General features: G+C 43.1%; 2 protein-coding genes across 11 annotated transcripts; one reads left to right on the forward strand and one right to left on the reverse strand.

Annotated features, from left to right (window-relative positions):
• The first annotated feature begins 12,415 nt into the window (after positions 1-12,415).
• On the forward strand, positions 12,416-113,335 carry LOC115192242 (SH3-containing GRB2-like protein 3-interacting protein 1). Of its 10 annotated transcripts, XM_029750525.1 has the most exons (28): positions 12,418-12,451; positions 12,684-12,912; positions 29,958-30,104; positions 34,547-34,591; positions 77,576-77,648; positions 82,454-82,478; positions 82,833-82,853; positions 83,081-83,146; positions 83,466-83,532; positions 84,262-84,446; positions 86,621-86,632; positions 89,233-89,244; positions 91,281-91,302; positions 91,444-91,528; positions 91,931-92,073; positions 93,973-94,077; positions 94,542-94,616; positions 94,786-95,616; positions 97,394-97,530; positions 97,916-98,072; positions 101,744-101,803; positions 102,998-103,109; positions 103,366-103,521; positions 105,656-105,791; positions 105,878-106,080; positions 106,319-106,383; positions 109,819-109,983; positions 110,318-113,335. In XM_029750525.1, the coding sequence occupies exons 3-28, from the start codon at positions 30,062-30,064 to the stop codon at positions 110,338-110,340; spliced, it is 3,024 nt and encodes a 1,007-aa protein (XP_029606385.1). In that variant the 5' UTR covers positions 12,418-12,451; positions 12,684-12,912; positions 29,958-30,061; the 3' UTR covers positions 110,341-113,335. The 10 variants fall into 10 exon arrangements, with proteins under 10 accessions (XP_029606394.1, XP_029606385.1, XP_029606391.1 ...); XM_029750534.1 differs by having other exon boundaries at positions 12,416-12,912; positions 103,329-103,385; XM_029750529.1 differs by having other exon boundaries at positions 12,419-12,912; positions 97,916-98,045.
• Positions 113,336-114,357: 1,022 nt separating this feature from the next.
• Positions 114,358-116,576, reverse strand: insl5a (insulin-like 5a). Its single transcript, XM_029750536.1, has 2 exons — positions 116,252-116,576; positions 114,358-115,144 (listed from the first exon to the last, which is right to left on the reverse strand). Exons 1-2 carry the CDS (start codon positions 116,427-116,429, stop codon positions 114,993-114,995), a joined length of 330 nt encoding a protein of 109 aa, XP_029606396.1. The 5' UTR covers positions 116,430-116,576; the 3' UTR covers positions 114,358-114,992.
• Between the last annotated feature and the right edge of the window lie 27,603 nt (positions 116,577-144,179).

Here is a 144,179-nt window from a genome sequence, read left to right on the forward strand (position 1 = left end):
GGAAGGCAGGAAAAAGAAGGGGGAATGGGAGAGGCAGGAGAAAGCAGGAGGATACACTGAGAACAGAGAGTGAGGAGAGGAGGCAACATTAGCACAAACAAACTTTAGCCTCACTCTCGCCATCTTTCCCTCTCACTGCAGTGTTTCTATTGAAGCAAGGAGAAGGGTGTATACTAGCTTTACAACGGAACTTTCACTCTGCAGCTGAGATTACATCTACAGATGTGCTTAGAAGATACAGTTGAAGTCGGAAGTTTACATACACTTAGGTTGGAGTCATTAAAACTTGTTTTTCACTCCACAAATTTATTGTTAACAAACTATAGTTTTGGCAAGTCGGTTAGGACATCTACTTTGTTCAAGTTTCCAACAATTGTTTACAGACAGATTATTTCACTTAGAATTCACTGTATCACAATTCCAGTGGGTCAGAAGTTTACATACACTAAGCTGACTGTGCCTTTAAACAGCTTGTAAAATTCCAGAAAATGATGTCATGGCTTAAGAAGCTTCTGATAGGCTAATTGACATCATTTGAGTCAATTGGAGATGTACCTGTGGATGTATTTCAAGGCCTACCTTCAAACTCAGTGCCTCTTTGCTTGACATCATGGGAAAATCAAAAGAAATCAGCCAAGACCTCAGAAAAAAAATTGTAGACCTCCACAGGTCTGGTTCATCCTTAGGAGCAATTTAAAAATGCCTGAAGGTACCACGTTCATCTGTACAAACAATAGTACGAAAGTATAAACACCATGGGACCACGCAGCTGTCATAACGCTCAGGAAGGAGACGCGTTCTGTCTCCTAGAGATGAACGTACTTAGATGCGAAAAGTGCAAATCAATCCCAGAACAACAGCAAAGGACCTTGTGAAGATGCTGGAGGAAACAGGTACAAAAGTATCTATATCCACGAGTCCTATATCGACATAACCTGAAAGGCTGCTCAGCAAGGAAGAAGCCACTGCTCCAAAACCGCCATAAAAAAGCCAGATTACAGTTTGCACATGGGGACAAAGATCGTACTTTTTGAAGAAATGTCCTCTGGTCTGGTGAAACAAAAATAGAACTGTTTGGCCATAATGACCATCGTTATGTTTGGAGGAAAAAGGGGGAGAATTGCAAGCCGAAGAACATCATCCCAACCGCAAAGCATCATGTTGTGGGGGTGCTTTGCTGCAGGAGGGACTGGTGCACTTCCCAAAATAGATAGCGTCATGAGGCAGGAAAATTATGTGGATATATTGAAGCAACATCTCAAGACATCAGTCAGGAAGTGAAAGCTTGGTCGCAAATGGGTCTTCAAAATGGACAATGACCACAAACATAGTTCCAAAGTTGTGGCAAAATGACTTAAGGACAACAAAGTCAAGGTATTGGAGTGGTCATCACAAAGCCCTGACCTCAATCCCATAGAAAAGTTGTGGGCAGAACTGAAAAAGCATGTGCGAGAAAGGAGGCCTAAAAACCTGACTCGGTTACACCAGCTCTGTCAGGAGAAATGGGCCAAAATTCACCCAACTTATTGTGGGATGCTTGTGGAAGGCTAACCGAAACGTTTGACCCAAGTTAAACAATTTAAAGGCAATGCTACCAAATACTAATTAAGTGTATGTAAACTTCTGACCCATTGAGAATGTGATGAAAGAAATAAAAGCTGAAATAAATCTTTCTCTCTACTATTATTCTGACATTTCACATTCTTAAAATAAAGTGGTGATCCTAACTGACCTAAGACAGGGACTTTTTACTAGGATTAAATGTCAGGAATTGTGAAAAACTGAGTTTACATGTATTTCGCTAAGGTGTATGTAAAATTCCGACTTCAACTGTAACTGCTGTGTGACCAACAGGATCTGCTCATATCAACTGATCAGTGGAGGCTGCTGAGGGTAGGACGGCTCATAATCATGGCTTCAATGGAATGGTATCAACCACATGTTTGATACCATGCCATTGACTCCATTCCAGCCATTATTATGAGCCGTCCTCCCCTCAGCAGCTTCCACTGCAACTGTTGTCTCATCTCCTCCTCGCCAGTCGATAGGTGTGTGTGTGTGTGTGTGAGAGAGAGCGAGTGAGAGAGAGTGTACAGAGAGTATACAGAATTTTGGGTTCCATGTGTACTGTATCATAGCTCTGCCTAGGCCCTGTCATGGCAGCGGCGTTGGCACGACAACAGCACCAGAGGCGGGCTGAGCCATTTGACGTTTTGTCAGTTTTATGCATTATAATACTCATAGTATCTTTGCAATGTGGCGTGCATATGAACTCAAGATAATGCATTTTGATTGTTACAGAGCAGACATCATCATGCCCCGTTTATACAAACATAAAACAACAGGGGTCTAGCCCCTCTTGAGGTTCTTGAGAGACCAGCCTGGGAAGTGAGAGAAGGGAAGAAGTACATTTGAGCAGCAGCAAGAGATAAAAAAATAAGACTGAATGACAACCCAAGAAGACTCGAGGCTGTAATCGCCGCCAAAGGTGCTTCAACAAAGTACTGAGTAAACGGTCTGAAAACGTATGTAAATTACCTATTTCTGTTTTCAAATTGCAACCATTTCTAAAGACATGTTTTCGCTTTGTGATTATGGGGTATTGTGTGTTGATTGATGAGGGGGAAATGATTTAATCCATTTTAGAATAAGGCTAACAAAATGTGGAAAAGGTGAAGGGGTCTGAATACTTTCCGAAAGCACTGTATCCATAATAATCTAATCATGTAGACTAACCTACATGGGATGGAAATATTCAGTACATGAAAACTTAAACGAAAAAGGCAGCTTCATTAAATACACCATTCTCAACGCCAACAGTGAAGAGGCGACTCCGGGATGCTGGCCTTCTAGGCAGAGTTGCAAAGAAAAAGCCATATCTCAGACTGACCAATAAAAATAACAGATTAAGATGGGCAAAAGAACACAGACACCGGACAGAGGAACTCTGCCTAGAAGGCCAGAATCCCGGAGTCGCCTCTTCACTGTTGACGTTGAGACCGGTGTTTTGCGGGTACTATTTAAAGAAGCTGCTAGTTGAGGACTTGCGAGGCGTCTGTTTCTCAAACTAGACACTCTAATGTACTTGTCCTCTTGCTCAGTTGTGCACCGGGGCCTCCCACTCTTTCTATTCTGTTAGAGCCATTTTGTGAAGGGAGTAGTACACAGCATTGTACGAGATCTTCAGGTTCTTGGCAATTTCACGCATAGAATAGCCTTCATTTCTCAGAACAAGAATAGACTGATGAGTTTCAGAAGAAAGTTATTTGTTTCTGGCCATTTTGAGCCTGTAATCGAACCCACAAATGCTGATGCTCCAGATACTCAACTAGTCTAAAGAAGGCTAGTTTTATTGCTTCTTTAATCAGGACAACAGTTTTCAGCTGTGCTAACATAATTGCAAAAGGGTTGTCTAATGATCAATTAGCCTTTTAAAATGATAAACTTGGATTAGCTAACATAGCGTGCCATTGGAACACAGGAGTGATGATTGCTGATAATGGGCCTCTGTACGCCTATGTAGATACTCCATTAAAAATCTGCCATTTCCAACTACAATAGTCATTTACAACATTAACAATGTATTTCTGATCAATTTGATGTTATTTTAAATGGACAAAAAAAATAGAAAATAAAAATAAATCTTTCAAAAACAAGGACATTTGTAAGTGACCCCAAACATTTGAACAGTAGTATATGGTTCATAAATTACAGACAATTTACTCTGAGAATTTAGCATGATTAGAGTGAATAGAATGTCATTACTGCCATGGACGGTCAAAAGTGGTCACTGCTCAATAGAACCGTGGGCAGAACGGCGCAAACTTCAAACGTCAACTGACAAGCTAGCTAGTGACTGCAGGTTTGTGTGATAACATGGTCATTTTCTAAAACCGTGGAATATAAGACTAAATCTAGCATATATTAAATATATTTAATAATACAGTGTCTTCGAAAAGTATTCAGACCCATAGACTTTGACATTTTGTTAGACTTACTCGAAAATTGATAAAAACAATACAAAAATCCTCATCAATCTACACATAATACCCTATAATGACAAAGACCCCCTGTCACCCGCAGAGGTGGGAGGAGGGAACTGGTGGGGGTTAACTCACGCCCTGTTGTAAATCAAGTACAGATCATTCAGCTCTCCTTCTCCAATGTTCACCAGAGGAATGTATTTTGTTTCAACAGACTTTTCCTGTCGCAACTCTAACACGTTCTAAAGCAAATACTGGAATAATATTTCTAACATAGAACGTGTGGAATGGTCAGAGGTGATCTAAAGAACACTAATTTTGTTTTGTTTGTTATTTTGTGATGTCATTAAAAATGTAAAAGGAAATACTGTAACTTGGAAAGTATACCCACTACATGTACGAAGTTTCCATCCTATGCGTTGTGCATGGTATATGAAAAGTTATGAAAGTGTTTTTGTTAAGAGAGGAATGTGATTTGAGAAACTATAAGAGAAAATTGTTTACATAAACTTTGCACAGTGACAAGTCACTCCCCTGAGTGAGGTCAGAGAGCATGTCAGCCTGACAGAACCGCCCTTTAGAACAAACTGTATAAAATGATGGGTTAAGAATTAACATATCAAACCAGAGAGACGTAGAGCTGCAGCTTTACGTTTGAAGTGGTCTGAACTCTGAATCTCAACACGAGACGATAAACTTACCTCCCGGACAATCACTGGTACGGCTGATTAGCTGTCCTGAGTAAAGTATCTAGAAAAGCGAATTTAAGTGGGACCATTCTACTAATCTGCTCAAAGCATCGTATTACGCTACTCTCATCACCCTACTGGGAACCATCGACACGGCTGGCTAGCCTATCTTCAAAGAGGCATCTTCCAGACCGACTAGAAGGAAAATCAACTCTGTACTTCTGTTCAGGACTACACGACAAGTCACCGGATACAGGACAACTACAGAGAAGAACAACAGAAGAAGACTTGTTGGAACCATTTCTGGACAATGAGAGCCTTACAAGCGTGCCGCGAAAAGGCCCAACCCTTTCCAAGGCGGCCCGGTTCCGAGAGAGATACACGGCAAACCAAGGCATCTCACGTAAATACATACATGATTTCTTACTCCAAGCGGGTGGCGGTCCGTGTGCAAATTATAGGAGTACTATAAGTGAGAGTAGTTTCTAAATGTACCAACGTTAAATGTCTCTCTCTCTCACACTCTCCATGTATTTTATAACAAGCAGCCATACTGTTGTCAGTCCGCTATGGACCTGTTTTTAACATAATAAGTGTATGTTTCTCCCAGTCTTGAGGTCCTGAGCGCTCTGGAGCAGGTTATCATCAATAATCTCTCTGTAATTTGCTCTGTTCATCTTTGCCTCGATCCTGACTATTCTCCCAGTCCCTGTCACTGAAAAACATCCCCACAGCATGATGCTGCCACCACCATGCTTCACCGTAGGGACGGTGCCAGGTTTCCTCCAGATGTGACACTTGGCATACAGGCCAAAGAGTTCAATCTTGGTTTCATCAGACCAGAGAATCTTGCTTCTCATGGTCTGAGTCTTTGGGTGGCTTTTGGCAGGCTGTCCAAGCAGGCTGTCATGTGCTTTTTACTGAGGAGTGGCATCTGTCTGGCCACTCTACCATAAAGGCCCGATTGGTGGAGTGCTGCAGAGATGGTTGTCCTTCTGGATGGTTCTCCCATCTCCACTTAGGAACGCTAGAGCTCTGTCAGAGTGACCATCAGGTTCTCGGTCACCTCCCTGACCAAAGCCCTTCTCCCCTGATTACTCAATTTGGCTGGGCGGCCACCTCTAGGAAGAGTCTTGTTGGTTCCAAACTCAAATCAAATGTTACTGGTCACATACACATGGTTAGCAGATGTTAATGCGAGTGTAGCAAAATGCTTGTGCTTCTAGTTCCGACAGTGCAGTAATATCTAACAAGTAATCTAACAAATTCACAACGACTACCTTATACACACACACACAATGTAAGGGGATGGAATAAGAATATGTACATATAAATATATGGATGCGCGATGGCTGTGCGGCATAGGCAAGATGCAATAGATGGTTTAAAATACAGTATATACATTTGAGATGAGTAATGTAGGATATGTAAACATGAATAAAGTGGCATTATTTAAAGTGACTAGTGATACCTTTATTAAATCCATTTATTAATGTGACCAGTGATTTGAGCCTGTATGTTGGCAGCAGCCTCTCTATGTTAGTGATGGCTGTTTAACAGTCTGATGCCCTTGAGATAGAAGCTGTTTTTCAGTCTCTCTGTCCCAGCTTTGATGCACCTGTACTGACCTCGCCTTCTGGATGATAGCGGGGTGAACAGGCAGTGGATTGGGTGGTTGTTGCCCTTGATGATCTTTTTGGCTCACCCTCTGGAGAGCCCTGCGGGTTGAGGGCGGTGCCGTTGCCATACCAGGCGGTGATACAGCCCGACAGGATGCTCTCGACTGTGCATCTGTAAAAGTTTGTGAGGGTTTTAGGTGACAAGCCACATTTCTTCAGCCTCCTGAGGTTGAAGAGGCGCTATTGTGCCTTCTTCACCACGCTGTCTGTGTGGGTGGACAATTTCAGTTTATCCGTGATGTGTACGCAGAGGAACTTAAAATTTCCCTTCTCCACTACTGTTCCATCAATGTGGATGGGGGGGTGCTCCCTCTACTGTTTCCTGAAGTCCACGATCATCTCCTTTGTTTTGTTGATGTTCAGTGAGAGGTTATTTTCCTGACACCACATTCCGAGGGCCCTCACCTCCTCCCTGTAGGCTGTCTCGTCGTTGTTGGTAATCCATCCTACCACTGTAGTGTCGTCTACAAACTTGATGATTGAGTTGGAGGCGTGCATAGCCACGCAGACATGGGTGAACAGGGAGGACAGGAGAGGGCTGAGAACACATCCTTGTGGGGCCCCGGTGTTGATGATCAGCGGGGTGGAGATGTTGTTTCCTACCTTCACCACTTGGGGGCAGCCCGTCAGAAAGTCCAGAACCCAGTTGCACAAGGCGGGGTTGAGAACAGGGTCTCAAGCTTAATGATGAGTTTGGAGGGTACTATGGTGTTGAATGCTGAGCTGTAGTCAATGAACGGAATTCTTACATAGGTATTCCTCTTGTCCAGATGAGATAGGGCAGTGTGCAGTGTGATTGCGATTGCATCGTCTGTGGACATATTGGGGCAGTAAGCAAATTGGAGTGGGTCTAGGGTATCAGGTAGGGTGGAGGTGATATGATCCTTGACTAGTCTCTCAAAGCACTTCATGATGACAGAAGTGGGTGTTACAGGGCAATAGTCATTTAGTTCTGTTACTTTAGCTTTCTTGGGAACAGGAACTATGGTGGCCATCTTGAAGCATGTGGGAACAGCAGACTGGGATAGGGATTGATTGAATATGTCCATAAACACATCAGCCAGCTGGTCTGCGAATGCTCTGAGGACGGGTCTAGGGATGCCATCTGGGCCGGCAGCCTTGCGAGGGTTAACACGTTTAAATGTTTTATTCACGTCGGCCACGGAGAAGGAGAGCCCACAGTCTTTGGTAGCGGGCCGTGTCGGTGGCACTGTATTATCCTCAAAGCGTGCAAAGAAGTTGTTTAATTTGTCTGGGAGCAAGACGTCAGTGTCCGCGACGGGGCTGGTTATCTTTTTGTAATCCGTGATTGTCTGTAGACTCTGTCACATGCGTCTCGTGTTTGAGCCGTTGAATTGCGACTACCTTGTCTCTATACTGACGCTTTGCTTGTTTGATTGCCTTGCGGAAGGAATAACTACACTGTTTGTATTCGGTCATGTTTCCAGTCGCCTTGCCATGATTAAATGCAGTGGTTCGCGCTTTTAGTTTTGCGTGAATGCCGCCATCAATCCACGGTTTCTGGTTAGGGAAGGTTTTAATAGTCACAGTGGGTACAAAATCTCCAATGGACTTCCTAATAAACTCACTCACCGAGTCAGCGTATACGTGGATGTTATTGTCTGAGGCTACCCGGAACATATCCCAGTCCACTTGATCGAAGCAATCTTGAAGCATGGAATCCGATTGGTCAGACCAGCTTTGGATAGATCTGAGCACGGGTGCTTCCTGTTTTAGTTTCTGCCTATAGGAGAGGAGCAACAAGGTGGAGTCATGGTCAGATTTGCCAAAGGGTATTGCGGGGGTGGGCCGTGTATGCATCGCGGAAGTTAGAGTAGCAGTGGTCCAGTGTTTTGCTTGAGCAGGTACTACAATCACTGTGCTAGTAGAATTTAGGTAGCCTTGTTCTCAAATTAGCTTTGTTAAAATCGCCAGCTACAATAAATGCAGCCTCAGGATATATGGTTTCCAGTTTACATAGAGTCCAGTGAAGTTCTTTCAGGGCCGTCGAAGTATATACACAGCTGTGACTATAATCAAAGAGAATTCTCTTGGTAGATAATGCGGTCGGCATTTGATTGTAAGGAATTCTAGGTCAGGTGAACAAAAGGACTTGAGTTCCTATATGTTTTTATGATTACACCATGAGTCGTTAATCATGAGGCATACAACACCGCCCTTCTTCTTACCAGAGAAATGTTAGTTGAAGAATGAAGAAACCCGGTGGCTGTGCCGACTCTGACAACATTACCCGAGTGAGCCATGTTTCCATGAAACAGATTATGTTACAATCTCTGATGTCTTTCTGGAAGGCAACTCGTGCCCTAATTTCATCCACCTTGTTGTCTAGAGACTAGACATTGGCGAGTAATAAGCTCAGAAGCGGTGGATGGTGTGCTTGCCTTCTAAGTCTGACCAGGAGGCCGCTCCGTCTGCCTCTCCTGCGGCGACGACGTTGTTTTGGGTTGGCCTCTGGGATTAGATCCAATGTCCAGAGTGGAGGTGCGAAAAAAGATCCGCTTCGGGAAAGTCGTATTCCTGGTCGTAATGTTGGTAAGTTGACGTCGCTCTTATATTCAATAATTCTTCCAGGCTGTATGTATTAACACTTAAGATTTTCTGGGATAACAATGTAAGAAATAATCAATAAAAAACAAATTACTGCATAGTTTCCTAAGGACGTGAAGCGAAGCGACCTTCTCTGTCGGGGCCATCTGTTGGCGCCATCTGTCGGTGCCATCTTGCATGTAACTTCTTCCATTTAAGAATGATGGAGGCCACTGTTTTCTCTTTGTGATTATGGGGTATTGTGTGTAGATTGCTGAGGATGTTTTATTTTTTAAATAGGGCTGTAACGTAACAAAATGTGGAAAAGTTCAAGGGGTCTGAATGCTTTCTGAAGGCACTGTACATACATACATACATACATACATACATACATACATACATACATACATACATACATACATACATACAGTTGAAGTCAGAAGTTTACATACACCTTAGCCAAATACATTTAAACTCAGTTTTTCAAAACTCCTGACATTTAATCCTTGTAAAAATTCCCTGTCTTAGGTCAGTTAGGGTCACCACTTTATTTTAAGAATGTGAAATGTCAGAATAATAGTAGAGAGAATTATTTATTTCAGATTTTATTTCTTTCATCACATTCCCAGTGGGTCAGACGTTTACATACACTCAATTAGTATTTGGTAGCATTGCCTTTAAATAGTTTAACTGGGTCAAATGTTTTGGGTAGCCTTCCACAAGCATCCCTCAATAAGTTGGGTGAATTTTGGCCCATTCCTCCTGACAGAGCTGGTGTAACCGAGTCAGGTATTTAGGCCTCCCTGCTCGCACACACTTTTTCAGTTCTGCCCACAAATTTTCTATAGGATTGAGGTCAGGGCTTTGTGATGGCCACTCCAATACCTTGACTTTGTTGTCCTTAAGCCATTTTGCCACAACTTTGGAAGTATGCTTGGGGTCATTGTCCATTTGGAAGACCTATTTGCGACCAAACATTAACTTCCTGACTGATGTCTTGAGATGTTGCTTCAATATATCCACATACTTTTCCTGCCTCATGATGCCATCTATTTTTTAAAGTGCACCAGTCCCTCCTGCAGCAAAGCACCCCCACAACATGATGCTGCCACCCCCGTGCTTCACGCTTGTGATGATGTTCTTCGGCTTGCAAGCCACCCCCTTTTCCTCCAAACATAATAATGGTCATTATGGCCAAACAGTTTTTGTTTCATCAGACCAGAGGACATTTCTCCATGTGCAGTTGCAAACTGTAGTCTGGCTTTTTTTATGGCGGTTTTGGAGCAGTGGCTTCTCCCTTGCTGAGCGGCCTTTCAGGTTATGTCGATATAGGACTCGTTTTACTGTGGGTATGGATACTTTTGTACCTGTTTCCTCCAGCATCTTCACAAGGTCCTTTGCTGTTGTTCTGGGATTGATTTGCACTTTTCGCACCTAAGTACGTTCATCTCTAGGAGACAGAACGCGTCTCCTTCCTGAGCGTTATGACAGCTGCGTGGTCCCATAGTGTTTATACTTGCGTATTATTGTTTGTACAGATGAACGTGGTCCCTTCAGGCATTTTTAAATTGCTCCCAAGGATGAACCAGACTTGTGGAGGTCTACAATTCTTGGCTGATTTCTTTTGATTTTCCCATGATGTCAAGCAGAGGCACTGAGTTTGAAGGTAGGCCTTGAAATACATCCACAGGTAGATCCCCAATTGACTCAAATTATGTCAATTAGCCTATCAGAAGATTCTAATGCCATGACATCATTTTCTGGAATTTTCCAAGCTGTTTAAAGGCACAGTCAACTTAGTGTATGTAAACTTCTGACCCACTGGAATTGTGATACAGTGAATTATAAGTGAAATAATCTGTCTGTAAACAATTGTTGGAAAAATTACTTGTGTCATGCACAAAGTAGATGTCCTAACCGACTTGCCAAAACTATAGTTTGTTAACAAGAAATTTGTGGAGTGGTTGAAAAACGAGTTTTAATGACTCCAACCCAAGTGTATGTAAACTTCCGACTTCAACTGTACATACATACATACCTACATACCTACATACAGTACGAGTCAAACGTTAGGACACACCTACTCACTCAAGGGACACGCCTTCTCATTTATTTGTATTATTTTCTACATTGTAGAATAATAGTGAAGACATCAAAACTATGAAATAACACATGGAATCAAGTAGTAATCAAAACAGTGTTAAACAAATCAAAATATACTTGAGATTCTTCAAAGTAGCCACTCTTAGCCTTGATGACAACTTTGCACACGTTTGGCATTCTCATGGAATGCTTTTCCAACAGTCTTGAAGGAGTTCCCACATGCTGAGCACCTACTTGTTGGCTGCTTTTCCTTCACTCTGCGGTCCAACTCCTTCCAAACCATCTCAATTGGGTTGAGGTCAGGTGATCGTGGAGGCCAGGTCATCTGATTTAGCACTCCATCACTCTCCTTTTTGGTCAAATAGCCCTTACACACCCTGGAGGTGTGTTGGGTCATTGTCCTGTTGAAAAATAAATTATAGTCCCACTAAGCACAAACCAGATGGATGGCATATTGCTGCAGAATGTTGTGGCAACCATCCTGGTTAAGTGTGCCTTGAATTCTAGATAAATCACTGACAATGTCACCAGCAAAGCACCCCCACACCATCACACCTCCTCCTCCATGCTTCACGGTGGAAACCACACATGCAGAGATCATCTGTTCACCTACTATGCGTCTCACAAGGACATGGCGGTTAGAACCAAAAATCTCAAATTTGTACTCATCAGACCAAAAGACAGATTTCCACCAGTCTAATGTCCATTGCTTGTGTTTCTTGGCCCAAGGAAGTCTCTTCTTGGTGTGATGGTGTGGGGGTGCTTTGCTGGTGACACTGTCAGTGATTTATTTAGAATTCAAGGCACACTTAACCAGCATGGCGACCACAGCATTCTGCAGCGATACGCCATCCATCTGGTTTGCGCTTAGTGGGACTATAATTTATTACTAAGAAGCTGGTTTAGAAAATGCCAAGAGTGTGCAAAGCTGTCATTAAGGCAAAGGGTGGCTACTTTGAAGAATCTCAAATATAAAATATATTTGATTTGTTGAACACTTTTTTGGTTACTACATGATTCCATATGTGTTATTTCACAGTGTTGAGGTCTTCACTATTATTCTACAATGTAGAAAATAGTAAAAATAAATTAAAACCCTTAAATGAGTAGTTGTGTCAAAACTTTGGACTGGTAATGTATATTAATTTACAAAGCTAACAGACTGCATTTTAACATCTTACCCTCCCTGAAAAAAACCTGTTCCACTTTTCATGGCTATTTCTGAGTCTTTCCCTTTAAATTGCCATAGAAACGGCCTTTCCCAACGTTGATTGGTCGGGGTTAGAGAACAGACGAAACTGACGAGGATATCAAGTTGAGTTTGATTGGTCCAAAGCGCGGAAACCTATCAAAATTTTACAAAGGCGAAATATGGCCGAGATATAACAAATAGCTGCGCGGTCTAAACTAGCAACGGTCACACCACAAACTAACGTTCTGATTTAATCAGGTGATAATATTGTTGAGACCAATTTAATGGTTAATTGTATGTAATGTATAATGGCATAGGCTAAATAAAACGAAGTTTAGACCTTCATTTAGTAGAACCCTCTTGAATTTACCAATATTCTACTACATTCTAGAGTGAATGAACGCCCTACCATCCCGAAAAAATTGGGTCCCCGCTGAAAAACTTTGAATGCCATTGACATAATGCATTTGCCAACCTTACTTTGTTACAGAAACGTTGTTTTTAATGCCCAGAGAATCCAGTGTAGTTCTGCTGGAAAAGCCAGCTGACTTCTCCACAACACAACACATGTCCCTGTGCTGCTCCACTCGTGACAAGTACAGCGACATGTGCATATCAACCCTAATGATGCGGAGACACCGTCACTGAACTAATTACATGGCAATTCTGTCGAATAAATACCTATTTTACACTGCAGAGAGAAGACGACGGACGCACAGGTGAATATCATCATGTTTTACCATTGAATTTGTTTTGGAAGGTGGAGTAGAGATGTTTTGAAAGCGCTTCCTTGTTGATAAATTATTGCGTAATCGGTGTACGATTGGGTGTGAAAATGTTATTGTTTCTTCTCGACCGTCGAAGATCTTTGATAGTTTCAGTATGAGTCGGATGAACCATGAGGATTATGAGGGGCGCAAGATTGAAGAGAGGGAGGCTATTAGGAGCATAAAATAAGATCTTAAATTATAACGTCAACAGATAGCTTCATAACACTGCAACCTCCTAAAACACGTTACTAACTTTCCTCTATACTTTTGCTACAGAATATTATTATTGACATCTGATCTTACATTTTCTAAACATGTTTTTTGAACTTGTGATGCAGAGATAATTACACTGGATCAAATTAGTTTATATTGTAACATGTGACTGATGTTAGTGTAATTCAACATTTGCATAATATATAAAAATGTATATTTGAATATCCCCTTCCCTACAAAGAACAAAAAAAATCACTATCTATATAGTTTATTATTGGTTGGTCTATATTATAAGGTCAGGCTCACAGCTCACTGCAGCTCACAGATCACTGCACCTGTACATAGCCCATCTATAATTTAGCCCAAACTACTACCTCTTCCCCTACTGTATTTATTTATTTTATTTATTTTGCTCCTTTGCACCATATTATTTATATTTGAACTTTGAACTTTCTTCAAACTACAAATCTACCATTCCAGTGTTTTTCTTGCTATACTTTATTTACTTTGCCACCATGGCATTTTTTTTGCTTTTACCTCCCTTATCTCACATCATTTGCTCACATTGTATATAGTCTTATTTATTTTTTTCTACTGTATTATTGACTGTATGTTGTTTACTCCATGTGTAACTCTGTGTTGTTGTATGTTGTCGAACTGCTTTGCTTTATCTTGGCCAGGTCGCAATTGTAAATGAGAACTTGTTCTCAACTTGCCTACCTGGTTAAATAAAGGTGAAATAAATAAATAAATAAAAAGGCTATATTTAAGCCATAAGGCCCGAGGGGGTGTGGTAATTTTTAAAACTTTTTTATTTAATTAGGCAAGTCAGTTAAGAACAAATTCTTATTTACTATGACGGCCTATCAAAAGGCAAAAGGCCTCCTGCGGGGACGGGGGCTGGGATTAAAAATAAATTAAATAAATGTATAGGACAAAACACACATCACAACAAGAGAGACAACACAGCACTACATAAAGAGAGACCTAAGACAACAACATGTCATGTTGTGTTGCTATCATGCAAACAACATTGTAGCAACACAACATGGCAGCAGCACAACATGGTAGCAGCACAAAACAGGGCACAGACAACAGCACAAAGGGCAAGAAGGTAGACCCAACAATACATCACGCAAAGCAGCCACAACTGTCAGTAAGAGTGTCCATGATTGAGTCTTTGAATGAAGAGATTGAGATAAAACTGTCCAGTTTGAGTGTTTGTTGCAGCACTTCCAGTCGCTAGCTGCAGTGAACTGAAAAGACGACCGACCCAGGAATGTGTGTGCTTTGGGGACTTTTGACAGAATGTGACTGGTAGAACGGGTGTTGTATGTGGAGGATGACGGCTGCAGTAGATATCTCAGATAGGGGGGAGTGAGGCCTAAGGGTTTTATAAATACGCATCAACCAGTGGGTCTTGCGACAGGTATACAGAGGTGTCCAGTTTACAGAAGAGTGTAGAGTGCAGTGATGTCCTTTAAGGAGCATTGGTGGCAAATCTGATAGCCGATTGGTAAAGAACATCTAGCCGCTCGAGAGCACCCTTACCTGCCGATCTATAAATTATGTCTCCGTAATCTAGCATGGGTAGGATGGTCACCTAAATCAGGGTTAGTTTGGCAGCTGGGGTGAAAGAGGAGTGATTACTATAGAGGAAACCAAGTCTAGATTTAACTTTAGCCTGCAGCTTTGATATGTGCTGAGAGGACAGTGTACCGTCTAGCCATACTACCAAGTACTTGTATGAGGTGACTACCTCAAGCTCTAAACCCTCAGAGGTAGTAATCACACCTGTGGGGAGACGGCCATTCTTCTTACCAAACCACATGACCTTTGTTTTGGAGGTGTTCAGAACAAGGTTAAGGGCAGAGAAAGCTTGTTGGACACTTAGAAAGCTTTGCTGTAGGGGGTTTAACCCAAAATCCGGGGAGGGGCCAGCTGAGAATGAGACTGTATCATCTGCATATAAATAGATAAGAGCTTCCTACTGCCTGGGCTATGTTGTTGATGTAAATTGAGAAGAGCCGGCCTAGGATCGAGCCTTGGGTTACACCCTTGGTGACAGGCAGTGGCTGAGACAGCAGATGGGGGTACTAAGCTAACATATAGAATTGTTTTAAGATGGTCATACCATGGATCATTTAGCTATTTGAGTTTTAGGACCCCTTTAGGTATATAAAAATTAATAATGATTTGTTAAAATATGGCATTTGGCCTTTACTACTATAGCCCATTGAAATGCATTGAATAACACAGTCTTAAATAGCAAAAAAGACAGTCAAAAAAGAAATCATAAGGGTTTCAAGTATCTGTCCTATATCTAGCATGGTGGTGGCAGGATCATGCTGTGGGGATGTTTTTTAGAGGCAGGGACTGGGAGAGTAGTCAGGATCAAGAGAAGATGAACGGAGCAAAGTACAGAGAGATCCTTGATGAAAACCTGCTCCAGAGTGCTCAGGACCTCAGAATGGGGCAAAGGTTCACCTTCCAACAGGACCATGACCCTAAGCAGACAGCCAAGACAAGGCAGGTGTGGCTTTGGGACAAGTCTCTGAATGTCATTGAGTGGCCCAGCCAGAGCCCGGACTTGAACCCAATTGAACATCTCTGGAGAGACCAGAAAATAGCTGTGCAGTGACACTCCCCATCCAACCTGACAGAGCTTGAGAGGATCTGCAGAGAAGAATTGGGAAAAACTCAACTGTACCAAGCTTGTAGCGTCATGCCCAAAAAAAACTCGAGGCTGTAATCGCTGCCAAAGGTGCTTCAACAAAGTACTGAGTAAAGGGTCTGAATACTTATGTAAATGTGATTATCATAATTTTTTGGAACTTTTGCAAAAAAGTCTAAAAACCTGTTTTTGCTTTGTCATTATGGGGTATTGTGTGTAGATTGATGAGGAAAAAGATTTAATCCCATTTGGAATAAGGCTGTAACGTAACAAACTATTTGGCAAAAATCAAGTGTTCTGAATGCACTGTATAAGAAAGCTCAGGAAATATTTTTGTTTTTCTGAACACATACAGTAGTTAGTTGGAAACATTACGAATATTTTTGTCGGTTCGTTCCATTTCATTTCAGCAAGCCATGACACCCATAGGGCCTTATTAAATCTGATAATTTTTTTGCCTGGCTCTGTTTTGTTTTCTCCCAAATTAATTTCCAGGTTTCCATTTTCCCAATTTTTTTGATAGAAAACCAATAAATTTGATATTTTAAGCCCACACAATGCTTAAACCACATCAGGAGACGACTTTTGAGGTCTGGATTTTCTGTTGTTGAGATATTTTGTTGTTGTTGGTGTAGTTACCCTTTAACTCCAGTGTGCACCTAGGAAGAGGCTGTTGTTTAGTGGTGTTTTTGTACCGCATATGTGATGGTAGAGTTAGCAAAATAAATACCCACTGGATCGATACAAATAATCATGATATCATCAAACATTTAATTGAGAAGGTTTTTGGGGAAAAAAATATAATTGAAGTTGTTAGGTTTATATCCCATCCTACATCCTGATATTACCAGGTTCTGACCACTAGATATAGATGTTTTGTAGTAAAAAAGATAGAGGAAAATAAGTGATTCCAATGACATCATCAACCAATTAGTGGACAATTAGGAGGCAATTGGTAGGCAATGCCTGCTCATAATGGGTTAAAATCACATGATGCACACCAATGATGCCATTGGAAACACTTCCTCTATCTTTTTACTAGAAAACATAGAAACATGCCATATTCTCATATGATGGTGCTGGAGATGATCAATATGAAGTTGAGAAATTGTGCAATTTTCCTTTAAGATATTTTCTAATTTCTCTCCCTCTTGAGGAGGGAGGATTATGGAAGTTCACAGAAGTAACAAATGAAGGTAGAACTACCAATTAGTTAGTGTTTTTACTGATAACAGTTTTGTTTATGAATTATTAAGTGATTAAAACGCATTACTCTAGTTCAGAACCAAAATAGATGTTTTCAAACTCAAGGTGTCATATCATAGCTAACACCCCAGTCTTTCTGCAGACATCTTAATTCGGGGTAGATACTTAAGAGTTTTTGGGTAATGTATAGTCACTTAAAGTCTGAAGGAGATTTTAATATCATTCTATTACCAAACTTTGCATCTGACCTGTTCCTCGAGTAAATTAAAAGTAGACTTCTGTATGTAGGTGTATGATTTGTAAAACGTATCAATGTCTTTTTGCTTGGTATACATTTTGAAGTGAAAAGGTGAGTCCCAGTATCACTCTGTTACTGTGGAATTGCCTATAATTAGCTTTGAAGTGTATTACTTTATTAATGGCTGTCAGCCACATCAGCTGTTATGTGCCATACTGTATATATGACATTATAGAGGAGTTTTCCATATGTTCTGGTACTCCTACAAGACTTTTCATGAATTTTCAATCCAGAAATGAACTGGCAGATGGATGGATGTCATGGGTTGAAGTCTCCCCCCCCCCCCCCCCCTCTCTTTGCCATAGTGGACCATTTATCTGATTACTGAGGGAGTTTTTAATGAGGACTAAGAGTCGAGTGGCGTACCAGAGCTAAGAGGCCCCTGACGCAGCCTGGCTCCACTCTGGGCCCCTTGGCAGGCATCACAACCACCACGGCCCTCCTCTCCTGGCCTGGCTAACTCTCCACACACATGCCCACTTTGAGAGAATCTAGCAGCTGGTCAATGTTTATTACGCAACCCTGAGATCTACCACATGAAAAAGCCTTCTGGAATCGCACAACATCGTTAGAACAGAGGGAAAGAAAAGGAAGAAAACCAGAACCAACATTTTTCTGAAAGGGTTGAGTAATTGTCTTTTGGCAGAGCGAGCGGTGGTCATTTAGCGAGGTCGATTTGGGCTAAGGTGGTCGATTTGAGACGTCTGTCTGTCTCACCATTGAAAAATCTTGATTTCCATTTTGGAAATGATCTACAGTTAGCTAGCTAGGCGACAGCCGGTCTGATTGATTAACCTGAGTCGATTACATAAGATCTGTTGAGTCAGGGCCCGCTTCGGAGTGTCAGATTGAAATGTCATAGCAGGTTCAACAGACGCTTACACTGTATCTTTCCTAACTCCGAGGGTTAGACAGTTATCATCTGACGTGTGTGTATGTCGTTTCGTCTATTGTAACAGGATCCTTGTACACATAGGCCTCTCATTCCTCTCTGTAACACACTGGCCCACTTGACTATGCATAATGACCAGTCACAGGGGTCATACTGGTTCTAATGTTTAGCTAGTGTTCCTGCTCCTCTTCCATACCCTCGTAAATCAGACATGGTCTTGGCATGGTCGCTCATACTGTCAGCTCTCTGGCCTGGCCTCTCTGGTAGAAAGAGAAGTTTGAAATGGGTATCAGTTAGGGGTGGCGCAATTACTGTATAACCGTGTAACCGACGGTTATGGATGAAGACCGTCATGAAAATAAAATAACAGCTGACAGGTAGACGGGACGGCGAGGCATTCGTGCGGTTGAGTTCGTTTCTCCGATAGTATGGACTCTTAACAACATGATTCAACTTTGTTGCCCCTTGCTGAAGCAAGCAAAGTGTTGTAGCAAATTATTAATAGAATGGGCTTGGAACTTCAAACCATAAAGATCCTATTCATAGATTGCAACTCCGTCACTTGGTCGCATTGCGCCATTGTTATGAATGTTCTCAAGCCGCACTCTACCGCACTCTCAAGCCGCACACTCTATGACGCAATCATTTCCATGGTAATATAGAATGTTCATTCAACTGATGTTATCTGATGTGGCTCATGCAATAGAATCTATTATCTTGTAATGTCAGTTGAGTTGAATCAGCAAATCACAGCACATATTGATATTTACACGTCCTGCTTCTATTTCCTGCTCTGCTCCTATTGGTACACTCATTGGCCGCCAGTCCACCCATTATGCCATCATTGACTTGAATGGGGACGGGCATTCTATTCATTCTATTTCTATGGCAACACATGCGGCCAGGAGCAGAGGAAAGGAGAAAATGTACTATTTCAGCGGTTATTACGTAGACCAGTAACCATCCAGTGGCCAGTAACCGTCATCCAAAATTCCATGACCGTCACAGCCGTAGTATCAACAAAATAAACAGGATCTTCAACACGGAACTGTGGTTCCCTCTGGGTATTATATTAGGCAACACATGATGTTGATGTCCCGTTAGCTTGTGGTATATGAGCAGACCTTGTTTTAAATACGATTTGAAATCTTTGCTCTACCCTGCCAGATAGGCAGGTTTTGCTGTTTTGGGACTATTTTATTTATCCATTAAGCCAGGCAAGCTCAGTCAAGCGATGTATTTTAAATGTATTTCAAATTATTTTGAATTGTATTTGAACCCAAGTCTGAATGTGGGAAGAGGACTCAGTCTGCCAGCCAGGGAGAGCCATGGAGAGTTCAAGGCAGGGTTGAGGATGGGAAATTGTGAGGGAGCGGAGCGCCAAGCAGGCCGGGTGGGGTGTGAGTTTTGGGTGTGCTTGCCTGGGAAAATTCCTCCTCCCCTCCCGTCTTCTGTCCTGTGTTGCACAGTTAAACCCTGCAGCATAAACAGACTGATCCTAGAGCTTTACTCTACACAAAGGTCTGACACCTACACCACACCGTCTGCAACCCAAATGGCACCGTATTCCGTATATAGTGCACTACTTTTGACCAGGACCCACAGTGCGCTATGTAGGGAATAGGGTGCCATTTGTGATGCAGTCACCATCACACCACTGCCTGGCCGTGAGAGAGATAGAAAAAGGGATGTTTGTGTTTTGTGTCCTAGTCAGAGCCTGTTCAGACCTGTCTTTATGACGTTATTAGAACGGTGTCTGAATACCGGAGCATAAATAGCAGGGATAACACCCGAGCTGCTGATGCAGGGATGATGCACACGTACAAGTACGCACAGATGAACACGCACACCCGCGGTAGTCATCAACCATGAATAATCAATCTCTGGTTGGTAGAAAGAATAGGGCCCTATAAAATCAGTTTTATTTTTTGCCTGATTACGTTTCTGTTTTTTCCGAAATTCTGCATAGGCTACTTTGTAGTTAACATTTAATTGATAAGGTTTTTTGGGAAACCTACTAAAAGATTCAATTTTAATGTATGCATTCTGTGATTCCGTGCGTGTTCTCCGCGTCGCGGATTTGACAGGGCCCTAATGGAAGAAACAGTTGATTCTGGAAGAGGAACGGTAGATCCTAGGGCATCACTCAGGCTGGTCTGTGTGCGTAGGTTTGTGCCTTTACTCTACAGGCGTTCCTGTACTGTACAGAGGCTGTTAGTCTTCCTCTTCTAACCCAGACTTTTAAAGTGGACTTCCAACTCATGGCGTTAGTCTGTAAATGTAATAGCTGAGTCATTTCCCCAGGTCTCCCCATGGCATGCAGAGGCAGGTGGAGCGGTGTGACGTAGCGAGGTGAACTGTTTCAGTAGTGCAGCGGTGAGCCGAGGCTCTCCGTATGGAGTCAGGGAGAGAGAACATATGCTTTATTATGTGACACATTTCAGCTGGTGTGAAGTAACTCGCTGACGAGTACGACTGTCGGCGCAGGGCTGCCAGGAAGGTTTATGTGTGTGTCCCTCCGATATCTCCTGCTGTCATTCGCTGGAGGGAAGCTCCCACATGATGTTCCGGCGTTTGGTGTGTGTGGTTGTTTGTGTGTATTATGTGTAGGCGTGTCCAATATTCACATTCTCTCTCTATTGGCTCCATAAGGGACCTCACCACGCAACTGTGCACGGTATGGCATAGCACAGAACAACATAGCACAGATGCACCTTGCATCATAGCACAGAACAACATTACAGAGCACCACAGTATTAGAGCACCAGTCAGTAGTCCTACAATAGGACTCACCCCAATAGCACCAGGGCTCCTGCCAGTTAACCTAGGAATTATAGGACTCTGTATCTCCATGGAGACCAGCCATCGGGGCCTGAAAAGGGGGCCAGGTCAGAATAGTCTTGGACTCGGCGGAGCTCACACCCTACATTAGGTTTTTAGGCTGCTGAGTACTTCACTGTGTACGCAAAACCCATATTAGCATCCTCGTGGGTGGCCAGTCAGAGCGAGAGACTGACAGAGGCGAGAAAGAGATTGATATGGTTATGAAAGTGTGATCGTTTATGGATCATTTCTGAAACGCCATTCCATTTATAATTGTATAATGCTTAGAGGTGTAACTTTCTACTTTTAGCCTAGTGGTGATGGCCTGCTATGCCTGAAAAACATCACACTCTTTCCTGATATAATTTTTGCCCTTTTGAATCTCCTTTGAAACGTCCTCAAATCACGTCAGTTGTTAACTCCGTTTTGAGGGTTTGGGGAAACTAGCTCATCAGAGCAGGCAGTGTATTGTATACGTATGTTTAAAGATGGGATCTGATATTGGAGTGAGTAATGCTGTATGTTTATACAGACCTGGCCCCTGTGGACGTGCTAATAGGTTCTGAGTAAGAGGAACACTTTGGGTTGGTGTTGACATCACCTCATTAGTTCAGGCTGCAGACCAGACCACTGAGCGTCACACACACTGGTGACTAACCAATCTTTTCCACTCGGTGTGTGTTAAACTGTGGATCAGATAAAAAAAACAAGGCTGAGGGTAAACTGAGATGTCACCGTCATCACATTTGCCACTGAACTGGTTCTACTGTGCCCTATACTATGAATCAGCTCGTGAGTTCAACTCAGGATAACTGGTACCACGAAAGTGTCTCACCTTTTAGCCAGGTACATTTCATTGGCAACAAATCTAACTGACCACAACCACACAACTACTGACCACAACCACACAACTACTGACCACAACCACACTACTGCTGACCACATCTAGTGACCACAACTACTGACCACAACCACTCATCTTCTGACCACACAACTACTGACCATAACTACTGACCACAACCATACAACTTCTGACCACAACCACACTACTGCTGACCACATCTAGTGACCACAACTGACCACAACCACACAACTACTGACCATATAACTTATGATCAGAACCACACAACCACTGAACACATTTGGGGACCACAACCACACAACTACTGACCACGCAACTTTTAACCACAACCACACAAGTACTGACCACATTTACTGACCACAACCACACAACTGCTGATCACATCTCGTGACCACAACAACACATCTTCTGATCACATAACTACTGACCACCACAATTACTGACTACAACCACACAACTTCTGACTACATTCACACACATACTGACCACAACCACACAACTTCTGACCAAACAATTACTGATCACATCACAACTACGGACCACAACCACACAACGTTTTCCCACACAACTACTGACCACACATCTAAATCACCATAACTACTGACCACCACCATTACTGACCACAACTACTGACCCCAACCACACAACTACTGACCGCAACCACACAACTTCTGACCCCAACCACAACTTCTGAACACACAACTACTGACCACTCAACTACTTACCACAATTACTGACCACAACCACACAACTTTTTCCCACACAACTACTGACCACACATCTAAATCACCATAACTACTGACCACCACCATTACTGACCACAACCACCTAGAAACAACTACTGACCCCAACCACACAACTACTGACCGCAACCACACAACTTCTGACCCCAACCACATAACTTCTGAACACACACCTACTGACCACTCAACTACTTACCACAATTACTGACCACAACCACACAACTGCTGACCACATCTACTGACCACAACCACATATATTTTGACCACACTTCTAATCACCATAACTACTGACCACCACAATTACTTACTACAACCACACAATTACTGACCACAAAACTACTGACCACCACAATTACAATTACTGACCACAACTATTGAACAACAACTACTGACCACAAAACTACTGATCACAACTACTGCTCTGGTCTGCGCTAGCTCTGGTCCTGGGTGTAGCTAGCTAGCTGTCCCTCGCACTAGCTCTGGTCTAGCTCTGGTCTGTGCTATAAATTATATCTACTTAAATGTGCATGCATATAATTACTACCAACAATAATTGTAACTCTTGAACTGTTCAGGCTAGATGCACCAAACCTCAAATTCATGAAAACTTTTATGAACTAATAACTATATACATTTGAATAATTTAACCCACCAACAGTAACTCTTAAATTGTTACAGCTACATACACCAAACCAGCTTTCACATGTTCAGGCTATCCTAACTTCAAATGATGTAAATCTTTTATCAACTATAGACATTTGCGTAAAATAACACACCTACATTCGTTCTTGAACCGTTCAAGCTAAAGACACCAAACCGACTTCCACATGTTCACACTATCTTAACGTCAAAGTCTTAACATGTTTTACTGTCTATCACTATAGAAATTAGCATAAAATAACCCACCAACAAAAACTCTTAAACCGTTCAAGCTAGATACAACAAACCAACTTTCATATGTTCAGGCTATTTTAACTTTTCATCTACCTGCTTTTTCAACTATAACCAGTCTCCATCATTACTACTGCAAACAGTATCACTACTATAACGTTCTTCTAAACCATACATACTTTAAAACTGATTTGCTTTAAATAGTAAAGTAAAACATTTTAAACATTTACTTTTACCACAAAAATACTTTTAAAGAGTTAAAGCAAGTCAATTGTACTTCATGTACAATTACAATCTAGTTGTTATTATTATAATATGCATATGGACAGGGCTTTTCCCAGATTACATGACCTAAGGCCTAGAGTTTTGTGCTGGCCAGGTAGAGAGGAAAAACTGTAGGGGTCTGTAGTCTTACAGGGTGTTATTTAGTTAAGACTGTGGTAGAGAGAGGCTCCACAATAAACAGAACCAATCTGGGGAGTAAACCGTAAACATATTGTTTCTGTGAAGAGGTGGGCTCACTGCTCAGTCTTACTGGAAGAGGCATGGTGTGTTGCTACCATCACATACAGCAGTTATCCCTTATTAGTTCAAGACCATTGGGACCACTGCAGGAAGATAAAGCACCAATGTCCCCCAGTGAGTCGTCACACTGAGTCAATGTGTCCTGATGTTCTCCTCTGAAAGGGAAGTCCATTCAGCTCCCCTGGCCCTTGTGCTGTGTGTCAGGTCTCTGTCTCAGCCCTGAACGGCAGCAGCGTGGCTCTTCTTGCAGATTGCCGTGGCGATCCACAAGTCCCCTCTCACCCCTCTGTCAGCACTGGTGATGAGGAATGCTGATTAGGAAGCAGTGGGCTCAAACCAAAACATTCCACCAGGCCGAGCGAGAGTCAGCAAGGCGGTGATAAGACTGGGCTATGTCCATGTGCCTACGTGCCGCTCGGCCAGCCATGTCCTCTGTTTGTCTTGCCCACAGTGACCTAATGACACAATGACACCCCAGACACAGCTCACTTTGCCCTGCCCAAGGGAGAGGGAGAGACTTGGGGTAAGGGTGGGGTTATCCGGGTCTTTTAGGGTAATTAGCATCCACTTACTGGTTGTTGGTCTGCTGACGTTTGATTGGTTTGTTTAGTCTGTTGCTGATGGGGTTTAGCTCTGCCTGTAGTGAGACTGGGACACACACTACCTTAAAGGCCCAGTGCAGTCAAAAATGTGATTTACCTGTGTTCTACATATATTTCCACACTATGAGGTTGGAATAATATTGTGAAAATTATGATGATGCCTTTTGAGTGTATGAGCTGTTTGAAAAGACTGCCAGGAATTTCAGCCTGTTTTGGTGGAATGGAGCCTTGGCCTTTCCATGGTGACATTACCATGTGGTAAATTAGTTAATAGACCAATAAGAAAGAGAGTTCCAAACCTCTCTGACAATAACAGCTAGTTTCCCCCTCCCCACTCAGATCACTCCCTGACAGTCCTAGCAGAATTATTACTTAAAAAATTGCTAATTGCTAAGAAGTAGGGTTGTGAATGTTTAAAACATTAAAACAAAAATGTGATTGTTGTTACGAAAGAAAAATCACAGTGTAGTTATTACAAAACATATTCAAATCGTTTTTTTTTCTCCCCAATTTCGATCTTGTCTCATCGCTGTAACTCACCAACGGGCTCAGGAGGTGAAGGTCGAGTAATGTGTTCTCCAAAACATGACCCGCCAAACCGCGCTTCTTAACACCCGCCCCCTTAACCCGGAAGCCAGCCGCACCAATGTGTCCAAGGAAACACTGTTCACCAGATGACCGAGGTCAACCTGCAGGCGCCCGGCCTGCCACAAGAAGTCGCTAGAGCACGATGAGCCAAGTAAAGCCCCCCCGGCCAAATTCTCCCCTAACCCGGACGACACTTGGCCAATTGTGCGCTGCCCTATGGGACTTCCGATCACGGCTAGTTGTGATACAGCCCGGGACCGAACCCGGATCGGTAGTGACGCCTCTATCACTGCAATGCAGTGCCTTAGACCGCTGCGTCACTCGGGAGGCCCACAAAACCTCTTCTTAGCCATATTATAGCCAATTATAGCCTATAATATAATAGGCTATAAAGGCATTTAAGTAAGTAGTGCTAAGCGATTAACCGAAATGATATTCTTTTTAACACAACTAATTGACAGACATGGGTTCAATTATTTGAATTACATTTTGTAAATGTTTACATTTTTCTGGGAGGTCAATGCACATTGTGCAGTTTCTTTCGAGATAAATCAGATCAAGCCTGAACACAGATGTAGCAGGGAGTTGTAATTTACAACAGGACAATATTCTACATCGTTTAGCACAGAAAACATGCTAATTGACTACAATGACCATAAACCATTGCATGCCTACTTGTCCGGTATGTGTTTATTTTATGCCTGCTACGTTAAAGAGACAGAATAATGTGTGTTGAGAGGGATAGAGAGCAGTTGCTTCACAACTTATTTCTACCTGAAAATACATTATCTAAGTGGGCTCCCGAGTGGCGCAGCGGTCTAAGGCTTTGCATCTCAGTGCTAGAGACATCACTACAGACCCTGGTTCAATTCCAGGCTGTATCACAACCGGCCGTGATTGGGAGTCCAATAGGGCGGCGCACAATTGTCCCAGCGTCATCCGAAGTTAATTGTAATAATTTTTTTCTATTAACAATGTAAAATGAACAGCTGTACTGAAAGGCTCATGTGAAGGCCGAATTACAGAGGAGGAACTTCTTGGTGCAATTAAAGCCTTTACATCCGGGAAAACTCCAGGGCTGGATGGCATACCAGTTGAGGTATCTTTTTTGATGTACTCAGAGGACCGTTATTAGCATGTTTTAACCACTCCTTTAAAGATGGTAGATTATCAGATACTCAACAAGAAGGTCTGATTTCACTATTACTAAAACAGGACCCAGGTGGTAAGTATAAAGAGTCAGTCCATTTAAAAAATTGGAGGCCCCTTTAACTTCAATGTTGTGATGCAAAAATTCTAGGAAAGTGCATATAATTAAAAAGGTATTGTTGGATATTATTCATCCTAATCTGACAGGTTTTTTAAATGGACGATACCTTGAAGATAACATAAGACTAGGACTAGTACTGGAAACAACAGAAAACTGTGAAACCAGGCCTGGTATTCATATCTGACTTTGAAAAGGCTTTTGATAAAGTACAACTGGAATTTACATATAAATGGAATGTTGCAATTTTGGAGTATCTTTTTCAATGGGTTAAAGTTATGTATAGTAACCCTAGGTGTAAAATAGTAAATAATGGCTACTTCTCAGAAACTATCAAACTATCAAGGAGTTAACAAGGTGGTCCACTATCGGCATATGTATTTATTATGGCCATCGAAAAGTTACCTATTAAAATCTAATTATGATGTGTACTATATTATATATTGGATCACAAAAAATACAACTTTTACATTACTGTGTAGTTTACCAATAAAATGTTCTGACAGTGAAGTGGACATACTCAGTATTCATATCCCAAAATAAATACATTTTCTCCTTACAATACATTTTAATAGAAAGTTAGCAAAAATAGACAAGATCTTGCTACCATGGAAAGGAAAATACATGTACACTACTGTTCAAAAGTTTGGGGTCACTTTGATATTTATTAGTTTTTGAAAGAAAAGCAAATTTGTTTGTCCATTAAAACAACATAAAATTGATCAGAAATACAGTGTAGACATTGGTAATGTTGTAAATGACTATTGTAGCTGGAAACTGATTTTTAAAAAATTGAATATCTACATAGGCGTACAGAGGCCCATTTATCAGACTTGTAGAGGTCTACATTTTGTTTCTGAGGTATTGGCTGATTTTTTTTATTTTCCCATGATGTCAAGCAAAGAGGCACTGAGTTTGAAGGTAGGCCTTGAAATACATCCACAGGTACACCTCCAATTGACTCAAATGATGTCACTTAGGCTATCAGAAGCTTCTAAAGCCATGACATCCTTTTCTGGAATTTTCCAAGCTGTTTAAAGGCACAGTCAACTTAGTGTATGTAAACAAACTTCTCCACTGGAATTGTGATACAATGAATTATAAGTGAAATAATCTGTCTGTGAACAAGTGTTGGAAAAATGACTTTTGTCATGCACAAAGTTTAGTTTAGTTTGTTAACAAGAAATTTGTGGAGTGGTTGAAAAACAAGTTTTAATGACTCCAACCTAAGCGTATGTAAACTTCCGACTTCAACTGTATATAGTATTTATAAGCTGGAAGTGGAAGGCTAAGTGTTGTTTTCCATTAGTTTACTCCAATTAGGGGAGGGGTGGTAGGGTTAGGGGAAAATAATAAAGAAAAATATATTTAAAAAATATATATTGTATTTAAAGTAATTTATATATATTTATAGAAAATATATAAGGGGGATTGCAAATGATGCAGACAATTACATTGATAGAAGCCACAATTTATATTAAAGCTGACCCCCCCCAAATATAAGAGCAGGAGACCTTTCACCGTTCTATCCTAGTGTTTGTTTGTGTCAGCTCAGCCTCAGTTTGACACCCTTAGTCGTCCCCTTGACTACCGCTGTCCCTCGTCACCCCTGGTCTCCCCTCTAGTCTTTGCACCGCTATCACGCGCCGAGGGGACATGTTCGACCGTTGCCCAGCACTCGGGACAGAAGAACCATCTTCACTCCTCCAGCACTCAAATCATCAATCACCCTCCTTTCAAATAGGTCACCAGAAAATGATGACACTTTACCTTGAGCTTACTATCAGATAGATATTCATTTGGTTTCTGGGTTAGTGGTAAACACTGCTGTTTTGTTGTTGAAAAGGGATGTGAAGGGATCCAGAGACAAATGATGGGGGAACGATGTGCCAAGTGCAAGACTGCCCTCTGCTGATGCTACAGAGAGTAAAAGTAGGTCAGAGAGAGAGACTGACAGAGGGAGCGAGCGAGGGGGAGCATGAGAGAGAGAGAGAGAGAGAGAGAGGGGAGCGGGAGAGGATGAGGGGATGTCTTGGCAGCCTATTTGTTTCTCCAATTCTGCTGCATTTGAAATGGAAAATCCCCCACCTTGTTAGTGTCAAACCTGTGGGAGGAATATCTGGCAATTAAGAACTGCTGTATCATGAACTTCAAAAGATGAATGATCGTTCCTGTAAGTGTCGAGAGCAGGCTGTTGAGCTCTGCTAAAAGTGGAGGAGCAAAAGAGATACTGAGTTGAGATGACACTGCAGCAGCAGGCTCAACTCTGCTCTGATATTCTGATATCAATGACATCTTTCTCTCCGCTCAATCATTTGCAAGCCAGCCAGTAGTCATGTTTTACGTATGAGTTACACACGTGTAATAGACGTAGATCATCCAGTCACAATAGAGCATCCAGTCACAACTATAACTGTTTGATGGAGACTGTTTCCGACTCGGGCTTGAGACAGGCAGTGCACCACTTCAACGGGATATTCTAGGCTTAGTAAAAATGTGTCCTGCCCGATTTGACATTTCTAGATGCATTTTAATGTGTCCGTCTGTCGTTACAGTTATGCAGTCAGTTCTGTGTCTGATTTCCGAGTGTCTGAGACGACATCTGATTAGGCGCTGAAACTGCAGTCTATTACATGATTTGTTTTCTGCCATTTTAATTCAATTGCATTTTGATGTGGTAGGTCATTTGATCTGTTTTATACCAACCCCATCTATGTAACGTATGTGACCCCTGACATCTAAGGGTGGTTAACCATTGTGTCAACCACAGTGACGTTTAAAAGACATCTCAACACTTCTGCCAAGTGTAATAATCAGAGTTCACAAGGCCAGTGTTATGACACTCTGGCAGTGTCAGAAATATAGAAAGAGATGCACTGTTAGAATACAACCAGCAGGAGGCAGCAGAGGCATGTGGCACTGATGTATCTGCTGCAGAAAGTTTGTCTTTCTATCCTGTTTATTGTACAGTTTGCAGTTTTATTTCCTCCATACGTTAATGAAAGACTGTTAAAAGTAGGAGGATTCGTCCTATTTCATCGTATTTCTCTACTAATCTGACACATTTTCCCTGTTCTCACCCTTATCTCTCCTTCCTCTCTCCTTTCTCTCTCCTTCCTCATTTCCCTCTTTCTCCCAGGGTGCAAGGGGTTAATGCCACTGGCCCAGTGTTCAGTGCATAGAGAAGTGGCTCTTTTCTATACAGGTCAGGTACACTCAGGCTGTTTGTGTATAGTCACCTTCACTGACCAAGAGCAGGTCCGTGTGTGTGTGTGTGTGTGTGTGTGTGTGTGTGTGTGTGTGTGTGTGTGTGCGTGCATCTGTCCTCTCAGCCAGGGAGCTCAGTCAGGTGCAGTCATCCTCACTCCTCCTTTAATGCGACTGGTCCCTCTTTCTTTCTCTCTTTACAGACGCTCTGCCGTCCATCTCTATTTCCCATCCCTTCGTCCTTCCATCCCTCTGTCCGCATGTGGATATTCCAGATATGAGACTTGCTTCATGGAGATTGCTGTAGATGGCTGAGGAGCTGTGTACCGGCTGGTTTCGCATTGTCGCAGGTATGCGCACCTCTCTCTCTCTCTCTTTCCTCACCTCTCTGTCAACTTCCTCTGTGTGAATGTGTGTGGGTGCATTACTGCTCTGTAACTGTGTGCGTTGCGGTGCTTACAAGTATGTGTGCGTTCTATAGTTGTGTTGTCTTTTTATTTCTGTGCGTGCGGATGTATACATGCCCCTCCCAAATGGACCTGTTACTCTCTTGGTTGTGTTTGGTGCAGAGGCGTCACAGAGAGGTATAGGAGAGAGAGGCCCACAGTGTAGAACAGAACAGTGCCCACGTGGTCTGCTGCTGTCCTTAAAGGATCCTCTAGTCTACCTGCAGTAGAAATGGGTCAGGAACAGGTAGAGTAGAGCTGCACCACAGAGGGGTAGACAATTGGTAGGTGAGGACCGAGCCATGTGTTTTAAGATAAATAAATACAAATACTAAATACGTGGCTCTGGATGAGGATATCTACGCCACAGGAAACTTTCTGCTCTCCTTTCAGTGGGTTTTGCTCTGGACCGACTGTCTTCAGCGCCTCCTACTGGCTATCTGACTTAACTGCTTGTAGTTGTGCAGAGTGCTGCGACTGATGGAAGCTACCATTATCTGCCAAATGCAGGGGTCCCAGACTCCAGTCCAGGAGAGTAATAGCAAGTGCATGTTTTTTTTGTTTCAGCCCAGCTCTAACACTCCTGCTTCAGCTAATAACTTCATCACAATCTTCAATTTAGATCACAATTGGTTGAATCATGTGTGTTAGAGCTGAGCTGGAACAAAAGCCTGTATTCCCTGGCCAGTAAGCATGTGTCAATAAGCATGCTTGCAGTAGGCTGTTATTGTAACAGTGACCTACCATTTCCTGAGCCCTGAGCTGTACTCCAGTTTTCCAGCCATAGAAATACAGTAACTAAAATGGGCAAAGCCCCTCAGACCACAGCAATTTAAAATCATAATCACATTTTATTCGCCACATTCTTCGTAAACAACAGGTGTAGACTAACAGTGAAATGCTTACATACGGGCCATGCTGAAACAGGAAAGGTGCTTCCCAAAACTGTTGCCACAAAGTTGGAAGCACAGAATCGTCTAGAATGTCATTGTGTGCAGTAGCGTTAAGATTTCTCTTCACTGGAACTAAGGGGCCTGGCCCGAACCCAAGACCATTATTCCTCCTCCACCAAACTTTACAGTTGGCACTATGCATTCGGGCAGGTAGCGTTCTCCTGGCATCCGCCAAACCCATATTCGTCCGTCGGACTGCCAGATGGTGAAGCGTGATTCATCACTCCAGAGAACGCGTTTCCACTGTCCCAGAGTCCAATGGCGGCGAGCTTTACACCACTCCAGCGCATGCTTGGCATTGCGCATGATGATCTTAGGATTGTGTTTTGCTTCTCGGCCATGGAAACCCATTTCATGAAGCTACCGATGAACAGTTCATGTGCTGACGTTGCTTCCACAGGCAGTTTGGAACTCGGTAGTGAGTGTTGCAACCGAGGACAGGTGATTTTTACACGCTTCAGCACTCGGCGGTCTCGTTCTGTGAGCTTGTGTGGCCTACCACTTCGGGGCTAAGCCATTGTTGCTCCTAGACGTTTCTATTTCACAATAACAGCACTTACAGTTGACTTGTTGGAGAGGTGTCAATATGACAGTGCCATATTGAAAGTCACTGAGCTCTTCACTTATGGGTCATTCTGCTGCCAATGTTTGTCTATAGAGATTGCATGGCTGTGTGCTTGATTCTATACACCTGTCAGCAACGGGTGTGGCTGAAATATCCAAATCCACTAATTTGAAGGCCATGTAGTGTATCTAAGGCACTGCTTTCCTGTTCTCTACTGCCAGCTCCTCTCATCTCTTTTCCCTCATTCCCTCATCAGGTCTTCTTTCGTATCCTCTATTGTTTACCCTCATCTCCTCCTCATTTCTCTCCTTTTTTCCTCATCTCTCCTTCCCTCTCTCAATCGGTTGTCTTGCGTGCCCACCTGATTCCCCGTGTTTCTCTGTCTTGTGGCCTCCTTGCCCCTCTCATGCTGTAGCAGTCTCTGGTGATTAAGGTGGCAGTTTCCCAGCCCCTTGCAGTACAGCCATGACTGAGTCAGTGTATCCTGCTGGTTGTAAGTGTCTAGTCTTCTCTTAGTTAACACCAGCGTCTCTCCTCTCAATGCCACCATGTTCCAGAATCAAAACCCAGCGTAGTACTTTAGGCTTTATTTAGCAAGTCCCCTCCCTCCTTCCCTCTTTTTGTCACTGCTCACCGGCTGGTGGCTAAATCTCCTCTGGGGGACAGTGGAGGAGAGTAGCCACCTCGTCTGGCAGAGCTAGGGGGTAGCCTGATGAATGGAGGGAGAGGGGGGAGAAGAGATAAAGCTGCGGGCAGGGAGGGGACTTCTCTCAGGAAGCATCTGCTGGGTGTTAAGTATACAGAGGGAGGGAGGGAGAGAGAGAGGGAGGGGGAGAGAGAGGGAGAGAGAAGGAGAGAGAGAGCATGCCATGGCTTAATGAGGGGAGAGAGGGGGCGAGAGGGAGGGAGCAAGCAATGAAGAGCGAGGGAGGAAAAAAAGAGGAGAGAAGAAGCGGGGAGAGCATTTCACATGGGCTTGAGCATGACCCGGATAATGCATTGTACACGAAGAGACACAGGGCTGGCTCAATTTTAAAGTGTGACAGGCGGACTCATAAACGGGCAGGACAGCGCGTGTCTCATCTGTCTTCCTGTGTAAGAAGCCTAACTTACATCTTTCTTTAAATCTGAATTGTTTATAGATATTGTATATTCTGCATCTGTGTGATTTAGTCATTTGTTGAGTAATATACTTTTTTTATTACAAGAGTAGCTCTGCCGCTATTATCGTGGCTGCTGTTGTTGTTATGGAGGCTTCAGCAGTGCTTGGCTAATTGTCAGGCTGTCCAGCAGCTCATGTCTCTCTCTCTCTTCAGTCTCTGCTCCATAGCCAGAAACGTAAACATCCTCTATCTCCCTCTCCCTCTTCTCTCTCTCTTTCACCCCCCAATCTCTCCCTTTCTCCCCCAGTTCTCTTGTTCTCCTCCTTGTTCTCTCTTTCACCCTTTGTCTTTGCTCCGTTAGTGGTCATCCCTTAGCCTCTGGCTCCATCCACCCCCACATTTAAAAGTAATCACCAGCCTCCATACACACATCCACACCTCCCTCCCTTGTTAACTCCCCTCCCTCCATCTCTCCCCTCTCGCTGACAGCAGGCTGAGAGTAGCAGTACACACACACACACCTCCCTCCCTCCTCTCCTCAATCTGGGTCCATCCAGGCTGAGAGTAGCAGTAGCAGCATAAACGATAGGAGACCGTAGCTCCTCCCTCGGTTGGGCTGGGTCTAGAGAGGCAGCTGTACACGGTGTCGGTCTCCCTGACATCACAATGATTGATCGTTATCCCCAATGGCACTGGCAGCGGAGAGAGAGGGAGGGGAGGGGCATAGAGAGAGAGAGAGAGAGAGGGGAGGTGGAGAGGGAGAGCAGTCATACTGAGCCAGCAGGCAGAGCAAAAACAGTGATATAGAAAAGGGAGGGAGTAGCAGGCAGACAGAGAGAAGGCAGAGCGCTGTGAAAATAGACTTTTAAACCTACAGAAAAAGGAGTATACCCGTTAGGAGGGCAAATACATTTATTCTGTAACCAGGATCAGGGTGTGTTCGTGAGTGTGTCCTCAAAATGGGCTCTCAGTTCACTTTAACCTGCTCGTTATTCTGGCAACGAGCAAATAATTAATCTCATTCATCACTCGGCAGAGTATACATACACACAAGGTAGGCAGGGGAGGGGTGTGTGTGCGTTATATATGTTTGTGTGTGTGTGTGTGTGTGTGTGTGTGTGTGTGTGTGTGCGCGTGCATGTGTGTTCTCTGTGTTTGAGTTTGCCTGTGTGTGTGTGTGTGTGTGCGAATGTGTGTGCGTATAGATGCGCGTGTGATGGAGGGAGGGAGGCTACTCGTTTGTCGTTCTCTAGGGCCAGGCTATCAGGGGATGCAAGCCGAATGCATGTGACTCTGCAGAGAACCTCAAGGATTGGCTGAGAGCAGCTGTGACCTCAGCAAGCCTACCTCTTTCTCTCTCGCTCTGCCTCCCTCCCTCTCTACCCCCTCTCTTTCTCTTTTTTTTCCCCAATAGTTTTTTTTCTCCTCCTCTCAGCATCCTTGGCTGATTGTGTAAGTTAGAGGCGCCGTAGCAGTGGAAGCAGCATCCATGGCCTAAGCCACAGCCTCTCTCGGGCTACTGATCAGCACTGAGCCCAGCCAGCTCCCCTCTCTGCCCAGTCGCGGTGCATGGACCCTGGGCCAGTAGACAGACAACGTGTGGCAGTGTTGGAGGCTGTGTGTTAGCTGTAGCGCTAGGTTAGCCCTGTGTTAGGTTCTGTTCTCTATTCTATCCGTGTCATCTGGTAACCAGGGGCTTCTCTCCCCTTCCTCCTTTCTTTCCAGGCTCCTTGGAGATAGAGGAATGCAAATCTGCAATCATGATGGAAGGTAAGAGACACTTGAATTTATTCTCTATTTATTTATCCGTCTCCTCATCTGCTAGCTGTGTGTGTGTGTGTGGCAGCTTCAAATGTCATAAGCTGCGCTCCTATTTTGAGTGCATGCATTCCAGTGATCTTACATGTCATTTGGTGGGAAGGGCACAGCCACTATAGAGAACGTCTCTCTCTACCATGCCAACAGAATGGCCGAGCTAATTGAACACTGTGTGTTTTTCTCTCTCTCACCATCTTCCCTTCCCGTAAAGGATTATTGGGATTTATTGTGCAGAAGGGCTTATGTGCCCAGCTGGCTAGTTGTATAAATTCTCTTTGTATGGAGCGGTACACACACACACAGGGTACACACGGTGTGTTCTGCTGTAGCCTCTATCTGCGCGGCCAATAGCCTGCTTGCGTTGCGAGGCCATTTTTCAACAGGAGGTAGCTGCGTTTGCACCCTATGGATAGATTGATCTGTCACGGTCAACGCTGTTCGGGAAACACACATGACATTCTGGGTCATGTTTGGCCCTTTATGTGTTGATGACATCATCTGTCTGCAATGATGGAGAGAGCGAGGATCCTTTTATTTCCGCCGTCTGTAAACGACATGATTCATTTAATACATTTCATCTGCCTGCTCCATTTTGAATCTCATCTCCGTAATCTACGATATACAGAAAAGCAATACAGATCTATAATCTATTTATGCTGTGATTTATCTTCAGAAAGCATCACTGTTGTGGCAGTATTACTATTAATCTCGACGTACACTGAACAAAAATATAAACACAACGTGCAAGAATTTCAACGTTTTTACTGAGTTACTGTTCATATAAGGAAATCAGTCAATTGAAATAAATAAATGAGGCTCTAATCTATGGATTTCACATGACTGGGCAGGGGCGCAGCCATGGGTGGGCCTGGGAGGGCATAGGCCCACCCAGTTGGGTGCCAGGTCCACCCACTGGGGAGCCAGGCCCAGCCAATCAGAGTGAGTTTTTTCCCCCACAAAAAGGCTTTATTACAGACAGAAATACTATTCAGTTTCATCAGCTGTCCGGGTGTCTGGTCTCAGACGATCCCGCAGGTGAAAAAGCCGGATGTAGAGGTCCTGGGCTGGCGTGGTTACACATGGTCTGCGGTTGTGAGGCCAGTTGGGCGTACTGCCAGATTCTCTAAAACGACGTTGGTAGAGAAATTAACATTAAATTATCTGGCAACAGCTATGGTGGACATTCCTGCAGTCAGCATTCCAGTTGCACACTCCCTCAAAACTTGATACATCTGTGGCATTGTGTTGTGTGACAGAACTGAACATTTTAGAGTGGCATTTTTAATGTCCCCAACACAAAGTGCACCTGTGTAATGATCATGCTGTTTAATCAGCTTCTTGATATGCCACACCTGTCAGGTGGATGGATTATCTTGGCAAAGGAGAAATGTTCACTAACAGGGATGTAAACAAATGTGTGCACAACATTTGAGAGAAATAAGCTTTTTGTGCGTATGGAAAATTTCGGGGATCTTTTATTTTAGCTCATGAAACATGGGATCAACACTTTACATGTTGCATTTATATTTTTGTTCAGTATATTTAAGCATGCTAGTTTTAGGTATGTCTATAGTATGTCAGACTACCAGGATGTTAAGTGCAATGAATTGCTGTTGCGTTAGCAATGGCGTCATTCAAGCCTAGTTAGCACAGTGTTGGTAATATGAACACCCAGACCAGGCCGTCTGTCCTCCATCAGATCTCGCCATCAGATCTGTGTGTTCTAGCAAGACATGTTTCCTTAATAATGAAAAGGAGAAGAAAAAAAACTCAAATTGCAACTGAATCCAATTAATGCTGTTCCATTTTTCATTCTAAGCCTCACCATCAGCACCTTGGCGTTCCCTCTACATTACAGTAGAAACGTGTTGGTAACTATCGGCTGGCTCTGCCTGTCTGTGTGTTTAGACAAGAGTGATCCAGCCTGTCTGTCTGTCAATCCCAGTCCCTGGCAGGCCTGTTGGCGGCCACAGGTTGTTGGCTTGGCTTGTGCAATAGAAATACAATTACTTGAACGGTAATCCCCATTCAAGTCATGGTTCTGTGGCCTAAGGAACTTTTCCTGTTCTAGTAATTTCTATGGCTTCTGCCTCAGAGTCCAGCCACATTAGAGGACATTTGGGTGCAGTGACAGAATTATATCATAAGGCAGGATTGAGTCTCATGAAAAACCCATCCAGAAAGGCAACTAGAAAACCCCCATGATTTTTATACATGGATAGAACCCCTGATTCTCTGATGGTGACATTCACACAACACAATCAATTATCAATTTGGCCTGGCATTCATACTGGGTTCTGACATTGTTTTCAATGTAATGATTTAAACAAAGCCTATAGATATCTATTGACAGACCAACAGTTTTGTGAGAGAAATCCTGTACATCATGTGCTCTGTCTTAAACAGTGTATCATAATGGTGTTACTCTTGGTCCCGGATCGTGACCTCTGTACAGGTCACATGATGTGACGCTTTCTGAATGACATTGTTCCAGTTCACCCCAGTCAAAGCTCTTCACTTCCCCAGTCCATTGTCAGTGACTGATGAGATGTTGAATCAGTACAAAAAGCTATAGGTTATAAGACATGCCCTACAGTGACTTTGTGATCCTTCCTTCCTTCCTTCCTTCCTTCCTTCCTTCCTTCCTTCCTTCCTTCCTTCCTTCCTTCCTTCCTTCCTTCCTTCCTTCCTTCCTCTTCTCCTGTGTGCCTGCCATCTACCTGAAACCCAGATGAAGGAGGCTTGCTGTCAAAAGTTGGTTATTATTAATGTATTGCATTGGAGTGCATGACATGCCATCTATCTGCCTGTCTGTCTATTTGGCAGAGCGGGGATTATGCTTTGCTAGCTAGCTAGAGATCTGGTCTGGCAGAGGCTTCCCTGCACGTGTCACGGGCAAGGTGTTAGGTAACGTTAGGTAGGGGTTGGTTGGAGGTTGCATGGGGAGGAAAATGACAGTCACGGTGTGCTGTGTCTTTAAATAGCCCTCCATTAGCATGGCTAGCGCTGTCTTAACGTGGCTGTGTGACACTGGATTACTAACTGTCAGGTGTAAAGCGGACGTTAATCCCTGTTAGCAGTGCTGTTTAAAGTCCCACTGCCAGGAGGACCGAGAATGGCAATGGTACTATACCGGAAACCATAGAGAGTTGTATCTCTACAGAGTAAACACCCGGCTTACCTGTCAAGGATAGTTGTGAAGCTATTGTCCTAATCTGGAATACGAAGTGATCCCCGCACCTCTCCTCGAATACCCTCAGACCCCAGCCAGTCTCACATGTAATCTGTTCCAGTACTAGCAGCACACCTGATACTAACCCCAGAGCTTAGTGATCAGTTGAACATGTTGAATCAGGTGTGCTAGTACTGGAATAGATCAAATAAGTGAAACTGGTTGGAGGTACTCGAGGACAGGTGTGGGAAGCATTGGAATATGTGGATGTACTGTAGGTTCCTGGTATTGTTGTGGAGATACGAGACTTATCACACAATCATCATTGGGTGCTTATTATGGTATGATTGAGTCATGTTAAGGTTGATAGGCGGGGACTAAACAGATCTTGAGACGCCCTAAGGACATGGAGTAAGACCCCAGAGGGAGGCCCATTCTTGGGCGCATTAGCCCTGGGTAACCGCCTAATGCTATGTAGTTTTGGCGCAAAGGTGAGGCCCGGGTGGTTCCAAATGGTCTCCAGCTAGGGCAACCGATCACCACGGTTGGCAGCAGGACAAGACAAGGACCTATTTAAATATTTTTTAAATAGTTGTGTTCTTGCTCTTTATTTCCTGTGACTAGTTTTAGGTCTGTGCTAGGTCCCACCCTAGCATTACACTACATGACCTCGCCCATGAGGGTGTTACCATGGTTCGCAGTGTTCTCCCTCCCTAGCCGGTTGGTGCCAACCTCAGTCTACAACACCAACCCTGCACACTAGATAACATATTATCACACAACAATAGTAGTCCTTTAATCTTCCCTTGATTTTTTTATTTATTTATTAGCATAGTGTTGTAAGAGATGTGCTATACCCCTGTGTTACTGTCCTGGTCTGTTGAGCTGCAGAGGCAGAGCTAGACAGGAAGCAGTAGTGCATAATGTCGGGGCTTCTAGCAGCTCCGAAGGAAATGCCTTCTTTGTGAAAGGAGAGTCACTCTGCTCTGCGCTGGCAGCAGATGCTTTTAGAACATGTGTTGGGACTGGAGATGGAGCGGACCAGGGGAGATTGGGAACAGGGGAAAGAGAGGTGAGGGGGCAGTGACATCTGGAGGTATTCTCAACAGGTGACCCGTTTTGTGTGTGGAGCCACTGAGGTGTGAAATTGTGTGTGTCAGAATGAAGAAACAGGCCACAGAAGAGGGAAAGCTCATTTTAGGGAAGAATAGTGTCTTTGTTGCTGTGAGGGACAATGATTCTGACAGAGACCCAAAGGACTCAAAATGAACTTCCACACAACAAAGGCAAAGCAGTATGGACATGAACTAGGCAGAGGAGGGGACTGTCATCTGGATTAATTGTCCTTCATTGGTTTTGTGTTTTTATGCCCTCACACCTCTGGCCCTTGCTAGTATACCTCTCATTCACACACATTAACATCCAACTCATCTCTCTCCCTAAGACACACATGCACGCAGTATGAATTGTTAGTCTGTATATTTGTATGTCTGTTTGCCTACCAGACTCTCGTTCTGTATTTTTAGCAATTTGTATGTTTCCCTTTTTGTTATTGTAATTTGTCACTGTCTCTCTGTATCTCTGTCCGTCTGTCTCTCTTTCTCTGTGTGTCTCTGTCCACCTGTCTCTCTCACTGCACCAAATATCCTAGTTTCAGACTTCTAATTATCCTTACACCTTACAAGACTCTAGCCACTTCCATGCCAGTGTTGTGACTTTACTTTTATTAATCTGATGACTGTTATTTATCTAATCAACTAACTATGTTTAATTGTTAACCGATTTAAATTAACCATGTATCAATTAACTAATTAGGATTTGGGGGACCACGAGAGCAGTTCTTTAAAGAGTTACCATCTCCTGATTTAAACTCTTAAGATATTTACCTATCACATTCTTAAACAGTCAACTTATTAATCATAACCTCGTATCATATCATCATTCTGAACTGTTGTAACCTCCTGCATCTGCAAAAACCCGAGCCTTACTTATGATTCAGTTCTACACAAATTGATTTAATTACACTACCGTTCCAAAGATTGGGGTCACTTAGAAATGTCCTTGTCTTTGAAAGAAAAGCACATTTTTTTGTCCATTTAAAATGACATCAAATCGATCAGAAATACAGTGTATACATTGTTACTGTTGTAAATGACTATTGTAGCTGGAAACGGCAGATTTGTTATGGAATATCTACATAGGCGTACAGAGGCCCATTATCAGCAGCCATCACTCCTGTGTTCCAATTACACATTGTGCTAGATAATCCAAGTTTTTATTATTTTAAAAGGCTAATTGATCATTAGAAAACCCTTTTGCAATTATGTTAGCACAGCTGAAAACGGTTTGTCCTGATTTAAAGAAGCAATATAACTGGCCGTCTTTAGACTAGTTGAGTATCTGGAGCATCAGCATTTGTGGGTTTGATTACAGGCTCAAAATGGCCAGAAATAAATAACTTTCTTCTGAAACTTGTCAGTCTATTCTTGTTCTGAGAAATGAAGGCTATTCCGTGCTAGAAATTGCCAAGAAAGTGAAGCTCTCGCACAATGCTGTATACCACTCCCTTCACAGAACAGCGCAAACTGGCTCTAACCAGAATAGAAAGAGGAGTGGTAGGCCCCAGTGCACAACTGAGCAAGAGGACAAGTACATTAGAGTGTCTAGTTTGAGAAACGGATGCCTCACAAATCCTCAACTGGCAGCTTCATTAAATAGTACCCACAAAACACCATTCTCAACGTCAACAGTGAAGAGGCGACTCCGGGATGCTGGCCTTCTAGGCAGAGTTGCAAAGAAAAAGCCATACCTCAGACTGGCCAATAAAATGAAAAGATTAAGATGGGCAAAAGAACACAGACATTGGACAGAGGAACTCTGCAGCCTCTCACTATTGACGTTGAGACTGGTGTTTTGTGGGTACTATTTAATGAAGCTGCCAGTTGAGGATTTGTGAGGCGTTTGTGACACGCTCTCTGACCTCACTCAAGGGGGCGGTGACTACTTACTGTGCACAGTTATTGAAATAATTTCCCCTTATAATTTCTAAAATCACCTCCCTCTCTTAACAAAAACACTGTCATCATATTTCATATGTCATGCACAACGTAGAGGATGGAAACTTCGTACATGTAGTGGGTATACTTTTCAAGTTACAGTATTTCCTTTATAACATTTTAAATGACATCACAAAATTACAACCAAACCGACATCAGTGTTCTTTTAGGTCGCCTCTGACCATTCCCCACGTTCTATGTTAGAAATATTGTTCTAGTATTTGCTTAAGAACGTGTTAGTTTCGGCGGGAAAATCTGTGAAACAAAGGCACATTCCTCCAGTGAATTTGGAGAGGGAGAGAGTTGAGTGTTCTGTCCTTGATTTACAACAGGGCGTGAGCTGTCGACCCCCACCAGTTCCTTTCTCGAGGGGGTCTGGTTGAAGTTACTTATTGCAAAGCTGATCTGACCTATTTCGATCCTCACAGGACAGTCATGATACCAGTCGGAAGAACTTCAGTATTTTATCTTTGAACACTCAATCTGGTTTCTCCACTGACAGTTGGATAAGGGGAACCATGTTAGCAACATTCGGTGGGACTAGAGATCCTGACTGCATTGTGTCCAGCCTGAGACATGCCAGGTAGTAATCCTGACACTCACACCTCACCATTGCTACAGCCATGAAATGTTTACTTACGAGGCCTTTCCCAACAATGCAGAGTTAAGAAGTAAGAAAATTAGCAAATAAAAATATAAAATAGTAACAATAAATACCAATAACGAGGCTATATACGGGGAGTACCGGTACCAAGTCAATGTGCAGGGGTACGAGGTAGTTGAGGTGATTATGTAGGTAGGGGTAAAAGTGACTAGGCAATCAGGATAGATAATAAACAGAGTAGCAGCAGCATATGCGAAGAGTATGAAAGTGTGTGTGTGAGCGTGTGAGCGTGTGTGTGAGTGTTAGGGTCGAGTTCAGTGAGTGTGCATAGAGTCAGCGCATGAGCATCAGTGCAAAAAAACAGTCAATGCAAATAGTCCGGGTAGCCATTTGATTAACTGCTCCGCAGACTTCTGGTATGGGGGTAGAAGCTGTTCAGGAGCCTTTTGGTCCCGGTACCGCTTGCCGAGCGGTAGCAGAGTGAACAGTCTATGGCTTGGGTGTATTGGGTCTTTGACCATTTTCCGGCCTTCCTCTGACACGCCTGGTATAGAGATCCTGGATGGCAGGGAGCTTGGCCCCATTGATGCACCACCCTCTGTTGCGCCTTGCGATCAGATGCTAAGCAGTTACTACACCAAGAAGTGATACAGCCAATCAAGATTCTCTCAATGGTGCAGCTGTAGAACTCTTTTGAGGATCTGATGGCCCTGGCCAAATCTTTTCAGCCTCCTGAGGGGGAAGAGGTGTTGTCGTGCCTTCTATGATTGTTGGTGTGTGTAGACCATGTTAATTCCTTAGTAATGTGGACACCCGTTCCACTACAGCCCCTTCGATGTGGGCATGCTCGGCCCTCCATTTCCTGTAGTCCGCGATCAGCTACTTTGTCTTGTTGACGTTGAGGGAGAGGCTGTTATCCTGGCACTAAACTGGCAGGTCACAGACCTCATCCTTGAGAGGTTGTTGTCCTGGCACTACACTGCCAGGTCACTGACCTCCTCCCTATAGGCTGGCTCATCATTGTCGGTGATCATCCGCAAACTTAATGATGGTTTTGTATTCGTGCGCAGCCACGCAGTCGTGGGTGAACAGGGAGTACAGGAGGGGACTAAGCACGCAGCCCTGAGGGGCCCCCGTGTTGAGGGTCAGCATGGCAGATTTGTTTTTGCCTACCCTCACCAACTGGGGGTGGCCAGTCAGGAAGTCCAGGATCCAGTTGCATAGGGGGGTGTTTAGTCCCAGGGTCCTGAGCTTAGTGATGAGCTTGGAGGGAACTATGGTGTTAAATGCTGAGCTGTAGTCAATGAACAGCATTCTCACAAAGGTGTTCCTCTTATCCAGGTGGGAGAGGGCAGTGTGGAGTGCAATAGAGAGAGTGTCATCTGTTGAGACGGTATGCGAATTGGAGTGGGTCCAGGGTGTCCAGTGTGTTGATGTTAGCCATGACCAGCCTTTCAAATCATTTCATTGCTACAGATAGTCATTTAGACAGGTTACCTTGCTGTTCCCGTATTCTTGAGTTAATTCGGGAGACGGTAACTCATTAAACAAACATTTCCCGTGGTGCCCCAAATTCCTAATAAGTTAATTGTTACATGATTAATTTAATTGAGTAATAATTAACCTCTCTTGGGTATGTGGGATGTGACCGTCCCACCTGCGGGACACACTATTCAACAGCCAGTGAAATAGCAGGGCGCAAAATTCAAAACAACAACAATCTCATAATTCAAATTTCTCAAACATACAACTATTATATCCCATTTTAAAGATACACTTCTCCTTAATCCAACCACATTGTCTGATTTCAAAAAAGCTTTACAGCGAACGCATAGCATTAGATTATGTTAGCACATCACCTTGACAAGAAAAACCACACAGCCATTTTCCAAGCAAGAACCAAACCAGAAATACAGCTAAAATTAATCCCTAACCTTTGATGATCTTCATCAGATGGCACTCATAGGACTTCATGTTACACAATACATGTATGTTTTGCTCAATAAAGTTCATATTTATATCCAAAAAACCCATTTTACATTGGCGTGTAATGTTCAGAAATGTTTTGCCTCCCAAAACTTACGGTGAATGAGCACATCAATTTACAGAAATACTCATCATAAACGTTGATAAAATATTAAACTGTAATTCAAGGAATTATAGATACACCTCAATTAATCCTTAATGCAACCGCTGTGTCAGATTTCAAAAAACTTTACAGCAAAAGCAATAATCTGAGTACAGCGTTCAGACACGAAACCAAACCCGCCATTTTGTGGAGTCAATAAAACTCAGAAATAATATTATAAATATTCACTTACCTTTGATGATCTTCATCAGAATGCACTCCCAGGAATCCCAGGTCCACAATAAATGTTTGTTTTTGTTTCGATAAAGTCTATAATTTATGTCCAAATACCTCCTTTTTGTTCGCATGTTTAGTCCACTACTCCAAATGCAGGAAGCGTGCAAAAATGTCACGACGAAAAGTCAAAAAAAGCTATATTTACGTTCGTAGAAATATGTCAAACGATGTATAGCATCAATCTTTAGGATGTTTTTAACATAAATCGTCAGTAATATTCCAACTGGACAATTCCAAAGTCTTCAGAAAAGAAAAGGAACACAGCTCACACTCACGTGAGCGCGGGCCTCTGAGCTCATGTCATTTCCTCACTCATCTGACTCCAGGCCCTATTGTTCTTTTCAAATTCACAGTAGAAGCCTGAAACAACGTCCTAAATACTGTTGACATCTAGTGGAAGCCTTAGGAAGTGCAAAATGAACCCTAAGTCACTGTATAGGCAATAGGCAATCACTTGAAAAAACTACAACCCTCAGATTTCCCACTTCCTGGTTGGATTTTTCTCAGGTTTTTGCCTGCCATATGAGTTCTGTTATACTCACAGACATCATTCAAACAGTTTTAGAAACTTCAGTGTTTTCTATCCAAATCTACTAATAATAAGCATATCCTACCTTCTGAGCCTGAGTAGTAGACAGTTTAATTTGGGCACGCCTTTCATACGGACGTCAAAATACTGCCCCCTACCCTAGAGAAGTTAAACGTAGTAGGTAATTATTCGATGAATAGCAGTCATCACATTAACGATAGTCACGTCACGACACTAGCTAACTCTGCTAATGTTACAGCTGCTACTGTGCCAACTAGCAGAGATACAGTGCCTTCATAAAATATTATTAACCCTTATTCCACGTTTTGTTATTCCACTGTCCATTTGTCTCTATCGTTGATTGGGTTTATCTCTTTTCATCTGTTTGTGTATCACTGTCCTTCTGTCTGTGTGTCTACGAGTGTGTGTTAGCGAGCGTAGCGGGCAAGCTCAGGTCACAGATTAGAGCCTTCCTGAGCATGTGACCCTTGATTAGGAGGCCTCTCTGTCTCTACTCTCTGACACACACACACACACACAGGCACACACACACGCACACGTAGGCACACACACACACACACATATATTCACACTGCAGAAACTTCTGATGATTTATAATGTCTCTGACAAAGAGCAGAAGGAAAGATAGGTTGAAAAAGAAAGCGAAGGAGAGAGAGAAATAGCTGTAGGAGGGAGAGGGACAACAATACATATATGGTGTGTGTCAGGAAAAGACAGGTAAACAGAGGAGGAGAGATGGAGGAAGGGATGAAGAGAGAGAGAGGAAAACAATCAGAATGCGTCAAGATAGACTGTGAGAGTAGAAGAGGAAGGGAGGAGGGAGAGAAGGAGAAGTCTGTGGTTCAATTGTCCCCGGATGGCAGCCATCACAGGCCAATATTTTATTGAGTCACTGTCCTGCGTGTAACATCACTGGCCTCTGGAACTCCTATTGGCTCTGAATCAGGAAGTCCAGAGGGGGTCTGAGAATTATGTAGGGTGCCAAATTACTCATTACACTCTCTACCAGAATGTAGACTTTTCATTTTGCCCCTATTAGTTCCCAAAACAATGCCAACCTTGCTATTGCATGCAGCTCTGTTATCCCGTTGCTCCAGACATGTGCCCTAGCCAGAGGGCTGTGCCAGGCTGCCAGCCCATTGCATCTGATAATTCATCTTCTTTTAATTAGAATGTTCTCTCTCTCCTCCTCTCCACTGAGTGTCCTCCATTTCCTGTTGATTTGATTGTGGACATCTTCTCCTCTCCTCTGCTCCTTCCTTCCTTCCTATGTTGAGGAGGGAGGTATGGATGGAGAGATGGAGGGATGGGGTAAAGAAGGAGAGGGGATGCCCTGAGGGAAGTTAGTATGATTTATTTTTGTAATGTTTTATTAATCTCTTGCCTCCATAACTAATTCAGCTGCTCCCACGCTGCCTAAACTAAAATGCTTTGGCAATTTCTCTCCCACTGGACCCATAGTGTCTGAACAAATACACACTCTTATACAGACACAATATAAAAAGTACACTGTTAGTTTTATTAATAGTGTTAGACTCACATTTGCGGTGGCAATCTTAGTGGTCAATCTGATCAAACTTCGCCAATAGATGTGCAGTGTGTAAGATTTGGATGGAATTCAACCAGTGGTTGAAGAGGATTTTAGATGGACTTAGCCACTGTATAGTGTAGGTCATGGGTAATTCAACTCTGCAGCAGTGGCATCCATTTTGCTGTAGGCTATAGAACCTCTCTGTGTGTAGCAGTATGGCCGCCTCCATTTGGCTGGGTTTCTCTGTGATGGTATCAGTGCCAGAGCAGTAACAACAGCTGTCAGTCACTGTGTGAGAGGGATGGAGACTAGTATGGACGCAGTGAGACAGTAACACAACAACAGAAAGAGGAGAGATTAGGTTTTAGATGGAAACTGTGAGGATGGGTGGAGGGATGAAAGGATGTGTGTGATTTAAAATGTGGTTCACAGCTTGTGTGTGTAAGTATATCTGGCCAGCTGTGTTTTGAAATGGTTGACTTGTTTGATGTGTATTGTACAGTATTTGTGGGTGTAGTGTTTGTGTGTGTATATATGTGTTTTTCATGTACTGTATGTGTGTGTTGGTATGTGTGAGACAAGGAGTAGTATATCCAGTCAGCCAGCTGTGACTGAGCAGTGTGTGTGTGTTTGTTTGGTTGTACTATCTTTGTGGGTACCAGAAGTCCTCACAAGGATAGTGCAACAAGGAAAATTCGGACAAGTGGGGACATTTCTCCGGTCCCCACAAGGAAAAAGGCCATTATAGGCTTAGTTTCAGGGTTTTGGCTTAGTGTTAGGTTAAGGGTTAGGGTTAGGGAAAATATAATTTTAAATGGGAATAAATGTTTTGGTCCCCACAAGGGTAGTAAAACAAACACGTAGGAACTGTAAGATGAGTCATCAGTGTTCACTGTGTGGGCTGTGTCATTTCAAAGATGCCAGACTGAGACATTATAGAAAAGGGCGGTGTGAAAAGTGTTTGTTTGTTGCATTAAGTAGCATTGGCAGTATATCCATTTTCCATCCCTTAACCCAGTCCTACATTTTTGCTCAGCCCCAACCCAGTCCTACATTTTCGCTCAGCCCCAACCCCAGCTTTTCCCAACCCATTCCCAGACAACCCTTCAGTCTTGGTAATACTAGCTAGTAATACCAGTGATAACTTAGTAGTACCACTACCAGCATAGTTTCCTTAGTCCCAGTCCCAACTCTATAGTTCCCCTAGTAATGACTGCTCCTCCCTGTCTTCTAACCAAGCTGGCTGATCAGTCCATAGTCTGAGACACTGTTGATGCTCTCTGGACCTTACATCTCTCCCCTAGTTATCTCTCCAATGTAGTTTGGTCCTCCAAAAGCTAAGGAGAGGACCGCTTTGGCCCTTTGTGAGACAGTTCATTATTATTGTTATGTCCAGTAAGGATTTCTTAGGCAGCTTCATCCCCGCTGGCACAACGTCACTGGTACTTGATTTGATAATTATACACGCATGATACATATTTTCTTCAATGAGATACACTATACTGCCCATTAGATAGAAATGAATAGCTGTAATGCGTTTGAGTCAGTAGTTTGTACCTGTACTTCACATCTATCTTAGGGATAATCATTTAGCCTTGGCGAAGATGCTTGCTCAGATGTCAGGCCAGACATAGCAGCACAGCACTCCTATGTACTTTGACTGAATCACACTGAGTGAATTGCACCAAACCACCACCTATGAGCAGGAGAGTAGGATAACTTGTGTGGGTGTCTCTGTGTGTCAGTTTGTGTCTGGGGCTAAGCTGTCATTGTAAAGACCATTGGGATTATGACAGGCATTGAGTCATCAGGTTTTCATATAATTACAGAAAATTATTTGGCGGCTACATTTACGTTATTGTGTTCATGTGCGTTTTTTTTGGGGGGGGGGGGGTAAATAAAGGGACAGCGTGTCTGTGTTTCCATGCATAAGTGCATGCTTGCATAGTCTACCTGACTGTGTGTGTTGTGTGTGTTTCACCTGGTCAACTCACAAATGGACACCCTGCCAGTCATGGCCAAATAGGGCTAATGTCTGCTAACAAAATCCTATCACTGAATAGAGGACCCATTTGATTTTCACCATCAGCATAGAGAGACAGGAGACTTGGCGAATCAGCAACAATACAACAGAAATAAAAACTGCCTTTTCAATGCCTACTGTAAGAGCCCCTCGAGCTGAATGGCTGAGGAATGAACGGGAGAAAAGGTTGATGGTCATTCTATCGCTCTCGCTTTGTAAGACTGCCGGCTGACGTCATAGAGAGACATTGTGTGATGTGTTCTGGCCTTGGTCTGGAGTCTTGTGAAGGGCTTGAAATGTACTTTTTTTTAATCCACTTGTCCTTTGGACAATTATGAGAGATGTTTTTATTTTCCAAAAATATAGAAAGAAATCATGGGTCGAAAAAGGTAGCTGAAAATTGTGTGACGCAAGGAACCAATAAAAAAAAAAAATTGGTCTTTGCATATTCAAGCCTGTCTCAAAACACTGCCCCTTTAAGGCTCTCCTGTAGGATAGTTGGCCACCCTTCATAGCCAATAAAATATTGCAACATTACAAAATTACAACCAAATACATTTTCCGTCTTTATAAAATACTTTCCTGAATCAGGGATCCAATGGCTAAAGTATGCGACTTCAAAGCAACGTTTCTAACGTTCTAAGACATGTTTCTCTTTAACCTTGTAATACTAAAATATACAGGTTTCAGGGAAGATCTATTTACAGCATGGAAGTTTTGTCAGTTATGCTATTCTAAGAATGTTTGTTTTACGTTGTCAGAATGACATTGCCAATGCTGAATAGTGGTGAATCCCAGCTTTCCAACATTGTCATATTTCTTTTTTGACTCCTAATAGTGAGCGCTTGAGAGGCGGTTTAAAACCAGAGTATTTAGCATTGGTTCATTAACACTCCCGTTCATCAACAGTGCATTGTCTAAGTAGTTAGCCTAACTATCAAGATAACTAGCCAGTCTACATGATACGTGTTGAATTGGCTATCTAGTTGCTCTGTTATCATTGTTTAATTAGCTATCTGCTGCAATGTCTCTCTCGCTCTCCTCTGGCCCATTTGCAATGGCACACATGCAGGTGATGATACGCCATGACTTTTCCAGGATTTTCATGACCGTACAAACCCTGTTTGCTGACCAAAAGAATTTGCTATAACTCCCTACAATGCTCCAGACTAACAGTTTCCCCTAACCTTTTCAACAAAAATTATTGCGGTGTCATACAATAGAATACATTTGAGTCATCTTATTCAAGTCATTATAAAGTAATTCACAATGCTTTAATAAGAAATGTTAATAGACTGCTGAGATGTTAGATGTAATAACTTATTTATTATATACCATGTCCAAGCCGGAATGCATGATGTTATTTGAAATGGAACCTAATCCAGTGATTGTCATATATTTTGAGGGTGATAATTAGGCTATTTTTGTTATTTTTATCTGGCTCCAGAATTTTCAATAGAGACGAAATTGCCTTTTTGTTTTTATGTACAATAATATTATATACAGTGCTTTCGGAAAGTATTTAGACCCCTTGAATTTTTCCACATTTTGTTAGCTTACAGCCTTATTCTAAAATGTATTAAATTGTTTTTTAACTTATCAACCTACACTAGAGGTCAACAGATTATGAAAAAAAAAAAAAAAAGCTAACGTTTAAGTTCCTTGCTCAGAACATGAGAGCATATGAAAGCTGATGGTTCCTTTTAACATGAGTCTTCAATATTCTCAGTTAAGACGTTTTAGGTTGTAGTTATTATAGGACTATTTCTCTCTATACCATTTGTATTTCATATACCTTTGACTATTGGATGTTCTTACAGGCACTATAGTATTGCCGTTCTAATCTCGGGAGTTGATAGGCTTGAAGTCATAAACAGTGCTGTGCTTCAAGTATTGTGAAGAGCTGCTGGCAAACGCAGGAAGGTGCTATTTGAATGAATGCTTACGAGCCTGCTGCTGCCTTACACCGCTCAGTCAGACTGCTCTATCAAATATCAAATCATAGACTTATTTATAATATAATAAACACACAGAAATATGAGCCTTAGGTCATTAATATGGTCAAATCTGGAAACTATCATTTAGAAAACAAAACGTTTATTCTTTCAGTGAAATACGGAACCATTCTGTATTTTATCTAACGGGTGGCAACCCTAAGTCTAAATATTGCTGTTACATTGCACAACCTTCAATGTTATGTCATAATTATGTAAAATTATGGCAAATTAATTACGGTCTTTGTTAGGAAGAAATGGTCTTCACACAGTTCACAACGAGCCAGGCGACCAAACTGCTGCATATACCCTGACGCGAATGCGCTTTTGTTAAATCATCCCCCGTTTCGCGAAGTAGGCTGTGATTCGATGATAAATTAACAGGCACCACATTGATTATATGCAACGCAGGACAAGCTAGTTAAACTAGTAATATCATCAACCATGTGTAGTTAACTCGCATAACAGGTGGTCAGCCTGCCACGCAGTCTCCTCGTGTATTGCAACGTAATCGGCCATAATCTGCGTGTTTTTGAGGGGCACACAAGCGGGGAGAGCGAGTGTGAAAGCCTCGTTTATTACAGCAGCCGGCCCCAGAGAACGCCAACAGTGTGCAAAGCTGTCATCAAGGCAAAGGGTTGCTACTTTGAAAAATCTAAATTATATTTTGATTTGTTTAATTTGTTTAACACTTTTTTTGGTTACTACATGATTCTATATGTGTTATTTCATAGTTTTGATGTCTTCACTATTATTATACAATGTAGAATATAGTAAAAATAAAGAAAAACCCTTGAATAGTAGGTGTGTCCAAACTTTTGACTGGTACTGTATGTTTTGATTACATAAGTATTCAACCCCTTGAGTCAATACATGTTACAATCACCTTTGTCATCGATTTCAGATGCGAGTCTTTCTGGGTAAGTCTATAAGAGCTTTGCACGCCTGCATTGTGTAATACTACCACAGCTTTACGAGAGACAGAACAAACAATGCTATTTATTTTTCTATTATTTTATGAGGCAAATAAAGCCATTATTGTCCAGTTCTGAGGACTGTAGACGGCTTCTATCAAGACCATGAAGTAGACCTATAACCTTGCTCACTACAGTAAGAAAGGGCATTCCTTATCAGACAGTCAATGCTCCATCATGTACACGCCACACATACATACGGACACACACAAACCTGTTCTGCTCCTCCACCAGAAAGGAAATTTACAAAAAAATGAAAATAAATAGGGGCATATATCACAATGTTTTATGGGTACATAATCATGATAGGACAAAGGTTGACCCAACCCTAGTCTCTCTCGATCTGTCTCTCTGTGTGACATGCTGACAGTCGAGGTCAGGGGCTTTTTATTATGACAGCTCTATTGATAGTGGTCCTATAGAGGTCACGTTGATGTCAGAACAATCTCCTTGGACACACGGACAACTTTTATCTCTTCGTGCTCTTCCCTCGCAGCCCGCAGCACTGGGCTGCCTGGCAGAATACCAGTCATTCTCACTGAATCTTATGTCTTACAGTCAGAGGAAGGAGACAACCTCACCTCACCGCATCGCAGAGCATACGTCATTTGATACCGTTTTTGTCTTTCAAAAGAAATGCCACTGGCTGTTTACCTATGTATGTAGATAGACCAGCAGCAAAGTTGTACCTTATCATATAAGGACTATAACATTCTGTGTAAAATGGCAGCCACTGTTGTGACGGTTACCATTGCTGTGTAACCAAAATATGTACAAATACGGAACATCCATATTAATGTCTCAACCAGAATTAAAACACACTCAGATAAAAGTCTTGAGGTTTTTTCTTCTTGAACAAAGTGGGTCGGAGAAGGAGAGGGGCATTCTGTAGGTTAGCCTGCCGAGCCGAAGCCCAAGGCTGTCTCAGCGCTTTGTGCTGTTGTGGCTCCGTGTGACTCGCCATTTGAAGGTCATGTCAATGAGGCCCGAAACCACTTTGTTCCTCTGACTGCTTTTGATGAAACCACTTTGTTCCTCCAAGGCTGCGTTTACACAGGCAGCCCAATTCTGATCTTTTGCCCAATTATTTGAGCCCGGTTTCCCAAAAGCATCTTAAGGCTACATTCAGCATTAGAACCTTCGTAGGAGAATCGTTAAATCTCTGAGCTGTTTCCCTAAACCGTCGTTACTAAAATTGCTGTTAAATACGCTTGTTATTTAACAACTGCCTCAGACCAGTTGAAGAACTGTTTATCTGTTTTTCTGTGACCGCTGTTAGCTTTAGAACGAATGTGACAAGTGACTACAAATACAAAGTTGCCCATTTCTTTGCATTACAAGCAAAGGATATGAAGACGTTTCAAAAGGTTAGACTACATAGACCTATATATTTGAATGATATTGAAATCAATTTCATGTTAATTCAATTGAGTTTTAATTAGCTATTTGTACGCTACTGTCTATATATTTAATGATGTGAAATGTGCACATTGATGTGCCAAATCTTGATTTAGTGCATTATTATAGGGCAAGCATTAGAATAAGCCTCCTCAATATTTGTAGCCTTAGGTGATATCTCTCTAGGAGCTGATCCGTCATCAGTATTGTGGAATAATTCTAATGTTAAGGTGAGATTGGAAAGGGAGAACGCTGATCCAAGAGCAGTGCTTCCTTTCTTTTGATCCTATCAGTATCGACACATGCCTCAACGATGCACTTAGCGAACCTTCTCTCTGCGTGGTGTTTTGGGAAATGTCAGGGTCTGAGAGAGGAATTTATGGTGTTTGTTTGTCTCTCTCTCTCGCTCTCTCTCGCTCTCTCTCGCTCTCTCTCTCGCTCTCGCTCTCTCTCGCTCTCTCTCGCTCTCTCTCTCTCTCTCAGAGCGAGGGCTGATGGTGGTTGATGAATTTGAAGCTGTGAGAAACTGAAGTCTCTGGGTTGGTTTTTTATAGCCCCTCTGGTTAGAAGGGCCTGAGGACAGTACATTCCTCTCCCCACCAGAACCCTCCCTGACCAACCTGTAATCCCTATAGGAGGGGGGTGGAGGAGGGTTCTGGGGATCAGGACTGCCTGGGACCCACTGATTAGAGAGAGGGATGGAAGGAGGGATGGGAAAGAGTGAGGAGAAATCCACAGGAATTCCCAACAGCTTTGAGCTTTTAGCAGTCGGATCTCCATATCTGTCTGGGATCAGAGAGAGAGAGAGAGAGCGAGCGTGAAAGAGAGCAGTGTTTCCCCTAGGATTCTTTTCAGCAGCGTTGGCAAAGTTCTCATGGTGAGGCGGGGGGCGTGGTAGTGGGGAGAGACCAACAGCGCTGTCTCCGACGACAATTTCTAGAGGCCCTCCTCTTGGCCACACAGACATAATTTTGCTGTTTTTAATGCTAATTTCTTGCTATTTAATTGAGATTTTGTGTCACTGATATACACACAATACCCCATAATGTCAAAGTGAAATTTTGTTTGTAGAAAATGTTTGAAATTATGAAAAAATTAAAAGCTGAAATGTCTTACGTCAACTTAAACCGTTTGTTATGGCAAGCATAAATAAGTTCTGAGTAAAAATGTGCTTATCAAACACTCATTCCGTGTGGCTAACATGATTTTTGAATGACTACCCCATCTCTGTACCTCACCTCTACAATTATCTAAGGTCCTTCAATCGAGTAGTGAATTTCAAGCACAGATTAAACCACAAAGACCAGGAAGGTTTTCCAATGCCTCGAAAAGAAGGGCACCTAGATTGACTGAATATCCCTTTGAGCATGGTGAAGTTATTAATTAGGCTTTGGATGGTGTATTAATTAGGCTGTGGATGGTCACTACAACGATAAAAGCACCCTTCCTAACTCAGTTGCCAGAGAGGAAGAGGAAGGAAACTGTTCAGGGATTTCACCATGAGGCCAATGGTGACTTTAAAACAGTTAGACAGTTTAATGGCTGTGATAGGAGAACTGAGCATGGATCAACAACATTGGTTTTTCCTCCACAATACTAACCTAAATGACAAAGAGAAAAGGAAGCCTGTACAGAATAAAAGTATTCCAAAACATGCATCGTGTTTGGAACAAGACACTTAAGTAACACTGCAAAATATGTGGCAAAGAAATTCACTTTTTTGTTCTGAATAGAAAGCATTATGTTTGGTGAAAACACAACACATCATTGAGTACCACTCGTCAGATTTTCAAGCATGCTGGTGGCTGCATCATGTTATGGGTATGCTTGTAATCGGCAAGGACTAGGGAGTTTCTTACAATAAAAAGAAACGGAATACAGCTATAAGCACAGGCAAAATCCAAGAGGAAACCTGGTTGTCTGCTTTCCAACAGACACTGGGAGACGAATTCACCTTTCAGCAGGACAATAACCTACAACACAAGGCCAAAATGTACACTGGAGTTGCTTAACAAGATGACAGTGAATGTTCCCGAGAGGCCTAGTTACAGTTTTGACTTAAATCGACTTGAAAATCTATGGCAAGACTTGAAAGTGGCTGTCTAGCAATGACCAACAGTCAACTTGACAGAGCTTGAAGGATAATGTAAAATATTGTACAATCCATGTGTGCAAAGCTCGTAAAGACTTACCCAAAAACACTCACAGCTGTAATCGCTGCCAAAGGTGCTTCTACAAAGTGCTGAATACTTATGTAAATGAGATATTTCTGTTTTTAATTTTCTATAAATTTCCCAACATGTTTTCCATTAGTCATTATGAGGTGTTGTGAGTAGATGAGTGTGGGGGGAAAAAAATATTTTATACATTTTGAATTCAGTCTGTAGCACAACAAAATGTGGAATAAGTCAAGGAGTATGAGTATTTTCTGACTGTACTGTACTGAGTGTACAAAACATTAGCAACACCTTTCCTAATATTGAGTTGCACCCCCTTTTGCCCTCAGAACAGCCTCAATTCATCGGCGCATGGTGTCAAAAGCGTTCCAAGGGGAAGCTGGCTCTTGTTGACTCCAATGCTTCCCACAGTTGTGTCAAGTTGGCTGGATGTCTTTTGGGTGGTGGATCATTCTTGATACACACGGGAAACTGTTGAGTGTGAAAAACCCGCCACCGTTGCAGTTCTTCACACACTCAAACCTGGCACCTACTACCATGTCCTGTTCAAAGACGCTTACAGTAAATATTTGTTTTGCCCATTCACCCTCTGAATGGCACACGTACACAATCCATGTCTCAATTGTCTCAAGGCTTAAAAATCCTTCTTTAACGTGTCTCCTCCCCTTCATCTAGACTGTTTTGAAGTGGATTTAACAAGTGACATCAATATGGGATCATAGTTTTCACCTAGATTCACCTGTTCAGTCTGTCATGGAAAGAGCAGGTATTCCTAATGTTTTGTACAGTGTGTGTGTATCCATATATACTGAACAAAAATATAAACGCAACATGCAACAATTTAAAAGATTTACTGTGTTACGGTTCATATAAGGAAACCGGTCAATTGCAATAAATTCATTAGACCTTAATCTATGAAATTCACATGACTGGGAATAGAGATATGCATCTGTTGGTCACATATCTTTTAAAAACAAATAGGCACGTGCATCAGAAAACCAGCCCATGTCTGGTGTGACCACCATTTGCCTCATGCAGCACATCTCCTTCGCATAGAGGTAATCAGGCTGTTGATTGTGGCCTGTGGAATGTTGTCCCACTCCTCTTCAATAGCTGTGTGAAGTTGCTGGATATTGATGGGAAGTGGATCACGCTGTAGTACACATTGATACAGAGCATGTCTGGTAAGTATGCAGGCCGTGGAAGAACTAGTTAATTTTCAGCTTCCAGGAATTGTGTAAAGATCCTTGTGACATGGGGCCGTGCATTATAATGCTGAAACATGAGGTGATGCCGGCAGATGAATGGCAAGACAATGGGCCTCAGGATCTCGTCACGGTATCTCTGTTTATTCAAATTGCCATCGATAAAATGCAATTGTGTTTGTTGTCCGTAGCTTATGCCTGCCCATACCATAACCTCACCTCCACCATGGGGCAATCTGTTCACAGCGTTGACATCAGCAAACCGCTCGCCCACACAACCCAAATCATAGTCTACCATCTGCCCGGTTCAGTTGAAACCGGGAATCATCCGTGAAGAGCACACTTCTCCAGCGTGCCAGTGGCCATCCGAAGTGAGCATGCATACCCACAGTTTCATCAGCTGTCTGGTGGCTGGTCTCAGACAATCCCGCAGCTGAGGAAGCCGGATGTGGAGGTCCTGGGTTGGCGTGGTTACACATGGTCTGCAGTTGTGTGGCCAGTTGGACGTATTGTCAAATTCTACTATAACCTTGGAGGTGGCTTCCAGTAGAGAAATTAACATTAAATTCTCTGGCAACAGCTCTGTTGGACATTACTGTAGTCAGCATGCCAATTGCACACTCCCTCAAAACTTGAGACATCTGTGGTGTTGTGTTGTGACAAACTGCACATTTTAGATTTACCGCTGCAGAATGCTGTGGTAGCCATGCTGGTTAAGTGTGCCTTGAATTCTAAATAAATCACTGACAGTGTCACCAGCAAAGCACCATTACACCACCTCCTCCGTGCTTCATGGTGGGAACTACACATGCGGAGATCATCCGTTCACCTACTCAGCGTCTCACAATGACACAGCGATTTGAACCACAAATCGCAAATTTGGACTCATTAAGACAAAAGGACAGATTTCCACCGGTCTAATGTCCATTGCTCGTGTTTCTTGGCCCAAGCAAGTCTCTTCTTCTTATTGGTGTCCTTTAGTCGTGGTTTCTTTGCAGCAATTTGACCATGAAGGCCTGATTCACGCAGTTTCCTCTGAACAGTTGATGTTGAGATGTGTCTGTTACTTGAACACTGTGAAGCATTTATTTGGGCTGCAATCTGAGGTGCAGTTAACTCTAATGAACTTATCCTCTGCCACAGAGGTAACTCTGTGTCTTCCTTTCCTGTAGTAGTTCTAATGAGAGCCAGTTTCATCATAGCGCTTGATGGTTTTTGTGACTGCACTTGAAGAAACTTTAAAAGTTCTTGAAATTTTCCCCATTGACTTACCTTCATGTATTAAGGTAATGATGGACTGTTGTTTCTCTTTGCATATTTGAGCTGTTCTTGCCATAATATGAGCTTGGTCTTTTACCAAATAAGGCTATCTGTCACGTTTACTCCCTCTCCTGCCTCAAGGTCATCAGGCTGCTGATTATCCCGCACACCTGTCACCATCGTCTCTCGTACCTGCGCCTCATGACACTAACCTGGACTCCATCACCTCCTTGATTGTCTTCCCTATATCTGTCACTCCCCTTGGTTCTTTCCGCAGGTGTTATTGACTGTCTTTTTTTCTTGTTGGTTCGTGTTTTGTGGTCATTGTTCATTTTTTCTATTAAAACACTCACTCGTTGAACTTGCCTACCGACTCTCAGCGCACTCGTTACACTATCTTCTCTATACCACCCCATACCTTACGATAACACAACTGATTGGCTCAAACGCATTAACCTGTTGGGGCTAGGGGGCAGTATTTACACGGCCGGATAAAAAACGTACCCGATTTAATCTGGTTACTAATCCTACCCAGTAACTAGAATATGCATATACTTATTATATATGGATAGAAAACACCCTAAAGTTTCTAAAACTGTTTGAATGGTGTCTGTGAGTATAACAGAACTCATTTGGCAGGCAAAAACATGAGAGATTCCTTTACAGGAAGTGGCCTGTCTGACCATTTATTTGCTTTATTTGACATCTCTTCCAAAAACTGAGGATCTCTGCTGTTACGTGACACTTCCCACGTCTCCAATGGGCTCTCAGAGCCCGGGAAAAACCTGAATGACGTAATTCAAAGCCCTGGCTGAAACACACGAGAGCTTTTGCTAAGTGGTCTATCAGCAGACAAAAGACTTAGGCACGTGACCTGCCCGCCCCCGCCTTTCTGTTTTTCCCTCTATTTACAGACAGGCAGATTCCCGGTCGGAATATTATCGCTTTTCTACGAGATAAATTGCATAAAAATTGATTTTAAACAGCGGTTGACATGCTTCGAAGTACGGTAATGGAATATTTAGAATTCTTTTGTCACGTTATGCGCCATGCGCACGACCGTGATTTACCATTCGGATAGTGTCTAGAACGCACGAACAAAACGTCGCTGATGGAACATAACGATGGATTATTTGGGACCAAACCTACATTTGTTATTGAAGTAGAAGTCCTGGGAGTGCATTCTGACGAAGAACAGGAAAGGTAAGACCATTTTTCTTGTAGGAAATATGATTTTGATGAAGGCTAACTTGCCGGGTGTCTAAATAGCTAGCCCGTGATGGCTGGGCTATGTACTTAGAATATTGCAAAATGTGCTTCATCCGAAAAGCTATTTTAAAATCGGACATATCGAGTGCATAGAGGAGTTCTGTATCTATAATTCTTAAAATAATTTATGCTTTTTGTGAACGTTTATCGTGAGTAATTTAGTAAATTGTTAGTAAATTCCCCGGAAGTTTGCGGGGGGTATGCTTTTTCTGAACGTCACATGCTAATGTAAAAAGCTGTTTTTTGATATAAATATGAACTTGATTGAACAGACATGCATGTATTGTATAACATAATGTCCTAGGTGTGTCATCTGATGAAGATCATCAAAGGTTAGTGCTGCATTTAGCTGTGATTTGGGTTTTTGTGACATTATATGCTAGCTTGAAAAATGGGTGTCTGATTATTTCTGGCTGGGTACTCTGCTGACATAATCTAATGTTTTGCTTTCGTTGTAAAGCCTTTTTGAAATCGGACAGTGTGGTTAGATTAACGAGAGTCTTGTCTTTAAATAGCTGTAAAATAGTCATATGTTTGAGAAATTGAAGTAATAGCATTTCAAACGTTTTGAAAATCGCGCCACAGGATTCAACTGGCTGTTACGTAGGTGGGACGAATTCGCCCCGCCTAGCCCAGAGAGGTTTTAAGAAGGAAAGAAATTCCACAAATTAACTTTTAACAAGGCACACCTGTTAATTGAAATGCATTCCAGGTGACTACCTCATGAATCTGGTTGTGAGAATGCCAAGGGTGTGCAAAGCTGTCATCAAGGCAAATTGTGGCTACTTTGAAGAATCTAAAATATATTTGTATTTGTTTTACACTTTTTTGGTTACTACATGATTCCATATGTGTTATTTCTTGGTTTTGATGTCTTCACTATTATTCTACAACGTAGAAAATTGTAAAAAAATAAAATAAAAAAAATAAAGATAAACACTTGAATGATTGTGTGTCCAAACGTTTGACTGGTACTGTAAATATATATTTTTTTTATAAAATTTTGGGGAGTGGTGCCAATGATTTAAATGAATACAGGGGAAACACTGGAGAGGCAGTGAGGGACAGATAGTAAGGAGGACGGGAAAGGAATTAAGTTGATGGATAGTGACAGAGAGGAGAGAAAATAGCCTCATCTTTAAAGATGGAGTCGTTTCCTTGTTGAGCCGTCCATTTTAAAACGCTGCCGTATGCTGTCACATCCCTGTGTCTCCTCAGTGTAGTGAGGCTCTGCTCTGTCAAGACGCGTCTCCATCGCTGTGTCCTGATTCTACTAATTGTTTTTACAAACAGTGTAATTTCCTGTTCCTCAGGGAGCTTAGATGTGAACATGACCCTGATTCATCTCAGCTACTGATTCGCATTAGCTGCTCCTCCATTATGTTTCATCTGAACAAGGACACAGAGCCAAAAGCCAGCCACAATGTGTCTCAGCATACTGTTCTTATGGAGTCTCTCTCTCTTGTGTTCTGTTCTACCGATAGAACGTCTCGCAAGGCAGCGGCGAGTGATGTGATTGGTCGAGCTGTGCTGAGGTAGAGGGCAGCTGTGTGTGGAGGATGATGACTGATGTGAAAGCTTGTTTTTCTCTCTCTCTTCCTCTATCTACCATATTTTTCATTATTTTTGACATTTTCATATCTCCTCCTGTCCTCTTCTTTCTCTTAACCTTGCTGGTCAGCAGTTGCGTACATGTCCAGGACAGCACCCCACCAACAGCTCGTTGGTTTGCTAGACAGGACTTTATCTCTTGTTAGTCCATCCCCTAAAAATCTCATTGTCTGGATCTGATTTTGATCAGGTCTGAAGTGTTCTCTCTCCAGAAAGTTGAGGATGTGCTGTGAAGTCTGATCATGTGTTTCAATAGAGGGTGCTCAGCTTAGTATTGAGAACAATGCTCTCTCAGCCTTTCTACCAGCAGCTTGTATTGCCACCCGTATTTAACCAAAGCCTAAAGGAATGTGTGTGTCCACATGCATGGAAGGTCGCCCAATCAATTTGCTGCCTGTTCTTAGCAAACTGATGGAGAGAACTGTGATTGAACAAATACAATGCCATTTTTTAAGAACAAGTTAACTACTGACTTTCAGCATGCATATAGGGAAGGGCACTCATAGGAACTTATACTGCACTGACTCAGATGACTGATTGTCTAAAAGATAATATGATGGATAATAAGATGATAGTTGGAGCTGTATTGTTAGATTTCTGTGCAGCATTTAATTTTATTGATCATAAGTTGTTTTTTTTTTCAATAAAAAATTATTGCTTTACGTCACCTGCCATCACATGGTTGGAGAGTTAGTTATCCAATAGAACTCAGAGAGTATTCTTCAATGGAAGTTCCCCTAACATCAGATATGTACAGTGCGGTATCCCTCAGGGCAGTTGACTTGGGCCGTTACTCTTCTCTATTTTTACAAAAGATATGCCACTTGTCTTACAAGAAGTTCAAATGACTATGTATGCTGATTGCACACTCTACACATCAGCACCTACAGCCAGTGAGCTCACTGAGACTCTTAGCAAGGAGTTTGTGTCAATGGGGCGGCAGGGTAGCCTAGTGGTTAGAGAATTGGGCTAGTAAGGTTGCAAGTTCAAATCCCCGAGCTGACAAGGTACAAATCTGTCATTTTTCCCCTGAACAAGGCAGTTAACCCACTGTTCCTAGGCCGTCATTGAAAATAAGAATTTGTTCTTAACTGACTTGCCTAGTTAAATAAAGGTAAAATAAATAAAAATGGGTAATTAACAATAAACTGGTCTTAAATACAACTAAAACCAAAAGCATTGTATTTGGTTCAAAATATTCTCTTAGACCTAAACCTCAACTGGATTTGCACTTAACTTCTTATGGATCAGTGGGATGCTAGCGTCCACCTCGACAACTTCCAATGAAATTGCAGAGCGCCAAATTAAAATTAAATTACTATAAATATTTAACTTTCATGAAATCACAAGTGCAATACATCAAAATAAAGCTTAACTTGTTGTTAATCCAGCCGCCGTGTCAGATTTCAAAAAGGCTTTACAGCGAAAGCAAACCATGTGATTATCTGAGGACAGCGCTCAGCACACAAAACATTACAAACAGTTATCAGCCAAGTAGATTAGTCACGAAAGTCAGAAATAGCAATAAAATGAATCACTTACCTTTGATCTTCATATGGTTGCACTCACAAGACTCACAGTTACACAATAAATGTTCGTTTTGTTCGATAAAGTCCCTCTTTGTATCCAAAAACCGTTTGTTGGTGCGTTTTGTTCAGTAATCCAATGGCTCAAATGCGGTCACAAGAGGCAGACAACAATTCCAAATAGTATCCGTAAAGTTCGTAGAAACATGTCAAAAGATGTTTATAAACAATCCTTAGGTTGTTTTTAGCCTAAATAATCAATAATATTTCAACCAGACAATAGCGTCGTCAATATAAAAGAAAAACAATGAAAGGCACGCTCTCGGGATTGCGCGCCTAACAGGTTGGGGACTTTCCACTGGCCTCTCATTGAAACTGCTCATTCTCCCTCATTTTTCAGAATAAAGGCCTGAAACAATGTCTAAAGACTTCACAGCTAGTGGAAGCCATAGGGAACGCAATCTGGGTCATAACCATTTATATGGTGGAAAGGCTTTCAATGGAAAAAAACACACATTTCAAAATAATAGCACTTCCTGGATGGATTTTCCTCAGGTTTCTGTCTGCCATATCAGTTCTGTCATACTCACAGACATTAATTTAACAGTATTGGAAACTTTAGAGCGTTTTCTATCCAAATCTACCAATTATATGCATATCCTAGCTTCTGGGCCTGAGTAGCAGGCAGTTTATGTTGGTCACGCTTTTCATCCAAAATTCCAAATGCTGCCCCCTATCCTAAAAAAGTTAAAGGGTGTGACTATTGAACAAGTTGAAGAAGCTGAACTCCTAAGAGGAACATTGGATGGTCAATTATCATGATCAAGTCATATTGACAAAGTTGTTGTAAAGATGGGGAGAGGTATGTCTGTTATAAAAATATGTAATGCGTTTTTGACACGAAGATAAACTACTAGTTGTTCAGGCTCTGATCTTATCCCATCTTGATTACTGTCCGGTAATATGGTCAGGTGCAGCAAAGAAAGACTGCAGCTGGCTCAAAACAAAGGGACACCTTTCCCTTAACTGCACATACAGAATTAACATCAACAACATGCATGATAGTCTTTCATGGTTGAGGAGAAATTAACTACTTCTCTTCTACTCCTTTTAAGAAACATTTGTGTGTTGAAAATGTCAACCATGTGTATAATATGTATTTTCACTTCAAACAGACATACCCCACCGTAGCGCAAAAGCTAAAGAGGGATGAAACCCTTTTTTATTGGGGTTTGTGGGGGGGGTTCATTTCATTTCGGGGGGTTTTCAAGTCCGTGGGGGGATATGATGCAGGAAATACTACTATGATGGAGGATTTATCAATAAATGGGGGGCAAACACAAGAGAAGGTTGTGTTTGGGACGTTGGTCCATGCTGACGCGATGGCGTCATTCAGTTGCTGCAGATTGGACGGCGGTACATTCATGCTGCGAACAGCCCGTACCATCTCATCCAAAATATGCTCTATTGCAGGGGTACTCAACTACTATTTGAGAAGGTCCAGTGACACATATTTCGTAGGTGGGCAAGGTCCGGATGGATATCATCCTTTATTGGCGCTGTGGTACAGTGTAGTAACAAACATAGTCGTCTACGACTTAGGAAACTTGTTTTTATATAAAATGCACATTAAATACATGAAATGAGACAATAAGACACATTTGAATGAATTGCAACTTTCTTTTGAATGTAAATATGTGCATGATTGCATCAACATTACTGAAAAACAAAAGTGGTTGCAATATTCATGTGTAAGTCACTCTGGGCATTGCTCTTACATTAATGAGAGTAATTACACTTTTTGTCTTCTGACAATTCTTTGAACTTTGGCACAAATGGTGTGAGAGCAACTCTGAGAAACTGGTGCAGGTGTTCGTTTGTGGGCCTGGTGCGGTATTTGTTTTGAATGAAGTTCATAGTGGAGAAGGCTGATTCACAGCTGTATGTGGAGCCAAACATGGTCAGGATGTATAGTGCTAGTTTCCTGAGAACAGGGACATCAGCTGCAGGCACCACCTTTACCCAGAAAGTGACATGGTCAAAATCACCAGCCTGCTCCTTCAAAGCCACATTTTCTTGCAGCTCAATCAACTCCATTTGCAGTGATGCAACATCTACCCATCTGAAGATCTGTTTTGCTTCTTCTGACAACTTTGTCACATTTGTGACCAAGAAGGTTTTCTGGATGAGCAGCAGCAGTTTTCTTCCAACAAGTCATCAAAGCGAGCCAAAGTTATCCATCTTCTGGACGAAATCAACATGGTTGGGAATGTCTTTGTCTCCCTGCGTTTGCACCAGAAGATTGGGGAAGTGGACAAGTTCTCCCTGGAGATCATTCTTGAAAAACAAAAATGTATTCTGGGAAGCCCGGACTGCTGTTATCACACACTGTGTTGACCCGTCCCTGCAGCTTAACATTCAGTTGATTTAAGGTGTGATGTAATGTTTGTCAAAAATCCAACTGTTTCCATCTTCTCATCTTCCCAAAAACTCTGAAAACTGAGTTGCCTTGTCACTCTTTTGCTCTGATAAGAAAGTTTTGATTTCCTCCCGATTTATCCCACAAGCATTCCAAAACCCTACCTTTGCTGAGCCCTGTGACATTGTGCTGCAGTAGAAAGAAAACTGGCATTGGTCTCTGTCAGAATGCCTCGTAGCAGGCGGTGTGGATCAGTTTCATCATCGTTGTCATGACCTCAGAATACTCTTTTCCCAGACTGGCACACCAGACAGATTGATGGATGATGCAGTGGTATGATGTCAGATCATGGTGATCCTCTTTCGAACGTGCAACCGGCCCCCTCTCTTTCTTCCTTTCATGGCTGGAGTGCCATCTGTGGTGATGGATACTACTAACGTCAAATCAAATTTTATTTGTCACATGAGCCAAATACAACAGGTGTAGACCTTACAGTGAAATGCTTACTTACGAGCCCCTAACCAACAATGCAGTTTAAAAAAAATACGGATAAGAATAAGAGAGAAAAGTAACAAGTAATTAAAGAGCAGCAGTAAAATAACAATGGCAAGACTATATACAGGGGGGGTACCGGTACAGAGTCAATGTGCGGGGGCACCGGTTAGTTGAGGTAGTATGTACATGTAGGTAGAGTTATCCATCCCACTTTTTGTCAGCATCCCTTTGATGGCATCAGGGATATCCTCTCCCTGCTTGTTTGATATAAAATGTCAGAATGTCAATTTCTTTCCATTTGTCACATCCCTAGCACACACAGACCATGAACCCCCATGATACATTTTCACAAACGCTCATCCCCACCATCACGTAAACACTTGAACGCTGATGCAGACCAAGTGAGGGAAGGAGGGAGGGGGATAGAGAGAGATACCATCTGCTGTTTCCTTTGAAAAGCTCAGCGCCCACCAAATCATCCACATACTAATCAGACTAGTCTATGACAAATTTTCCCTCCGTTAAATAAATATTATTTCCACACTGCCTAAAACAATGGCAGAGTAATATGGATCATCAGTCATCACACTGCAGTTATGATTCATACGTGCTGTCACTATATGGAGGATATGGGGGTGAAGCCATTTAAGTGATTGGTTGGTCGGCGCGTTGGCAAGCCCTGAGAGGATTTGGCATTCAGGGACGAACACATCACATAGAAAGCCAGTGGAAGGACACAGTCACTCAGGCAGCCACTCGCAGGAACAGGAAGATAGAGGATTTATATAACCTTGGTTAGGCACCATGGATAGAGACTGGGTCAAGGGTTAAATTGGGATACGGGGTGTGGAGTAACTGCATTCAAAAAGGCAGTTTAGTTTGAAGTGAACTCCTTCACCTTTTCACATTCAAAAGCGGGCAAAGCTCAATTGAACCATATGCTTTCCTACAATATTTTGTTCAGGTCCTGTCCTGTGCCTCTGGTAGCTTCCCATATTTAGAAATATGCTATGCAGGTGTGCCAGAGAAGAAGGATCATATAAGACTGATCCAACTCATCTTGTCTTTGTTTCCTCTGGTTATGGTTGACTCCACTGTAAGCTCTTGCATCCTCCACTTCCCTGGCATCATGGAAATATCCAATATACTTTGTAAACACTGAATTGCTTGACGTTATTTCCACTTCAATGAGCGTTCCACAGATTTTTTGTTGTTGTTGAATGTTTGTAATTTAGCAGGCGACTTACAGGCGCAATTAGGGTTAAGTGCCTTGTTCAAGAGCACATCGGCTGATTATTTTTCTTTCTTTTTTACCTAGTTGCCATGGGGATTCGAGCCAGCAACCTTTCGATTACTGGCCCAATCGCTCTTAACCTCTAGGCTACCTGCTACCTGACTTGAGGACGTGACTACATTGTTGTCCACAAGAATAGTACAATATTTTATCATCTTCTCTGCATTTAAATTGTTTTCACATTTAACTTTAGAGCTGGACGTGAGTTGAGTTGATTAGTATTCTTGTGTGTGAGGCTTTTAGCAGGAATATCGTATCAGAGCTCTCTATATTAGCCTTCATCATGTGGAACTGGCACCTAGTTACAGCCTTGCCTGACATGATCTGATTAACTTTGTGTGTGTGTGTGTGTGTGTGTGTGTGTGTGTGTGTGTGGGGGTATGATGGTTTAAATTGTATGTGTATGTTGTGTCAACTGATTCTATGTTTTTATGTATTTATGTACAAGCAGCAGCACTCTCTATTGTCCAAGTAACATTTTCCTTCAGGGACAATGAAGTATATCATATCATTTAACCTGTTAATGTTATTCAGCATGATTGGTCCAAGCTCTTTGATCTGGAATAGACAGTGAAATTGACAAGAAGACTGAATTGCTTTTTTTTTGCGGCTGCCTATTCTATTCACTCACACCTTACCTTTACAGACATGAAAATTGGCTAAATGGAGCAACAAAACCGCCTTTTTGCGTCACATTATAAAACTACGGTCAAGTATGTTTTTGTGGGGTTTTTTTTGTGTGTGTGTGTTAGTTGGGTGTGTGAATTGCTCCGCTCAGCCCCAGACCACAGCAGACCTTCACAGGCCTCCCTCTCGTCTTCTTATCCTCCCACCTGGTTTAGGAGCTGGCACTGGACCGACCAAACGCCCCTCTGTCTTACTGACTGAGTCAAACACTAATTGCTCTCCTCATCGCAGATTAATCGGTTCACTCGCCTACTGTTTTAAGCTTTCTGCTGATATGCTTCCGAACGATGATTTGTGGGCCAATGCTATCATGCAGTGCCTTTTTCTATGAGTAGACAGACCCCCCCCCCATAGGTTCCCATCTAGTAGTTTATGTTCTCTTTAACATTTGTTTTATGTTACTGCAACGTTCTGGAGGGTCTCTCAGGTGATGTTATCAGTTACGCTTGTCTCCACAGTGCCCCTTTGACGTGGAGATATGTTTCATGGTCTTTCTCTATCATGTGAATAGCAGTACAGGTGGGGATGTAATCTACAATGTTCAGACATGTACTAACCAGGTGGATAGATTTTATTCCCGGTGCACGAGATGGGCAATCTATGTGAAAGCACTACTGATGCAATCTATTTCGGGCTATACAGGGTCTGTCCCTTCTATTCTCTCAGAGCAAAGGTTGTCTGTTTTCTGATCATTGGGCCTTTTCAGTGAAAGGTTAAACTACTTCTATCGCTCAAAGAATACTCTGTCTGTCTGTCATGACCCCGCGGAGAGCTGTGTAGGATCAATAAGGTCAGAGGTGTGGAATGAGAACGGCATACTTTTGGGTCTATCAGACGGTGTGTGTGTTTGTGTGTGTTACAACATGCCAGGGAAATTCCTATGCAATTTCAATGTATTTTGTTGAGTAACAAAATGTATCTGTTACCCCCACTATAGAGTCCTCTGTGGGCTCGTTGTTTGGAACTCTAGCTGTAAAGACTTGCAGACCTCATAAAGGTATCACAGTGCTCATATTGCTGGCTGGCTGACCTTTACGGTACCAGTACTTACACATACTGCTGTTACTGAGAAATGGGCACTTGGCATAGCTTACGCTTTGCTATTTGTATGGTGTACACAGGCACACGTTTAGTTTACCATAAAAAAGAAACAAATCTATTCTTGTAAGTATTTTGATATTGTTCATGAATATGTGTTTACGTTTGTTTGTTTTTACTGTATTTTTAATTGTTTAACCCTATTCATTATATTGACAACTTTTTACAATGAGAATCCAGAGTTATTCACCTGTCCAAACGGGTTCATTTCCCCTCTGTATTAGACAAGGGTGGTTACCGTGAAGAATAGATGTAGGCCCTGGGACTCATTTGGGGAGCGCACAGCATTTAGTGTTTACTCAGTGAGCGTGAAGCGGGAACAACCGTCCAAATAAGACTGGTACCCTCTCCTCTTCTAGTTCAACCGATTTGTTGAGCGTGACTCTCCTGGGTGATTTGTTGTGATACCAGAAGCATCTGTCTGGAATAGTTGGATTTGATCTCGAGAGAAAATGGTACAGACAGAATTTACAGGCCTAACCAATACAGTGCCCTGGTGCTAACCCATCCAGCGGTCATTTCAGTTCAATCTAATATAGAACTTCAACCAACAAGTTCTGAATGTCGTCATATTCTGCAATGCAAATGATGGTTTATAATGTGTTGAGCTGTCTTCTAAAGGATGACATACAGTATCTGCAAACACACCAGTCATTGTTATTATAATGAGAGTCAGAGTGAGTGGGTCAGTTCCCTGTGGCTCAGTTGGTAGAGCATGGTGTTTGCTACGCCAGCATGGTGTGTGCAACGCCAGGGTTGTGGGTTCGATTCCCACGGGGGGCCAGTACAAAAAAAAAAAAATGTATTGAATGTATGTATTCACTACTGTAAGTCGCTCTGGATAAGAGCGTCTGCTAAATGACTAAAATGTAAAAAAAAAAAAAAAAGTATGTTCTGATACACCACTCAATGAGCAGCTTGTGTTTATGGAACAAGCAGATGTTGCTGAAAATGGTGAAAATGTCAGCCTTTGGTGCATGTAATAGGGAGCCTTGGAATATGAGTCCCAGCTGTTAGGGGAAAACCAGAAGAAAGATGGAGAGAGAAAAATAGAGAGACTACAGGCTGAGAAAGAGGGCGGGTGTACAGATGGACGGTTCCCCCATGATGGCATTCCATGACACCTTTTGTCCACTGTCAACTGTCAGTGTGCTAGTGCAGTCAGATCTGCCCATCATGACCCACTTTCCATAGTGTCCAGCCACATTTTATTAGCTTAAGAATCTCTGTGTGCATCCGTTCAGCAAATGACAAATCCGGTGCTGCATGTCGTTGTGTGTGTTCGAGAGCTGTGTAATGTGCCATATGTTGTGTATGCACAATGTCTGAAAGTTCAGTGTATGTGTGCATGCACGTGTTTGTGTACAGTAAGAGTGTCTGTCCATAGCTGACAGTGCAGCCACCTGGACAATACAGTAAGAGGCCTGCCTTAGTGCACTCTCACACTGAGTAGGGCTGGTGACCTGAGTTTGGCGGACATTTTCGTGTCTATCTAAATGAGTCGGCGCTTGCTGCCCAGGGCTCTGTTCTGTCTTTCAGTGTTTCTCTGTCTCTCTGTTTCCCTGTTTCCCTCTCTCTATTTTTCTCTCTCTGTTTCTCTATCTCTCTGTCTTGCTGTTTCTCTGTCTCTCTGTTTCTCAGTCTCTCTGTCTCTCTGGGTTTCAATCTTCTTCTGAAAATAAGAACAGACAGGTGCAAAGGCAGCCTCTCTGTCTAATCTTCCTCTTCTACTCTGCCTCCTCTAATCTTCTCACTCCTCTATGTTCATCCTTTTCTCCTCTGCCCCCCTGCTCTGCTCTAGTCATCTTTAAAGAGAGAGTTCAGGTGAAGCAGTGAAGCAGCAGGTTTCCTGATCTCATTTTAAATCACGGCAGGGCATCAGACATGGCATCAGGTCACAAAATGGAGAATCGCTGTGTGTGTGCAGTTGTGCCTGCGTACTTGGCTGTGTGTCATTTGAGTGTGTGTGTGTGTGTGTGTGTGTGTGAGACTGCACATTTGTTAGTGCATAGAGCCGTATCTGCCAGTCTCCTGCTGCATCTCTCTCTCTCCTCCTCCATCCTCACAGGAATGACTCATGCCAACACTGGAGCCATTTTAAACCTCCCTGCCAGCTTCTATAACCCAGCTCTCCCCGGCCTTCCCCAGCCCATACTCCGATACCACAACCCTGTTTCACACCGTAGCCCCATTGTCTCTTGTCAGATGGTGTCATTCTAATGTGACAGGAGCCATCTGTCTAGAAAATTGTAGAACTAATCTTAAAAATAATTGATAGTAAGTTAAGACAATTAGAAATACTATCAGACATCCCCAAATGGGCACATTTATAGGTTAACATTTGCATACGGTCCAAGTAGCCTAGGCCTACTTCTACAGTGCATTCCAGAAAGTATTCATACCCCTTGACTTTTCCCACATTTTGTTGTTACAGACTGAATTCAAAATGGATTCAATATTTTACAAAATCTCACGCATCTACACACAATACCCCATAATGAGAAAGTGAAAACCAGTTGTTTTTTTTTACATTTTTGCAAATGTATTGAAAAGGAAATACAGAAACATCTCATTTACATAAGTATTCACACCCCTGAGTCAATATATGTTAGAATCACCTTTTGGCAGTAAGTCAAAACTGTAACTAGGCCACTAAGGAGCATTCAATGTCGTCTTGGTAAGCAACTCCAGTCTACATTTGGCCTTGTGTTTTAAGCTATTGTCCTGCTGGAAGGTGAATTTGCCTCACAGGGTCTGTTGGAAATGCACACAATTAAGTTATGAAACAATGAATGCACACACAATTATGGGAGGGAGCGCATTCTGGAGAGAGACGTACCTTGTGCGTCTTAGCCACACTACCCTTATTCTTGGACCATGGCATCCCCGCGGCCTCCTAAATGGAATAGTCCACTGAGACGGGCTTAAATCATACAAGTGTCTCCTGTGCCATGAAAAATACATGTATATTTGCAACTACTCGACCCCGAAAATCTTGGTCGACCAACAGCCTATCGACCAAACAATCAACCATTCGACTAAATGGGGTCGGCCCTACTTATCTTACCACACCTGTATGAATCACCGCATACTTCTATGTATCCCTTATTCCCTTTTCTGTATGAATCACCACAAAAACACCCTTTTATTAACTACCATACGCCTTCCTGAAGAACCATGCTTTTAAGATCCTGAGCATAGTCTCTCGGGAAACCAGTGACCGCCCACACCTCCATAACCTCACACCTTCCAAGAATAAGTGTTTCTGAATGACCACACGCCTTCCTAGAATGGCCACTCTTTGAGTGACCACACACCTGTGTTTCTCTCCTTCCTCAATGTGTGCCTTTCTTCTCGACTCAGTATGCACAGGAGCACCCGTCTCCCCCTCACTGCTGCCTGTCTGTGTGGAGAGCCCTCCTGGCGGTCAGCCTGAATCTGGTTCACTGTGGATAAAGAGCCTCCCCAGCTGTCCCCCTTTTTAAACCAGCTTGTAAAACAGTCCCTGCTTCAGAGAAAAAAGCTGTCCCTGTTTCAGAGAGTGTAGAGCACAATGAATGGGCCCAGTCACCGGCTTGGGGGAAAAAGAGTGGAACAGTTTGTGTGTGTGTGTGTGTGTGTGCACAAACGCGTGTGTCATTGTGCATGTGTGTGTGCATCTGTGTGCGGATGCTTTCAATCACAGCTTTCCTGCTTTGGAGGGTCTGAATCAGACAGTCAACGTCTCCAGACTACAGTTAAACCCAGACACACACGGAGAGACATAAATACATAAAAGCCCACAACACTTTCATTGTGTTGCTTAGAACACAGAATGGCACACGACACTAGTCTCCCCATGCACTCCAGACACACAGGAAGCCAGAAACGAGCAAAGAACTAACAGGATAGCCAAGGTAAAAACATCTAGTAAAGCACAGCAATAACAGAGGTATTGTAGAGTAGAGAGTAGCACTGTAGATCACTATCCGTGTGTGGCCCCAGAAGGTGCAGTTGGAGTCTTAGAGAGATTCAATCTTCTCTATGCTACCTGTATTTCTAGTCTGTTATATGCCTGCAGAATTTCCAGGGCAGCAAACTAGCAACAACCTAAACTATTTCAACTAAGGCCTGATTACCTTTGGAAGATTAGTTGTGAGACTTGTTGTTTTGTTTTGGAATAGATCTCAAGATTTGGAGACACTTGTGGGGGGATTGACAGAAACAGAGCTATCTTAAATGAAGATATATCAAAAGACGACATAACAAGATATCAAAATGGAACTCAGAAAGACGATTGCTTTGCAGTGTATTTTCTCCTCCCTCTCATTGGCCCAGATGTCATCATCCATAGTTAGGTGGTGCTCCTGCTCTCTTATTGTCTGGGAGTTCCTGTGGCCTTTACTTCTATTACATTACTGTGTCTTTAAGAGAGACCACTAATGACGTTAGCACTTCTGCTAGCTCTGGTACGGAAGCCATTAAGTCATTAAATAGCATCCACTAACCAGGCACTCTGTTATTTTCATATCCACTAATTAACCCCTACGCATGGGGAGGGAGGCCTTCATGTGTTGTCAATCCCAATGTCAGAGGACTGCATTTTGGCAGACTCTGTTGCTTTGAGCGTAGATACATGGCGTAAACACAGTAAATGTGAGTAAATGCGTTTAGAGAGAGAGTCAGAGAGACAGTAGAGCAAAGTAGTTGTGGTCACTATTTCTATGGTTCAAATCAAATTGTATTAGTCACATTCGCCGAATACAACAGGTGTAGTAGACCTTATAGTGAAATGCTTACTTACAAGCCCATAACCAACAATGCAGTTTTACATTTTTTTTATAAATACGAATAAGAAATAAAATTAACAAGTAATTAAAGAGCAGCAGTAAAATAACAATAGCGAGACTATATACAGGGGGGTACCGGTACAGAGTCAATGTGCGGGGACACCGGTTAGTTGTTGAGGTAATATGTACATGTGGGTAGAGTTATTAAAGTGCCTATGCATAGATGATAACAACAGAGAGAGGCGGCGGTGTAAAAGAGAGGGGGGCGGCAATGCAAATAGTCTGGGTAGCCATTTGATGATTTAGGTGTTCAGGAGTCTTATGGCTTGGGGTAGAAGCTGTTTACTTGGCGCTCCGGTACCGCTTGCCGTGCGGTAGCAGAGAGAACCGTCTATGACTAGGGTGGCTGGAATCTTTGACAATTTTTAGGGCCTTCCTCTGACACCAGCTGGTTTAGAGGTCCTGGATGGCAGGAGGCTTGGCCACGGTGTTATACTGGGCCGTACACACTACTCTCTGTAGTACCTTGCGGTCAGAGGCCGAGCAGTTGCCATACCAGGCAGTGATGCAACCAGTCAGGATGCTCTCGATGGTGCAGCTGTAGAACCTTTTGAGGATCTGAGGACCCGTGCCAAATCTTTTCAGTCTCCTGGGGGGGGAATAGCTTTTGTCGTGCCCTCTTCACGACTGTCTTGGTGTGCTTGGACCATGTTAGTTTGTTGGTGATGTGGACACCAAGGAACTTGAAGCTCTCAACCTGCTCCACTGCAGCCCCGTCGATGAGAATGGGGGCGTGCTTGGTCCTCTTTTTCATGTAGTCCACAATTATCTCCTTTGACTTGATCACGTTGAGGGAGAGTTTGTTGTCCTGGCACCACACGGCCAGGTCTCTGACCTCCTCCCTATAGGCTGTCTCGTCGTTGTCGGCGATCAGGTCTACCACTGTTGTGTCATCGGCAAACTTAATGATGGTGTTGGAGTCGTGCCTGGCCATGCAGTCATGAGTGAACAGTGAGTACAGGAGGTGCTGATCACGCACCCCTGGGGAGTCCCTGTGTTGAGGATCAGCGTGGCAGATGTGTTTTTACCACCTGGGGGCGGCCCGTCAGGATGTCCAGGATCCAGTTGCAGAGGGAGGTGTTTAGTCCCAGGGTACTAAGCTTATTGATGAGCTTTGAGGGCACTATGGTGTTGAACGCTGAGCTGTAGTCAATGAATAGCATTCTCACATAGGTGTTCCTTTTGTCCATTTACATTTACATTTTAGTCATTTAGCAGAGGCTCTTATCCAGAGCGACTTACAGTAGTGAATGCATACATTTCATTTCATGCATTTTTTTTTTTTACTGGCCCCCCGTGGGAATCGAACCCACAACCCTGGCATTGCACATACCATGCTGGCGTTGCAAACACCATGCTCTACCAACTGAGCCACAGGTGGGAAAGGGCAGTGTGGAGTGCAATAGAGATTGCATCATCTGTGGATCTGTTGGGGCGGTATGCAAATTGTAGTGGGTCTAGGGTTTCTGGGATAATGGTGTTGATGTGAGCCATAACCAGCCTTTCAAAGCACTTCATGACTACAGACGTGATTGCTACGGGTCGGTCGTCATTTAGGCAGGTTACCTTAGTGTTCTTGGGCAAAGGCACTATGGTGGTCTGCTCGAAACATGTTGGTATTACAGACTCGGACAGGGAGAGGTTGAAAATATCAATGAAGACACTAGCCAGTTGGTCAGCACATGCTCACAGTACACGTCCTGGTAATCCGTCTGTCCCTGCGGCCTTGTGAATGTTGACCTGTTTAAAGGTCTTACTCACATCGGCTGCGGAGAGCGTGATCACACAGTCTTCCGGAACAGCTGGTGCTCTCATGCATGTTTCAGTACCATTTCCCTCGAAGCGAGCATAGAAGTAGTTTAGCTCGTCTGGTAGGCTCGTGTCACTGGGCAGCTTTCGGCTGTGCTTCCCTTTGTAGTCTGTAATGGTTTGCAAGCCCTACCACATCCGACGAGCGTCAGAGCCGGTGTAGTACGATTCGTTCTTAGTCCTGTATTGACGCTTTGCCTGTTTGAGGGTTCGTTGGAGGGCATAGCGGAATTTCTTATAAACTTCCAGGTTAGAGTCCCGCTCCTTGAAAGCGGCAGCTCTGCCCTTTAGCTCAGTGTGGATGTTGCCTGTAATCCATGGCTTCTGGTTGGGGTATGTACGTACGTTCACTGTGGGGACGACGTCATCGATGCACTTATTGATGAAGCCAATGACTGATGTGGTGTACTACTCAATGCCATCGGAGGAATCCCGGATTATATTCCAGTCTGTGCTAGCAAAACAGTCCTGTAGCTTAGCATCTGCTTCATCTGACCACTTTTTTATTGATCTAGTCACTAGTGCTTCCTGCTTAAATTTTTTGCTTGTAAGCAGGAATCAGGAGGATAGAATTATGGTCAGATTTGCCAAATGGAGGGAGAGCTTTGTATGTGTCTCTGTGTGGTTCAGAGTTTTTTTTCTCCTCTGGTTGCACATTTAACATGCTGATAGAAATTTGGTAAAACGGATTTAAGTTTCCCTGCATTAAAGTCCCCACTTCTAGGAGCGCCGCCTCTGGGTGAACGTTTTCTCGTTTGCTTATGGCGGAATACAGCTCATTCAATGCTGTCTTAGTGGGGACTGACTGCTGTCTTAGCCTCTGACTGTGGTGGTATGTAAACAGCTACAAAAAATACAGATGAAAACTCTCTAGGTAGATAGTGTGGTCTACACCTTATCATGAGATACTCTACCTCAGGTGAGCAATAGCTCAAGACTTCCTTAGATATCGTGCACCAGCTGTTATTTAGAGAAATACATAGCCCGCCGCCTCTTGTCTTACCAGATGCCGCTGTTCTATCCTGCCGGTACAGTGTATAATCAGCCAGCTGTATGTTGATAGTGTCATCGTTCAACCACGACTCCGTGAAGCATAATATATTACAGTTTTGAATGTTCCGTTGGTAGTTTAATCTTCCTCGTAGGTCATCTATTTTATTCTCTAGATTGCACGTTTATTCGATCGCCTACGAATTCTCAGAAGGCAGCCTGCCCTTTGGCCCCTTTTTCTCTGCCTCCTCTTCACGCAAATCACGGGGATCTGGGCCTGTTCCTGAGAAAGCACTATATTGTTCGCGTCAGGCTCGTCAGACTCGTTAAAGGAAAAAAGGATTCTTCCAATCCGTAGTGAGTAATCGCAGTCCTGTTTTCCAGAAGTTATTTTCGGTCATAAGAGATGGTAGCAGCAACATTATGTGCAAATTATAAAAATAAAATAAAAAACACAATTGTTTGGGGACATGTAAAATGTCTGCCTTCTTCTCCGGCGCCATTATTACAGTGGTGGGGGTCTTGCTGTGTGTGAGTCACTGATACTATATATGTGACACTTACTATGCTTCCCGTGCGTGTGTCCTGTGTGTGTGTGTACAGCTCCACTGCTCTAGGGTATTATAGTTCTAAGGGTATTATAGTTCTGTGGCTGAGCCCTGAGGATGCAGGGGGGAATATGTTAGCAGGATCAATGATAGCAGGCCTGTCCGGATCGATTTCTCATTTGGGTTGTGACGGGTACCCACAGAAGCAAACCCCTCTAGTCAGGGCAGGGTGAGGCAGTGACAGGTACCCACTACCCATAGGCCTACAACACTCTTAGATAAAAATGGTCCCAAAATAGTTATTCGGCTGTCCCCAGGAGAACCCTTTTTGGTTCCATGTAGGGTTAGGCTGTGACAAGCAACCACAAACCCAGCGGGGACAGAGGCTGTGACAGAGGCAGGTACTGACAGACACCCAGAAGGACAGAGGCAGCTGAGACAGGTAGGCAGGTACTGACAGACACCCAGAAGGACAGAGGCAGCTGAGACAGGTAGGTGGGTAGTGACAGGTCTTCACAGCGCTTGTAGACACAGGGACAGGTATGTACTGATATAGGCAGAGACAGAGAGAGAAACAGACGTGCATAGCGGCATATTTTGACTCTTGTCGCGTATCTCTTGGACTGGTAGTTTCGTTTGCATGCTATAGACGAGGCATGTTTAGACTGTGATTAGATTTAGGAGATTTAGGAGATTGCATGGAGATAGGCTTCCTCCTCCCCGTGCTGTGTTGATTCTTCATTCGTCAACCATCGCATTTGTTTTTAATTCATGAGTTGAGCCACTGGTATTGAATTCAAGCACTGGCCTCGAGGCTAGGGATAAAGATAGTGTGTGTGCGTTCAAGGCTGCTTCGTGCAGACACACACTTCAAGGCTCCGGGTCCACCAGTGCGTGTCACACTGTAGCTGGAGAGGTACTGTAGAGGCGTGAGACGACAGACCGAGAGACATGAGAGAATGACGAGGCTTCAATACTGGGACCAGAAATGCAGGGAGATAACTGGGCCTTCATTTTGGGTAAGAATGGAACATTGGAAAGTTAATATGGCCCAAAACATATGCCAATTTCAGTCTCTGTTAGAGCTGTTAGAACGTAATCTTAACAGTGGCTGTACTGCTTCAATATTCTGTTCCAAGTCATTTCAGTCGGCTCCAGTCTCTTTGGTCTGCGGAGGACTGAATATGGAGAGCAATAAAGTTAGCGTCCCTTCTGAGTTCGTGCTTCAATAGTCTAGTATCACGGCAAGTTACCGATCTCTTGAAGCAGAATACTCTTGTTTTATGTTTAATGAGAAATGTTTCTCTGCTGTGAAGGCAATTATCTTATCAGCCATGCTCTGTTGTACTCTGTAAAATATTAAGTAAGGATAAAGTATAGGCAGAAGTAGGTCCTAGATTCCTCCCTACTCATTGGCTATACTATGAGTTATTTCTGTTGAGGATCCAGTGTATTGATTTAGACTGGGTAGAGTCTGAATTTAGACTCAGTACTAATGGTAGTGTCAGTATCAGAGGAGGGGGGCCTTGACAGATCGATGATCAACAGAAAGGCATCCATCTGCATTGGCCATGAGCACCATTTGAGATGTGAACGAATATTAGCCTTCCCAGCGCGATAGTGTTAGCCTTCACAGAGTGTTCTGCTACTAAATAATAGATGAAAAGCTCACCTTTGATCCACTGGACCATCGATCTGGGCCTCTGTTCTGACGCTGGACAGCTTAACCTGGCTCGAACTCTATGAATACACACAGATGGACACACACACACACACACACACACACACACACACACACACACGCACTATGTGTATACACAAACAAGTTCACACACATACAGTACCTAGACACCTTTTGATATAAACACACACACACTCATATACACACACACACACACACACACTCATACACACACGGCTCACAGCTGGGAGTTTCTGACTTTTGCTCTTTGATGCTGCTGCCTGTTGAGTGTGTGTGTGTGCGTGTGTGCGTGCGACTGTGCTTGATCTGTTAACACACTAAACTGTGTCTCTCCTCTGGTTTCTCCTCAGGATTGAAAAAGCGTACCAGGAAGGCCTTCGGGATACGGAAGAAAGAGAAGGGAGACAAGGACAATGACTCAACGTAAGTCTACCAGTCTAACTTGCGCACACACACATGCACTCGTACATTCATATACACGGCTGTCACCCAAAGATGATTCCACTGGCTGTGAGCGTTCCATTGAGGGCATTGAGGTTCTGTTGACCACGGACGTTTACGTTCCACCTGAGGAGCTCTACAGTTTGAGCCATAATGTCCACTCATCCGAGGACAGTTGCCTTGGCCAGTTGTATGGCTGTGCCCATGCCTCTGTGAAACTGCCTGTAACTCTGGCTTCAATGCTCAGCACTGTGATCAATCACTACCTGGACCAAGTCTTTTCTCTAATACTGTTTGGGAAGTACCGATTCCCCTCACTGGGTTGTATGTGCATCCATGCATGAGAGCTTTTCATTTTGATTCATGACATCTGACAGGTGGGTATGAACATGTTGCTGTTTGTGCCCAGTGACGTAGTGGTATTACCCTCCACTACAACACTGTTTGTGCGTGTGTGTGTGTGCTTGTGTGTGTACTGTATGTAATTGTTTGCAGGGGAAGTCATCCCTTATACATGTTTTAAATCCAATACAACTTTAGCATCCCGGCAAATTTTGTCGACTTTCTCTTATATATGAAAGGTATTGCCGGCAAAAAAGCCTCTTCTTTTATTTCCGTCAACCGACCTAGTCAGGATTGCTGTAAAGTTCTGCCTACGGCTTAGTATGAAATGTTGCTGTGGCGGCATTCGTACACACTACACTCTTAAGCTCTGGATGGTGGCTAGGCGGCGGCCATTACTTCTAGTATCCAGGCAGTTCTAAAGTTTGCGAGGCGTGTCACTTCACCGGTATCTTCGCATAGCCTACCACATGCACTGTTTTCTTAACCACAACTGTGTGGATCTATAAAGAATTACTGCGGGAATAGATATCACTGAATGTCGAAAGTATTGGAATAAAGTAGGCTAATGCAATTGATGCAAATTGTTGATTACTGAAACACCCAAAGTCATCCAATTGTTATAATACATGTGAAGCAATAGCCTGCCCGCGTGTGGTCAACTATTTCAGCACCATTTCGCGCTGCTTTGAGACAAGCGCAGGGACTCGTCTTGATAAATCAATCAATGTCCAATTTTTTTTCATTTTTTTTCCTTCACTGAATCTCAGTTTGGATATTGGTTTGACTACAATTGGACCGTATAAATGTTAGCTAATTTGAGGTGAGTGCTGCTCTCATCTTGTCTAATTGGATCATTTGTTAGCACTGATCAGAACACTTCGCCAGCGTGTGATGTACAGTAGGTTTAACAAGGGGATTATTTTTGCTCTTCACTCGCAGTGGCTTAGTAGCCTAGGCCTACTCCCGACCGAAAGCATGTGACTTGTCTTAATCAATCAATGTGATCTTGTTTAACTGAATCTCCGTCTGTATATTTGTTTAATTCTCTGATTGAGCAAACAGGTGGAGGTGGTATAGTTCGTCTATCACTGATCAGAAACATTTGGCATGCAAAAATGTAGCATGAATCAAATGTAGGCCTATTATTTTTGCTTGATTGTGTGAAAGCAACTCCGAAAGCCTGCGGAGGTTGTTTTCTATCGGTATCATGATGAAGATATGCTCAATAGAAGTATGATCCCACACTTGCTCCCTAACAAAGCGAAGTGAGGGTAGAAAAGCCTTGGGCTCTGTTTCAAAATACACAGTGCATTAGGAAAGTATTCAGACCCTTTACATTTTCAACATTTTTTTTACGTTCCAGCCTTATTCTAAAATGGATTAAGAGTTTGTTTTTTTTCCCCTCCCACATCAATCTACATACAATACCCCATAATGACAAATAAAAAAAACAACATTTTTTTTATGTTTTGCAAAAAAAGTATTCAGACTCTTTACTCAGTACTTTATTGAAGCATCTCTCCCATTCTTCTCTGCAGATCCTCTCAATCTCTGTCAGGTTGGATGGGGAACCTCGCTGCACAGCTATTTTCAGGTCTCTACAGACATGTTCGATCGGGTTCAAGTCTGGGCTCTGGCTGGGCCACTCAAGGACATTCAGAGACTTGTCCCGAAGTCACTCCTGCATTGTCCTGTTGGAAGGTGAACCTCCGCACAAGTCTGAGCTCTTGAGTGCTCTGAAGCAGGTTTTCGTCAATGATCTCTCTGTACTTTGCGCCGTTCATCTTTCCCTCGATCCTTACTAGTCTACTAGTCTGACGCTTATCATTCAGGCCAAAGAGTTCAATCTTAGTTTCATTAGACCAGAGAATGTTGTTTCTCATGGTCTGAGAGTCCTTTTGGTAAACTCCAAGTGGGCTGTCATGTGCCTTTTACTGAGGAGTGGCTTCCCTCTGGCCACTCTACCATAAAGGCCTGATTGGTGGAGTGATGCATAGATGGTTGTCATTCTGTAAGGGTCTCCCATCTCCACAGAGGAACTCTGGAGCTCTGTCAGAGTGACCATCAGGTTCTTGGTCACCTCCCTGATCAAGGCCCTTCTCCCCCGATTGCTGAGTTTGGCCGGGTGGCCAGCTCTAGGTGGTTCCAAACTTCTTCCATTTAAGAATAATGGAGGCCAATGTGTTCTTGGGGACTTTCAATGCTGCAGTAATGTTTGGTACCCTTCCCCAGATCTGTGCCTCGACACAATCCTGTTTCGGAGCTCTACGGACAATTCCTTTGACCTCATGGCTTGGATTTTTCTCTGACATGCACTGTCAACTGTGGTACCTTTTTATATAGACAGGTTTGTGCCTTTCCAAATCATCTCCAATCAATTTAATTTACCACAGGTGGACTCCAATCATGTTGTAGAAACATCTCACGGATGATCAAAGGAAACAGGATGCACCTAAGCTCAATTTCGAGTCTCATAGCAAAGGGTCTGAATACTTGTGTAAATAACGTATTTCTGTTTTTAATATTTGATACATTTGCAAAAAATTCGAAAAAATCTGTTTTCATTTTCTCGTTATTGGGTATTGTGTGTAAATTGATGAGATTTTTTTATTTATTTAATCCATTTTAGAATAAGGCTGTAACGAAAAGAAATGTGGAAATAGTGAAGTGGCCTGAATGTACTGTACACTACATGACCAAAAGTATGTGGACACCTGCTCGTCGAACATCTCATTCCAAAATTATGGGATACTAATATGGAGTTGAGCTGATACTATAACAGCTTCTACTCTTCTGGGAAGGCTTTCCACACCTTTGGAACATTTCTGCAGGGACTTGCTTCCATTCAGCCACAAGCATTAGTGAGAGCACAAGAGCAGTACTGTTGTTGGGCGATTAGGCCTGGCTCCCAGTCGGCGTTCCAATGCAACCCAGAGGTGTATTTGCTTTTTTATGGATTCCCATTAGCTGCTGCCAAGGCAGCAACTACTCTTCCTGGGGTCCGGCAGAATTAAGGCAGTTCGATGGGGTTGAGGTCAGGGCTCTGTGCAGGCCAGTTAAGTTCTTCCACACCAATTTTGACAAACCAAACTGTTGCCACAAAGTTGGAAGCACAGAATCGTCTATAATGTAATTTCATGCTGTAGCGTTAAGATTGCCCTTCACTGGAACTAAGAGGCCTAGCCCGAACCATGAAAAACAGTCCCAGACCATTATTCCTCCTCCACCAAACTTTACAGTTGGCACTAGGCATTGGGGCAGGTAGTGTTCTCCTGGCATCTGCCAAACCCAGATTCGTCCACCACTCCAGAGAACTCTTTCCACTGCTCCAGAGTCCAATGGCGGCAAGCTTTACACCACTCCAGCCAACGCTTGGCATTGAGCATGGTGATCTTAGGCTTGTGTGCGGCTGCTCGGCCATGGGAACCCATTTCGTGAAGCTCCTGACGAACAGTTCTTGTGCTGATGTTGCTTCCTGAGGCAGTTTGGAACTCAATAGTGAGTGTTGCAACCGAGGACAGACGATTTATATGAGCTATGCGCTTCAGCACTCGGCGATAAAGTTCTGTGAGCTTCTGTGACCTACCACTTTGCGGCCGAGCTTTTGTTACTCCTAGACGTTTCCACTTCACAATAACAGCACTTCCAGTTGACCGGGGAAGCTCTAGCATGGCTGGAATTTGACAAACTGACTTGAAGGAAAGGTGGCATCCTATGACGGTGCCATGTTGAAAGTCGCTCTTCAGTGCGGCCCATTCTACTGCCAATGTTTGTCTATGGAGATTGCATTGCTGTGTGCTCAATTTTATACACCTGTCGGCAACGGGTGTGGCTAAAATAGCTGAATCCCCTCATTTGAAGGGGTGTCCACATACTTTTGTATATATTGTGTAACTTTTCTATATGACAGTGGTTCCACACGTTGCCGTGATGCAAGATGTGTGGGGAAAAATATAATTTTTATTTTATCCTGTTATATTTCATTTTAATCTTAGCCTACTATGTGTGTTGACTGTGACCAGGTTAGCTTAAGTGTGTCTTGTCTGTTTAAATGAACAAAATAGCTATTGATTTCATGTGCATGGCGCAGCCATGTAGCATATGGGCTGCACAGACCAGTAACATAATTAGAATATGCCATTCAATTCTTTTGAAAATGCTTATCCCGGCAGGAATGTGGTAAAAATGGGACTGTATGAATTGAGCTCAACATTTTTTGGCCAGATTATTATTTTTCTTTACATGCAACATGCCGTAAAGTCTGTCTGTAAAGGGTATTAGAAAGCCCCAACATTCTGGGGTTTTCCAGTGAGCTGCTTTGCTAATTGGCAGTGTGTTTAAGTGTTAGGAGAAAATATGGAAAGTGGATTTCAAGATCCTTACTTTCTCTTTGCTCCCTCCTCTCCCATCCTTTTTTCTCTTTCTCTCTCTTTCTTTCACAGGGGGTCCCCTGACAGAGAAGGGGGTGTAAGTATCACAAAATCATTCATGCTTTGTCCAATGGATTAATCGGTCAACTTGTTCAACTGTGAAATAGTTAGCAAATTATTGAATTGTGTTGTCAATAAAGATGCTTAATAATGTCATTGCTGGAAGGTGAAGACATGATTGCCTATTTTACAAGCTCGGTTTAATACTGCTCAGTCCTTTAGGTGAATCAGCACTGTAACATTGGTGCCCCTTTTTCATTGACTCCAGAATCAAATGAAATGAGTCTTATTGTTGAACTTAACTGTTTTGTGAGGTATTGAATTTCCTTATATGATTTGATTGAATTGTATTTGTATTCTCTGTATTGTGGACTCGACTGTCATCATCCAGGATCCCCAAGAGATTGAATCGGTATTGAACACGATTGGAGTCCCTTCTAGTGTAGGATATATAGTTACTGTAGACTCTACTCTACTAGGCTCTACTAGACCTTAGGTCAACCTTAGGATACTAATTGGGTTCATTGTTCCTGTATCGGTAGCATTGAGTAGCCAATCACTTAGCGTAGTAGTGCATGAGTTGAGTAATCAGGATCCTGATTGGTGGAATTGATTGTGATCGTGTCATTCTGTTTTCAGTCACAGAAGAAGTCCAATGGTGCGGCTGTCAATGGATTCTCTGGAGAGATCGACTGGGACAGATATGTATGGAACCAGCGTTCTTCCTTTGAACAAGCGCATATAAAAAAACAAACCAATGATTATGTTACTGGCATACTCTCAAAGATCTATATGTCATGGACAGTAGATATTCTTCTGACCCTTCTGTTACTGTCCTACTGTCGTTTCTAAAGATTCTGAGTGTATGTTAATGTAGAATTAATCGTTTGAGGTCAATTCCAATTCAATCAATTCAGGAAGTAAACTGAATTGACAGAATTGAAATGGAATTGAAGCCCAACCCTGATCGCATGTTGTAAATACAGCGTGTGATGTTGGTGTGTCTGTTGCTCGTTTGTTTCAGAACACCCCTACGGTGGACGATGAAGGTTACAGTCTCAGGCCAGACGAGGAGGAGGGGCCAGGATCAGATATCCTTTATCATCTTGCTACACCCAAATGGAGCTAGATATGAACTATTTCACACTACATAGTACACCTACACCTAATACTACACCTATAGCACTATAGTTCCACCAAATCACAGATGACTTATAGTTTGTATGTCACAACATTAGCACATCGCTGTTTGTATGTAGAGTCTGTGTCTGACTGACTGTTTGACTGACTGACTTAGTGAATAACTGCCTATCTAGATCAGAAACATTTTGTATTCAGCCCACCACAGAACAGCCTATGAGTACAAATCAACATTGAGACCGTTGAGCATAATTTCATCTCAACTCAATAACAAACAGGCAGCCGAGAAATAACTGAGTATTACTTCAACTCAATAACAGCTTACAGCATATGGCCTAGAACAACTATATATTGATTAGACTGATATTGCTTGGAGATTCACCTGCTGTTCTGTGAGGAGATTCTACGGTCTCCTGATTAGAAACTGTTGTATGCTGTAGTATCTAGTATTTGGTAGAGTTGTAGATATAGAAACGGTCCGGAGTACAGAGTTTCTCCTAGTACAGATCTAGGATCAGCTTCCCCTCCCACAATCCTAACCTTTACCATTTAGTGGGGAAAATGCAAAACTGGCCTAAGCTCACCGTCTAGGGGCAACATCACCCTACTCCTAGAAATACAATGTAAATTACCTATGATCTTCAGCAGTTAAAAGATTACTGTCTTTAACGGCAACCCACCTGGCTCCAAACCACCCAAGGAACACTTCTTCTCCTCCAGCGAGTCGGAGGGAGAGGAGGACCACCGGAAAAAGTTTAAGATCAAGATTAAACCTTTACCAGCGGAAAGTGCCAACTGTTTGGCCCCCTCAGTAGATGAACTCAAAGCCTCCATAGGCAACATAGCTCTGTCTCCTTCTCCTCTGGTGAGTCCCTCCCTCCACCATCACTGCTCTGCCCTCACTGGAGCCATGTTGTCATTTTCTCTTACTGTATACTGTATTCTAGAATGTGTTTGAATTGTTGTATCTGCTTGCTGTTCTGTTCCTCATTAAGAAATTCTTTCCAACTTTCACAACACAATTCTTACGGTCTCTGTGTGTTTCTCTGTCACACTGCATGTGTTTTCTCCTCATGAATCCACTTATATGCCTGTCTGTGAGTGAATTATATTATCTCAGAGGCTTATTCCGTCCATATTCCTGTAGCAACGGTGAGCTAGGGAGAGAAACACTGGGGTTTGTTTACCCTCTACTACATAATACATTGCTGATGCTAGGGATGTTGGGGAGAGAAATGGTGGCTGGCAGGTCTTTAGCATTCTGCTGTGACCTCAGTGGACTACCAATTACTGGAGTGGAGTTTAACCCAAGGCAGATGTCTCTAAGCAGCCCACAGAAACCAACAGACACTGTGTTATTTAGTCTCATTATACACTTTAAACTGGAGAGAGAGTTCCTACACCACAATGACAAGAACTTCATGAGATTCAAACCTAGTTAAATGAAAAACATCCCTTAAAACCTTAAATTAGCAGAGTGATCCAAATGAGGGAGAGGTGTTTAAGGAGTTTCTCTTTGGGATGGGGCCCCTCCCTTCCAACCCCCTCCACACCCACCAACTCTCCTCTAGTGTCATACCTGGTGTAAATAATTCAGCCTGGAAAGTGGGTATTCACGGTGAGGCAGTGATGTATGCTGTACATACGCGAAGACAGTCTCTGGTCATACGAGAACCTTACAGACTCAATAATTAATCCATCCACTGGCTGTAGAGCCGCTTGCTAGCCGTTAGCTCACTAACCTGGAACAGTGAGCAGGTGTTTGGTTGTTTGAAGGTGGCTCTCTCTGTGTGTAGAGGAATGTTACAATCTAGATCAGGGAATAGCAGACAGTGTCTGTGTGGTTCTGAGGGTGGCCAGTCAGTCATAGAGAATTGTATAATGTCCTCCTCGCTGTAGGTCAAGTTATCGCCTGAAACCCCGTTGTCAAAACCTTGTTCCAGAAAGGTCTGTCACTGTACTAGGGTTAGGGGACAGAAAGGGTTGGAGACTACATGCCATGGGTCTAGGAGAGACCTTTAATGTAGAGGGATTTAACCCCAGGTCTTTCAAGTCCTTTAATATAGAGATGTATCCCCAAACAACGGTTCTAACTCCCACGTCTGAATAGAAAGCAGTGCCAGCTCTGTCCTATACTCTCCAGATTAAGTATGTGCCAATTAGCATCTCCTCCATTTAGTAAAAACTCTCCAGTCTGTCCAGAGTGCTGGAACTTCTACCTTTTTTACCTCGGCCATGAATTAAACATGAGTCACATGGTGGACCCTCACTCGCCATTGCAACTGTGTGCTTACCCAGGTAGCCCTGGCAACGGTTACCGGGACATTGGCTAAAGAGAGCTGGATAGAGAGCAAAGGTTAACAGGCTAAATCGAACAACGAGGTTATTTCCACATTTCCTTCCCTGGCTTTCTCTTGCTCCCTCATTTGATCTCTCCTGCATTTTCTCTCTCTCTCTCTCTCTCTCTCTCTCTCTCTCTCTCTCTCTCCCCTTCTCCCTTTTGCCTCTCTCTCTTCCTCCGTCTTTATCTCCCTTGACCTCGATCTCTCTGTATTAAAGTTGAATGTGTTGCTCTTAGAATACAGAGAAGAGAGACCGAGGAAGACGGTGCGTGTGAGAGCAGATTAACCTCCCCATGGGCAATTCTGTCCACGGTGCAATAGATGTATCATTTAGATTTTCCCTTGTTCTCAACAACTATCGCTATTGATTAAACATCCAGTCACTCATCAGATCAAAGTCGCTTATCGATATACTGTAAATGGATGAACGGATGGGTGTGGAAAGTGAACTGGATAGACCGATTGGTGGATAGTGGATACCTATGCTCTCTCCGTGGAGCTTATGTAAATCGGAGGAGAAAACTATTGCCACGCGCGTTTGTTTGGTCAGTCAATTTTGTGTGTACAGTAACTGTGGATTATCTACGATAACATAGTATCCCCTCTACCCCTTTCTCCTCTCTCTCTCTCTTTGTCCTGCCCCCTCCCTCTGTCCGTCTCTACCTTTCTTCCCCCTTCTACCTGCTAACTTCTGTAGAGGAGTAGTCCGGTAAGCCTGTTCTTGGCATGTCATTGTCGTTTTCTTTTTCTCTCCCCTCTCTCTCTTAGCATGAATTGCACACTTGCATGTCTGTTTTCTCCCTTTCTGTTTGTGATTCGGCATACTGACTTTTCTCTCTGAGGGACCACATTGAATGCCTGGCGGGTGTCCATTGGGTCCATTGTAATAGAGTAAGAGAAATATGCAATAGCTATACAACACACTCAGGTGTCTTAGGGAACCAGGATTTGTGGAGAACAGGTTGCTCTGAATGAGATCCAATGGTTGTGGGATTTGGGACTACCACAGTACCAGCACGAAGACGGCTGCTGTATAGTGACCTTCGATCAGATGGAAATCTGGCTGCTTTCTCTCATAATATCCATGCACCTTTTGGCTAGCGGCTAAAACACAACAGCTCAGCAGATTATGTGTGCGGGATGTGTATGAGTATGTGCTTTTATTTCAGTTCCTCTGAGTAAGGTCCCTTGAATCTGTTTTAAACTGAGGCTGTAGCAGTCACTCAGTTGGATTCCACACGAACCTAATGATGGGAAGAATTACAAGGGAAATGGAGGTGGGGAAGGGCAGAAAATACTGCAGATACAAAGGGGAGATGGAAAAGGGTACGGCTGAATGAAGCCACAGCAGGTCCACCGAACAGTGGAGAGGACAGGGCCAATTGGATCAGTCATTATGGACTGTGGATGATTGTGATTTCCTCTCTCAACATATTGACATACACACCCATGCATGATCGCACACCCACGGATGAATCATCACGCTCACTCGCGCGCGTGAATGAGTCATCCGTGCTCCTCTTAAGCCCTTCTCAGCTCTCTGCTTTCTACTCCATTATGCATGGTTGATCTCGATAGCTGTGTTCAAGAGCATCAAAACCATAATGTATCATGGGTAACTTGTGACTGTCTGACTGATCTACAAATGATAAGGAATAGTTATTTATGATGCAAGGTGATTTGTAGATCAGTCAGTCGGCTGCCCGGTGTCTCAGGTCAGATGCCATCACTTCTACCCGAAGCTCATCCCTCAACTCATCTGTGGAACTCTTTCCTAATTCTGAAAATCACTCCGCTCTCGGTAGCTATGGTACACTGGCTACTACCGCAAACCATGCTCGATCAGCTGAGCAAACTTTGTCCCGCTAGCAGCCTATTGAAGGCTTGTTTGAATGGACATACGGTAGCTATTTTGCCAGCTTGTTGATGAAGTTGTACTGCACCAAAGTTATGGAACTGTTCTCAGAAATCCGCATGTATCTGATAGCTGGCACTGTGCCTCGCTACTTTGAAACATTTTGCCAACGCGATAACACCGCAGAGAGCAGTCAGCTTGTGTTGTAGAACTCCGCACACTAATCACGCCAGAACAGATGTCATGATCATTTGTTCATTGCCTAAAACTTCAATACGCTAGCTAGCGGGAGTATTCAGCATTGAGTGTGTGAACTGATGTTTGCATTCGTTCCTTTAGTTTCATATGGATTGATTTGAAACTGGTTCAGCCAGCAAGCAGACACTAGCTATCTGATGTGCTAGCTAGCCAATTTTTGTGCACATTTCAAATTTCATAAATACAGATTCTACCAACACAAAACATTTTAGCTAGATGTAGAATTGGGTGGTGAAGACTACCCAAAATTAGCTACAAGTTTATAGTTTTTTGTTGTAAAAAATTTTACTCTTGACAATGTCACCTTGGTAACATTTTCGAATGTTAGGACAGCATATTGTATCCCATGTGCTTGCAAGTTATCAGACAGATCAGATGTGAGACAATGTGGTTGGTCTATTTTAAAGCACATTCAGGCTGTGGCTCATGCACTCTTAATACTCTTAAAAAGCATGCTGCCATTTGAACTGTTCTTACTGGCACGGCTAATGATGGCACCACAGGCCTATAAAAATGTTGCCGCCCTCCGCTTGACCTGTCATTGCTCCAGTCACACAATGCTGCTGCCTCATTGCCCCGTCCACCAGGAAGTAGCCTACAGCTGAGTGCCGGAGCCCCTATACCAACATTTTTATAAATAACCCAAGATAGACCACAGGGTGTCGTTTCCAACCGAAGCAAATTAAGCGTTGTGGGCAGGACAAGCAACGAGGTGGGCAGACCCAAGCACGAGCTACCAAGATCCCATTGGCGTGTTCTAGCATGTATTTGCATATTTCATCTAGCTCTAACTTCTCCCACTTTCTGCCATTGGATTTCCTCTCCTCACCATATTTGGTGGTGAGAAGATCTAAGCAGATGCTTCAGATGTATACGTCCTGTGAAGTATCTGGCTCATTGTTCTCTCGTAGTGACATCACTATGACAGTAAACTACTGTACTGTACCTTTCTTTACCACTCTGTCTCTCTGGTGCGGCGATGACTAAGCTGAATTTCCATTACAGCCATTAATGGTGATGAATCTGGTTGGGCCTTTTGGAGAAGTAGGCTACTGGTTCTAACTGACTGAGTGTAACTGTTGTGAGTGTAACTGTTGTGTTGTGAATGTAACTGTATTATGTTGGAGAGGTGTGCTTTACTGATTCATCACTCTCTGACCAGGTATCTCTTCTCTCTTCCTTTTTGCTGGTCATAGAGACGTAGCCCGGTAAGTGTCCCTCCATTCCGTGTCTGTCCCTGGGGCCTGGGGTAAATTACAAATGCTTTTTCTCACTCTGCTTCCTGTAACCTGCTGGAGAAGTGGAGTGGAGGGGAGAAGGTTGAGGTGGAGTTGACAGTTGAAACAGATCAGGAAAATATTGCTAATTTGCTACAGTATGGTCCCTGTTCTAGGCTTTTAAGTCCCTGGGTGAATCTGAATAGTCTTTCCTTGATTCCTCATATCCTCTGTCTTCGCCGTCTCCTTGCTTCCTTCTGATATATTAAGGAGGCGGGTAGAAGGAGTGACACGACGCAAGAAATTGAGAAAGGTCGTTTGAGATTCACACCATCTGTCGACAGCTGGACCCTTTGATCTCTCACTTCAGCCCCGCATTCTAGTGATTCCTCTGTTGCTCTCTCCATCTCTCTCTCGCTCCTTCCATCTCTCACTCTCCCTCCTCCCTTCTCCCTCTATTTTCCTTCTTATCGTGTCTCTTTGAGAGTTATTTCTTGCACTATATTCTCACTAAAAAGCAGCGCTCTCTGTCTTGGTCTCTCGCTCTCTTTATCTCTCCCTGCTCTCTCTTTCTCTCCTTTTCTCTCTCTTTACCTCTGAGTTTCTCTCTGTCTTTCTCACCATGTTTCTGTATCTCTCTCTCTCGTTACACAATCTCATCTGTTATATTATATATCTGTCCCTCTCAATTTTGTGCAGGGTGTATAATGTTTTGGGCTTACACGAGGCTTCAAAGACCTACTCTTTCTATCTGTCTCTGACAGCTTTCTGTGCCCACTGAACTCCCACTATGCACTGAGTGCACAAAACATTATGGACGCCTGCTTTTTCCATGACATAGACTGATCAGGTGAATCCGGGTGAAAGCCTTGATCCCTTATTGATGTCACCTGTTAAATCCACTTCAGATCAGTGTAGATGAAGGGTAGGAGACAGGGTAAAGAATTATTTTTAAGCCTTAAGACAATTGAGACATGGATGGATGGTGTACTGTATGTGTGCCATTCAGGGGTTGAATTGGCAAGACAAAAGATTAGAAGTGTCTTTGGACGGGCTATGGTAGTACAGTAGGTGCCAGGCGCACCGGTTTGTGTCGAGAACTGCAACGCTGTTGGGTTTTTCATGATCAACGGTTTTCCGTTTGTATCAAGAATGGTCCACCACCCAAAGGACTTCCAGCCAACATGACACAACTGTGGGAATCATTGGAGTCCACATGGGCCAGCATCCCTTTGGATTGCTTTCGACACCTTGTAAAGTCCATGCTACTCAATAATAGGCAGGTATTCTTAATGTTTTGTACACTCAGGGTATGTTATTATATATGTTTTTATAACCTTTATTTAACTAGGCAAGTCAGTTAAGAACAAATTCTTATTTACAATGACAGCCTACCGGGGAACAGTGGGTAAACTGTTGCAGAATGATAGATTTTTACCTTGTCAGCTCTGGGATTTGATCCAGCAACCTTTCGGTTACTGGCCCAAAGCTCTAACCACTAGGCTACCTGCTGCCCCAAATTAGCTTGTCTATAAATCCTAATGGCCATTATAAAGTATATATTATTTGTATTAATGTACATAACTGCATTTTTATTTCACTCTGCAATAAGTACACCTTTTCCAGAAATATATTGTTTCATAATCCACTCATGATTCGGACAGTGCATCTCAACACGTCGTCTGTTATGTACTAAGGCCAATAGCTCCTAGATTTTTCCACAGTATTTCTGTGTGAGGTAGAGAGAACAGACCTAGTGGATCTCCACTTCCCTGTGGAGACAGTTGCTAAGTCAGCCCAGCCAATGCTCTCATCCGATTAGCTCATTCTTAGGCTACAGAGACCATTTTCTGACCTAGTGGATAGGCTCCCTCCTGGGAATACTGTATCTAATGTGCACATTAACACGGTGTGACTCATGGATTTTTAAAACCCTTTAATATTTCCATATGAGTCATTTGAGTGTGAAATGTAATGTGTGATATGTTTTTTTTGTCTTTTTTCAAATGTATCCGTTTTTATTATAGGGGTTGATGACAAAGGACTCTGGTAAGTATCTAAGTTGTCTCCTCTTGTTGTTTAAAGCTAAAAGACTCAGGTGAAAAGCCAAGTCACTGATTAGCTTCAATGTGTTTCAGTGTGTATGATGAGTCAGTTGAGGTGAACGACTGTGAACGAATCTCTCCTCAGGTGAAGAGATACAGGTAGCTCGGCCAAGACGTCCTGCACCCATCGAGGTCCCCACATTGGCAGCCCCGGCGCTACAAGTTCCCAGGTAAGTCTTTATCTGTTGCCCACGGACCTGTTACAGACTCGCCCCAGGTGCTGTGGCTGTGTAGTCATGCACTGGTCTGTACATCCATAGTTTTACATGAACCTCTTGTTGACTTTCAGTCTCTGATGACAATCAGCAGTCACTGATTTAGTAAAGTTAAGTCGAAAGCTGATACATCCCCTTCCCTTATGACATGAATGCATCTCTTGTTGTAGTGTGCTGAGTGAGGTGACTGAAGCATGTTTGTCTTAGTTTCTGTGGTAGACTGATCGTCTGACTCGTCCTGCTTTCCCTGTCTATCCCTGTCTTATCGCCATCCCTCAGCAGTAAGAAAGCCACAGTACCAGAGAATGCTACAGCCTACTAACCCTGTCTGTCTGTCTCTCTTTATCTCCCTCCCAGAAGTAAGAGAGCCCCAGCAGTACCAGTACCAGAGAAGAAAGCAGTACCAGTACCAGAGAAGAAAGCAGCACCAGTACCAGAGGACACTACAGCCTTATTTGGGCCTCCGCTGGAGACAGCCTTCGGAGAGCAGAAAACTGAAGGTACATCAACTTTCTTTGATGTTTGATGTGTGCGTGTGCGTGTGCGTGTGCGTGTGTGTGTGTGTGTGTGTGTGTGTGTGTGCTGAGCGATTTAACCAGCATCGACATTGGTTCAATTACTTGAATTGCATTTAGTTCTTTTTTTTTTGTGAGATCAACTCGCCGTTCCTCTAGAAAGAAATCAAAGCAAGCACGAGAGAAATCAGATCAAGAACAAACTCAGGGATGCTATAGGAATTTGTAGTTTTCAACAGGAAAATATTCAACTTAGTTCAGCACAGAAAACATGCTAATTAACTACAATGCCCATAATCCACTGCCTGCCCTGATTATCGAGGCCCCTGACAGACTCATGAGAGAGGAATGTACACAACGACGAGAGGGATAGAGACAGTTCGTGAAGTAGCTCTACACAATTGGTAGTTGTAGGACTCGGTAATTTTGTCAGACAGCTCTGCAGCGTAAGGAGCTACTAGCCTAGCTAAACAGGATGACTCGTTAGGGAGCACAGAGATTACGGTCACGTTTCCCTGCTCAGACTTTGCATGCATCAACCAATGGTTGCGTGCCATGTCATCGACTGTTCCGTCGGGCACCAGATTGCTATAACATACAGTACTGTATGATGTGGTTAGTTGACATGTAAGATCTGGCATGCGTCAGCAACACCTGGGCAGAAGAATGCGCCCAACGTTAGATGGTGGTCTGACCGGCTGGCTGCTACTGCCTGAGCTGAGATGAGATGAGATGAGCAGAGATGAGATGATGACTAAAGAATTAAATAAAAGAAAGTCAATCAATAAAGTAATAAGACAATGGATGGTTTTCAATGTTTTGGCAATCGAATGTTCTCAGTATTTGGCTTTGGAATTTCACTTAAAACGCACTAAAATCATTTTAAGGTAGTCATTTCATGTAAAAAGAAAAAGGGAAAAAAATAACCAGAACTCGTAAACTGTGATTATTATTATTTTTATAAAGACTGACCTCAAAAAGCACTAATCGCTCAGCACTAGCGTGTGTCCATCCCTACCTTGTTTTTCTGTGATCGAGCACTGTAACGACAATGGCTTGTCGTGGAGCACTGATGCTGGCTGTGACACTGAAGACACACCGCAGAAGCATAGCACCAACAAGACGGATGCTTCCTATTCCCGCCGCTGCCTTTCGGCCACCTCTAAAGACACTATCCCTCTTCCCTGTCAGCTGCACACGCTGCCACTACGTCTTGCAAACTAAAACTCTCACAAACACGCTAGTGGTCAGAGGCACTGTGAGGTAAATGAGATTCCACCTTGGTTGGTTTGTTGTCGTGTGGATCCTCCCCTCACCCCTCTCACAGTCAGGGTTCTATACCAGCTCTGCAGGCTCTGACTGGAAAGCTCTTAGCTTGTTATATAACTACCTGCCGAAGCATAGCTAATGTCACTGCATACAGATCCAGCAGCCTTTGCTTTTTTAACACACCATTCAGAGATAGAAGTTTCTCTACGAGGCTGTTAGTCCCTGCTGATATCCCTCTTTCTCAATGGAGTGGTTATATAAAGTACATGATTCTGTGAGACTGATAGGGTTGCTATTCTCTATTTGTTAATAACGGATGAGCTTATATAAGATGCTGCCTTCAGTAGTAGGAGATATTCGCCACAACTATAGCTAATAAAACTGTTATTACCTCGTCACTCCTTGGTGTCTTTTTTTGAGCAGTGATTGGTTGGTTATAGACATAACAGGTTTAGGCTAATGGTAATCTAGGTCCAAGAATTCCGATTCAATTCATGTCTTTATTGTAGATGCTAACATGCGTATTTTAACATACAGTTACCAAGAGGTATCTATTTTTAGCTTATTAAACTGACGCCCCCTCTATGTTATGTCCCCTGTCTGTCCTGAACGTAGTGGGTATATCTGAGCCAGTGGTGTGTGGCGTGTGGGGTGCTCCTCTACCTGAGTCTGAGTCACTGAGCCCAGACTTCTCTTTCACAAGACCCTTCCCTGCAGGCAGTAAGTTTTCCATTTGTGTTTGCACTTCCTGGAATGACTGCACGGAACCATCAACTCACCTCATAAACCACCTCACCCTCATGACTGAAACTAATGAGCGATCTGGACGGATGAACAAAGGGAGAGAGAGTCTGTGAACAAGTGTGCCATTAACTCTTCCTTTTCCTCCGCAGCCTGTACTAACCCACTCATTTCATCCGTCATTAGTTAGAGAAATAATTAAATCCATACTAATGTTGAGCATCATGATTCAATTGCCTCTTCCTGCTCTCCCCCCCCTGCATCTGCATGGATTATGAGTCATATGCATGGTGGTGTATGTAATATATGGCATGGGGCTGTATGGTAGTTCCCTACCTGTGCTGAGCTGGTGTGGCGCAGCCAGGCACTACCACCAGGTGCCTCTAGATGGCGCCACCCTTTAGAGTGACAGGCTGTTCATGGATGCACTGATATCATTGCAGCTCCGCCCCCGCTTCCGCCCAAGAATGTCCCGACCTCCCCCCCTCTGACTGGTTCCCCCTCTGCAGATGCTGCTGGTAAGACCCCTCATCCCTCGACCCCTCATTCCAGCCCCCTTCCCTCTCTCCTTCCCTCTAACTTTTTCTTGCATTTGCTGTCACTCTCTCTCAATCTCGCACTCTCTCTCACTCATTCTCATACTAACTGCTCTGCTCCTCTCTCCCTGCACGTGGCTCTGTCTGTCAGGTTTGTCAATAAAGGCAGAAGGCTCAGGGAGGAAGACCTCCGTCCCAAATCTGGACAACATTTTCGGCCCAGCGGAACCCCCTGCCTTTGGCGAGGAGTCTGCCGACAAGTGGATCTGCTTCAGCGAGGAGGAATCCGCAGCCTCTGAAAAACCACCCCCTTCAACGTCCCCACCCCCTCCAGAAGATCCCCCCGCCCCTCCTGTACCCATCTCCCCTCTCCCTCTGGATGACCCTGTCCCTGCCCCCTCTCCCTCCCCTCTCCCCACCTCCCCTCCCCCACAGGAAAAACCTGTCTCTCCATTACCCACCTCCCCACCCCCTACAGATGAACCACTGCCCCCCCTACCCACTGTCCCACCCACGCCTAAAGACCCTACACCCCCACCCTCACCACTTTCTCCAAAGGACCCTACACCACCCCCCACTCACACACCCACTGTTGTCCCCACTCTCGACTTAACCTCCAGCATCGCCCCTGTTCCCCCTGTCACCTCACCCCCCAGCGCTGCCCCTGTCCCCTCTGCAGTCCCCTCTTCTCCCAAAGCAAGCACACCTGTCTCCCCCACCAGCCCCCCTGCCCCTGTGGAGGCACCCTCACGCACCATCCCCCCGCCCCTCGTCTTGGCCGCGGAGGAACGGAGGAGTCCTGAAGCAGCAGCTCTGCCTGTCCCACCCGACCCTCCGAAAGAGGACCTCAGTGAAACCACCACCACCGTGTCACCCAAAGATGTTGGCCAGGTTTCCCGTGTTGCGCCTCCCCCTCCTCCACCCCCTACATACAGGGCAGTGGTGTCCTCGCCAGGACCAACGACAGGGGGTACGGGTAGTGGTGAGTACCCCCAAAGGCTAAACTCATCCTACACAACACCCCCATCCATAACAGCACAACCCACCTGACCACTGTCAGCATCAGTCAGTCCGTAGAGATGAGCTGATGTATAATGCAGTCAGCTAGTGTAAGCACATACTTGATAGGTTGTCATTGTAAAAGAGTCTGTTGTTAATTGACTTATCTGTATAAATAAATGTTGGATGATTTAAAAACTAGGAACATAATGAGCATCTATTTAAGGCAGGGATGGGTTTAGGTGGCTTGCTGTTTGACTGGAGCGGCCCGTTTGAAATCAACTGTGAGTAGGAGAATTATATTCATTACGTTGTTTAATGGTTAGATTAATGCCGACTGATTCCCATATCAGGGCTGATAACAATCCTCACATTAATACAGTATAAGAGAAGGTACTGTACAGAAACACTGCTCTTGTTTAGACCGACAGCTCGTCTTACAAAATCGTGTGTGTGTGTGTGTGTGTGTGTGTGTGTGTGTGTGTGTGTGTGTGTGTGTGTGTGTGTGTGTGTGTGTGTGTGTTATCAGAAAGAAGTGGGTTAAGATCCCTAAGCCAATGAACCCGTTGTTCAATGTTGTCGTCTATGTAAGGTGCTTTACAATTATGACGGTCGTTATGCAGTATTGTTCTGTTGTAGACTAAAAAGAGAAGAGTGTAGACCTGACTGTGTGTGTAGTGTACGTGACCATGATGAAGGGCATTAGTTAGTTTAGTTTAACACATGGAACGGGACAACTGGATTCAGGACTGAAAACACAGCTGGGACAGATCCTGCTGACACAGCACTTCGGAATGCCGGGATGAGTGGGTATTCTGGCTCTGACTTTCTTGTCCCCCTGTGGGAAAATCGGCCCTCAAGATAAACAATAAAGTGACTGACTGAGTCCAGAGTGTTTAAAAAAAGTATATCATATCACCCACTACTGCAGGGGTGTCAAACAAATTTTGCCCCGGGGGCGCAACTTGGTCTTAAACGAGGTCCAGAGGGCTGCACTGGTAATTTGTTACATTTCCTTGCCTTCAAAATTGGCATAAAATAGTCCTCTATCCATAGATTTTGGAATTTTCAATGCTCCTTTACTGTCAAGTGATTATTAGCGAGCTGGACAATCAAGAACCTGTATGAATACGGGTCCATTGTCATTTCTACGCAGTTTCAATTTGGTTTTAGTCATTTTGAAGTATATTTATTTTAAAAAAAAATGTTTACTCACACCACCAGCGGCCAGATTGGACCCCCTGTGCCATATGTTTGACACCCCTGCACTACTGTCTCCCAAAACCTTCCTCATAGATAGCCATGGTGGACTGGTCTGTGTTGTGTTTCGTTCTATCCAATTCAATTTAGCTTAGTGGAAATTCAATCAAACATACTGTTCCGTCAACAGGAAACAAGGTTATCCAGTCATTATTCTAGAATGAACTAGATGTTCTAGAGCTCGTGTCAAACTCATTCCACGGAGGGCCGAGTGTCTGTGGGTTTTCGTTCCTCCCTTGTACTTGATTGATGAATTAAGGTCACTAATTAGTAAAGAACTCCCCTAGCCTGGTTGTCTCGGTCTCAATTGAAAGGAAAAAACAAAAAACCCGCCGGCACTATGCCCTCCGTGGAATGAGTTTGCCACCCCTGTTCTAGAGAGACTCTGGTCAGTTTTGTTTTGATGTTCTAGGATCTCCCCACATGTTGATTTTCGATTTCTCTGGACAGTGATGTCCTAGTGTTCTTCTAAGCCAGGTGTCCTCTTGTCCCCCTTGCAGGAGCGTCCTCTCCGGCTCGACCTGCTACACCGTCAGCTCCATCAGCTGTTGTCAGCAGCCCCACCCCGCCCCCACCTCCGCCACGCCCTTCCTCACGACCCAAACTGCCTCCTGGGAAACCTAGCATGGGGGACGTGGTACGTGATGATATCTTTGTTTACACTTGACTTACTACACTGTAAGAACACCCTACTTGCACAGTAACAACTCTTCTTATATATATAAAAAACAGCGTAGGGGATATGGTACGTGATACAGTAATAAAAACCTCAAACCTCGTCAAGCAGCACACTCCTCCTCGTAAACAACACCTTTTTTATACTTTATGGTACATCCGCAATTGACCTGTAGTAGATATTTCACCATTAGTTTTAAGTGTTCTTCACGTTTAGCCCTCCCCAAAATGGATGCTGAACTGTGAGGATGATTGAACATTAAATTACTGATCATTAAATGATATCACTAATAGGATATCTAACATGAAAACCTATCTTTTTTCTCTGTCACTCTGTCCCCATGCAGAGCCGGCCTTTTAGTCCCCCGTTCAGTCACTCGTCCAGCCCCCCTCCAATCGCACCCCTGGCTCGGGCCGAGAGCACTTCCTCTATCTCCTCCAACAACTCCTTGAGTGCAGCCACCACCCCCACCGTTGGTAAAGATCTCACTGTCTCTGTGTCAGGTGTGTGTGCCGCGTCATCTCTCTCATCACTACCTGTGCTACTGTACCTGTGATACTGTTACACTACTTGTGCTGTTACCTGTGTTGAGTGTTTGCTTTGGTCAATCTCTGTGCTGCTGCTGAGATGGCGGCGTCCATCGGCTGCTGGTGCTTTTCTGTGACTCTCAGCTCTCTCTCAATAAATCCTCATGCACTCCTCCAGCGAATGCTTGAGTTACAGTATTCACTCAGTGTAATGTATTACACTCACTCAGTGTATTCACTCAATGTACACTGCATTTCTGTGGATGCGGTAACGATTTTAAAGACTACAACATGCCTAATAAGTCGTAATGGAATGGTTAAATATACTGTAACCATTCACTCAGCTAGGGGAGAAGGTTATTGTCAGAAGAGCCAACAGTATATTAGGAGGTAATTCAGTCAGTCATACAGACACATATGGTATTAATCCCAGAGAACGACATTTTAAATCATCCCTTAAACGAAGCATGATGTGGTAAATGTTTGCTGGGTATTTACTGTTTTGTTAGATACACAATGCCTACACTGCTGTTCAAAAGTTTGGGGTCACTTAGACATTTCCTTGTTTTTGAAAGAAAAGCACTTTTTTTTTTGCTCATTAAAATGACATCAAATTGATCAGAAATACAGTGTAGACATTGTTAATGTTGTAAATGACTATTGTAGCTGGAAACGGCAGATGTTTAAAGGAATATCTACATTGTAGTACAGAGGCCCATTATCAGCAACAGCATCCCGGAGTCGCCTCTTCACTGTTGACGTTGAGGCTGGTGTTTTGCGGTTACTATTTAATGAATCTGCCAGTTGAGGACTTGTGAGGTGTCTGTTTTTCAAACTAGACACTCTAATGTACTTGTCCTCTTGCTCAGTTGTGCACCGGGGCCTCCCACTCCTCTTTCTATTCTGGTTAGAGCCAGTTTGCGCTGTGAAGGGAGTAGTACACAGCGTTGTACGAGATCTTCAGTTTCTTGGTAATTTCTCGCATGCAATAGCCTTCATTTCTCAGAACAAGAATAGACTGACAAGTTTCAGAAGCAAGTTCTTTGTTCTGGCCATTTTGAGCCTGTAATCGAACCCACAAATGCTGATGCTCCAGATACTCAACTAGTCTAAAGAAGGCCCGCTTTATTGCTTCTTTAATCAGAACAACAGTTTTGAGCTGCGCTAACATAATTGCAAAAGGGTTTTCTAATAATCAATTAGCACTTTAAAATGAGTAAAATGGGATTAGCTAACACAATGTGCCATTGGAACACAGGAGGGATGGTTGCTGATAATGGGCCTCTGTACGCCTATGTAGATATTCCTTTAAAAATCAGCCATTTCCAGCTACAATAGTCATTTACAAAATTAACAATGTCTACACTGTATTTCGGATCAATTTGATGTTATTTTAATGGACAACATTTTTTCTTTTCTTTCAAAGACAAGGATATTTCGAAGTGACCCCAAACTTTTTAACGGTAGTGTACGTCATGTTCTTTAGATCTGTGAGGAGAACAGTAGAATATGATTTGCGACCTAAGTAGGCTTAGAGCGGAGAGCCCACAATTGAAATGCTGATCATGCCTTGTGTGTTTCTCATCCCATAGATTTTTGTATTTGAGTTGTGAGTTGTTTTTTTCTCCACATTTTTCATCCATCCCATAATTTTTCCGTTCACAACGTGCCCTCCTTACTGTGACACTGTCCGTTTTGAATTTTTTTTATTACCATTATTCCTGACAGGGTTTTTTCTTTGTTTTGATTTGCATTCGTTTTGTTTTTGCTCTGTCCTTTTTTTCTTTTGGGCCGTCGCTTGTTGTGATGTCAGAAGATGATGCTTTTGTAGACAAACTGCCCACGTTTGGGAGGCCCTTTGATTCCCTGGCAGGTACAGTATAGTGTGGATGGAGGGAGGCTTTCTGAGAAGGTGGTGTGGGACCTGGGAGGTACTCTATCATTTGGATGGAGGGAGGCTGTCTGAGAGGAAGGGGGTGGCACCTAGGAGTGGTGAATGTTTCACCCAAGCTTTGAAGACCGTCTGATGTCATAGGTCATCCATCCATTATAATTTTCTTGCTTTGTTTGTTTGTTTTTGTCCATCCATCTCAGAGTTGATGGCAGCTATCATATGAGGGGAGTACATTTGAACTGAGATGATGGAGTATGCCACAGATTTCGTTTCCATTTTTCACTTTGATAAGTGTTGAATGAAAAGCATCCCAATGATAAAGCTGAAATGCCATGCATCTGTTTTTTTATCATCCCACTCCTACAAGGTCATTTTTGTGGTGTTTTTTTTAATGGCTGTCCATCCTTTGCTGCCCACATCACCACGGCAACATACATTTTTGTGTGATAGTTATTATGTGTGTACTGTTTGGAGTGCACTGTGTTTTCAACCATGCTGTTACTCTGCGGTGCTGTGTGTGTGTGTGTGTTCCTGTGTGTAAAGAGTGTAGCCTGTCTGAAGCGCTTCTGTGGCATCTGTGGGCACTCTAGATCCACACACACTCACACTCACACACTCTGTGATAGAAACAGAGCCTAGCTGCTTTTGAAGTCTGGCAGGAGAATTAGCCTGAGTGTCTCCGACTGGTTGGTATTCATCGCACCACCCTCTTCCTCACCACTCCGATCACCACAGACAGGCAGGCAGGCAGCCAGTGAGAGAGCTCTCCGGTGCCCATATCCCAACCTCTTCCCCTGATCCCCATCTGCCCCCCCCCCTCCCCCTTGTACTAGACCTCCCCTTAGCCTCTGCCTTCTCACCCTCTCACTCCACCCATGGGAACGTGTTTCTCCACTACTCTAACCATGCACCCCCCCCATCAGAACACCTGTCCGCCATTCACCCCCACTCCATCCATCCATTCACTACCTCCCAAGGTCCCAACCACCCCCTCAGCGGTCACACCTTAACAGTGAGCCCAACAACCCCCCTCCAGCACCCCTGGTTTTACCTTAATCACCGCCCCCTGGTGTACATCATCAGGTACAACAGCCGGAGTCCATTTATTCTGAAAAACTATGGCCGGTGTGACACAACAAAAAAAGCGGTCTACTATTGGCATGTGATGTAAAAGTATTCATGTAATGATAATGGTAATGAAGGGTTTTCTATAGCAGTGTGTAGATGACCGTTGTATGAACGATCGGCCAGGTATCGTTCCCAGTCAGTCGTCTCCAGGCTTGGCTTGTTTTTCGCCACGCCCCTAGAGATCCGCCATCCACTAAGAGATACCTTATTTCACCTGGTCCAGCCCCCTCCCACACACACACACACACACGTACCCGTTTCACACTACTGAGCTGAGCAGAGCTGGTCAGCGCTTTTCTGACCTGGCTATGGATCCTTTGCTGCCTGGAACCATGCTGGAAAGGACAATGTGGAAAGAGATTATCCGAGCCAGAACAATACGGTTCAGGTCAGCACGATAGTGTGAAAGCTCATAGGCAGCCTGCACGAAGACAGACACACACCATTTGCTTCTGTCATGGCACTGTTTTGGCTTGCTGTGCCATGCCCCACCTCACCTCACTGTGATGTGTGATAGACCTGCTGTGTGACTCACGCTACTGTCCTTCTCTCTTCCTCCCCCTCTCACCCGCCCTCCTCACCCACTCTCCCTTCCTCCTCTCCCTCCTCCCTCCCCCTACCACAGAGAATGACCAGCCTTCCCTGGTTTGGTTTGACAGAGGAAAGTTTTATTTAACCTTTGAAGGTAAGTTGTGTCTGCACAACGGCTAACTGTAGTGTGCACACTCACCCCGACCCGACCCGGGCCTCATCTGTGCAAGCTTCCTCCCCCCCTCCCCCCTCCTCCCTCCTCTCACCCCTCCATCCCATGGCCTGTCACTCACTGCCTCCAAGCTAATTCCCGAGCCTCTCTACATGCAGCCCCCTTGTCGTCTTTCTCACACTCCTCCTCGCGTCGTCATTCGTTCTCATTTCACATGCGGTGGCCGCAAGTCTGTCTTTTCCTGAAAGATCGTCATTCTTCAGGTGCTCTACTAATCTTAGTTTTTGCCGTCTTCTTTTTGTGTGGACTCACTTCGCTTTGGTCTTCTGGGTTTTGGTTTTGATCTTTGATCTTGTCCCAATGATTCGGCATCAACAGCATGTCTGGATTACGCATGAACTCTCTCTCTCTCTCTCTCTCTCCTTTCATGTCTTACTTTGTCTTTTCAGTTCTTTTCATTGTTTCTGAATAACAATGAAACTGGCCTTTATTAGTCCTCATAAATATAGCGAAACCTGGAATTGAACTCTGTGTACAGTTTTGTACAACAGTGGTGAGAGACTTTACATAGTACATCCAAATATTTATTTCACAAGCTAAGACGATGAGATGTTATAGATGTCAAACCCACCCATCATACACAGGTATTGATTCTCATTTTGATCATTTTAATCACAGTGGTTCTCTCACATGCTCTTTGGTTCTCCATCTTCATCGATACACTGCCGCTGAGAGAGAGTTAATAAACTGGAAATGGGGTGTACTACAGGAAACGGGAGGAGTCGTATGGATAGAAATGTAGTGGAGCTGCTAGTAGAGGGATGAGGAAGAGTAGCTTTGTTGGTTTGTGAGGACTATAGACATTGTGTTTAATGCGGATAGTCTTTCTCTTTCTGCTTCTCATACGGTTTCCCTCTGGTCTATTTTCAGTCTGTTTCTCTGAGTCTCTATCTGTCTGCCTCTCTCTCTCTATCTTCTTCCTCTCTCTCTCTCCCTCTCTCTATCTCCTTCCTTCTCTCTCTCTCTCTCCTTCCTCTCTCTCTCCTTCCTTCTCTCTCCTTCCTCCTCTCTCTCTCTCTCCTTCCTCCTCTCTCTCTCTCCTTCCTCCTCTCTCTCTCTCCGTCCTCTCTCTCTTTATTGCTATTAAACATGTGTGTGTGTACTGATTTAAAACAGGCTGCTCCAGGGGACCCAGCCCTCTCACCATGGGGGCACAGGACACCCTTCCGGTGGCGGCAGCTTTTACTGAAACAGTCAATGCCTTCTTCAAAGGAGCCGACCCCAACAAGTAGGTCCACTCAGAGACCTCTTGATAAGAGAGATGTATGTCTTGCTCTTTTGCTCTCTCTCTCTTTCTGCCTCTTTCTCCTTCTCTCTCTTTTGTCCTCTATCTCTCGCTCCCTTTATATTATCTCTGTCCCTTTCGTTCTCTTTCTCTCTTTTTTTGTTCTTTGACCCTTTCTATATCTCCCTGCTTCACTCCGTCCCTCTCTCTTTCCCCTTCTAGACATTCTAACCTCCTCCTCCCCTGTCCCTGTCTAAAGGTGTGTTGTGAAGACCACAGGTGAGATGGTGCTGTCGTTTCCAGCGGGGATCACTCGGCACTTTGCCAATAACCCGTCCCCTGCCGTGCTAACCTTCAGCATAACCAACTACAGCCGGCTGGAGCATGTGCTGCCTAACCCCCAGCTACTCTGTTGGTAAAGGCCCACTGTAACACCCCCTCATTATACTGGAACCCTCACAACATTATACACTGGAGTGTTTATAATATTACATCATCACACTGTACCTTTAACGTGCCGTACCAAAAACACTGTTGGTAAAGACCACTGCGACGTCCCTCATATTATACCACTCACAACATCACGTGGCACTGTAGCATTTATAACACGTGAAATTGAACATTTTAAATCCATACTGTACTATAACAATACACCCAACTCCAGTTCTGACTTGGCTCTGAGTCACTGTGAATTGGTCCCAGTGGTTTGACTAACCACCTCGTTCCAAGGTTATTTTGCACTCTCATACGTCACGGTTGTTTTTGTGTAGCACGAGTGTCCGTTTGCAATCTCCGCGCTGCCGTAGTCCTAACCTCCGTGTGGTAGACGCAAATTTAACTCGTGCTGTACTCCGTTGTGTCTCGGTGTTGAATAACGTTAAGATGGATCAATCATTTACAGTGGGGGGAAAAAAGTATTTGATCCCCTGCTGATTTTGTACGTTTGCCCACTGACAAAGAAAGGATCAGTCTATAATTTTAATGGTAGGTTTATTTGAACAGTGAGAGACAGAATAACAACAAAAATATCCAGAAAAACGCATGTCAAAAATTTTATAAATTGATTTGCATTTTAATGAGGGAAATAAGTATTTGACCCCCTCTCAATCAAAAAGATTTCTGGCTCCCAGGTGTCTTTTATACAGGTAACGAGCTGAGATTAGGAGCACACTCTTAAAGGGAGTGCTTCTAACTGCAGCTTGTTACCTGTATTAAAGACACTTGTCCACAGAAGAAATCAATCAATCAATCAATCAGATTCCAAACTCTCCACCATGGCCAAGACCAAAGAGCTCTCCAAGGATGTCAGGGACAAGATTGTAGACCTGCACAAGGCTGGAATGGGCTACAAGACCATCGCCAAGCAGCTTGGTGAGAAGGTGACAACATTTGGTGTGATTATTCGCAAATGGAAGAAACACAAAAGAACTGTCAATATCCCTCGGCCTGGGGCTCCATGCAAGATCTCACCTCGTGGGGTTGCAATGATCATGAGAATGGTGAGGAATCAGCTCAGAACTACACTGGAGGATCTTGTCAATGATCTCAAGGCAGCTGGGACCATAGTCGCCAAGAAAACAATTGGTAACACACTACGCCGTGAAGGACTGAAATCCTGCAGCGCCCACAAAGTCCCCCTGCTCAAGAAAGCACATACACATGCCCGTCTGAAGTTTGTCAATGAACATCTGAATGATTCAGACGACAACTGGGTGAAAGTGTTGTGGTCAGATGAGACCAAAATGGAGCTCTTTGACATCAACTCAACTCACCGTGTTTGGAGGAGGAGGAATGCTGCCTATGACCCCAAGAACACCAACTCTACCGTCAAACATGGAGGTGGAAACATTATGCTTTGGGGGTGTTTTTCTGCTAAGGGGAGAGGACAACTTCACCGCATCAAAGGGACGATGGACGGAGCCATGTACTGTCAAATCTTGGGTCAGAACCTCCTTCCCTCAGCCAGGGCATTGAAAATGGGTCGTGGATGGGTATTCCAGCATGACAAGGACCAAAAACACACGGCCAAGGCAACAAAGGAGTGGCTCAAGAAGAAGCACATTAATGTCCTGGAGTGGCCTAGCCAGTCTCCAGACCTTAATCCCATAGAAAATCTGTAGAGGGAGCTGAAGGTTCGAGTTGCCAAACGTCAGCCTCGAAACCTTAATGACTTGGAGAAGATCTGCAAAGAGGAGTGGGACAAAATCCCTCCTGAGATGTGTGCAAACCTGGTGGCCAACTACAAGAAACGTCTGACCTCTGTGATTGCCAACAAGGGTTTTGCCTCCAAGTACTAAGTCATGTTTTGCACTTATTTCCCTCATTAAAATGCTAATCATTTTATAACATTTTTGACATGCGTTTTTCTGGATTCTTTTGTTGTTATTCTGTCTCTCACTGTTCAAATAAACCTACTATTAAAATTATAGACTGATAATTTCTTTAAGTGGGCAAACGTACAAAATCAGCAGGGGATCAAATACTTTTGACCCCCACTGTAAATCATAGGATAAAATGCGTATTGTGTTCTTTTATTATTGCCCTCATAGTGACACCGCGACAACACCCAACCCTGACTGCAAGAACTTCTGGGTGAACATGCCAAACCTGATGACCCATCTAAAGAAGGTGGCCGAGCAGAAACCCCAGGCCACATACTACAATGTGGACATGCTCAAGTACCAGGTCAGCAACTCTTGTACTCGATTATGCACAGTTTCTCTGGACATTTCTGTGTCGTTGATTCATCTCTATGGTTGTTGTGTGGGCAGGTATCAGCGCAGGGCCTCATTTCGACACCCCTGAACCTGGCAGCCAGTTGGCGGTGTGTGCCCACCAGCACGGACCTCCGAATAGACTACAAATACAACGGCAGCGCCATGACAACACCCGTGGCTCTCAACAACGTCCAGTTCCTGATCCACGTGGACGGAGGGGTCACCAAGCTACAGGCTGTGCTTCCCCCCGCCGCATGGTAAGACAGAGGAGTATACTGTATGTCAGAACAATACGTTTCTGTTGAATTGAATTGAATTTATTTGATAATTAAAAGTAGAAGGCTGCACCAGCCGGAGACAACCCGTGACTCTGTCTCAGCCCTGTGCTGAAGACAGCAATTTTGCAAGTTTGAAAAAGCCAGTTTCCCAAACCCAGATTAAGCCTATTCCTGGCTTTTAAAGAGTAACAGATTATGTTTGATTCTGTTCTTCCAGGAACGCAGAGCAGCAGAGAATCCTGTGGAAGATTCCTGATATTTCCCAGAAATCTGAAAATGGAGGTAAGTAACCTTGTTTACACCAAAACCCAGGATAAATCACTAATAATATCATACACTGAATGTACAAAGCATTAGGAACACCTGCTCTTTCCATGACAGACTGATCAGGTGAATCCAGGTGAAAGCTATGATCCCTTATTGATGTCACTTGTTAAATCCACTTCAATCAGTGTCGATGAAGGGGAGGAGACAGGTTAAATAAGGATTTTTAAGCTTTGAGACATGGATTGTGTACGTGTGCCATTCAGAGAGTGAACGGGCAAGACAAAAGATTGAAGTGCCTATGGTGTGTCAAGAACTGTTTCCTGTGTGTATCAAGAATGGTCCACCACCCAAAGGACATCCAGCCAACTTGACACAACTGTGGGAGGCATTGGAGTCAACATAGGCCAGTATCCATGTGGAACGCTTTTGAAACCTTGTAGAGTCCATGCCCTGACAAATTAAGGCTGTTCTGAGGGCAGAAGGGGGTGCGACTCAATATTAGGAAGGTGTTCCTAATGTATTGTACACAGTGTGTTATCCTTGTTTCCACTAATGTACTAATCTTGTGCCAATAACAGGCTCTAATACTTACTATCTTAGCTTGGCATAACTAACTTTATTTGGGGTGTATGTTTAGGAATTAAAATCCTTACGAACAGAGTGCTATTTACTCCATGACATTTCGGGGGGCGTGCACAATTCTTTTTAAAGGGGACTTATAATAAAGACGTCCATTAAAAGGTAAGAATGAGTTACCTTTTAATGTGGCATGACACAACCAGTCATGATATTTCCATCTGATTGTCAAACAAATCACTTCTAAATGTAGGCTACCTCTGCATGTTTGGCATCTCCAAAATAATTCCAGCATCCAAAGTGCATGTATACTCGCGCCATTTGATAAATGGAAATATACATCTGTTACAAAACACCAAAAATTGTTCCTAATGACATTCAGCGATTGCCATTGATTAGGTCTACATTAATTGATGCGTTTTGCTGACAAATGTACCTTTTTGTAGCCTGAACGGTCGGGACACCTGAAATGGGGCTGAAACTACCCCGGGGAAAAACGTGATTGTCACCATTACACACCTAGTCAATTTACTAGACTAGGCTACAATGTGTATTACCATGAACTTCTAATAGACCTACCGGTAGCCAGTGATGTAGTGGTAAAAATAAATAAGTGGGTGAACTCTGATTAACAGTTGTGGTGAAAAAAAGTAACGTTTCCTATACTTTCAATGCATTTTTCTGAAAAATATGGTTAAACGGCATTTACTCGTTTTACCCTCCACTAGGTCTACACCACTGCTGGCAGCTGAACCTCTCAGCCGAGGCAATTTTACAAACATGAACTCACGCAGAGCAGGTAGCCTACATTCAATATAATACATGAGTTGAATCAATTCATGAGTTAACGCTCGGAGTCTTCTCAGATGGTGTGACATAAAACACTACCTTTCTTTCCTTACATGAATTACATTTATGACAGTGTTATTTATAATTATTAAGCTTTTAACAGTTCAATTAGAACATTTCACCTAAACCCTGTAAGATTCCTGGATCTTGGAGATCTCTGAAAATGCACTGTAAGTGTTACTATGCCTACGTAAACCGTGAAAACGGTTCTCATGGGCACGCAAATCCCAAATAACGTAGGCCTACTGTCATTAACGCATACCCTACTTCAGGGATTCCCCAAGGCCTGCACATTTAGTTTTTTGCCCTAACACTACACATCATTTAAATAAGATAAAAGCTTAATAATTAGTTGATTATTTGAATCAGCTGTGTAGTGCTAGGGGAAAACCAAAACGTGCACTCCATTGGGGTCCTGAGAACCGAGTTTAGGAAACCCTGGACTACTTGTTGGATGGAATGGATGCGCGTTGGTGTCTAGCTGTAGGCTTGTTCAGTGATATTGTTGACCGTCATCAGCTGATCCCGGGGGGAAAAAAATAAAATAATAATAAAGCTAAATAAATGGTCCACGGATGACACGGAGAACAACATTTCCCGCGCAACCTGAAAAACGAAGCAATGAGCTGACTGACAAAAGCAAACAATGAGGAATCAATGGATTAATGCGTGGAATAAAGGCATAGGCTATTTTGATCAAGGACACGTGGCAAACAGATGGCGAAAATGAGGAAGTACGGAGGAAAATCTATACGTAAAGGAGCTAAGATTCAGCACTACCGAGTGGACAACGCTGCCACGTATAAATAAACGGTTTGAACCATGACATAGAGGTGGGGTTGTTTTGTTTCATTTGGAAGCTTTTATTTTAATATTTACCACTGTAAAACATACTTACCACTACATTTGAAACAAATAGGAGAATGCATTTAGGGGAACTAACGTCTCATTCAGGGGAGCTGAGCCTCCCCTGGCTCTCTCGTCATTTGCGCCTTGCGTAAGAGTCTATTGACACACCTGTGAGTCAATCTAAGTAACATAATACAGAAATCCCCATCAAATTCCGTCAGTTTAAGCTAGAGATATCTGCAGTGGAAGGTGGCTGAGCTACTGTACAGCGGTGTTTGCCAGACCATGAGACATCTCGAGAATAAATCTTCTCACGAAAAAGTCTGTAGCATCCGAACCGTTTAGGCTACAAACTAATATGACTCCCACGAACACAATGGTGTTCTCTGTTTTGCTTTACGACCCCCACAAGTGTCACGGGACTCGTCTGAAGGTATCCCATACAAATGAATGGGAGTATGGAGATAGTTTTGTGCCAAAATAAGGGGTTAAATAGGTGTCCAAAAAAAACAAAAGATTTCCTGAGCTTTATTATATCTCCTAGATATAGGACAGACACTTCAAAACCTTAATCCATATGATTTATTTGTTTACTGTCTTCTTTTTTTAGTAAAGGCCAAATACAATATTTGAGAACATTTTTGTTATATATATGTTTTTGGGATACCTAAAGGGGCCCTAAAATTCTAAATCAAATAGCAAATGATCCACAGTATGGCCATCTTAAAACAATTCCATATGTCAGTGAAGTAGAACCCCCCCCCCAATGGCTTAGACTTTTAGAGGTCCAGAGATGGATACATTATTTTGAATGTCATTATCAATGTATGACCTTATAGAATTATTGGATGACATGCATTTTCCCAATTTACATGAACTCACTGAGGCTGAGCTCACGGATGCCCCCTTCAGGCAGGAGATGGTTCCACACACAGTCGATCAGCTAATAGAAAAGGAAGAGACAAACTACACTCGTGATATATGCTACTGTGTGCTGTGGAGTTGCACTTGTGTGTTTTGAGATGTCTGTGCATATAGTAATAATAATAAAGCGTTGTATTTTGAACGTGTTGTCTCACAAACTCAAAGTGCTAGAACTCCTAGCATACTGATGAAGACATTTTTTTTTTATGGCTGTCATGTTGAGCCGGTGTCCCTCTCGCTGTGCGTCCCCAGGCGTTGGCTCATTGTTGGCACGGTTCCAGCTGTCGGAGGGTCCCAGTAAGCCCTCTTCCCTGGCGGTCCAGTTCACCAGTGAGGGCAGCACCCTGTCAGGCTGCGATATAGAGCTGGCAGGGCCCGGGTACCGCTTCTCACTCGTCAAGAAGAGGTTCGCAGCAGGTGAGAGACCCTGTCCTAAACAATGGAATAATAGTATCACTGAATTATCAACTTGAATAAGCATGTAGAGTAGATCAATGTAACTGGGAATTCTGCGTTATTCAGTATTTTTCGACTGCGAGCAAGAATGAAATAAAATCCATAGATCAACCATTGTGTATAATCATTAGACCAGACACAAATATTTTACCACTGTGATATTCATTTGTCTTACTACGCTGTTGTAATACAATATTAACATGCAATATGTTTTAGATTCGCTACTTCGTGTCGGACTCTGTTCGCACAAAAGCATTCGAACGCATAGTAATCTGAGCATGTTTGTCATTTTCAGGAAAATACTTGGCAGACAACTGATACTCCACCCTACTGTTGCACAACACTACTGAACAAATACACTGAACGTCATCATCTCAATGGACTTCTACTGAGTAATGGAAACCTACAACACCACCACCTCCCTACAGACAGACAGACAGACAGACAGACACTCCTTTCTAAACCCGCGAGATAGACAGGCCCAGGCCACACAGCCTACTGTACCCAGCAGTATTGTATAACTTGCATTTAGCGTTGTGGACAGTTTTAAAGGTGTAACTATTGTATTTGTAAAATGTATTCATTTCAGAACATCTGTATTGCTGCGGTTATAGACACCCATCCCAGGTTTACCCTCTCTAAAGCTACATGCCTCTCTCTCTCTCTCTCTCTCTCCCCTCTTCAAGATGTGGTGTTGTTTAACCCTTAACGCAGCTGCCTAGCTAATCAACCGCACCGCAACCACAAACCCACGGTTTCAATGGTGAACAAAACACTATTTATTTTAGACGCGTTAACAAAGATGTTATGCTAAGAGAGGATGAGGATGCATGTAAAAGAAGACTGCTTGGTTGTGTCCTTGCGTGAACTATAGATGAATAGGCGCACCATGATGTGAGAGGTTTCGCTCTCGCCAAAATCTTTTCAAAATAAACCCAATGTGTTTCTATGGGCTTTTTTTGGACTTTGTCGCCTGCCTTCCCGCCTTTGAGACAACGGCTCCCAATGTTAGGGCAGAGACCTGAGCATCTCGTCATAATATACAGATCTCTGGCTTAACAGAGGGGCTAGTTCTTCCTCATGCTGCCTCTCGCATGCCTGTGATTGGACACAGTTAGAGCTACCATAGGATTCTGGGTAATGGAGTTTTTATACTGTTGGCTTTAACAGTTGATTTGTTTGCATGCCCTCCACACAGGCACAACAGGGTCAAATGACATTGTTTATTTGGATGATGTAGATCACCACCATACTCCTCCTCTCCCTTCTTTGAATGCACTGATTTAATACCCGGTTGGAACATTTACTCTCATAAGTCCTGAATAGTTGGGCAGCTGCAACAATAAGTCAATTCCTGGTTGCAATATAAAACAAATATAAGACGTTTCCCTTTAGAAAAACCTGTACAAAGTGTCATTTTAAATTGATAATATATATCTTAAAGGGCGTTTTGGTGTTTTCCTTGTATTGTCAAATAGCCTTTGTTGTTCCTGAGACAGCAGTGGCAGACTTACTTCAGAGTACATTACAGCATTCTATTTTTATTTATTGATGATAATGATTTATTGTATAAAGTATGTGATTCTGTATATGAATATAATTTGAATGGTATCACAATTTAGAATCCTTAAAGGTATACATATTTGAATGATCTTTTTTGTTATCTGTGGAGTTGGGTAACCTGTGTACAGTATATGGTATAAGGTATAATTTTTGAATTTATTTGAGATATAATTTTTTTTTAACTCAAGTGCAACAGACAATTTGAGCTATATATGGGCATTGGGTGGGAAGGGGTATAAATGACAACAACAAAAAACAGAATGAATATCTACCTGGATGCGTACGTCATGCTTTATGAAAGTTAACCATGGATCGTCAGTCAGCTTTTGACCATTTTAGGCCCTGTTTCCATTCACCGCGATGTGTTCCTACCTACCTGAAACCCCCTGAATGCACATTATTCTGCGTCAAACAGCATGAACACTCCCCTTCAGATCAAACCAACCAGCGCTTGAATCCATGGCTTTATTTTGCATAATGGTAACGGTCTCTGTGAGATGACATGGTGACGAGGTTTTTGGAGGGAGGTTAGATGACCAAAACGCTTTTTGTATTTATGTGTGTACTCCAGACAGTCCTCTATAAGAGCGAGAAATAAGCTGAATATTTTTAAAACGGACAAAAAAAAAACAAAAAAAACAAATCTTGTTTCATGTGAAGAGCACTGTGCTGATAATGTTATGAACTCCCTGAATGTTCTGATATTCAAACATAGAGAACAAAAATGTGTGTGATGACATTTAACTTAAGAGGTCTCCTCATGTAGGCATCGTAAGTATGTCAATAATAATATCTGTGCTTCATGAAGCTACATAGCGCCATTGATATGCCTGTCATAGAAGTGTCTTAGAGGGTGTTGCGCTGTGATTACATGTTGATTGCATGTTGTCTGAACATAAAGTAGGCATTTCTACGTAAGGCATTAATGAATGGTGTGGTGCAGCTCTCTGTATAGCAGTTTAGTAACAAGGGTTCAAGCAAAGTGTTCCGGCATGGATAATATAATGTACGTCTACATACAGTTACGGTATAGTCGTGAAGTGCTCCACCAACCAACTCGATGACCTGTTGTTTTGTTAAATGTGAGAACTGAAGACCAGAGCAGGGAGTGTGTGTGTGTGTGGCTTGCTAAGCCAGACTGCTTTGGGTTCTGTACTCTTTCTCTATCAGTCACCTGTGCAAGCTGTGTTTGTACAGACAATGTTAAGAGGAACTGATGGGAAACTTAGTTTGCTTCTTTCCAAAAACCAATAAAAGTTATGAGCTGGACACACGTGTACGGAGCTCTCTTTTCTCTTTGCAACTCACAACGGAAGTGTTTTTCACCTCTCGAATGCAGTTTATTCAATATGTCCTCCACCCATTTTGAGTTCTGATGGACGGCACAGCACATCAAGGTTGGCTGTAATTACATCGTCTTTTAAGCCTTCCTGCGGATAAGCAGCTGTTTATGATTGTGTGCTATGAGGGGTTGTCAATCGGAGATGTTACTGTAATATGATTAGCCTTGTAGTTTAAATTCAATGTCCTGTATATATTTCTGTTTGCTTCGTTTATATTTCTATGGATATATTTGTTATTTAATCTATTTGTGTTATCCAATGCACAGGATACTGAATATGCAATTGTTTAATGTAATGTACCGTACTAATGAAATGTTAACGTATGCAGGATGACCTACTATGCTATCAAGATTTTCAATCATTGTCAGTTTTCTTGGAAATAAAGTAGGCGTATCAATTATGTTTGATCAATTTGTTTGCATTCTGTTATTTTGGTCCAATTCAGTATGGATGCAAATGATTTCCTTTCAATAACCTTAATGGTTGCGACTTGTCTAGGAAGAATTATAATTCTGCACTTCCTAATATTGAATTGCACCCTCTTTTGCCCCAGAACAGCCTCAATTCGTCGGGACGTGGACTTTACAAGTTGTCGAAAGAGTTCCACAGGGATGCTGGCCTATGTTGACTTCAATGCTTCCCACCGTTGTGTTAAGTTGGCTGGATGTCGTTTGGGTGGGGGACCATTCTCGATACACACAGGAAATGGTTGAGCGTGAAAAACCCAGCAGCGCTGCAGTTCGTGACACACTCAAACCGGTGCGCCTGGCACCTACTACCATACCCAGTTCAAAATAACTGAAATATTTAGTTTTGCCCATTCATCCTCTGAATGGCACACAATCCATGTCTCAGTTGTCTTCAGGCTTAAAAATCCTTTTTTAACCTGTCTTCTCCCCTTCTCATCTACACTGATTAAAGTGAATTTAACTTGTGACATCAATAAGGGATCATAGCATCGCCTGGTCAGTCTGTCATGGAAATGTTTTGTAGACTCAGTGTATTTCCTCTGCCAAACATTCAGATCATCTTCTCCCAGAGGATGAAATATGAGTTTACAAAAATGTCATCCCTTTCAGATTCATAGACAGAGATCGTTTCAAGGACTGACCATCCGTAATATCAACATTATAGTTCTAATAATGTTTTAAAGCTATACGTTTACATTTACTTTGTTTTCAATCTTACGTTTTGGATTCTGATGGGGTATGACAGTTGAACTATGTTCATGAGGCATAAAAAAATGGATGTAGCAACCGTAGACTGTTCCTTTTAAGATAGATGGAGATGAGCTTATGACTAACAGTTTGTAATGAAAGAATGCAGTGAGTCAAAATGATCAAGGCGTTTCAATAATCCACAGTGAATTAAAGCTTCACACTGTTACTCACGTAACAGAAATTAAAAGGATCGCACTCCCATGCATGTCAAGCATGTAAGAACATTTATTAGACTAGGGCTAGCAAAATATATGGTACGATCAGGACTAGTCTTTTCAAAACGTTACGTGAAAGTCCCTGAATTCTGCGTTGGTTCTTAACTCTCTCATCATTGACACATTTAACAGAGGCTGGTTTCCATCCTGTGCGTAAACTTCATGCGATACAAACTACGACAGGAGAAAAGTTCCTCTTTGTAATCCACACACATAGACACGTCAAGTAAAAGTCCCCTTAACCACTACTATGTACTAAATCTATGACAACAACAACTAGCTAAAAAGCTCTATCTTTATTAAGCTCTGATTTCATACATTACATACTATTTTTGATTGTTCTGTGCAGGTATTGTGATTGGCTGAAATGGTTGAGGATATAATATAATATACCTCACATTCTTTTTTTTTTTTTCCTATGGATGCATTGGTTTTACCTCACCGGGTGAGCGGAGTTTGCACATTTTAGACCGTTCCAATGTCGTATAGTGACACCGGGGCACAGGGTGAGATAAAACAAATGCACCCTATTTCTGTTTTTTTGTGAAGAAGGTAAGACAGGTTTGGATAGGAGGAGAGCAAGTCTGTTTAGGAGGGGGTGAAAAGTTAACCACAAAGACCCTCAGGTCTCAACAGAGATATGCGAGGTCACTCTTCTTGCAGCCCACTTTGCAGCACACGGTGGTCAGCATGTGGTTCAGGTCCCGTCTGCTGAACTCTGACCCCAGGCTGGCATTCAGGTCCTCCAGGCTGCTCTGCTGCAGCTCCCCATTTGCCAAACCTGCACATGACATTGATCCATATCATTAATTATCACATAAAATAACATGCTATTGCAGTCTAATATGAGCTTTACAAAAACACCTATTCAAGAATGAAAGCAGTCAACTAAAATATGTTATCCAAGCCAAAAATATATTCTCTCTCTCACTGCTTGCTGATTGTCTGTGAGTGATATTTAATATTTTTTATTTATTCATTTTTATTTCACCTTTATTTAACCAGGTAGGCAAGTTGAGAACAAGTTCTCATTTACAATTGCGACCTGGCCAAGATAAAGCAAAGCAGTTCGACACATACAACAACACAGAGTTACACATGGAGTAAAACAAACATACAGTCAATAATACAGTATAAAAATAAGTCTATATACAATGTGAGCAAATGAGGTGAGAAGGGAGGTAAAGGCAAAAAAGGCCATGGTGGATATGCAGTCTATGTTTAACAGTGTAATTGCTATACATGGTCCTGTCAAATGAGGAAACCCCTAAATTATTGTACAGGTTTTGCTGGTGCTATCATGTCTTGTCCAGAATCTGTTCCTCTAACTGGTTCTAATGAGCATGGCTAATATGCTAACTGGGTTAGCCTGCTGCTGTCTGTCCAGTGGGAACATGCTGGCTGACCCTGATAGCATCGCAATCAGATGATTAGACCTGGGTTCCACTGGGTTTGAATGTTCCAGAGGACAGTACAGCGTAACAGACCTCCATGATGACCCAGCCAGAGGATCAACTTCCTGCCTTCCTGACTGCACAGCCCACTGGAGCATCGTCACTGTACATCACTGCAGACAGACCCCATCACTGACTCACAGATACATTGTCCCGTCAATTTATGTCATTCTGTTAAGCAAGTGGAATAACTCCTGACGTAAAATGTCAGTTTTGTGAGTGGGAATCTGAGTTTAAGTGACGACGCTACATTAAATACGTTTAAAGAAGTGTAAGTAGGAGGATATGGATCAGAAATGGATAATCAGGTCTGTAAACCTAAGCATGTAAAGAAAAAGGGGTAACATGGAAAAGTAGTCAGGAGGAGAAAGTGAAAAGTGGGGGTAACGGATTGAACAGAGGTTTAAAGTAGAAGGTAGAGATGGGTAACTCACCCTCCAGTTGCTCCGGTTCGTTGAGAAGCCGTCTCCAGCGGGAGCCTCCACAGGTGTAGACGACGGCCCTGAGAAACTCTCTGCCACACATCTTCACTAAGCTCACCTCCGCCCTCACCTGGCTCAACCCCACTGCCACGCACAGCAGCAGGGGCAGTATTACTGGCAACACACGCATCACGGCTGGCTGGATTGATATATGTGGGTCACTGCGAGTGTGTATCTGTGTTCGCCCGCACGCCGATCGTCTCTCTGGTCTACGTCTTTCTCTTATTTCTTCTTGTTGTCTCTGTGTTTCTCTCTTTCTCTCTTGCTGAGGCGATAACACAGTGGATTGATCTCTGGACCAAGGCGTGCACTTCCTCCTATATATACCATCCTCCTTTCAGCTCATCAGTGGTCCCCCCCACCTCATCCACACTATCTCTCTTTCCTCGCCCCCACCCTGCATGGTCTCTTCCAGTCAAATTATTTTATGTTTCCGGTCATGTCCACCATCACCAATTGTGATCTGACTGAGAGTGAGTCCCATCAGGTAATCAGTTCTTTACTGCCCCAATCTACAATCAGATTACCTGTCCAGAGGGGCAGAGGGTGCTCTCTCTACCTCTCCATTTTAACGAGTTGATTGCAGTGACCTTCCCTTTAAAGCACAACTAATTCAGTCACATGTTGGGATAACCCCCAGCCAAACAGATGGCTCATGTGTTCATAGTGTTTTTGTCAGACATTTAACCTTCCCATAACAGAAGTTAAATGTCCCAAACTGAATAGAAAGTGTAAATGCTGTTCTAGTTTTAGTGTTCTATTATGTGAAATGACATCACGGCATGACATTAGTGGTTCCCTCAAGGGTAGTTTCCTCATTAGTTGACAGAAAATTCGCCCCTGATATTCTTTTGATGAATAGATATACAGTCGCTAGTGAGTCTTCACACCCCTTGCACGGGATACATATTTTTATGTCTTAAAATGTACCGATCTACACAACCTACTCCACATTTTCAAAGTGAAATAAATATTATAGAAAATGTTCCTAATTAACTACAAATAACAAAACAAAGATGTCTTGATTGCATGTATTCCCACCCCAGAGTTAATACTTGTTGGAAGCACCTTTGGCAGCGATAACAGCTGTGAATAATTTTGAAAAATACCTCTTAGGGCAACATTTATATATATATATATATATATATATATATATATATATATATATAAATGTTATTACTCAAGCTCAAAATTTGGTTGGGAGTCATCGATAGACAGCACTATTCAAACCTTGTCTCTGATTTTCAGGAATGATACTGAACAATTCAGAAAACACTCAATGCCTATTGTAAAGCCATTCTGATGTGTCTTTGGCAAAAATTGTCTAATTGTCCCACTGACAAATACAACTCTATCCCAAGGTTAGGTATTAAGAAGACTGAGGCAGGGTTTCCTCTAACTTTTTACCTGGACTTAGCTCCTTTCATATTTATGTATCAAAGGAGCAGACAAAAAGTTAGAGGAAACACTGCCTCAGTTTTCTGAATACCTAACCCTGGGATAGGGTTTTATTTTTTAGCGGGACAATTAGAAATGTTTTTATGCCAATAGGCGTTAAGTGTTCCTGAATGGTCCAGAGACAAGGTTTGAATAATGCTGTCCTTTAATGACTCCCAACCAAATTTACTGAGCTTGAGCAATTTTGACAAAAACAATAGATCATGATCATGACAAACTCCCCAGTCCCTGCCAGTGACAAGCATACCCATAACATGATGCTGCAACCACAATGCTTGAAAATACAGACAACATTATTTCCCTAAGAGTTGTGCAAAGTTCGTAGAATCTTATTCAAAAATTATTCACAACTGTAATGGCTGCGAAAGGTGCTTTCACCAAGTATTAACTCTGGGGTGTGAAGACATCTTCATTTTTTATTATTATTAATTTGGAAATTATCAGAAAATGTTCCTTCCCTTTTGAAATGTGGAGTAGGTTGTGTACATACGTAGAAACAAATGTAATAAATGTTTTGATTTAATTTTAAGGCAGCAAAATGTGAAGACTGTGCAAAGGGTGTGTACACTTTACACACTTCCACAAGATCTGATTATGCAAATTATATCTAATCTGAATAAGACGTATTTTATGTTTTTCTCCAATAAGAACATCAAGGTATTACAAAATGTTTTAATTTACACTTTGCTGTAATGTTGTAAATCTTTTTTTTCCTCTTATGTAAAAGTAAGAGATGGTCTTGATCAATATTAATTTTACTATTCGCAATGGTCTCTGGTTTTACATCACAGCTCATAAAAAACCCAGTACTCAACAACACAATAAGCTCTTGTTTGATAAGTAATTGACAGGCTCCCAATAAATCAACTATGTAACGCATAAATCAACAATTATGTAACACATTGTCATGTCCTGGCCAGTAAAAGAGGTTATTTGTTATTGTAGTTTGGTCAGGACGTGGCAGGGGTGTGTTTGTTTTGTGTTGTCGGGGTTTTTGGGTTGTGTTCTATGTTTTGTATTTCTATGTTCTATTCTCTAGTTTTTCTATGTCTAGTTTATTGTTTTGACCTTCAATTGGAGGCAGCTGTTCCTCGTTGCCTCTAATTGAAGGTCCTATTTAGTAGGGGTGTTTTTTTCTATGGGATTTGTGGGTAGTTATTTCCTGTTTAGTGTTTGTTGCACCTGACAAGACTGATTTCGTCGTTCTTTTTGTTCAGTGTTCATTTTTGTTTAATAAAGAAGATAATGAGCATTCACGTTCCCGCTGCATTTTGGTCCAATTCATACGACGACCGTGACACACATAGGATGCACCAATTACTCAATCAAGCTAATCAGTGAGGTGCTTTGTTAATTGATTACATGGACAAGAGGCATATCTACAGTACCAGTCAAAAGTTTGGATACACCTACTCATTCAAGGGTTTTTCATTATTTTGACAATTTTCTACATTGTAGAAAAGTAGTGAAGACATCAAAACTATGAAATAACACATATGGAATCATGTAGTAACCAAATAAGTGTTAAACAAATCAATATATTTTTTTGATTTTAGATTCTTCAAAGTAGCCACCCTTTTCTTTGATGACAGCTTTGCACACTCTTGGCATTCTCTCAACCAGCTTCACCTGGAATGCTTTTCCAACACTCTTGAAGGAGTTCCCACATATGCTGAGCACTTGTTGGCTGCTTTTCTTTCACTCTGCCGTCCAACTCATCCCAAACCATCTCAATTGAGTTGTGGTCGGGTGATTGTGGAGGCCAGGTCATCTGATGTAGCACCATCACTCTCCTTCTTGGTCAAATAGCCCTTACACATCCTGGAGGTGTGTTTGGTCATTGTCCTGTTGAAAAACAAATGATATTCCCACTAACCGCAAACCAGATGGGATGGCGTATCGCTGCAGAATGCTGTGGTAGCCATGCTGGTTACGTGTGCCTTGAATTCTGAATAAATCACAGACAGTGTCACCAGCAAAGCCCCCCCACACCAACATACCTCCTTCATGCTTCACGGTGAGAACCACACATGCAGAGATAATCCATTCAGCTACTCTGCATCTCACAAAGACATGACAGTTGGAACCAAAAATCTCAGACCAAAGGACAGATTTCCACTGGTCTAATTTCCATTGCTCATGTTTCTTGGCCCAAGCAAGTCTCTTCTTCTTATTGGTGTCCTTTAGTAGTAGTTTCTTTGCAGCAATTCGACCATGAAGGCCTGATTCACGCAGTCTCCTCTGAACAGCTGATGTTGAGATGTGTCTGTTACTTGAACTCTGTGAAGCATTTATTTGGGCTGCATTCTGAGGTGCAGTTAACTCTAATCAACTTATCCTCTGCATCAGAGGTAACTCTGGGTCTTCCTTTCTTGTGGCGGTCCTCATGAGAGCCAGTTTCATCATAGCGTTTGATGGTTCTTGCAACTGCACAAATGTTCCGCATTGACTGACCTTCATGTTTTAAATTAATGATGGACTGTCATTTCTCTTTGCTTATTTGAGCTGTTCTTGCCATAATATGGACTTGGTCTTTTACCAAATAGGGCTATCTTCTGTATACCACCCCTACCTTGACACAACATTGGTTCAAACGCATTAAGAAGGAAAGAAATTCCACAAATTAACTTTTAACAAGGCACAACTGTTAATTGAAATGCATTCCAGGTGACTACCTCATGAAGCTGGTTGAGAAAATGTGTGCAAAGCTGTCATCAAGGCAAAGGGTTGCTACTTTGAAGAATCTCAAATCTCAAATATATTGATTTGTTTAACACTTACTACATGATTCCATGTGTTATTTCATAGTTTTGATGTCTTCACCTATTATTCTATAATGTAGAAGATAGTAAAAATAAAAAACCCTTGAATGAGTAGGTGTGTCCAAACTTTTGACCGGTACTGTATGTGAGAATGCTTGTCATCGACTACTTGTCATCGACTAGACTTCCTGACGGGCCGACCCCAGGTGGTGAGGATAAGCAACAACACCTCCCCCATCTGATCTTCAACACAAGGCCCCCCCTCAATCATCAAGTTTGCTGACAACATGACAGTGGTAGGCCTGAGACAGCCTACAGGGAGGAGGTTAGAGTCCTGGCAGAGTGGTGCCAGGAAAATAACCTCTCCCTCAAAAACAAAGGAGCTGATCGTGGACTACAGGAGACAGAGAAGGGAGCACATCCCCATCCACATCGATGGGGCCACAGTGGAGAGGGTCAAAAGCTTTAAGTTCCTTGGCGTGCACATCACTGATTCCCTGAAATGGTCCCACCACACCGACACCGTGGTGGAGAAGGCGCAACAGCCCCTCTACAGCCTGAGGCGGCTGATGAAATTTTGCATGTCCCTACAACACTCACAAACTTCTACAGATGCACGATTGAGAGCATTCTGTCGGGCTGCATCACCGCCTGGTACAGCACTGCACGGCCCTCAACCGAGTGGCTCTGCAGAGGGTGGTGTGGTCAGCGCAATACATCACCGGGGGTGCACTGCCTGCCCTCCAGGACATTTACAGCACTTGGTGTTAAAGGAAGGCCAAGAAGATCATCAAGGACAAGGTTGGCCACCCGATTCACGATCTGTTCACCCTGTTACCATCTAGCAGACAGAGACAGTACAGGTGCATCAAAGCCAGGACTGAAAGACTGAAAAACAGCTTCTATCTCCAGGCTATCAAACTGTTGAACAGCCATTGCACTATCTCCTGTATTAAGTGGCAAAGATAGACTCACTCACACACACAAACACATAAGCTCACACACACACACACCTCATACACACGCAGACTCCTGTACTGTATACAGTCACACACATACGCCCATACTCTCTCTCTCTCTCTCTCTCTCTCACACACACACACACACACACACACACACACACACACACACACACACACACACACACACACACAGTGTATTCATATACTGTATTCATCACATACCTCATTCTAATATATCTACTACTGTACATATCATTCTTAGTATATATTTTTGGTGTACAAACACATGGATTGCATGTGGATTACTGACAACGTGTTATATGGGTTGTTAACTGCATTCCCAGCTAACAATTCTAGGGAGAGAGAACATTTTTGTAATGTTACCCTTAATGTTCCCCAGATGTTTGTGTCCAGTTTTCCGTTAGTTATGGAACCATTCTATGTATGTTAGCATAAATCTCCTGGGAACCTATTTAGCAATTTTTTGGGTTAGAGTTAGGAGAACATTCCCTAAATGTCAAACAGAACTTACCCAGAACGTTGTTGCCATGTTCTCTGAATATAATATATTAAAGTTATAGACACGTTATAGACACAGTTATAGACACATTGATTTGCAGGACCCTTTCTGTGCATCAGTTACCTGATGGTCCCAATGAATCGCCCCCCCCCCCCCCCCAAAAAAAAAAAAAAAAATTTTTTAAATGGTTTCTTTACACCTTGTTACTGTTCCCAAGCCCATCAAGGACCTGATTGGTGAACCACTGATAGCTCTTTGTCTGTTGGCAAGGGACAAAGTGTTTTCAACTTACATATTTGACTCATGATTACAGTGTGCATGTTCATTTATACAGTATTTATTATTCAAAAGTCCTCACTTGGGAATAGAACTAACAACCTCTTGGTCCACCGCAGAGTGATCTTTCTGCTACGCCACCATGTCTGCGTCAGTCAATCTCACAATTCTCTCATCATTGATTTGATGTACTTATTTCAGCAATTTAAGTGCTGAACAACCATGTTTTGTTTATGTTTGGTTGGACGTTGATGGAATATTCTCCTAACCCCCCGAAAACTCAACACATGAATGTTCTTGCAACGTTCCCATGACATGTGTATCGAACATTCATATCTGATAATGTGGTAACCAGGTTCTGGGTAAGTTCTTTTTGACAATAACGGAATAGTCTCTTGGAAACGTTCCTTGCAGATCACAGGGAAATTCCTATGTAAACGTTTGTTAATGACCTAATGAGACTCTTAAGGGAATGTTCTCTGAAGCTGTGGGAAAGTTTGTTGTTAGCTGGGTTCGTTCTGACATTCGTGATTTTTGATGTTTTTGATTATTATTTGTGTATTTGTTTGACATTTTGCTGCACCGTAAGGAGATAGTAACACAAGAATTTTGCTGCACCCGCCATAACATCTGCTAAACTGTGTACGCAACCAATAAACTTTTATTTTATTTGACATCCTGACCTACAGGGCGAACCCCTCGGACCCAGTGGTTATTCAGGACAAGGGTTGGAGACCATCTGCCTAATGTGTTAGTGCTCTTTAGTTTTGTCAGGTCTCCCTTGCAGACTTGTTTACGCTGCTGTGCGTTTTTGTTGCCGATCTTACTTTGCTACCTGACGGTTTTTACTTTTTCATTACCGTATATTTTTACTTTTTACCCTCACTCAACTTTTTTCATTCAACTTTCTTACCCCGGAGGTTTTATCTGGACATGGTTCGTCAGGACTTCAAACAGCCAAAGCTAAGTAACATTAACATGATGCCTTCTAATTGCAGTCGTTGTACTTATAATATACAGGAGAACGATCGCCTTACGGCAAGGATAGCTGTGCTGCAAGCCCAGCTTCAGACGCAATCGTTAGGCAAGGGTAATTTCAGTGTAGGAAAGGATGAAACAGCGTCTGTGCCACCAGCAAGTACAGACAGTAACGTTAGTATAAACCCCCTCGCACGGTCCCCGCAGCCGGACAACTTTCTCATGGCTTCTGGAGGGAAACGCTGTAGGAATGCTCAACCGGTGTCGCTTATTCAGCCGACAGAAACTTTCAACCGGTTCTCCCCATTAAGCGAGTCGGAGTCAGAGGCCGAGATTTCTCTGGTCTCTGCTCCTCCCGCTGTGGGGTCTGAGACGCCGACGGCTCCCACCATTAGCTCTGACAAATTGAAAACCCTAGTCATTGGCGACTCCATTACCCGCAGTATTAGACTTAAAACGAATCATCCAGCGATCATACACTGTTTACCAGGGGGCAGGGCTACCGACGTTAAGGCTAATCTAAAGACGGTGCTGGCTAAAGCTAAAACTGCCGAGTATAGAGATATTGTTATCCACGTCGGCACCAATGATGTTAGGATGAAACAGTCAGAGGTCACCAAGCGCAACATAGCTTCAGCGTGTAAATCAGCTAGAAAGATGTGTCGGCATCGATTAATTGTCTCTGGCCCCCTCCCAGTTAGGGGGAGTGATGAGCTCTACAGCAGAGTCTCACAACTCAATCGCTGGTTGAAAACTGTGTTCTGCCCCTCCCAAAAGATAGAATTTGTAGATAACTGGCCCTCTTTCTGGGACTCACCCACAAACAGGACCAAGCCTGGCCTGTTGAGGAGTGACGGACTCCATCCTAGCTGGAGGGGTGCTCTCATCTTATCTACGAACATAGATAGGGCTCTAACTCCTCTAGCTCCACAATGAAATAGGGTGCAGGCCAGGCAGCAGGCTGTTAGCCAGCCTGCCAGCTTAGTGGAGTCTGCCATTAGCACAGTCAGCGTAGTCAGCTCAGCTTTCCCCATTGAGACCGTGTCTGTGCCTCGATCTAGGTTGGGCAAAATTAAAAATGGCGGTGTTCGCTTTAGTAATCTCACTAGTATAAAGACCTCCATTCCTGCCATTATTGAAAGAGATTGTGATACTTCACATCTCAAAATTGGGTTACTTAATGTTAGATCCCTCACTTCCAAGGCAGTTATAGTCAATGAACTAATCACTGATCATAATCTTGATGTGATTGGCCTGACTGAAACATGGCTTAAGCCTGATGAATTTACTGTGTTAAATGAGGCCTCACCCCCTGGTTACACTAGTGACCATACCCCCCATGCATCCGGCAAAGGCGGAGGTGTTGCTAACATCTACGATAGCAAATTTCAATTTACAAAAAAAAAAACAATGACGTTTTCGTCTTTTGAGCTTCTAGTCATGAAATCTATGCAGCCTACTCACTCACTTTTTATAGCTACTGTTTACAGGCCTCCTGGGCCATATGCAGTGTTCCTCACTGAGTTCCCTGAATTCCTATCGGATCTTGTAGTCATAGCAGATAATATTCTAATTTTTGGTGACTTTAACATTCACATGGAAAAGTCCACAGACCCACTCCAAAAGGCTTTCGGAGCCATCATCGACTCAGTGGGTTTTGTCCAACATGTCTCTGGACCTACTCACTGCCACAGTCATACTCTGGACCTAGTTTTGTCCCATGGAATAAATGTTGTGGATCTTAATGTTTTTCCTCATAATCCTGGATTATCGGACCACCATTTTATTGCGTTTACAATTGCAACAAATAATCTGCTCAGACCCCAATCAAGGAGCATTAAAAGTCGTGCCATAAATTCTCAGACAACCCAAAGATTCCTTGATGCCCTTCTAGACTCCCTCTGCCTACCCAAGGACGTCAGAGGACAAAAATCAGTTAACCACCTAACCGAGGAACTCAATTTAACCTTGCGCAATACCCTAGATGCAGTTGCACCCCTAAAAATTAAAAACATCTGTCATAAGAAACTAGCTCCCTGGTATACAGAAAATACACGAGCTCTGAAGCAAGCTTCCAGAAAATTGGAACGGAAATGGCGCCACAGCAAACTGGAAGTCTTCCGACTAGCTTGGAAAGACAGTACCGTGCAGTATCGAAGAGCCCTCACTGCTGCTCGATCATCCTATTTTTCCAACTTAATTGAGGAAAATAAGAACAATCCGAAATTTATTTTTGATACTGTCGCAAAGCTAACTAAAAAGCAGCATTCGCAAATGGAGGATGGCTTTCACTTCAGCAGTAATACATTTATGAACTTCTTTGAGGAAAAGATCATGATCATTAGAAAGCAAATTACGGACTCCTCTTTAAATCTGGGTATTCCTCCAAAGCTCCATTGTCCTGAGTCTGCACAACTCTGCCAGGACCTAGGATCAAGGGAGATACTAAAGTGTTTTAGTACTATATCTCTTGACACAATGATGAAAATAATCATGGCCTCCAAACCCTCAAGCTGCATACTGGACCCTATTCCAACTAAACTACTGAAAGAGCTGCTTCCTGTGCTTGGCCCTCCTATGTTGAACATAATAAACGGCTCTCTATCCACCGGATGTGTACCAAGCTCACTAAAAGTGGCAGTAATAAAGCCTCTCTTGAAAAAGCCGAATCTTGACCCAGAAATTATAAAAAACTATCGGCCTATATCGAATCTTCCATTCCTCTCAAAAATGTTAGAAAAAGCTGTTGCACAGCAACTCACTGCCTTCCTGAAGACAAACAATGTATACGAAACGCTTCAGTCTGGTTTTAGACCCCATCATAGCACTGAGACTGCACTTGTGAAGGTGGTAAATGACCTTTTAATGATGTCAGACCGAGGCTCTGCATCTGTCCTCGTGCTCCTAGATCTTAGTGCCGCTTTTGATACCATCGATCACCACATTCTTTTGGAGAGATTGGAAACCCAAATTGGTCTACATGGACAAGTTCTGGCCTGGTTTAGATCTTATCTGTCGGAAAGATCTCAGTTTGTCTCTGTGAATGGTTTGTCCTCTGACAAATCAATTGTAAATTTCGGTGTTCCTCAAGGTTCCGTTTTAGGACCACTATTGTTTTCACTATATATTTTACCTCTTGGGGATGTCATTCGAAAACATAATGTTACATTTCACTGCTATGCGGACGACACACAGCTGTACCTTTCAATGAAACATGGTGAAGCCCCAAAATTGCCCTCGCTAGAAGCCTGTGTTTCAGACATAAGGAAGTGGATGGCTGCAAACTTTCTACTTTTAAACTCGGACAAAACAGAGATGCTTGTTCTAGGTCCCAAGAAACAAAGAGATCTTCTGTTGAATCTGACAATTAATCTGGATGGTTGTACAGTCGTCTCAAATAAAACTGTGAAGGACCTCGGCGTTACTCTGGACCCTGATCTCTCTTTTGAAGAACATATCAAGACTGTTTCAAGGACAGCTTTTTTCCATCTACGTAACATTGCAAAAATCAGAAACTTTCTGTCCAAAAATGACGCAGAAAAATTAATCCATGCTTTTGTTACTTCTAGGCTGGACTACTGCAATGCTCTACTTTTCGGCTACCCGGATAAAGCACTAAACAAACTTCAGTTAGTGCTAAATACGGCTGCTAGAATCCTGACTAGAACCAAAAAATGTGATCATATTACTCCAGTGCTAGCCTCCCTACACTGGCTTCCTGTTAAGGCAAGGGCTGATTTCAAGGTTTTACTGCTAACCTACAAAGCATTACATGGGCTTGCTCCTACCTATCTTTCCGATTTGGTCCTGCCGTACATACCTACACGTACGCTACGGTCACAAGACGCAGGCCTCCTAATTGTCCCTAGAATTTCTAAGCAAACGGCTGGAGGTAGGGCTTTCTCCTATAGAGCTCCATTTTTATGGAATGGTCTGCCTACCCATGTGAGAGACTCAGTCTCAACCTTTAAGTCTTTACTGAAGACTTATCTCTTCAGTAGGTCCTATGATTAAGTATAGTCTGGCCCAGGAGTGTGAAGGTGAACGGAAAGTCTGGAGCAACGAACCGCCCTTGCTGTCTCTGCCTTGCCGGTTCCCCTCTTTCCACTGGGATTCTCTGCCTCTAACCCTATTACAGGGGCTGAGTCACTGACTTACTGGTGTTCTTCCATGCCGTCCATGGGAGGGGTGCGTCACTTGAGTGGGTTGAGTCACTGACGTGGTCTTCCTGTCTGGGTTGGCGCGCCCCCCTTGGGTTGTGCCATGGCGGAGATCTTTGTGGGCTATACTCTGCCTTGTCTTCGGACGGTAAGTTGGTGGTTGTAGACATCCCTCTAGTGGTGTGGGGGCTGTGCTTTGGCAAAGTGGGTGGGGTTATATCCTGCCTGTTTGGCCCTGTCCGGGGGTATCATCGGATGGGGCCACAGTGTCTTCTGATCCCTCCTGTCTCAGCCTCCAGTATTTATGCTGCAGTAGTTTATGTGTCGGGGGGCTAGGGTCAGTCTGTTACATCTGGAGTATTCTCTTGTCTTATCCGGTGTCCTGTGTGAATTTAAATATGCTCTCTCTAATTCCCTCTTTCTCTCTTTCTCTCGGAGGACCTGAGCCCTAGGACCATGCCTCGGGACTACCTGGCATGATGACTCCTTGCTGTCCCCAGTCCACCTGGCCATGCTGCTGCTCCAGTTTCAACTGTTCTGCCTGCGGCTACGGAACCCTGACCTGTTCACCGGACGTGCTTGTTGCACCCTCGACAACTACTCTGATTATTATTATTTGACCATGCTGGTCATTTATGAACATTTTAACATCTTGACCATGTTCTGTTATAATATCCACCCGGCACAGCCAGAAGAGGACTGGCCACCCCTCATAGCCTGGTTCCTCTCTAGGTTTCTTCCTAGGTTTTTGGCCTTTCCAGGGAGTTTTTCCTAGGGAGTTTTTCCTAGCCACCGTGCTTCTTTCGCATGCATTGCTTGCTGTTTGGGGTTTTAGGCTGGGTTTCTGTACAGACCTTTGAGATTTCAGCTGATATACGAAGGGCTATATAAATACATTTGATTTGATTTGATTTTTGATTTGATTTGAGGTATTTTGACCTCAATGGGACTTCCTGGTTGATTAACCTTGTACTGCAGTGGGCTAAATCTGGGTCACAGATTGTTTCTTGGTAGTATTATACAAATCACCTTTAAAAAAAGTATACTCCTCACACACATGGTTATGGACTTAATAAAAAGAAGACACCTGTACCATGTCAGACATAGAACTGAAATGTATTACATTTTGAGTTTGCATCCCAATATTTCACTTTATATACATCACAGAAGACTGAAATATAACAAAACTGTTTGACATAGTAACACTGGATTTTTGCCGGTAAAAAAATGAAAGTTTAATAATTATGAAACTATGAAAGATATGAACAACATTCCACCCATGAGGTCACTAGGTCATTTGACTGCAGGGCTACAACTGAAAGGGCTACAACCTCTAAAAGGGGGAGCCCATAGAAATGCATTGAATAACACATTCATTCAGGTTTTGAAGTCCAATATCTAGGAAACATAAGAAAGCTCCGGAAATATATATATATATTTTTTACACATTTAACCCCTTTTCTTTTTTGCAACAAAACCTCCTCCATACTTCCATGAATGTTTTACACCAGTACCTGGTAACCTTCAGAGTCCCATGACACTTGTAGGGGTCATAGAGCAAAAAGAAGAGAGTCTCCCCTTTCCACAGTGGGGTCATATTAGTTTGTAGCACAAACGGTTCGGACGCTACAGACAGAAGTTAGCACATTTTCATTTACATTTTAGTCATTTAGCAGACGCTCTTATCCAGAGCGTCTGCTAAATGACATCGGCTCAGGAAATATTCTCTTCTTTGTTTTACACACATTTAATATTTAAAATGTTTTACACTACTACCTTCAGTGTCCGTGGGGCGTGTGGGGGTTGTGGAGCAAAACGGAGAATACTATATTTTGTGAGAGTCTCATCTTTCCACAGAGTGTTAGAGTTAGTAAGCCAAACAGTTCGGGCAATACAGACATTTTCATGAGTAGACCGAATTTAGGGATGTCTCATGGTCTGACAAACAGTGCTGTAGCTCTGTCACCTTCCACTGCAGACTTGGAGAGCCGACATAGGCGGATGTGGTGGATTGAGACGCAGCCCACGCGAAAACCCCCAGATATTTCTAACTTAAATTGATGGATGTTGATGGGAATTGGTGTATTATGTTAATTAGATTGACGCACAGTTGCACCAGTAGACTCAAGGATTTGAGTCTAAATACAATAAAAAAAAAACAGTTGTCTGCTTTGATGAAAACCACTGATTTGGAAACAAGGGTAGTGATCCAGACCACAGATAGGTAGACACAGAGAGAGAACAGTCATAATGGTATATCTGTTTACTACCATCATGGGACTCCTGTCAGATGTACACTTTACCAGATGTTTATGTTTTTCTGCCCGTTTGCTCCTGAAGCATTAGATTCCACTCCGTTTGAGCCTTTTTTACTCCCATAACAATGACCTTTAACACTTTCTGAAATGTCAGGAAAAACCTTTAACCACATAATGACAGCCATTAGCTGAGTTGTGGGAGGCCGAGGGTGTGTGTTTGTGTGTGTGTGTGTGTGTGTGTGTGTGTGTGTGTGTGTGTGTGTGTGTGTGTGTGTGTGTGTGTGTGTGTGTGTGTGTGTGTGTGTGTGTGTGTGTGTGTGTGTGTGTGTGTGTGTGTGTGTGTGTGTGTGTGTGTGTGAGTATGTGTGTGTGTGTGTGTGTGTGTGTGTGTGTGTGTGTGTGTGTGTGTGTGTGTGTGTGTGTGTGTGTGTGTGTGACAGTCACTCAGAGACCCTCAGTTACTCTTCTTCAGAACAAGCTCAATGACACCTTTCCTGTATGATTTGGTCAACAAGATCAGCAGCTTCATAGAATCAGGCAGAACTTCCATTAAATTGGATGACATCCATTCCAGGTATTTCTGCGTTATGCTATTATTGAAGACTGAAACTGGGCATTGGGCCAGGTAAAAAAATACGTAAAGAAACATTTGGCTGATATAGATATTGATCTAAACTTTGAGAGAGAGAGTGAGTGTACAAGCAGAAACATGTTTTAAGGTAATAATACATTATTATATTTTCTATTCTCAATATAAAACCAAAACAGGCAAATATGCAGTCCGTCTGCAGACATACCCTTCACTAATCTCATTGGAGGTCTAAAATGGAGACGTTCAGTCTCCTACAGTACTTCCCTGAGGACCAAACATTATGGAGACAGCCAATGATGAGGCAGGCTTGTGGGACACATAAGACTCAGGGTGTCCATCTACTCTCCACCCATGGCAAGATCTGTCCCTCTCACAGCTGGCTGGCCAAGGTGGAGCCGATGATGTCCTCTAACGTCTTCCACCTGAGGGGAGAGAGAAAAGACGCCATAAGATACAATACAATATGTACTATTGAATTCTGTGGAAGACATTTTACTGTAAACTTTGTTTGCCCAGGGAGATAACAACAGTTAGCCAGCCCCCACAGACAGAGGAAATTATGCCTTGATCTGGGCAGAATATGGTAATTAATGGGAAAATCCAATCAAAAACTACCTTTTAGGTATTTTTTTCATTAGTCCACTGTTAATACAGTCCCAAAATGTTTTGCATGTCCGCCATCAAGTTTTCAAGATATATGACTTTCAAGAAGCAAAGAGTCACCGGCCACATCATCACGATGATGCAAAGTTTTTTTGAGTGGAGTTTCCCTTTAAAGAGATTCTCCTTTACATTTGTATACTTTTTGCCCAGTAGTTCTGAAAGTAGTATCCCTCACAATGTGGTCCCCGAAAATTGCTTACAACATCCTATATGTCCACTACGTCAATGCAACCACGGTCAAATTCAAAGACAGCTATGGATGGAAGGACTGGATTAGAATTTTAATCATGTTTATTATGGTATACAATGTTTGTTTACATTTACTTTGTTTACAAACATTGGAGTAAAACAAGTTTAAATTGGCTTCTGATATGGTACGGCAGTTGAACTAAGCTCATGAGGCATTTATACGTAATAATCTTTGAGAATCAATGGGTACATATAATTCATTTATAAGTCCAAAAATGGATGTACCAACTGCTTATTGCCCCTTCAGGTGGTCTGTAATCAGACTGATTTATCACACAGAGAACAGTTTGAAGCATGTTTAAAAGTTGAAGCTCTCAGTGGTTGAGATGGTGACTCCCATAGGTCATGCAGAATAGGACATACTGCACAAAGATGAGTCCCTCTATAAGAACAGAGCAATAAAACACTGTAATTGCAAGGTTTATGCAACAAGACCCATCCTTCTACTGTTTCCTGTAGTTGATACAATGCAGTTGGCTTATACTCAAACCTGAAGGGCCGGTTTCCATGACACATCATTTAGCCTAGTCTTGGACTAAAAAGCACTTTCAACGAAGATTCTCCTGAAGAGTGTGCTGTAAAACGCAGCCACACTCTAATCTCCTGCTCTCCTGAGTTCCCTCTCCCACGGTGAGGTTCTTGAGCTGGTAGACACCGACCTGTCCGTCACTGTCCCCCACCAGGTTGAAGTCTGTCTCAGTAGCAAACAGCAGGGAGGTCAGCTTCACCCCAGGACTGGCAAGGCTCCCGATGGTGGGGTCCAGGCTGGGGAAAGGGACAAGGGCATGGTGGCGATGGTTATTCATACAGTAGGCCATGGTGCTCAAAGTAACGTGTTGATCAATAATGTCTTTGGAATATCATTTTAAGATAAGGAACTGGAGAGGGAGAGAAAGAGACAGAGGGAAATCAATTGTTCCCTCACAATCTATTAAGAGATTGAAAGTAACAGAAAAGGAGAGAGATAAAGAAAGAGAGACGACTCACCTGCTGGCTCCCTGGACGTCCCCAAGCACGGTGGCCCACTTGGGGGAACACATGATGTCGTAGACTGTCCTCTGGGTGCGCGTGAAGCCCAGCACAGGTGGGAACAGATCCTGCCGCCACGGCTGGATTGTCTAATCAGAGGAGCAGAGACCATGTGATGCGGGACAGAGGGCCCTGGGAGCAAGGAGAAGGTTAGAGTTGTGGTTGAGGCTAGGGTTGAACCGGGATGTGGACATGAAGGGTTTGGGTTGTGGTTGGGTCTAGGGTTAAACTGGGATGAGGACATGAAGCTAGGGTTCAGGTTAGAGTTGTGTTTGAGGCTGTATTTTGGGTTGAACTGGGATGTGGACATGAAGTTAGGGCTAGGGTAAGGGTTGAGGCTAGGGTTAGGGTTGAACCGGGATGGGGACATGAAGTTAGGGTGTGGGTTGTGGTTGAGGTTACAGTTTGGGTTGAATGGGGATGTGGACATGAAGCTAGGGTTTGGGTTGTGGTTCAATTAGGGTTAGGGTTGAACTAGGGCTGTGGAGGTCACAAAATTTCATCAGCCAGTGATTGTCAAGCAAATAAATGTCAGTCTCACGGTAATTGACCATTAATTAACATAAACACATTTAGCATCTCCTGGCTTCCACACATAGCCTACACGCCATTTTAAAATGTATAATAAATCTGTGTAATATAGCCTACACAATAAATCCATTATTTATTTTAGACACGTTGAAAGAAGTATGGTATAAAGAAAATGTAGTCTATTTCAGAAGATCAGAATAGCATACTCTGAGTTGTCCTTATGTTAGGTCTTGATATGGCTATGCCGAATGGATGTGGGCTACACTAGTTCATTTAGCAGACAAGATTTGCTTATAATTCCTTGGCCTTATTTTATATTATTTTCTAGTATGAAGAATAAAACTGAATAAAGCTGAATAAAATATAAATATTTTCTCCAAACTATTTGAGGGAGTGTGCACATGCAGATATTCTGTGTTGAGCAGTTAACAAAGAAATAGGTACTCCTATATTTTAGAGTAATTAATGTAACTTTAGTTGTTCTTCAAACGTTGGGCTATATGTTTTGATTTGTAATACATTGTAAGGCTGCACGATGAGACTAATGATAATTAGAAAAAAGTTGCTCTGCTTTGTTTTTTGCGCAGGCTGTGTTTGACAAGCACTTGATGATGCCTCGAAATTCACGGCGGCATCCCCTTTGTGGCCGTAATGCAACCCCAAAAAATCCATGCCTTTTGCGGCCCAGAGTGCTGCGTTGTGCCCTTCTCCCTGAGTGTGGTGCGCAATATAAAGCGTCTCTCACTCACGGGTCTTTCTCACAGGCTACAAGTTAAGACAGACACATCGGGTATGGAAAGCAAAAAGGTTCAAATCATCTTAACTGGAACACGTCTTAACACTTCTAATTATAATTTTTCTCTTACTTTTTTTCAAGTGTCAAATGTTATTTTTTGTACACGTTTTTTTCACCTTTCCAGTGTGTGTGTTTACAGGTGATTTGAACACTTGTTATGATAATTTTTCACTACATTTTTTCAAGTGTCAAAAGTAATTTTTATATGTGTTCTTTACACCTCTCCAGTGTGCATTTACAGGTGATTAGAACGCTTGTTATGGTCATTTTTACTCATGTTCATACACCTTTCCAGTGTGCATTTACAGGTGATGTTAACACTCTAACCCAAAGACTCTGTCTAGAGTATCGCTCCACATACTTGGTGGGCCGACCCCAGAGGACGGGGCCCAACGCCCGGAAGTGGCCAAGGCTACCAGGGGGCGCCACTACATCCAGCCAGCTCCCTTCCCCAGGGATATGGGAAGGGGGAGAGGAGGGGACACTGAGATGATTTCTACTGTTTCTGTTGCCTATGCATCCAGCCAAACAGTCTACAGTAGTTGCTTTGTGTCTTCCAATATCTGGAAATGTTGTTCCAAAACCATACAGCAGAGGGATGTATTAGCTTGTATCTACAAATGTTTGCACACACTGGGAGGTATGCACTGGGGATAAATACACTTCTTACAAGGAAACAGTTATAGCCTGAGGCACCTGTGGTTGATTATGGGATATGGTGTTATAACTCACTTTCTTCCGGAAATGCATGTGTCTATTTCAAAAGTGATTTGAGATTTGGTTATCTTAGCTGTTTTTGATTCAATATTGAAGGAAACAAGTAACTTCTTAGTTGTTGTACAAATAGCTTTCATTTATTTTTTATTAAATGATTTATTGAAATACATATAAGACTAGGGACTATTTCATACTTGTTGATAACTATTTCACTTAGTGTGTAAAATAAAAAATGTGTTCAGAGCTAAATATCTGTTGCCAGAATGAATAATATGTGAATACTTGTCCAAATAGATAAAAAAATGCTCTAAAGAACTTTACCTGTCACACCCTGATGTGTTTCCCCTGTCCTTGTGCTTGTCTCCACCCCCCTCCAGGTGTCGCCCATCTTCCCCATTTTCACCTGGGTACTTATACTTGTATTTTCTGTCTGTCTGTTTCCAGTTCATCTTGTTTGTTCAAGCCTACCAGTGGTTTGTCTCAGCTCCTGTTTCCCCTAGTCTCTCTATTTCCTCGGCCTCCTGGTTTTTGACCTTTGCCTGTCCTGACCCTGTACCCGCCCGCCTGACCACCGCCTGTCTCTGACCCTGAGCCTGCCTGCCGGCTTGTACCTCGGGCTCTGCTCTGGATTATCGACCCCTACCTGCCTTGACCTGTCGTTTGCCTGCCCCTGTGGTTACAAAAAACATTGTTACTTCACACAGTCTGCACTTGGGTCTTACCTTGATAGCTAATAGTACGAACTGGCCATGACTGACCCAGCAGAATTGGACCAGCTCCGCAATGCCATCTCCTCCCAAGGAGCCCTCATTGGTAAACACGAGGAGATGCTTCGTGGTCTGATGGAAGGGTTCCAGGACATGGCTGAACGTCACGACCTAGCATTGGACACTTGCGGGAGCAATTCCGTGGGTTGCCTACTAGGCAGCCTACCACGACGGTAACCTCCCAGCCCCTCAGTAACCCGGCTGGTAGCAGTGCCATCACCCCAGTTTCCCCGGAACCCCACCTACCTCCCCCAAAGCACTACGATGGAGATTCCAGAACCTACCGGGCCTTTCTCTCCCAGTGGTCCCTCGTTTTTGAGCTGCAGCCTTCGTTCCCTTCGAACCGCTCAAAGATAGCATACATTATTATGCTGATGTCCGGGAGGGCACTCACCTGGGCCACGGCGGTGTGGGAGCAACAATCCACCGTCTGGAGGTATTCATGGCATAGGGAAGGGTTTTGAAGCTCCGGTGTCCTGGACAGAGGCTTCCCGGAAGTTACTCCAGCTTCGGCAGGACATCCTCCGTGTGGCAGACTATGCGGTGGGGTTTCACACACTGGCAGCGGAGGGCACCTAGAATCCGGAAACGCTGTTCGACACATTCCTGCACGGATTATCGGCGGGGGTAAAGGACGAGCTTGCAACCCGGGAACCACCAGCGGATCTCGACTCATTCATCGCCTTAACCATTCAGATCGATGGACGGTTACGGGAACGTAGGAGGGAGAAGAGGTCTGATTGCAGTCCTAATCGCTCGCTCAAGGATCCCACCTTGCATCTGTTGAACTCCAGAAGTCCCCGAGAGGATCCGAGCTTACCCGAGTTCCTCCAAGAGCCTCCAAAGACTTCCGGGTTGCCTCTTCCTGAGCCGATGCAGCTCAGCAGGGCTAGGCTGCCTTCAGCCGACCACGTACGCAGACTGAACACCCAGAGTTGTCTGTATTGCGGTAGTGTTGGTCATTATGTCTACCTGTCCCTTCAGGAGACCCAGCTCATTCGTTGGAGTGAGTACACTGGTGGGTCTTAAAGATAATTGTTCTTCTCCACTTACTCGCCCTCCCTCTCCATGCCACCCTGCTGTGGTGCCACCAGTCCAAGTCTCTCCAGGTACTCATCAACTCAGGGGCTGATGTCAGTTTCATGTACGTTACCCTGGCGTCCGAGCTGGGCATCCCCACTCAACCCCTCTCCATTCCCATGGGTGTTAGAGCGCTGGACGGGTGCTCTATAGGCTGGGTCACCCACCAGACCACCCCCGTCAACCTACAAGTGTCAGAACCACAGCAAGATGATCCAATTCCTGCTGGATGAGTCTCCACAGGTTCCCATGGTATTGAAATTCTCTTGGCTCCAGCGACACAATCCCCCCATTGACTGGGCTACTGGTGCATCGTGGACTGGAGCCCGTCCTGCCACTTCGCTTCCGCAGCACCGACCGGTATCCAAGAAGGTCAAGCCTGAGGCGCTGGCACGCCGCTACTACCCCAGAAGCCGAGACCTTCCCCCCAACTCCAAGATCATTAGCCCCTCTGCTGTTCATCCTCTGTTGCCCCGTACCCTCCGTATTTTTCCTACCTTTTCTGTGTCTAGAGTTAAAACCCTGTCTGACTGCCTCTTGTCTCCTGTTTCCAGGCCCACTGCTCTCCCTTGTCTCATCGATGGCTGACCGGCGTACATGCTGAGATGCCTCCTGAAGGTTCGACCTCTGGGCAGAGGTGCTGGGTCTCCGCTAGGGACATCCTGGACCCATGCCTTATCTCTGAGTTCTGTCATGCCCTGATCTGTTTCACCTGTCCTTGTGCTTGTCTCCACCCCCCCACCAGCTGTCGCCCATCTTCCCCATTATCCCCTGGGTACTTATACCTGTGTTTTCTGTCTGTTGCCAGTTCGTCTTGTTTATTTAAGCCTACCAGCTTTTTGTCTCAGCTCCTGTTTTCCCTAGTCTCTTTTTCTCATCCTCCTGGTTTTTGACCTTACCTGTCCTGACCCTATACCCACCCGCCTGACCACTGCCTGTCTCTGACACTGAACCTGCCTTCCGGCCTGTACCTTGGGCTCCGCTCTGGATTATTGACTCCTGCCTGCCTTGAGCTGTCGTTTGGCTGTCCCTGTGGTTACAATAAACATTGTTACTTCACACAGTCTGCACTTGGGTCTTACCTTGATTTCCCCGTTACCTATTGGTAATTATGCATTTAAAAGGTGCAATATGCAGAAATCACTCAGCCATTTCCTGTTGCAAAAATAATACTTCAGTTTGTGACAAAACAACCAGTGTAGAGAATGATTGTACCATATTAACCTCTGTGAAATATCTTTTCCATAACCAAAAATATTGCATTCTCAGCTGTTGGAAGCTGGTGTACAAAAAAAAAAGAAACACATGAGTTTGGTCGGGTCGCCCAAAAAGTTATATATTGCAGCTTTAATTGCGGGCTGGGGTGGTCCAGTGGTGTAGCATCATAGTCTATAGTGCCCAGATATGCCCATGTCGGCATGGGTTTGAATCTGACTCATGCCCTGCTGACATACCCTTTCCTCCTTAGTTTCATATCTCTCCCTAATAACTGATAAAAGGAATATTTAGCATATCAGCGTAATACCCTGTTTTCATAGCAGGCTGCTGAGGGGAGAATGGCTCATAATAATGGCCGGAACGGAGCAAATGGAATGGCATCAAACACCTGGAAAACATGAGTTTGATAGCTTTCCACTGATTCCGCTCCAGTCATTAAAATGAGCCCGTTCTCCCCAATTAATGTGCCACTAACCTCCTGTGCCTGTTTAATGTTGTAAATTTGGCAGACTTGATAGAGTACTAAACAGTCCACCCAATGGGGCATTTTCATAACTAGGTGGCACTCTACACTACATGCAGGCAATAACTGAGGTCGAAGAGGCCAGGGATCAGTTGTATAGAAAAAAAACACATTTAGAATAAAAAAATCTAAAAAATATAACTTTGAACTTTATTTTTGCCCTATCCCCATTCCTGTCTCAACAACATTAAGCAATATGTCTCAACAGGGAGAGACTATAAGGACACACTCGGCCAGCAAAACAACTAATCAAGATCTAAAACTTAACCCTAACCAAACCCTGAATCTTACCTTAACCTATGTTCAACCAATATTGAAATTAAATGTTTGTATGCCGGATATGTGCCCATATATTTTTTCCCATCTCAACCATGTTTTGTGTATTCAGAACTACAACTTCACAAACAACTTTCACCTCAAATAAAGTCCATGAATGTCAATAACCTACATAAAAATGAATCAAAACAACATATTAAACACAAACATGCACACCTTAGTTAGGTATGGAGACAGCTGTCCCCAGCTGTCCCCCACTTTTTTTGCAGCTCTTCATGGGGTAATGTATGATGGGGAAGAACAGGCGTAGGATGTCTAACAAGTCCACTTCATCCTTGGGCAGGTCAGTTTGGACAGAATTTTAATCAGATATCCTGTCATAGCCGCCGTGGAAAGACAGCCACTTGACGCCCTCTTACAGAGAACCACGCCTGAGGTCATGAGCAATTCAGCTAAGTAGAATGGCTAAATCCCCTCCTCGTCCTTTTTGAACAGGATACCTGATGTCAAGAGCTTGATGGAGTCCAGTGCATACATGTCCTCACGTGTGTTCCTTTTATTTTTAAGTGTTTGTATAGGGTTTTAAAGAACTTTGGAACAGTTTTATATTCTAAATATGAATATTAATCCACAACTTACATTTGAGAATGTGTAGTCCACAACAAAAAGCTACCGAAAACTGATCAATTAAGATCCAAATAATTTTGACAAATAAACCTGCCCACTTATTTTATGAAGAACCCCACATTTTCCTGTTCCTTCTTTCACCCTTCTCCCCCTCTATACAGACTGTTGTTCCCAAGCACTGCACACCAGATTGTCTGTGCCTCTTTCAGGCATTTCCAAAGGTTGGTGAGGGTTGGATACCAGAGGCCATCCACTTCATAAAGTCCTCATAAGTGGCATGCACAGGGAGCCACAAGTTTAACATACATGTGTTGGCATCTGGGAAGATCCTTTTTTGTTCCTGCAACACTGTTTTGTGTAGGAACTCGATGGCTGGCATTTAATCAAATCCAAACGGTGGGATTTTTGATGTACATCTTCAAGAGTTAGGGTGATGGTTTCTCCCCCTTCCTCTTCTGGCTCGATGAATGCGTCTCTCCCTACAAAAGAAAAATTATAAATGAAGCCACCATTCAGTCAGTGTAAAGTACAAAGTGTTTTTGAGGTACAAAACATACACATTTGATATGTTTTTTGAACACTTCGCTTGCAGTCAATATCTCAATTACAATGCAAATGTATCTAAATTCTAATCAAACACTTCATGAGAGCCTATGAGCTCATGTTGCGCAACATTTCTATAGGCTATGGAATTGCTGGAGAAAAGAGAGATGGATGCTAATAAAAAGACGTGGATCCCATGAGCTTTCTATAGGCTAGGCCTATATTTATTTGTCAAATTCCCTAATATTAAGCACATTGCTTATATTTACAACAGGAGTAAATCCTACCTGGCTGGCATGAAAATAAACCACAGGGAAAAGCGTCCTCCATTCGCTATTTATTAAGTGCATAGATGACATGTATTTTTTCCACTGCCCCTGTTTCCATACAGGTGCATCATAATGGTCCATTCTAAATCCTAACAAATGTCACACATATATTATTTAGTATATGTTAATACAAGATTAAATCAAGAATAGTCTGATGGGTGACAATGTTAGCCTATCACTTGTGAATTAAATATTATCACTTGTGAATGATGCCCAGCCTAAGAAACAATTCCTTTTTTTTGCGACTTAACCGAATCATAGTCACACACCTCATGTAGCCAAGCCCATAGGTCTATATGTTCTAATAAGGTTTGTATCACAACTAAAGTGGCCAAATAACTCCTTAAAATTAAGCACATTAATCCACTTTACAAGGGGTGTAGAGCCTAACTGGCATATCCTGTATAAGCAGCGCGTGAGTTTCACATTTGGGGGAGATGTTTTTCACCATAAAAATGCACCTTTATAATTAAAGCATTACATGTATAATTGCATTTGCAGTCACTTTTGATAATGGTGTTTTCCACTAATGGAACATTTGCGCTTATACTAAATAATATATGTGTGACATTTGTTAGGATTTAGAATGGACCATTATGATGCACCTGTATGGAAACAGGGGCAGTGGAAAAAATACATGTCATCTATGCACTTAATAAATAGCGAATGGAGGACGCTTTTCCCTGTGGTTTATTTTCATGCCAGCCAGGTAGGATTTACTCCTGTTGTAAATATAAGCAATGTGCTTAATATTAGGAAATTTGACAAATAAATATAGGCCTAGCCTATAGAAAGCTCATGGGATCCACGTCTTTTTATTAGCGTCCATCTCTGTTTTCTCCAGCAATTACATAGCCTATAGAAATGTTGCGCAACATGAGCTCATAGGCTCTCATGAAGTGTTTGATTAGAATTTAGATACATTTGCATTGTCAGAGTGATTAGAGGGACAATAGTGTGCTGAGTACCAGGCAGTTAGCAAGTTTAATAGGCTACTAATGACCAGCAGCATCAGAGCTTGGAGAAGCCTAATTACCGTGACTAAACGGTCATGTGGAATTTGACTGCCTTCATGACTGTGACCGCCGGTGTAGGAGTAATACAGTCACCGCAACAGTCCTAGGTTGAACTGATCCTAACCTTGTGTGCTCTCTAGGAACTGTTCGTTGTAAGAACAGGAACACTTGTGTATGTGGCCCTTACTGTACCAGCCAGGTAGATGTTGGAGTCCTAAAGACACAGGACCAATAAATAAAGTATTAACACAAAAGTAATGCATGTACAGTTGAAGTTGGAAGTTTACATACACTTAGGTTTGAGTCATTAAAACTCATTTTTCAATCACTCCACACATTTCTTGTTAACAAACTATAATTTTGGCAAGTCGGATAGGACATCTACTTTGTAATTTTTCCAACAATTGTTTACAGACAGAATATTTCACTTATCATTCACAATTCCAGTGGGTCAGAAGTTTACATACACTAAGTTGACTGTGCCTTTAACCTGTTGAGGATCTTATCCCGATCTTATCCCGGTATTGGGATTCATTGTCATGTGACCATGGCGGGGAATTCAAAACTGCAAGAGTAATCATTTCAAAAAATCAAATAATCAACTATTTTCCTCCATTTGAAAGATATATCTCCTAAATCTAACCACGCTGTCCGATTTTCAGAGGCATTACGGAGAATGCATAAAGTTAGGTTATGTGAGGAGAGTACATTGACAATAGCTGCGTGTAATGTTTAGCCAATTCAAAGAAGGGCATCAACAGACAGAAAACTAGCTAGAATTATGCACTTACCTTTGACAATCTGCATCAGATGACACTCATAGGACATTATGTTATACAATACATGCATTTTTAGTTCCATCAAGTTCATATTTATATCCAAAAACAGCATTTACAGTCGCGGTGAAATTCAGAATTTTTTTCGGCTCGAATGCACCCAGTGAATCCAGCATTACAAATCACGGAATTACTATTCGAAAACATTGGTAAATTATAATATTGTCATTCAAAGAATAATATATTATCATCTCGTAATTGCTACCGAATGGCCAGATCTCAAAATAACTTTACTGGGAAATCACATTTTGCATAAACTGGGTACTATGCTAACAACAATAAGCTATATGCTAAGCTAAGCTAAGCTATACCGTTAGCATTAGCATCATCTAATATCGATAATAACATTCTAAATATCCCCTTACCTTTGATTATCTCCATCAGAAGGCGCTGCCAGAGATCTCAGGTCCAGAACAAATGTGGTTTCTTTTGACAAAGTTCATAATTTATGTCCAAATAGTTAGCGTTCAGTAGGCTCCCACAAAATGAGGTGGGCAGTGTAAAGTCACGTCAAAAAGCTAAAGAAAACCTAGTAAATAATCTATTTACGTTTGTTTAAACATGTCAAACGTTGTTCATCATTAATCTTTTGGTCCATTTTTAACGTGAAACATCAGTAAACATCAGTAATATTTTCACACAACCTATCAAGTGTCTAGAATAAACGATAATGACAAAGGCACTCTTCTCAGATTCATGCGCAGGCGCAAAAAATGAAGTGATGACGTGTCAACTTGTAAGCTTTCTTATTCGGTCTGTATTCATCACAGATGCTTCCAACAACTTTCTAAAGATCGTTGACATCTAGTGGAAGCAGTAGGAGTTGCGAACTGAATCCTTTCTCACTGTGGTATCTTTAAAACAATGACACTAAATAGTACAGTCACAAAATTCTCATTTTTTTTAATCTATTTTTCACAGGTTTTTGCCTGCAATATGAGTTTTGTTATACTTACAGACACCATTCAAACTGTTTTAGAAAATTCAGAGTGTTTTCTATCCGAATGTGTTAATAATATGCATATCCTAGCTTCTGAGTTGGTGTAGGAGGCAGTTAAAAATTGCCACATATTTTTTTCAAAATTCTCAATACTGCCCCCGTGGCCCGTAGAGGTTAAACAGCTTGGAAAATTCCAGAAAATGATGTCATGGCTTTAGAAGCTTCTGATATGCTAATTGACGTCATTTGGAGGTATACCTGTGGATGTATTTCAAGGCTTACCTTCAAACTCAGTGCCTCTTTGCTTGACATCATGGGAAAATCAAAAGAAATCAGCAAAGACTGCACATGGGGACAAATATCGTACTTTTTGGAGAAATGTCCTCTAGTCTGATGAAACAAAAACATAACTGTTTGGCCATAATGACCATCGTTATGTTTGGAGGAAAAAGGGGGGGGGGGCTTGCAAGCCGAAAAACACCATCGCAACCGTGAAGCACAGGAGTGGCATTATCATATTGTGGGGGTGCTTTGCTGCAGGATGGACTGGTGCACTTCCCAAAATAGATGGCATCATGAGGTAGGAAAATTATGTGGATATATTGAAGCAACATCTCAAGACATCAGTCAGGAAGTTAAAGCTTAGTCGCAAATGGGTCTTCCAAATGGACAATGACCTCAAGCATACTTCCAAAGTTGTGGAAAAATGGCTTAAGGACAACAAAGTCAAGGTATTGGAGTGGCCATCACAAAGCCCTGACCTCCACCCTATAGAAAGTTTGTGGGCAGAACTGAAAAAGCGTGTACGAGCAAGGAAGCCTAAAAACCTGACTCAGTTACACCAGCTCTGTCAGGAGGAATGGGCCAAAATTCACCCAACTTATTGTGGGAAGCTTGTGGAAGACTACCCGAAATGTTTGACCCGAGTTAAACAATTCAAAGGCAATGCTACCAAATACTAATTGAGTGTATGTAAACTTCTGACCCACTGGGAATGTGATGAAAGAAATAAAAGCTGAAATAAATCATTCTCTCTACTATTATTCTGACATTTCACATTCTTAATATAAAGTGGTGAGCCTAACTGACCTAAAACAGGGAATTTTTACTAGGATTAAATGTCAGGAATTGTGAAAAACTGAGTTTAAATGTATTTGGCTAAGGTGTATGTAAACCTCCGACTTCAACTGTATGTAATACATCTCGAATGAATGACCCAGAATGGGATGGACACTGTTCGTCGATGGCCTATGTTCCAAAAGGAATTTGAAGGCCTAGCTAAGTAACTAAAGCAGTACATGTGTAACTATCCTTTAGGAAAACGTAAGAACATGAAAACACTCTGGCTGCTCACCGTGGGATGGAAGTCGAAACAGAGTCCCGGCTCACGACTTGATATCGTGATATCATGCCTCGCTCTTCCTCTCTAGCTTGCTTATTGGCTTTCTCATTCCTTGTCCTCTTCAGCTTCATCAGGTCTGGGGAGGCACAGGTTAAAGGACATTACGGTTATGGTTATTACTGGAAGGTTATGCGGGGAAATGTCTTCAAGAGTTGTCTGCAAAAGGCTCTACAAAAATAGGACGAATAGTCTCCAGTGAGTGGATATTTGGGATAATTGGAGGGGGGGCACTTTTTTGAAAACACTAAGATAAAGGCTTCCCACAACTTTCAGATATTAAAGTAAATCTGTACCTACGCAGTCGAGGCATTTCCACAGGAACCACTTGCTGATCCTGCCATCTGCAGACAGAGTCGCTCCCTTGTCCTCCCC

Source organism: Salmo trutta, chromosome 4 (assembly GCF_901001165.1).
Source record: "Salmo trutta chromosome 4, fSalTru1.1, whole genome shotgun sequence".
NCBI lineage: Eukaryota > Metazoa > Chordata > Actinopteri > Salmoniformes > Salmonidae > Salmo > Salmo trutta.

What these genes read in the sequence shown, in the direction of transcription:
- insl5a (XM_029750536.1), bottom strand. Translation starts at nt 116,429, where the DNA reads ATGCGTGTGTTGCCAGTAATACTGCCCCTGCTGCTGTGCGTGGCAGTG. An exon ending in CGAACCGGAGCAACTGGAGG is followed by an intron (nt 115,145 to 116,251) that starts GTGAGTTACCCA and finishes TGTCATGTGCAG; the next exon opens with GTTTGGCAAATGGGGAGCTG.
- LOC115192242 (XM_029750525.1), top strand. Translation starts at nt 30,062, where the DNA reads ATGGCTGAGGAGCTGTGTACCGGCTGGTTTCGCATTGTCGCAG. An exon ending in CCCCTGACAGAGAAGGGGGT is followed by an intron (nt 82,479 to 82,832) that starts GTAAGTATCACA and finishes GTCATCATCCAG; the next exon opens with GATCCCCAAGAGATTGAATC. An exon ending in ATCCCCAAGAGATTGAATCG is followed by an intron (nt 82,854 to 83,080) that starts GTATTGAACACG and finishes TTCTGTTTTCAG; the next exon opens with TCACAGAAGAAGTCCAATGG.